Below are 139,927 nucleotides of genomic sequence, written 5' to 3'. Positions count from 1 at the left end.
TCCCAGAAAATAGCATAATAGCATAATACTTTTCATAAATCTCAAATCATCAATTTTTCTCAAAAACCAGAAAGTATGCCATGTTATAATTTCAAAAACAGAATGAATGATGCATCAATGTAACAGGTGAAATAATGAATTAACCGGAGACCCTGCAGTTGATCATGTACGGGTTAATTCTATAGCTCAACATCCAATCTAACCAGAGTCACCTCGGTGACCTGTACGGCACTACACTGCATATAAGTCGGAACTACCTGAAGTAGTCTGTACGACATGAATGGTGTGATAATACGCTCAAGTGCTTCTCTCATCAATAATCTGTGCACATATCTAAGGTCACCTATCAATCAGAACCCTCTCATGGTCTGTACGACATGTCGGAACCCTCTCATGGTCTGTACGACATGCACCTACTTGGATCCAAGGTGAGCGTGCTGTGCGAGGTGAATAATATAAGCACTAACACCATGATTGCAGGTTATGAGCTATCAACATAATATACATCATCAATGATTCACATGAATAACATAAAACTCACCTGATACTTACCTGTGCGTCCACAGCACCAATTCACATATATAAATGCATCAATTATCAATTCACATATCTCATAATATGCATGCATGGCATTTGAAAACGTATTTTCATTCAAACTCAATTTCTGGGAAAAATATCAATAGTATATAGGTATAAACAGAAATACTGCCCACTCACCTGGAGTTCGCCCAACAACTCCCTAGCACAACACATCAAGGCGTCATAACGATCGGCGCCTAGAACAATAATCAAATCCAACCTCAGAATTCATATCGATAGAATATGTAACTTATATAAAACACGTCACTACGTAGTTCGATCCGGAAGATCTGCAACTCAGATTTTAAATCCATAACTTCCAGAGGTCCACAATATACCTCTAGGACAACATCCTAAAATTTCATTACCATCCAACGGTTGGATCTCCGTCAATTTCCAAAACCAAGTGACGGTTAACATTCTACATTATGAACTTACAACTCCAATTCCGAAAGACCCGTATATCGGATTCCCGATCCGTAAGTTCCTATAATCCTCAAATATTACGTATTACAACGTATCAAAGTTTGGTGACGATCCGACGGTTGGATCGTAAATTCACATTTTCACCTAACCACGAATCGAAACGAACTTAGGTTCAATTACTCAATTTACGTCCATCAATTATCAAAACTGATCATAGAACCTTAAACACATGCTAAGAATGACATTGGCAGGCCATTGGCCATGCGCCGCCGCACGGGCCGCCGCGGGTGGCGGTTGGCTGTCCCGGCTCACCGGAAAATCCAACTATTTCCAAAAATTCTCAAAAAATACAGAATTGAAGATCTCAATGATTACAGTAAACTTTATACCTGAGGCCAAGGCCAATTTGGACTGGAAGAGCTCCAATTTCACCAAACTCCGTGCGGAACCCTAGAATTGGGTGAGTTCCAATTCGACCTTCAAATCAACTCCACCGTCCAAATCAAAGCTTGGGCTTTGTTCTAGGCCTCAAGAGGAAGCTATGGGTAGTGGCAATTGGAAGAAATTGCTTCGGGATTGGGTGATTCGAAGCCAAAGCCGCCGCACCCCTTCTTGCGGGTTTCTCCATTTTCAAAGCCAAATCTCTCCAAATTTGAGATGGAATGGATAGAGAAAGGCTCCTAGAGTGTTTCCCATGAAGTTTCTTGAAGCAATTCGCCGGAAAAACGGGTGAAAATCATCGAAAATCGGCATGGGTGCCGACCGGGTCAAAAATGGGCCAAGGGGATCTGGCCGATCCCCCGCGTCTCTCTCTCCCTCCTTTCCTCCTTTCCTCTTTCCTGGTTGGCCAGATTCTCCTTCTCTCTTCTCCTGATTCGTCCCCTTCTTCTTCTTTTAGATTGGGCAGTTTTGCCCAATCCCATTTCTTCTTCTTCTTCTTACGCACACACACACACAAACCTTCTTTCTCTCATCCTAACCATCCATTTCAAATTCCTTTAATCTGGGCCATCCAAATTTTAATAATAAAATTTATAAAATGCCCAAACTTAAAACTTTAAAATCTTTTTCGTTATAACTCCAAATAACGAACCGTCAGCGCCCATACGTCCGTAGCGACGAGTACTACGATGATATGTCAAGAAAACAAATCTTAGATGGCATGACACAACGATTAATCTCAAATAATGCGCGTACCTCAAAGGGCATTTTTGTAAAATCCTTTATTAAAACTTTAAAACTCTTAAAATCAGGGACGGGCTGTCACAATCTACCCACCTTAAAAAAATTTCATCCTCGAAATTTACACAATCTTTACAATCCATCGATATCCATAAAACAACCTGGAACAGATCCCTCTCATTCGATTTTTTATCTTCCAAGTAGTTTCTTCTGCTGAATGATTCCTCTATAAAACTTTTACCAAGTACACCGTTTTATTTCTCAGGACTTCCTCTTTCTATTCCAAAATAATCATGGGTTCCTCATTATAAGTCAAATCCGGATTAATCTCTAAGGGCTGAACTGGAATCATACACGACGAATCTGCTACTTTGTAACGGAGCATCAAAACATGAACTACACTATACACCTTATCCAATCCCGACGGTACTCAAACTTGAAAGTATTTCACCGATTCCTTTAATAGTCAAAGACGGCCTGATGTACTTAGGATTTAACTTGTCTTCCATTTCAACCCGAACCACACCTTTCCAAGGTGATAATTTCAAAAACATCCAATCTCCTGCATTACACGTCCGGTCAGTGGCATGTTTGTCTGCTAAGCTCTTCAGCCGATCCTGGCTCACTTCCAGGTTAGACTTAATTACTTGAATATTCCAAGTAGTCTCCTCCACTAACACAGGGCCTTGAATACCATCCGTCCACAATTCTAACAATTCGAAACACAAGACATAACTTTCCACGGCCTTATGGCGTTGCTCTAGGGAACAAACTGAAATGACCAACATACCCAAGAAGTTCAACAGATCCGTAAGCCCAAATCTCTTTTCCATAAGACAGATAAATAACTGTTGCACTTCTGGAAAGGTTACTGCTCTTTCATTGAAGAATACTGCGCTGATTTAGTAAGCCAATCAATTATCACCTCAATTTCATCATAACCATGTCGTGAACGAGGAAACTTGCACACATAATCTATATTAATATTTCTCATTTCCGCTGAGAAACGGGAAGTAACTACATCAATCCAAAAGACTTCTTTCTTTCCGTTTTAACCTGCTGACAGATCTCACTTCTATTTATATATACAAACATTTCTCTTTTCATACCTGACCAATAGTAAAATGATCGAATGGTATAATACATTTTAGTACCTCCAGGATGCATTGTATAAGTTGAACAGTACGCAAATTCCAAAATTGCTTCCTTTAATTCCATAACATTAGGTATAAACACCTTGTTCTCTTGCATAAGCTTACCATCTGATTCTCTAACTCTGAGGTCTTTCTTTTTCCCGTTATTCCTTGCTTTAAATAAATTCTTGAACTTCTTCGTCAAACGCTTGAGTCTCGAGTACGACCTACCAAATAGGCCAAACTTGAAAATTAGCAAGTACGTTTTTTTTTTTCGATCTTCCATTCCCAACTTTACTCCAGTAGATATCAAATCCACAAGAAGATGAACATGGCAATCGTACCAAGCATTAATTCTCGCTGGGGTCTTCCTACTAAAAACATTGGCCACAACATTTGCACGATCACCCTAGTCGTGCAATCATAATCACTAAGCAACACAATCTACCTTCGTTGCATAAGATTAAGATACCTCTGAATAAAAAGATATTGGATACTCTTTTGATTTGTAAAAATCTTGCACTTTTCTTCCCATAAAGACAATGTCTCCAAATCTTCAAAGCAAAGATGATAGTTGCTAATTCTAAATCATGAGTAGGGTAATTCATCTCATGAGGTTTCAATTGTCGAGAAGTGTAGCAATCACTCTATCATGTTGCATCAACACACATCCTAACCCATTCAAAGATGCATCACTGTAGACCTCATAATTACCTTTATCATCTGGGAGTGCTAAAACAGGTGTATGAGTGAGATAATGCTTCAGCTGCTGAAACCTTGCTCACAATTTTCATCCACTCAAACCTGACCTCTTTTTTAGTCGATCCCGTCAATGGCAAAGCAATGACTGAAAAATCCTTTACAAACGTTTATAGTAACCTACTAGACCAAGAAAACTCAGTACCTCAATGACGGTTCGAGGTTGTTCCAAATTCTCCCCAGTTGTCACTCATTGAGGATCTATTTGAATACCTTGTGCAAATATCACAAGTCCCAAAAATGCCTCTTGATTCATCCAAAATTGACATTTGCTAAACTTAGCATCCAACCGATGTTCCCTCAAACATTTTAACACCAACTCAATATGACTAGTATGCTTTACTTTCACTTAAGAGTATACCAGACCTCAACTATTTCCTTGAAAACACATAGGCACCTCTAAGTTGATCAAACAATCATCAGTGCGCGACAATGGATAACGGTTCTTACTCGTTACCCGATTCAATTACCTAATATCCATACATATTCTTAAGGTCCCGTCTTTCTTCCTTATAAACAAAGCTGGGGTTTTCCAAAGTAACGTACTAGGTTGACTAAAACCTTTATCAACCAATTCTTGTGACTGAATTTTCAATTTCTTTAACTCTGTAGGAACCAATCTATAGCATAAAGTCTGTACTTGAAGACAATTCAATAGTGAAAACCACATCTCTGTCTGGTGGCAATCCATGTAAATCATTCTGGAAACACATTAGGAAAATGTCTACCACTCGTACGTCATTCACAATACTAGGATTACGATCCTGCAACACCACATGAGCTAGGTATCCTTGGCAACCTTTTGAAAATAATCTCTTGCTCTCACAACAGAAATAACGGCATGCCTCACTCCACTTTGCTCAATCACAAAAGTAACCTTTGATAATCCAAGACAATGGAAAGTAACTGATTTCCCGTAGCAATCCATATTGGCACGATTATAATGCAACCAACCTGTGCCTAAAATTACATCAAAATCTACAATGTCTAACGGGATAAGATTCGCTGGCATAACTACTTCTTCCACCATCACTGGACACCCTGAATAATCATAACTGACATAGAATGACCTACCTGTTTACTTGCTTAACGAATCCAACAAATAAGTTATGGGTATTACGGTCTGCAGCCCGCAATAACGATAACTCATTGTCGTCTCGATAAGTAATCAACAATGCTTAAGGGTGCAATATTATCATTTTACTCCTCACAGGGAAAATACATATATACGCCTCAATCGTGCTCATTCACTACTTCCTTTGGCAACATCGTCAATAATAAGAATTATATCAGCCGGAGTCAGCTAGAATGACATGTACGGCTGAGTCTACAGCTCGACCATCCATGCTAGCACATAAGTCGGAGTCACCTATAGTGACCTGTACGACTTACTCATCAATTTTCCAAGTAATATGTCGAGGAAGACTGCTGGGTAACAACTGATCCCAGGGACAATTCATACCTCTATGTCTCATCTAACCACATGAACACATTCACAACTTCCCACACTTTCCAAAGTGCCTAATATTGTACCTACGCTAAAAAGATACATTTCCTCTACCAGAGTCACCTTGGCTCTGAGATCTGGAATCACTAGTAAATCTATCACTTCGCCTCTGACTAGTGGCACTAAAACCTCAGCTGGGAAAATTAGCTCTAGTTTCACTTCTTTTGAAGCTCTGAGTCTTCCGAGGTCTTTGATATGACGGATCTTTAACTTTATCGTCTTTCTTCTGATTCTCATTCTTTTCTTATTCCTCTTTACTATCGCTGATCATGTTCTCAGAGTCCTCAATGCTCAACAACATCTCGTAAATTCCTGGTAAAAAAATACAATGAATAGTGATCGCCAAAGAACGCCATTTCTTCTTATTATCCAGCCAAAAACGACATAACACCTCGATCAGATTAGCAACAACATCCGAATGGAAACAAGGCAAGTCTGTAAACTCTCTATAATAATATGCCGAAGGAATGAACTTTTCCTTAAACAATTCTTTAAACGACTTCCAAACAGCTGTTCTTCCGATAACATCGGATAACATTCCTATCTCCATCAGAATGCAGATTCAACACTCAGAAACTAGGTAGTCATCTCGACCCACCTGTCGGGAGGAAGATTCCCTTGACTTTGCATAATCCGAAACATCTTTTCCCAAATGATTAAATCATCGATCTGCTCCCTTAGGTTCTTCATTTCCCTAAAGTGATTCAAATTTAACTTATAACCAGTCTCAAAAGGTTCCTTTAGATAATAGACTGAATCACAATGGCAATAGTTTTCCCCAAACTACTATATCAGGGAAATTGGGCTCATCTGAACTACGTGGCTCGCTACAAGGCGGTATAGTTCTGACAGAAGACACTAGAAAATTCGCAAGATGTCCAGAATTGCAACCTAGGCTCTGATACCAACTGACACACCCCTTCCCAAATGAGGGCATGCTGGCCGTCATGTGAGAGTGACGTAACCATTTACACAGTTCGGAAGCTTTAAAAAAATACAATTACAAAGATGAAACACCCGAGGGTGAGTCATACTTTTGTGAATTCTGTCAGAACACCGTTGGATTCCTCGTGGCCACCAAAGCTCTGCTATCTAGAACCTGGAGGGGCGCAAAACAAAATTGAGTGGGTCAGTAAAAAAAGTTTTTCGAAAACTTTTCATTTAAAAAATTTCTAACCTTTCGCTGTAAAACCTGTATACTTTCCCAGAAAATAGCATAATAGCATAATACTTTTCATAAATCTCAAATCATCAATTTTTCTCAAAAACCAGAAAGTATGCCATGTTATAATTTCAAAAACAGAATGAATGATGCATCAATGTAACATGTGAAATAATGAATTAACCGGACACCCTGTAGTTAATCCTGTACGGTTAATTCTATAGCTCAACATCCAATCTAACCAAAGTCACCTCGGTGACCTGTACGGCACTACACTGCATATAAGTCGGAACTACCTGAAGTAGTCTATACGACATGAATGGTGTGATAATACGCTCTAGTGCTTCTCTCATCAATAATCTGTGCACATATCTAAGGTCACCTATCAATCAGAACCCTCTCATGGTCTGTACGACATGTCGGAACCCTCTCATGGTCTGTACGACATGCACCTACTTGGATCCAAGGTGAGCGTGCGGTGCGAGGTGAATAATATAAGCACTAACACCATGATTGCAGGTTATGAGCTATCAACATAATATACATCATCAATGATTCACATGAATAACATAAAACTCACCTGATACTTACCTGTGCGTCCACAACACCAATTCACATATATATATGCATCAATTATCAATTCACATATCTCATAATATGCATGCATGGCATTTGAAAACGTATTTTCATTCAAACTCAATTTCTGGTAAAAATATCAATAGTATATAGGTATAAACAGAAATACTGCCCACTCACCTGGAGTTCGCCCAACAACTCCCTAGCACCACACATCAAGGTGTCATAACGATCGGCGCCTAGAATAATAATCAAATCCAACCTCAGAATTCATATCGATAGAATATGTAACTTATATAAAACACGTCACTACGTAGTTCGATCCGGAAGATCTGCAACTCAGATTTCAAATCCATAACTTCCAAAGGTCCACAATATACCTCTAGGACAACATCCTAAAATTTCATTACCATCCAACGGTCGGATCTCCGTCAATTTTCAAAACCAAGTGACGGTTAACATTCTACATTATGAACTTACAACTCAAATTCCAAAAGATCCGTATATCGGATTCCCGATCCGTAAGTTCCTATAATCCTCAAATATTACGTATTACAATGTATCAAAGTTTGGTGACGATCCGACGGTTGGATCGTAAATTCACATTTTCACCTAACCACGAATCGAAACGAACTTAGGTTCAATTACTCAATTTACGTCCATCAATTATCAAAACTGAACCTAGAACCTTAAACACATGCTAAGAATGACATTGGCGGGCCATTGGCCATGCGCCGCCGCACGGGCCGCCGCGGGTGGCGGTTGGCCGTCCCGGCTCGCCGGAAAATCCAACTATTTCAAAAAATTCTCAAAAAATACAGAATTGAAGATCTCAATTAGTAGAGTAAACTTTATACTTGAGGCCAAGGCCAATTTGGACTGGAAGAGCTCCAATTTCACCAAACTCCGTGCGGAACCCTAGAATTAGGTGAGTTCCAATTCGACCTTCAAATCAACTCCACCGTCCAAATCAAATATTGGGCTTTGTTCTAGGCCTCAAGAGGAAGCTATGGGTAGTGGAAATTGGAAGAAATTGCTTCGGGATTGGGTGATTCGAAGCCAAAGCCGTCGCACCCCTTCTTGCGGGTTTCTCCATTTTCAAAGCCAAATCTCTCCAAATTTGAGATGGAATGGATAGAGGAAGGCTCCTAGAGTGTTTCCCATGAAGTTTCTTGAAGCAATTCGCTGGAAAAGCGGGTGAAAATCACCGAAAATCGGCATGGGTGCCGACCGGGTCCAAAATGGGCCAAGGGGATCCGGCCGATCCCCCGCGTCTCTCTCTCCCTCCTTTCCTCCTTTCCTCTTTCCTGGTTGGCCAGATTCTCCTTCTCTCTTCTCCTGATTCGTCCCCTTCTTCTTCTTTCAGATTGGGTAGTTTTGCCCAATCCCATTTCTTCTTCTTCTTCTTCTTACGCACACACACGCACAAACCTTCTTTCTCTCATCCTAACCATCCATTTCAAATTCCTTTAATCTGGGCCATCCAAATTTTCATAATAAAATTTATAAAATGCCCAAACTTCAAACTTTAAAATCTTTTTCGTTATAACTCCAAATAACGAACCGTCAGCGCCTATACGTCCGTAGCGACGAGTACTACGAGGATATGTCAGGAAAACAAATCTTAGATGGCATGACACAACGATTAATCTCAAATAATGCCCGTACCTCAAAGGGCATTTTTGTAAAATCCTTTATTAAAACTTTAAAACTCTTAAAATCAGGGACGGGCTGTCACAATAAGTTTTTGTGGTATCCACTAGTGTAAATACTTTAAATTAAAGATCAAATTTAATCTTTACATTCTTATAGGGTCGAGGAGTGTATCTGTAAAAAATCATCGAAATCGGAGCTAAAATAACCGTTAAATTGTGATTTTTCGTTTATAATCGTCGAAAACTTTTGTTCTGTTACGTAATCTCTGAATGTTTATTTTTTACGATTTTTTACGTATGCGATCTTGGAATGTGTACAAATAAGATTGACAGTTGGATCGTTGAAATTTTTTTTGTAGAATGCATATTGCGTCAAAACGATAGATTAAACAAACACTTCGAGTTAATATTATACTTTTATTAAGTATAAAATAAGTTTTTGTGGTATCCACTAGTGTAAATACTTTAAATTAAAGATCAAATTTATTCATTACATTCTTATAGGGTCGAGGAGTGTATCTGTAAAAAATCATCACAATCGGAGATAAAATAACCGTTAAATTGTTATTTTTCGTTTATAACCGTCGAAAACTTTTGTTCCATTACGTAATCTCTGAATGTTTGTTTTTTACAATGTTTTACGTATGCGATCTCGGAATGTGTACAAATAAGTTTGACGGTTGGATCGTTGAAAAAAGTTTTGTATAATGCATCTTGTGTCAAAACAGTAGATTAAACAAATACTTAGAGTTAATATTATTCTTCAATTAAGTATAAAATAAGTTTTTGTGGTATCCACTAGTGAAAATACTTTAAATTAAAGATCAAATTTATTCATTACATTCTTATAGGGTCGAGGAGTGTATTTGTAAAAAATCATCAAAATCGGAGCTCAAAGAACCGTTAAATTGTGATTTTTCGTTTATAACCGTCGAAAACTTTTTTTCTGTTACATAATCTCTTAATGTTTATATTTTTATTATTTTTTACGTATGCGATCTCGGAATGTGTACAAATAAGTTTGACGGTTGGATCGTTGAAAAAAGGTTTGTAGAATGCATATTGCGTCAAAACAGTAGATTAAACAAACACTTAGTTAATATTATACTTCTATTAAGTATAAAATAAGTTTTTGTGATATCCACTAGTATAAATACTTTAAATTAAAGATCAAATTTATTCATTACATTCTTATAGGTCGAGGAGTCTATCTGTAAAAAATCATCAAAATCGGTGATAAAATAACCGTTAAATTGTGATTTTTCGTTTATAACCGTCGAAAACTTTTGTTCCATTACGTAATCTTTGAATGCTTGTTTTTTACGATTTTTTTACGTATGTGATCTTGGAATGTGTACAAATAAGTTTGACGGTTGGATCGTTGAAAAAAGTTTCGTAGAATGCATATTGCGTCAAAACGGTAAATTAAACAAACACTTAGAGTTAATATTATACTTCTATTAAGTATAAAATAAGTTTTTGTGGTATCCACTAGTGTAAATACTTTAAATTAAAGATCAAATTTATTCATTACATTCTTATAGGGTCGAGGAGTGTATCTGTAAAAAATCATCAAAATCGGAGCTAAAATAACCGTTAAATTGTGATTTTTCGTTTATAACCGTCGGAAACTTTTGTTCCGTTACGTAATCTCTGAATGTTTTTTTGTACGATTTTTTACGTATGCAATCTTGGAATGTGTACAAATAAGTTTGACGGTTGGATCGTTGAAAAAAGTTTTTGGACTGCCAGCAATAGATAATTTTGTAGTAGGGAAACCATAAATTTATTTAACCGTCGATTGTCATTTCCGCTTTATTCTTCTTACTGAATTTCATTTTTAAAATTTTATTTTTTGAAAACATGATCATCTGGCGAATGTAAGAAGATTATATAACGTTTCGATATTTACGGTTAACTGAAATATGAGTCAATGTCATATATTTGTAGAAACTTTATAAACATCAAGCAATATTTTCACTAACCGTAAAACTCTAAATATAATATCAACGATCCAAACCGTTCATCTACCTGCACCCTCTAATAGATCATGTTTTCAAAAAAGAAAATCTAAAAAAACGAAATTTGATGAGAACAATGAAGCATAAATGTAAACAACAATCAACGGTTAAATTTTGATCTATGATTTATATGATTATAGTGGCGAATTTCGAAGTTAAGCTCTTCATAAAAGTTATAAAGCTTGTCATTACGAGTGTTTATATATTTTTTTCTATATTTTTTTACACCTCTACATTAATTAAAAAACTATTAAAGACTTTAGGTAAGCAAAAATATACTTAAAACAAAATTGCGTTTTTATGTTTTGGATGTGATAATATGGAATGTATATACTTATTTAGTATTATGTTTTTCATTTGATTATTTATTGGTTTAAAATATATTTTCCTTAACGGGTAACGGGTCGGGTCATATTACTTGTTAATATTATCGGGTTGATTTCGGGTTGGGTCATTTTACCCGTTTATTTTAACGGGTGTTACACGACACGACCCGTTAAGATATCGGGTATGACACGAAAACGACACGAACACGGAAAACACGACACGAATGCCAGGTCTAGCTTTATCCACTACCGATATGTTACGTAGTCGATAAGCTTCACCTTTGCCAAGCGTGGAACAACCTACACCAAGTCCTAAAGTGTTGTGATACTTACTACGCAATCTATGGAATTAGAGAAAGCCAAGGCTAACAGTCTAGTGGTTACGCGGACTTGTATGCTTTTGTAAGTAAGGCATCTGGCTGCCAACCCTATGGCTAAGAACTTTGCAAAGTTCTACACCAACACCTACGGCTGCATAGGCTACGCGAGCTTGTTTGCTTATGAAAAGTAGCATGTCTGCCATTGGTCTATAAGTCTAAAGGTTAGGGCATGAACAAAAGAAGTGAAGATGAAGAAAAGCGAATGAAGCATGTTTATAAACAATTAGCAAAAGCCAAAGGAGTTCAAACAAAACAAGAGCTATAAGGAAAAACAAATAAAATCCTAAAGGCTACTTAGAAGACTACAACAGCTTGGACATCTCATGACTACTCGGTTACCACACCTTCAGCAGTTACAACACTCTTAGCAGCGGCATCATTCGGCGCTTCTCCCCCGGCTGCCCCAGCCTGGGCACCAACTTCTATAACTACTTTACCAATGGAAGCCTCAAAAGTAAAAGCAAGCAAATATTCCGGAGAAATAGAGAAGGTCTCGAAATCTCAACCCCATCTTTCTCACCCTTCAGCTGCTCATCCTCCTCGAACAGACCAACACGAACGCGCTGCAGCTCATCCACTTCCTTCTTCAAACTATCGACGATTCTCTTGAAGTGGATTACTTGATTATAAGTAGCAATCAACTCCTTATCCTTTGTATAAGCAGCGAAACGAAGCTCATAAACTGCAAACTCAAGATCTTGAATATGAGGTATGTAACATCCAATCTCCTTCTCTGCACTTTCATACTTAACTTGGATCGCGTCAAGCTTAGTCTTCAAGTTAACAATATCTTGGTGAGCTGTCTCAAGCTGCAGAGAAGTAGGGGCAGAAATATTAGACCCATTCAAAGCAACGAGCTCATAATCAAACCTCTTGATTTCATCGGCCGAGGAATAAGCTTCAACTGCCATAATCTTCACTACCTCATTGGCAACCTTGCTATATCTGCATCATAGCAAGCAGAGCATTCATTCTATATTGGGTCGTATGCTTCACAAAGGAACTTGGGCAAACAAACCTTTATAAACGCCATTAACAAACTTGGCACAAGCGTCCATGTCTTTAAACAGATCTGGTTTCAAGAGCACACAAATCTCAACAGCCTCCCCAGAAGCAGGCTTAGTGGATTTCTCACAGCTGCCCACGCAAACAATCTCTTCTTCCCCAGCAGGCGAATCAGTTTCAGCAACAGAGGGAGTGGGCCTTAACGCCATTTTAGCAGTAGAGTCCACCTTATCGCTCTTTATAATAGCAAGCATTTCTGAAGGAGAATCGAACTTTGCTTCTAACGAACGTCATGGCACAGACTTTAGCACTGGGAGCATGACAAAACCTCTACACTGAGCAATATTATTAACAATCGTACAAGCCATTCTTGACATGGCAGGTACCACATGCCCAGATCTAGTAGCCTCATTTTTCTTCCCATTGGAACAAGCCATTCTCGACATGACATGCGCCACATGCTCAGATCTAACATCCTCATTTTTCTTCCCATTGGAAAAAGTTATGTTAATCACAGGTCTTTCGGCAGTAGGTGGACCTTAATAAGCAGCGAAGAAAGTATTCAGTTTTTCTCAACTGGCATCTCTTGAGCAGGCAGAGAAGATCTCTTCTTTCCATCTTCATTAATAGTAAGCCCCACGACAGCATATGAGCCAAAACATCTGCCTTGATCCTATATACCTATTATCTCGGGAGCAGCCTACCTTTCTCCCAACGAAGAAGATTAAGCAGCCAACGCCATTCATAATACTCAGCATGAGAGCTCAACCAATACCGGCTTTTCCTTCATTTTTCTTTCGGACCAGCAAGCAGGAGGTCTACATGCCCAGCATTTCAATAGCCTATAAAGCCCGCGACCTTCTCATTTATCTCAAAGGAAATGAGTCATGCGATTCGCCTAGCATCATGCCTCAGCGCCTTAATCCGCGACCCTAGCCGCACAGCTGCCCTTGGCTTTAGCCAAACCAAGCAGCTAAAGCAGTGGTTTCTGCCATAACACTTCCTCAGCCTATGTCGAGCCGACTCTTGGCCCTTGCTAGCCGACGTGCTGCACCACCCCGACGGTTGCAACGCGGTAGCGCTATCCAAGAAAAAGAGAAGGAAAATTAAATTTTTCTTACTTCGGTGTGGCACGGAGAAGACGAAGAAAGCAATGAAAGACGGTCCTTTACACGGGCAAGATGTAGAAGATTGCTAGAGGAGGGGGAACAAATATCCTCTAAGCTCTCTCTCTCTTGTATGGTAGAATAAATTGCTCTCCAAAGTTGATTTAATAACCCACTTAAGGTGAACTTAAATAGGCTTTGAGAGAAATTTATTTCCCTTTCCTAGAATAATCTAATTTCCAATTAAAAGAGGAAATCAACATCAAAATAGGAAACAATCTTATGTTTCCTCAAGCAAGAAGTTCTCTAAACCTGCTGCCCTTTCTTGCAAGCAGACCAACAGGTGTGGGGGCATTTGTGGAGCCAAAAATAATCACAAGGCGACACGTGGATTTTTTGACAAAAGAGGACAAAAATGCCCCTAAGATACAACGAGATTCCTACGCACAAGCAACAAGCAATCATCCTTCAACTAAATCAAAAGTGCCCAAAATAGGTAACAATTCAAAACCTATCTCATCAAATCCCTTCTACAAGGTAACTCCCAAAACCTATTTCATTCCATATATCTTTTACCTCATTTTCCCCTTTTTAGCTAATCAATTAGCTATTTATTTTATTCATTCCATAACCTCCAAAACTTTCTTTCTAAAAATGTGTTAATTGGCTAATCAATGGATTAATTGCCTAATTAATCAATTAATTGCCAAATAAATCACACATTGAACCACAAAATACACCCAAAAAACATCCCAAAGGCCGGCCACCTTTTCTCCAAAAGGGCCATACTCTATATATTGAACCCCATTTTCTCTAAAAACCTAGGTCTTCACTCTTGCTAAAATTCTCCAAAACTCTCAAACATTTTTCTCTCTAAATTCTAACTTTGGCATCGGAGGTTCGTCAGCCAAAGCCCCCTCCCCCCCCCCATTCATCGTGAGCGCGTGAGGGTCTTGGCCTTGACCTAAGGTGTTATTTGTTTTGTAGGTGCAATTTTGTCCAGGATCAAGGAGGAAGAAATTTGCATCCACAATAAGTTGTAAGAAGTGTAGAGTTTACAATTGAGATGCATTGTACTGAAGACAAAAGTCCTATGCACGATGGCAAAATCTATAACTTGTGCTTAAAAATAATTTTATAAAAAAATAAACTTTTTTTTTATATAACGACATATTTACACCAAATAGATATTTTATATTAAAATTATCAAAAAGTACAAAAAAATAAGTACTAGAATGAAAGTAATAAGACATAATTATTATATTAGAATTTGGCATCAAAATGAAAAAATGTGACAACCCGTCCCTGATTTTAAGAGTTTTAAAGTTTTAATAAAGGATTTTACAAAAAATGCCCTTTGAGGCACGTGCATTATTCGAGGTTAATCGTTGTGTCGTGCCATGTAAGATTCGTTTTCTTAACATATCCTCGTAGTACTCGTCGCTACAGACGCGTGGGCGTAGACGGTGCGTGATTTGGAGTTATATCGAAGAATTTATTAACGTTTGAAATTTGGGTATTTTAGGAATTATAATTTAGTAAAATCTGGAATTTCTTTTATGAAAGTGGACGGCCCAGATTTAATGAAGAAATAAATGGATGGCTGGGATGAGAAGAAAGAAGGTTTGTGTGTGTGTGTGCGCGTAAGAAGAAGAAGAAGAAGAAGAGATTGGGCAAAACTGGCCAACCAGAAGAAGAGAGAGCAGGAGCTCCGGGAGAGAAAGGAGAGAGTGCTGGCGAATGGGGAGAAGAGAGATAGGAGACTAGCCAATCGGAATAAAGAAAGGAGGAAAGGAGAGAGGGCGAGAAGCGGAGGAGAGAAGGAAGAAAAATGGGTCTTCACCCGCGACACCCACACCTAAATTCGGAAGATTTTCACGGAATTCTCACAAATTGGATTAAGGTACCACTTCCAATCAACACCTAGGCCTTCCCTCTTCATGTTTCACCCAAAGAATCATGAAATTTGATGGTGAATTGGTGAAGAACGCACCCGTGGGTGCCGCAACTTTTTTGTTCAAATTCTTCAAATATTGAAATGTTTTCTTTCAATTACTAACACCTTTAGCATTCCCTTAGGACCTAGAACAAAGCCCAAGCATTGGTTGGGATGACGGAGTTGATTTGAAGACGAATTGGAACTCACCCAATTCTAGGGTTCCGCACTGATTTTGGTGAAATTGAAGTGTTTCCAGTCCAAATTGGCCTTCGCCTCAGGTATAAAGTTTACTCTAATCATTGAGATCTTCAATTCTGTATTTTTTGAGAATTGTTTGAAATAGTTGGATTTTCCGGCGAGCCGGGGCGGCCGACCGCCACCCGCGACGGCCAGTGCGGCGGCGCGTGGCCAATGGCCCGCCAATGTCATTCTTAGCATGTGTTTAAGGTTCTAGGTTCAGTTTTGATAATTGATGGACGTAAATTGAGTAATTGAACCTAAGTTCGTTACGATTCGTGGTTAGGCCAAAAGGTGAATCGACGATCCAACCGTCGGATCGTCACCAAACTTTGATACGTTGTAATACGTAATATTTGAGGATTATAGGAACTTATGGATCGGGAATCCAATTTACGGATCTTTGGGAATTGGAGTTGTAAGTTCATAAAATAGAATGTTAACCGTCACTTGGTTCTGGAAATTAACGGAGATCCGACCGTTGGATGGTAATGAAATTTTAGGATGTTGTCCTAGAGGTATATTTTGGACCTCTGGAAGTTATGGATTTGAAATCTGAGTTGCAGATCTTCCGGATCGAACTATGTAGTGACGTGTTTTATATAAGTTATATATTCTATCGATATGATTTCTGAGGTTGGATTTGATTATTGTTCTTGGCGCCGATCGTCATGACGCCTTGATGTGTTGTGCTAGGGAGTTGTTGGGCGAACTCCAGGTGAGTGGGCAGTTATTTTCTGTATTTACCTATATACTATTGATTTTTCCCAGAAATTGAATTTAAATGAAGTATGTTTTAAAATGCCATGCATGCATATTATAGGATATATGAATTGACAATTGATGCATATATATATGTGAATTGGTGCTGTGGACGCACATGTAAGTTTTATGTTATTCATGTGAATCATTGATGATGTGAATTGTGTTGAGAGCTCATAACCTGCACCCCTGGTGTTAGTGCTTATATTATTCATTGCACCGCACGCTCACCTTGGATCCAAGTAGGTGCATGTCGTACAGACCATGAGAGGGTTCCGACATGCTAGTCGTACAGACCACTAGAGGTGGTTCCGACTGGTAGGTGACCTTAGATTATGTGCACAGATGATTGATGAGAGAAGCACTAGAGCGTATTATTACACCATTCTTGTCGTACAGACTACTTCAGGTAGTTCCGACTTATGTGCAGAGTAACACCGTACAAGTCACCGTGGTGACTCTGGTTGGATTGGATATTTAGCTATAGAATTAACCGTACAGGACCAACTGCAGGGTCTCCGGTTGATTCCTTATTTCACCTGTTATATTGATGCATCCATATTCTGTTTTTGACATTATGACATGGCATACTTTCTGGTTTTGATAAAGATTGATGATTTGAGATATTTGAAGGTATATGCTATTATGTTATTTTCTGGGAAAGTATACAGGTTTTACAGCAAGGGGTTAGAAATGTTTTAAATGAAATGTTTTCGAAAAACTTTGTTTTACTGACCCACTCAACTTTGTTTTGCGCCCCTCTAGGTTCTAGATAGCAGAGCTTTGGTGGCCACGAGGAATCCAACGGTGTTCTGACAGAATTCACAAAAGTAGGACTCACCCTCAGGTGCTTCATCTTAGTAATTGTATTTTTTAAAAGCTTCCGAACTGTGTGAATGGTTACGTCACTCTCACGTGACGGCCAGCATGCCCTCCTTCGGGACGGGGTGTGTAAGTTGGTATCAGAGCCTAGGTTGCAATTCTGGACATCTTGAGAATTTCCTAGTGTCTTCTGTCAAAACTATACCGCCTCGTAGCGAGCCACATAGTTCGGATGAGCCTAATTTCCCTGATATAGTAGTTTGGGTGGAAACTATTGCCATTGTGATTCAGTCTATTATCTAAAGGAACCTTTTTAGACTGGTTATAAGTTAAATTTGAATCACTTTAGGAAAATGAAGAACCTAAGGGAGCAGATCGATGGCTTAATCATTTGGGAAAAGACGTTTCGGATTATGCAAAGTCAAGGGAATCTTCCTTCCGACAGGTGGGTCGAGATGACTACCTAGTTTCTGAGTGTTGAATCTGCATTCTGATGGAGATAAGAATGTTATCCGATGTCATCGAAAGAACAGCTGTTTGGAAGTCGTTTAAAGAATTGTTTAAGGAAAAGTTCATTCCTCCGACATATTATTATAGAGAGTTTACAGACTTGCCTTGTTTCCATTCGGATGTTGTTGCTAATCCGGTCGAGGTGTTATGTCGTTTTTGGCTGGATAATAAGAAGAAGTGGCATTCTTTGGCGACCACTATTCATTGTACTTTTTACCAGGAGTTTACGAGATGTTGTTGAGCATTGAGGACTCTGAGAACATGATCAGCGAGAGTAAAGAGGAATAAGAAAAGAATGAGAATCAGAAGAAAGACGATAAAGTTAAAGATCCGTCATATCAAAGACCTCGGAAGACTCAGAGCTTCAAAAGAAGTGAAACTAGAGCTAATTTTCCCAGCTGAGGTTTTAGTGCCACTGGACAGAGGCGAAGTGATAGATTTACTAGTGATCCCAGATCTCAGAGACAAGGTAACTCTGGTAGAGGAAATGTATCTTTGTACCGTAGGTACAATATTAGGCACTTTGGAGAATGTGAGAAGTTGTGAATGTGTTCATGTGGTTAGATGAGACATAGAGGTATGAATTGTCCCTAGGATCAGTTGTTACCCAGCAGTCTTCCTTGACATATTACTTGGAAAATTGATGAGTAAGTCGTACAGGTCACTATAGGTGATTTCGACTTATGTGCTAACATGAATGGTCGAGCTGTAGACTTAGCCGTATAGGTCATTCTAGCTGACTCCGGCTGATATAATTCTTATTATTGACGATGTTGCCAAAGGAAGTAGTGAATGAGCACGATTGAGGCGTATATATGTATTTTCCCTGTGATGAGTAAAATGATAATATTGCATCCTTAAGAATTGTTGCTTACTTATCGAGACGACAGTAAGTTATCGTTATTGCGGGCTGCAGACCGTAATACCCATAACTTATTTGTTGGATTCGTTAAGCAAGTAAACAGGTAGGTAATTCTATGTCGGTTACGACTATTCAGGGTGTCCAGTGATGGTGGAAGAAGTAGTTATGCCAGCGAATCGTATCCCGTTAGACATTGTGGATTTCGATGTGATTTTAAGCACAGATTGGTTACATTATAATCGTGCCAATATGGATTGCTACGGGGAAATCAGTTACTTTCCATTGTCTTGGATTATCAGAGGTTACTTTTGTGATTGAGCAAAGTGGAGTGAGGCATGCCGTTATTTCTGTTGTGAGAGCAAAGAGATTGTTATCAAAAGGTTGCCAAGGATACCTAGCTCATGTGGTGTTGCAAGATCGTACTCCTAGTATTGTGGATGACGTACGAGTGGTAGACATTTTCCTAATGTGTTTCCGGAATGATTTACATGAATTGCCACTAGATAGAGATGTGGTGTTCACTATTGAATTGTCTCCAAGTACAGACTTTATGCTATAGATTGGTTCCTACAGAGTTAAAGGAATTGAAAATTCAGTCACAGGAATTGGTTGATAAAGGTTTCAGTCAACCTAGTACGTTACTTTGGAAAACCCCAGCTTTGTTTATAAGGAAGAAAGACGGGACCTTAAGAATATGTATGAATATTAGGTAATTGAATCGGGTAACAAGTAAGAACCGTTATCCATTGTTGCGCATTGATGATTGTTTGATCAGCTTAGAGATGCCTATGTGTTTTCAAGGAAAGAGTTGAGGTCTGGTATACTCTTAAGTGAAAGTAAAGCATACTAGTCATTTTGAGTTGGTGTTAAAATGTTTGAGGGAACATCGGTTGTATGCTAAGTTTAGCAAATGTCAATTTTGGACGAATCAAGTGGCATTTTTGGGACATGTGATATTTACATAAGGTATTCAAGTAAATCCTCAATGAGTGACAACTGGGGAGAATTGGGAACAACCTCGAACCGTCATTGAGGTACTGGGTTTCTTGGTTTAGTAGGCTACTATAGACGTTTGTAAAGGATTTTTCAGTCATTGCTTTGCCATTGACGGGATCGACTAGAAAAGAGGTTAGGTTTGAGTGGATGAAAATTGTGAACAAAGTTTCAGCAACTGAATCATTATCTCACTCATACACCTGTTTTAGCACTCCCAGATGATAAGGGTAATTATGAGGTCTACAGTGATGCATCCTTGAATGGGTTAGGATGAATGTTGATGCAACATGTTAGAGTGATTGCTACACTTCACGACAATTGAAACCTCATGAGATGAATTACCCTACTCATGATTTAGAATTAGCAACTATCATCTTTGCTTTGAAGATTTGGAGACATTGTCTTTATGGGAAGAAAAGTGCAAGATTTTTACGAATCAAAAAAGTATCCAATATCTGTTTATTCAAAGGTATCTTAATCTTAGGCAACGAAGGTAGATTGAGTTGCTTAGTGATTATGATTGCACGACCAGGGTGATCGTGCAAATGTTGTGGCCAATGCTTTTAGTAGGAAGACCCCAGCGAGAATTAATGCTTGGTGCAATTGCCATGTTCATCTTCTTGTGGATTTGAGATCTACTGGAGTAAAGTTGGGAATGGAAGATCGAAAAGAAAATGTACTTGCTAATTTTCTAGTTAGGCCTATTTGGTAAGTCGTACTCGAGACTCAAGCGTTTGACGAAGAAATTCAAGAATTTATATAAAGCAAGGAATAACGGGAAAAAGAAAGACCTCAGAGTTAGAGAATCAAATGGTAAGCTTATGCAAGAGAACAAGGTGTTTATACCTAATGTTATGGAATTAAAGGAAGCAATTTTGGAATTTGAGTACTGTTCAACTTATACAATGCATCCTGGAGGTACTAAGATGTATTACACCATTCGATTATTTTACTATTGGTCAGGTATGAAAAGAGAAATGTTTGTATATAAATAGATGTAACATCTGTCAGCAGGTTAAAATGGAAAGAAAGAAGTCTTTTGGATTGATGTAGTTACTTCCCGTTCCACAACGGAAATGAGAAAATATTAATATAGATTATGTGTGCAAGTTTCCTCGTTCACGAGATGGTTATGATGAAATTGAGGTGATAATTGATTGGCTTACTAAATCAGCGCAGTATTTTTCAATGAAAGAGCAGTAACCTTTCCTGAAGTGCAACAGTTATTTATCTGTCTTATGGAAAAAAGATTTGGGCTTACGGATCTGTTGAACTTCTTGGGTATGTTGGTCCTTTCAGTTTGTTCTCTAGAGCAACGCCATAAGGCCGTGGAAAGCTGTGTCTTGTGTTTCGAAATTGTTAGAATTGTGGACGGATGGTATTCAAGGCCCTGAGTTAGTGGAGGAGACTACTCGGAATATTCAAGTAATTAAGTCTAACCTGGAAGTGAGCCAGGATCAGCTGAAGAGCTTAGCAGACAAACATGCCACTGACCGGACGTGTAATGCAGGAGATTGGATGTTTTTGAAATTATCACCTTGGAAAGGTGCGGTTCGGGTCGAAATGGAAGACAAGTTAAATCCTAAGTACATCAGGTCGTCTTTGACTATTGAAGGAATCGGTGAAATACTTTCAAGTTTGAGTACCTTTGGGATTGGATAAGGTGTATAGTGTAGTTCATGTTTTGATGCTTCATTACAAAGTAGCTGATTCGTCGTGTATGATTCCGGTTCAGCCCTTAGAGATTAATCTGGATTTGACTTATAATGAGGAAACCATGATTATTTTGGAATAGAAAGAGGAAGTCGTGAGAAATAAAATAGTGTACTTAGTAAAAGTTTTATGGATGAATCATTCAGCAGAAGAAACTACTTGGGAGACAAAAGATCGAATGAGAGGAATGTGTTCCAGGTTGTTTTATGGATATCAATGGATTGTAAAGATTGTGTAATTTCAAGGACGAAATTTTTTAAGGTGGGTAGATTATGACAGCTCGTCCCTGATTTTAAGAGTTTTAAAGTTTTAATAAAGGATTTTACAAAAAATGCCCTTTGAGGCACGCGCATTATTCGAGGTTAATCGTTGTGTCATGCCATCTAAGATTTGTTTTCTTAACATATCCTCGTAGTACTCGTCGCTACGGACGTGTGGGCGCAAACGGTGCATGATTTGGAGTTATATTGAAGAATTTATTAACGTTTGAAATTTGGGCATTTTAGGAATTATAATTTAGTAAAATCTGGAATTTCTTTTATGAAAGTGGACGACCCAGATTTAATGAAGAAATAAATGGATGGCTGGGATGAGAGGAAAGAAGGTTTGTGTGTGTGTGCGCGTAAGAAGAAGAAGAAGAAGAAGAGATTGGGCAAAACTGCCCAACCAGAGGAAGAGAGAGCAAGAGCTTCGAGAGAGAAAGGAAAGAGTGCTGGCGAATGGGGAGAAGAGAGAGAGGAGACGGGCCAATCGGAACAGAGAAAGGAGGAAAGGAGAGAGGGTGAGAAGCGGAGGAGAGAAGGAAGAAAAATGGGTCTTCACCCGCGACCTGTTTCGACCCGCGACACCCACACCCAAATTCCAACGATTTTCACGGAATTCTCACAAATTGGATCAAGGTACCACTTCCAATCAACACCTAGGCCTTCCCTCTTCATGTTTCACCCAAAAAATCATGAAATTTGATGGTGAATTGGTGAAGAACGCACCCGTGGGTGCCGCGACTTTCTTGTTCAAATTCTTCAAATATTGAAATGTTTTCTTTCAATCACTAACACCTTTAGCATTCCCTTAGGACCTAGAACAAAGCCCAAGCATTGGTTGGGACGACGGAGTTGATTTGAAGACGAATTGGAACTCACCCAATTCTAGGGTTCCGCACGGATTTTGGTGAAATTGAAGTGTTTCCAGGCCAAATTGGCCTTGTCCTCAGGTATAAAGTTTACTATAATCATTGAGATCTTCAATTTTGTATTTTTTGATAATTTTTTGAAATAGTTGGATTTTCCGACGAGCCGGGGCGGCCGACCGCCACCCGCGGCGGCCCGTGGCCAATGGCCCGCCAATGTCATTCTTAGCATGTGTTTAAGGTTCTAGGTTTAGTTTTGATAATTGATGGACGTAAATTGAGTAATTGAACCTAAGTTCATTACGATTCGTGGTTAGGCCAAAAGGTGAATCGACGATCCAACCGTCGGATCGTCACCAAACTTTGCTACGTTGTAATACGTAATATTTGAGGATTATAGGAACTTACGGATCAGGAATCCGATTTACGGATCTTTGGGAATTGGAGTTGTAAGTTCATAAAATAGAATGTTAACCGTCACTTGGTTCTGGAAATTGACGGAGATCCGACCGTTGGATGGTAATGAAATTTTAGGATGTTGTCCTAGAGGTATATTTTGGACCTCTGGAAGTTATGGATTTGAAATCTGAGTTGCAGATCTTCCGGATCGAACTACGTAATGACGTGTTTTATATAAGTTATATATTCTATCGATATGATTTCTGAGGTTGGATTTGATTATTGTTCTAGGCGCCGATCGTCATGACGCCTTGATGTGTTGTGCTAGGGAGTTGTTGGGCGAACTCCAGGTAAGTGGGTAGTTATTTTCTGTATTTACCTATATACTATTGATTTTTCCCAGAAATTGAATTTAAATGAAGTATGTTTTAAAATGCCATGCATGCATATTATGAGATATATGAATTGATAATTGATGCATATATATGTGAATTGGTGCTGTGGACGCACATGTGAGTTTTATGTTATTCATGTGAATCATTGATGATGTAAATTGTGTTGAGAGCTCATAACCTGCACCCCTGGTGTTAGTGCTTATATTATTCACCGCACCGCACGCTCACCTTGGATCCAAGTAGGTGCATGTCGTACAGACCACGAGAGGGTTCCGACATGCTAGTCGTACATACCACTAGAGGTGGTTCCGACTGGAAGGTGACCTTAGATTATGTGCACAGATGATTGATGAGAGAAGCACTAGAGCGTATTATTACACCATTCTTGTCGTACAGACTACTTCAGGTAGTTCCGACTTATGTGCAGAGTAACACCGTACAGGTCACCGTGGTGACTCCGGTTGGATTGGATATTGAGCTATAGAATTAACCGTACAGGACCAACTGTAGGGTCTCCGGTTGATTCCTTATTTCACCTGTTATATTGATGCATCCATATTCTGTTTTTGACATTATGACATGGCATACTTTCTGGTTTTGATAAAGATTGATGATTTGAGATATTTGAAGGTATATGCTATTATGTTATTTTCTGGGAAAGTATACAGGTTTTACAGCGAGGGGTTAGAAATGTTTTAAATGAAATGTTTTCGAAAAACTTTGTTTTACTGACCCACTCAACTTTGTTTTGCGCCTTCTAAGTTCTAGATAGCAGAGCTTTGGTGGCCACGAGGAATCCAACGGTGTTCTAACAGAATTCACAAAAGTAGGACTCACCCTCGGGTGTTTCATCTTAGTAATTGTATTTTTTTAAAACTTCCGAACTGTGTGAATGGTTACGTCACTCTCACGTGACGGCCAGCATAATGGTTTAGGTTTGATTCTCCTTTTCAGTTTTTGCATATAATAAAGAAAAAGGGAGTGCTAGCAACTTTGTTATCTCATTTTACATAAAGAAAAATGTCCATATAACTTAATATATCTTTCATTTATTCAAAGAAATGAGATAACAAAGAGTTTGTAGTTCCTTTTCAGTTTTTGCTGACCCACTCAACTTTGTTTTGCGCCTTCTAAGTTCTAGATAGCAGAGCTTTGGTGGCCACGAGGAATCCAACGGTGTTCTAACAGAATTCACAAAAGTAGGACTCACCCTCAGGTGTTTCATCTTAAGAATTGTATTTTTTTAAAGCTTCCGAACTGTGTAAATGGTTACGTCACTCTCACGTGATGGCCAGCATGCCTTCCTTCGGGACGGGGTGTGTCAAAAAATCTTCTGTTTTTCAATATTTTCAATACTATTATATAATAAAGGACTGGTAGTTTAAGTGATTACAATATTTGTTTTTACATATTAGGTTCTTTGTTCAGTTTCTCTGTTCGGTTTGTGCTTATAATGAAAAAAATGTCCATATAACTTAATATATCTTTCATTTATTCAAAGAAATGAGATAACAAAGAGTTTGTAGTTCCAATTGGTTAAAAATCTTTACTCTATCATAATGGTTTAGGTTTGATTCTCCTTTTCAGTTTTTGCATATAATAAAGAAAAAGGGAGTGCTAGCAACTTTGTTATCTCATTTTACATAAAGAAAAATGTCCATATAACTTAATATATCTTTCATTTATTCAAAGAAATGAGATAACAAAGAGTTTGTAGTTCCTTTTCAGTTTTTGCTGACCCACTCAACTTTGTTTTGCGCCTTCCAGGTTCTAGATAGCAGAGCTTTGGTGGCCACGAGGAATCCAACGGTGTTCTAACAGAATTCACAAAAGTAGGACTCACCCTCGGGTGTTTCATCTTAGTAATTGTATTTTTTTAAAGCTTTCGAACTGTGTAAATGGTTATGTCACTCTCACGTGATGGCCAGCATGCCTTCCTTCGGGACGGGGTGTGTCAAAAAATCTTCTGTTTTTCAATATTTTCAATACTATTATATAATAAAGGACTGGTAGTTTAAGTGATTACAATATTTGTTTTTACATAATAGGTTCTTTGTTCAGTTTCTCTGTTCGGTTTGTGCTTATAATGAAAAAAATGTCCATATAACTTAATATATCTTTCATTTATTCAAAGAAATGAGATAACAAAGAGTTTGTAGTTCCAATTGGATAAAAATCTTTACTCTATCATAATGGTTTAGGTTTGATTCTCCTTTTCAGTTTTTGCATATAATAAAGAAAAAGGGAGTGCTAGCAACTTTGTTATCTCATTTTACATAAAGAAAAATGTCCATATAACTTAATATATCTTTCATTTATTCAAAGAAATGAGATAACAAAGAGTTTGTAGTTCCTTTTCAGTTTTTGCTGACCCACTCAACTTTGTTTTGCGCCTTCCAGGTTCTAGATAGCAGAGCTTTGGTGGCCACGAGGAATCCAACGGTGTTCTAACAGAATTCACAAAAGTAGGACTCACCCTCGGGTGTTTCATCTTAGTAATTGTATTTTTTTAAAGCTTCCGAACTGTGTAAATGGTTACGTCACTCTCACGTGATGGCCAGCATGCCTTCCTTCGGGACGGGGTGTGTCAAAAAATCTTCTGTTTTTCAATATTTTCAATACTATTATATAATAAAGGACTGGTAGTTTAAGTGATTACAATATTTGTTTTTACATAATAGGTTCTTTGTTCAGTTTCTCTGTTCGGTTTGTGCTTATAATGAAAAAAATGTCCATATAACTTAATATATCTTTCATTTATTCAAAGAAATGAGATAACAAAGAGTTTGTAGTTCCAATTGGTTAAAAATCTTTACTCTATCATAATGGTTTAGGTTTGATTCTCCTTTTCCGTTTTTGCATATAATAAAGAAAAAGGGAGTGCTAGCAACTTTTGCATGGATCTTTTCACTTTTTCATATGAGTGTCATATTCTTACATATGATAAAATCTTTAATGCTATCCATATTTTTATCTTTCATATTTTTGTCAATTTTCGAATGAATTAAAGAAAACTAATAAACATAAATTATGAGAAAATATATAAGAGCACCTCCACCGTGCTAAATAGCCTAATGGACAAGCTTCCCCACCAACCCAATGGCCCGAGCTGCATGCTCCATGTGACAACCCGTCCTAAATTTTACATTTTTATTAATTTTAAAATCATGATTTTACGAAAATGCCCGTAGAGGTAAGGGCATTGACTTTCGTTGATCAGCGTATAGTGAGGTGTATGAATTAATCCTTTAGCGTTTTTCCTAAAGTTCTCAACATTACAGCTTTGTAGGCGCAAGCAGAAGAGGATTTAGGGTTACGGTTAAAGTTTTATGGAACTGTAAACTCAAGAAGTACTTTTGTTTTAGTCACTATTTATATATTTTTATAATGTTTATATTTATTTATCATTTAGTTATTTTTAAAGAGGAAGAATAAGAGAAAGAAGAAGGGGGGAAAAAGAGAAGAGAAGAAAGAAGGGCTACTGCCCAATCAGAAAGAAGAGAGAGAGAGGGTGGACGAATGGGGAGAGGAGAAAGGAGAAGGTGACCAACCAGAGAAAGGGGAAAGGAGGGAGAAGAAAGTGAAGGGGAAAACCGAGTTTCCCCTTGACCAGCTCGACCCGACAAGCACCATGGCCATATTTGGTCATTTTTTTGGCAAATCAAAGCAAACCACCACCTAGAAACATCTTCCTAACCTTCCTTCTTCCATTTCCATCCAAAATTAGAAGGAATTTGGTGGTAATTTTAGGAAAAATGCACCGGTGGTGTGTGTAGGTGTACGGCAGCAATCCACAAAACGTGAAGCTAACTCAGCCAATTACCACCACTAGAGCACTATCCTAGAACCCAGGAACAAAGCCCAGGCAGTGGTGGAGGCGTTGAAGCAAGTTTGGAGGTCGAATCGAGCACACCTAAGTATAGGGTTTCTGATGGGTTTTTACGAAATTGAAGCTCTTCCTGGCCTATTTGGCCTTGGTCATAGGTATGCAAGTTACTCTACTCATTGAGATCTTCATTCCTGTAAATTTTGGTAATTTTTGGAAATAGTTGGATTTTCCGACGAGTCGGGACAGCCAACCGCCACCCGCGGCGGCGAGTGGTCAGGAGACGGTTGATGTTATCCTTAGGCTAAATTAGATGTCTTGAGTTTATTTTTGGCAATTGTATATTGTAGGTTGATCGTTTGGACCTAAACTCATTAGGATACGTTACTTGGTAAAGATATGAATTGACGATCCGACCGTTGGATCGTCACCAAACTTTAATATGTTATAGTATGTAATATTTAAGGACCATAGGAACTTATGGATCGGGAATCCGATATACGGATCTTCCCAAATTGGATTTGTAAGTTCATAAAATAAAAGGTTAACCACCACATGGTTTTGGCAATTGGCGAAGATCCGACCGTTAGATCGTAATGGAACTTTATGATGTTGTTCTAGAAGTATAATGTGGATATTTGGAAGAAATGGATCGGAAATCTGTGATACAGATCTTCCGAATTGAATTACGTGGGGATGTGTTTTATGTAAATTATGTATTCTATTGGTAAGAACTCTAAGATGTGATTTGATAATTGTTCTAGGCGACGATGGTTCGTGATGTCTCGATATGTGTGCTAGGGAGTCGTAGTGCAGACCTCAGGTGAGTGGGTCTTTTCTTTTCTATCGTGTATATATATATATGATTGATAATTCCACAAACGGTTATAAATTGATTATTGCATATAATTACTGTGAATGCCTTGAAGTACTAATGCAAACTACAAATGGCTTGATCCCTGTTTAGGGTACGTAGGCAATCTAACCAGACGTTAGATGCAGCCATACCATAAATGAGACTAAATAATTGAGACAATAGCCTTGTTTGGGAAATTGTGCAATGTGAGGGACATTGGTGGAAAATGTGAGGTTTAACCTTATGACTTAGTGATTGGATGTTGGTCATAAATCATTGTGTGAAGGATCGAGAAATTGAAGTAAAGAATCATAATAATTGATAGTTAGTCAAATTAGTGTATAGTTAAGCTTGTCACTGATAATTATTCCTGACAATTAATAGTTCGGGAGTAGGGCGTTATAGATTGTGTATTTTACGCCACATTATTGATATATATATAGGGGTGTGCTATCCACACACCCCATTTTACTTCTCACACACCCTTGAAAATTTCTGTCCGTTGATCTTCTTCAATTCATCCGATCTGACGGCCAAAAATTAAAAAGGTGTGTGAGAAGTAAAATGAGGTATGTGGATATCACATCCCTATATATATATATATATATATATATATATATATATATATATATATATATATATATATATATATGGATATGCCCAACACTCCGATATGGTTAAGTTTTGGATTACATCAGGGTATATATATATATATATATATATATATTTGGAAGCACTCCGATATGGTTAAGTTTTGGATTACATCAGGGCATATCCATAAGTATTTTATTGCGCATAATTATTGTGAATGCTTTAAAGTACGAAGGTGAACGCAGGATGCACAGATAAGTTCAGGTGAGTATATGTTGTGAAATGTGGGATATATGGTTATGATTACATTTTATTTGGAACAATTGAGTGATGGCATGACTATATTTATGTTTTAAGCAACTCCGACATTGTTGTACTGGTTGTCTATGAGTCGTACATGCCATATTAGATGCATTTAGAGCTCATAACCCTGCACCCCGGTGTTACTGCTCTCTCCCGAGGACAGGGCCTAGCCTTCACATGATTGTTCACCTCCCGCGCCACACGCTCACCTTGGATTCAAGGTAGGTGCCAGCTTGTCGTACAGACTACATTAGGTGGTTTCGACTCGTAGGTGACTTGCGATACTTTGCACAGCTTTCACGTGATTGTAGCACTTGAGCGTAATTATTTACACCCAGCCTGTCGTACAGACCACAAAAGGTGGTTCCGACTCGTGTGCAGGGATATGTGATGAGCTATGGATTCAGCTGTACAAGCCATAATAGGTGGATCCGGCTGACATATTACTGGGATATTGATTGATGAGATATGGATAAGTAGTACAGGTCACTATAGGTGACTCCTACTTATGTACTAGCGTTGATTGATGGGATATGGATAAGTTGTACAGGTCACTATAGGTAACTCTGACTTATGTGCTAACGTTGATTGATGAGATATAGGTGCAGTCGTACAGGTCACATTAGGTGACTCCGACTTACGTGCTAATATAGATTATTAAGCACATGATTATTTATATTACTGATGAGTTGCTGTGTCGTGGTATATTTATGAAATTATTGTTGATATATTTTTTATTTCACATTGATACATGATATGATTTTTTGGAAACTATATAGGTGTTGCATCGAAGGGTTATAACGTTTTAGAAGGCTTCTATTAAAAATTTTATTTCTAAGGCCACTCACCTTTGTTTTGTTTTCACCCTTCAAGTTTTATTAGCTAAGCTTTCTTATCGTCAAGGATTCGTGGCAAATCTTAGTATTGGAGATTTCTTTGGAGGGTATGATTCTTAATCCACTCTACTATACTTACTTATGCTCTAACGTCACGTATGAAGTGGGTTCATTCTCGCTCACCAGCGCACTCTGGTTTTTAGGCACTTTTAGGTTTAAATTTATTCACATTTTCCACATCATCATACTTTATGGCTTCGTCACCTTCCAGGTGTCGGCCAGCACAACTCGATTCGGAGTCCTAGTGGACATCGCGGGTCAGGGTGTGTCATTCCAGCCCACAGAAGTGTGTGGATGAAAGGGGACTCAAGCGAGAGGCCCTTGGGGAGTCGCTAGCCCGAAAGCCTGGAGTGGGTATGATGCAAGGCTTACATTAGGGCGACGTCAGCCACGTTTTCCCTCTTTTTTGGGTCAGGTGCGCGCGCTTCAAGCATACATGGGTGTGCCTCGTCCGACACAGTTTTAGACATGGGGCCCGTGGTGCTTTTATGAAATGTTACCGTTGGGGAAGCCACATGGCTTCCCCACGTCCGTTGGATTTCAACGGTAACATTTTATGGACCGTTGGATTTCCAACAGTAAAAAAAAATTTAAAACCTTATTTAATTTCAGCCGTTGGATCTGAAATCAACGGTCCATGTTATTCAGCTTTATAAATTAAAAAAAAAGAAAAAACAGTTTAAAATTCTGAAATCTTACCGTTGTGCCACGTGGCACAATCTGGAGTGTTGGAATTCAAAATTTTTTAATCCAACGGCAGAAATTAATTATGTGAATAAAAAATTTAAAAAATGTAAAAAATTAATAAAAATCCGAAAAAAAATGATTTTACTTTTCTATAAATACCTTCTCATTATCTTCTACCTTACACCACAATTTCATATTTTGTCAACTAGTTTCAACCACATTCTTATCTTTCTCTCGAAGTTTCAATCCAATTTTTTTTCCAACAAAATGACTAATGATGCAGGTACGAATTGGACGCTTATTGAAGATTTTACATTGTGTACTAGCTGTGTTGAAGTTACTCATGATCCGATTACGGGTAATGAGATGTAGTTACGAAAAATATAGTCTTATTCATGCAATTATCTTGAGAAAATTGGTGGGAAAAGAACCAAAGAATTGATGTCAAGTCGTTGGAGAATACTCAGCCAATCGTTTAGTATGTGAAGAGACACCTTGGCACAAGCTAGTGGTATTCTTCGAAGTGGGGAAAATTTAGCGGATCAGGTAACAATATATTATTTATTTGTTTGTACTATACCCAAATTTACATTACCTACTTTGATTATAATTATTTTTTCTCCCGCATTGTGTAGACACTTTAAGCACAAGCTTGGTATATTGCCAAAACCAAAAGCAAAAACAAATCATTCAACTGGTGGGAATGTTGGAATATTGTCAAAGATTGTCCTAAATTCAGAGTTGTGTCTGTCGGTCTAGAAGTTTTCATGACCAGCACCCCTCTACACTCTACGCCCGATCATGTCGTTCATGAAGATGACGCAGAAGAAGTGCTCGAAACGCCCCCACCTGAACAAGCGTTGGGGTCAACCCGTTATCCAATTAGGCCTCAAGGTAAGAAGGCTTCAAAGAGAAAAGGGAGTGCTTCGACGAATGATATGCAAAGTATATGGAAGAACTTGCTCGCCAAGGTGAATTGACTTTGGTGTGGGAAATGGCTAAATTTGAGGCTGATAAGCTAGAGAGGAGCCAAAAACTGCAATTGTTGAGAGAGAATTTCAAGCTAATGAGAGAGAAAGAGAGCTACTTAGGCAAGAAAGGGAAGATATTATAGAAGAAAGAAGGGCTCAACGAGATCGTGACACAATGAACACGCCTTTAGAAGGGAAGTCTCCGAATTCTAAATATATTTGGAATTCGGAGAAAGCGGATGTGATGCGAATGAGGCATGCAAGAGAAGCGAGAGCAAGAGGAAATGGTCCTAGCACCACAAGAGAAGATGATCCTAGCACCACAAATTGGTTAGGTGATGATTTTCCATTCACGAGCCCATAATTTTCCAATCACTTTGTTTGTAATCGGAGCCCATAATTTTTCAATCACTTTGGGTTGTGATTTCTTATTTATTGAATAGAGTACTTTATTTAAACTAAGAGTATATTTATTTAATTTGGTAATTTATTTAAACTAAGACAATCTTTATTCAAATGACATAAACACACCAAATAAAATTACATAAACATACCAAATAATAAAAAACTCACTAAATGAACTTAAAAAACACACCAAATAAAATTACATAAACATACCAAATAATAAAAAAAAAAACTCACTAAATGAACTTAAAAAAACACCAAATAAAATTAAATAAACACACCAAATAAAAACAAACACACTAAATAAATTTAAGTATCTTGAGCTTGTTTCAATTCCCACTAGTGCTCTATCAAGTCAATTTGCTTGGCATTGTGCATATATGGCTCCTAAAGTGCAGTATATCGTTGAATGAGCCTTTCATTGTAACGTTTATCCCTTTCTAATGGCTCATGTTGCATGGGTTCTTCGGTGGCGTCATGAACACAATATATTTGTGTTCTGGAATTGGTCATCGTGTCTGGCTCATATTCATCAACAACATCATAATCGTACTCATCTTCCACAATCATGTGGTGAAGAATGATGCATGTCATCATGATGGATCGAAGCGACTCTAAATCAAATATTTTGGCAGCACCTTTGACAATTGCCCAACAAGCTTGGAGGATACCAAAACAACGATCCACATCCTTTCTGCACTCTGCTTGACAGCTTGCAAAGTGTTTTTCCTTTGCACTTCACGAATGTGGCACTGTTTTGACAAATGATGACCACCTTAGGTAAATGCAGCCTACTAGGTAGTATGGCCTGTAGTACTTATGTCCGTTGACCTAGTACGTGACTCTTGGTGCTTTTCCTTGCAGGACATCATTGAACACTGGGGATTGGGCAAGGACATTGAGGTCATTTTGTGCTCTCGGAACCCCGAAAAAGGCGTGCCAAGTCCATGTATCAAAAGATGCCACCGCCTCCAAAATGATACTTTTTGCTCATTTTATGTCCCCATAAGCGCCTTGTCATGCACTTGGATAGTTTTTCCAGGTCCAGTGCATACAGTTGATGCTTCCAATCATCCCGGGAAAATCTAGCATCTCGACTTTCTTCAGAAGCCTTTGCAAGTCCATCTCAGTAGGTCTCTGGAGGCGGTGTAGATAGATTTGATTGCTCCGCAAAACCTCATCAGGGACTCAAGAATGGTTGATTTCCCTATCCTCGCTATCTCATCCACTTGGTCTGCAGATACTCCATATGCAAGCATCTGCAATGCAGCACTAGTTTTTTGCTCAGGAAGGAGACCCATAACACCAAAAGCATCCTTCTTTTACACAAAGTAAGAATCATGGTTGCAAACAACAATCATGATTTTGTTGAACAAATGTCGTTTCATTTTAAAATGACGTCTAAAGTACGTATCAGGGAATGCACTGTTACAGACAAAATAATCGTCCAAGTGATGCATACCTCATTGTTGCCTGCTTCTATCAAGGTTTGCAGAATGGCTGGGCCTGCAGATATGAGCCACAACTTGGATGACTCGACGGGAATATGAGGCTCTTGTCATTCTTACTTCATCATCCCTCCTTCTACGCTCCTCATCATCTTCCATCTCATTTTGGGCCACCTGGAGATTGAGCATTCCTTTTGATTGGTTAAACAATATTCCTCTTGTTGATCGATTTCCCACATCATTCTTGAAGAAGAAGGCATTGTAAGAAGGAAGCAGAAACTATAAATAATAATACAGATTTTGATTTTGGTGAAGGATGAAGCAGAAACTATGAATAATAATAGAATTCTTGAGAAAATTGGTGTGAGATTTATGAGGATGGATGGTGGATTATATGGAGGATTCAGAAAGGATTAGGTTGTAGATAATGCCACGTGGCATGCCGTCATTCGTTAAAAATCTGATCGAAATGTATTCTCAAAGATTGTAAACAGATTGTGACATGTGGCGCGACATGATTGATTAAAAATGTTATCGGAAATCTATCCTCAACGATTCTGAAAAGGTAACGACATGTGGCACGACAACATTGGACAAAAATCTTATCGAAGTCCATCATCAATAATTGTTTTTTTGGATAATGACTCGTGGCGCAACGAGAACGATTAAAAATCTTATCCGAAATTACAAATAAAATTATTTTGTATTACTTTATAAATATAAAAAATACTAATATTTTATTGCATATTGCCAAGGCTATTTAGTGTATGGATGAAGATGTAAAAGGTAGTTATTGTTTACTAGGTGAATTAAATAGTGAATAGCCGTAGAGGGCATTTGCAACAGTGGAGTTGCTCTGAGAGGTGAAAAAAAAAACGTGTGATAGCATCACCCTAAGCAAAACGAGTGATAGCACCACCCTAAGCAAAATCGATAGCAATGAAAGGAAGGAAAACGCACTAACGCCTGCGCGCGATGCGCCTATCTAGGATATTAAGGGCTGGTTTGATATTGCTGTGCTTTGAAAAAAAGCTGCTGTGAGAATAAGCGGCTGTGAAAAAAATCAGCAGAGTGTTTGGTAAACTTTTTTGTAAAAGTGCTTTTGAAAAATAAAGCAGTCTGATAGTGGGTCTTTTCATTAAAGGAGCACTGTAGCTCTGTGTACTTTGAAAAAAAACCAATTTTCCAAAGCTATAAATAGCAGCTTCAGCTTTTTCCTTTGATTTCAACTTATTCTCACAGCAGCTTCTAAAATAAGCCTTTTTTTTTTCAGTTTACCAAACACCTAAAACCCTCACAGCTTTTTTTCATGAGTATTTTTTTTTTAAGCATCTCCCTCCCAAATCACCTCTAAAACGGCCCTCGAGCGTTGAGAAAAGGCGCTAAAACACCTTCTGTTTGTGTCGTTTATTGTTTATTGTTTGATCTATTTGTGGTCAAAACACCCCACTTTCTCTCTCATCTCTTCTGATCCCTTCGCACAATAAAAGGGAGAAGTCGACGACGACGACGACGACTCAGGAGACCCAACGGAAACGGCAACAAAACTAAAAGAAAAAGAAAATTCGTGATCCAATCATCTGTAAGTCTCCCTCGTCTTTTCCCTTTCATCTCCTTCGGATCTGAGCTCCTGCTTACCTGGGTTTTCTTTGGTTTGCTTTTTTCTGTTGTCCTCTTTTTAAATTGATGGTTGTTTTTCTTTTAATTAGAGTTTTTATGGATGTGGGTTTTGTGAGAATGACGTGATTTGGGGTTGTGGGTTTGATTTAGAGATTCTTGATTGTAAATGTCAAGTGGTTTTGTCGTCTGAGGTGTTGTTGTAATTGCATCGTGAGAACAACGTGAAAGCGAAAAAGGATCCTGATTTAGCTCCTTTGAGATAATAACATTAGGTGGGAGGTCAATTCTTGAGTTGGTGAATTAGATTAATGCCCCTCAGATCACCGGTAATGCTGCTGCCATTTCCATGTTTTTGGGGCATGATGTGCTGTTGGGAATGGGGATCTCACAAAACCCCGCAAATTTGCTAATTTAATTTGGAATTGTTGTCAAGGGATGGGTGATGTGTGTGGTTGGATTGTGCCTGTTGTTTTAAGTGTGTTTCTCGTTCAGTTTGATTGTGACAATTCGCTTGACTGCATGGTGCTGCTATGAATTCGTATTTTATTTGAAGCGGAACTAACCTGGCTTTCTGGTTAAGTTTAACTTATAAACAATGTTGGCTTGCCACTGTTATTATTTTTATTTTCATAAGAAGCACAAGTCTATTAATTAAAGCAAATTACAGAGCAGCCAATGCGTACAAAGATACATTGGATTTACTGGCTCCTCAAACATCCAGTCATTAGGTAAGCATTTTCAGAATCTTGCTTGAAAGTGGGCTTACTCTTGGTAGTTGGGTTTGCATTGTCTTAGCAGATGGCAATATATGGTTGATTTTCAGTAAGTTAAATATACCAATTATCTGCTTTGATATTATACAAAATTAGACCTGCTTGTAATCACAGAACGAGGTTTTTCTTTTCTGAGTTAGGGCCAATCTGCCATCTGAAGAGTTTTAGAATTTCGTCTCCTGTATTTAGCTTTATGGATATGAAAGGAGAATATTTATTTGTGTGCCCCTACGTGGCAGCAGTTATCTTCTTCAGTCAACCCTTGTGAGTTCCGAATTTCTATTGTTGGTAGATGTATGTGTGTTGCATTTTTAATGTTTCTGGTCTCATAATATACTGGATGCACTTTGCGATTTTTGGAGTGTTTATATAGTAAAGTTGGAGAAAGATTTTCATTTTCAAGCCTATGTCATTTTCTACATGCAATTTTCCTTCAAAGATTCCCTTTTGTAGATATGTAAGTCAGTATGGTTTTGCAAATGTTGTGTTCCCTTACACGTTGCAATAGGTTGAAACGCATGCAAAGACATTTCTACAGACGTTAGCTTTCTTTCTAATTCCTTTTCAAGAAGTATGGTTCTCATGCATTTTTCCTGTTCGAGGAAAACCTGTATTTATTATTTGCTAATGCATGAGCTTATTATTTTATTGAGCCAGTAGGCTCTTTTGTTGTCTTCTAATCCACTGTCACCCATATGATCCAGTATTAGTTTTAATGCTTCTTTCTGGAAATCTTTTGTTGACCTCAGTGACGTGGTTAGGCTGCTTTAGCTCAGTAGAAAGTTGATGGCTCTTGATTATTAGGGGTAGCTTTCATAGTACGAGTAATTGGGAGGGATTTGCGACTTATTAATCTTATGGAAAATGAGGACTAACTTTCTAAAACCAGGCTCACGCATATTTCATTGTAAAGTCATCTGTTCATGTCTGCCTCTCATTATATTATTGTCTTTTGAGATATGAAGCGCATTCTAAACTTCAAGGTGGAATTATTTGTTTTCTGTTATTAAATTGAGGTCAGCTGTTGTTAATCATGATGTATCTCTGGTGAATGAAAGCACACATTGTCTTTGTATTGCAAGTTTATTTTAATGCTATCAGAATTGCTTGCTTCATAATGGTTCTTCTTCTGCACTGCCTTTGCTTTGTCAAAGATGAAGTGTCAAGTTCTGGAATATTGTCATAACAACCAGGGTAGTATGAAATATTTTTATCATTAGGTTCTCAATGAACTCTCAGTAGTTGTACCTGTCCATCTTCAATAGAGGTGAAGTATTTACAGTATGGGAGAGTATCACGTACAGCATAATTCTCTCACACCCTCACTTGTTTGAGGGTATTAATTGCATTTGTTGGAAATGCTTCTCGTTGGCATATTTAACTCCGCCTATGTCTTACATGGCCGGTCCCAAGCCCGGATAAAGGAGGAGGGGGAGGGCGTCAGGTAGTCGACAGCCGGCACTCCATGATCACGTCGAATCCTTATGAAAATGAATCCAGAACAAAATCGCGCTAAAGCTAGGGCGTCACCCGTAAGTGGCGCGCTGTGTGGCCTGAGCACAGTGATAAGTGAGCAAGGGTCGCTGTATCTCCATCGGCACCCGGATGCAGTGTTAAATGAGCAAGGGGGCCATAGAAACTTCTTTTCGAACGACTCCACTCAAAGTTGTTTGGGAGCATATGCTCCTATCAACTTTACCCGGGACACACAAAAGAAGTACTTTGATCCTATTAGACGGGGGAGGGTGAAGAAGCTAGGACAGAAGGGTAGAGTTCAAGAGAGCAAAATGCGTTTAGGAACGTGGAATATAGGAACCTTAACGGGAAAATCTATGGAAGTAGTGGAAGTTATGGTGAGGAGAAGGATAAATATTATGTGCCTACAAGAAACTAAGTGGGTTGGTAGTAAGGCAAAGGATCTAGAAAACTCAGGGTTTAAACTTTGGTATTCGGGCACAAATAGAACGAGAAACGGTGTTGGCATCATCGTGGACAAGACCTTGGTACAAGATGTTGTAGATGTCAAGAGGGTAGGAGATAGAATCATGGCAATCAAGATTGTAATAGGACAAGAACTTATCAATGTGATTAGTGCGTACGCACCTCAAGTAGGGTTGGATACGAGTTCGAAGGAGAAATTTTGGGAAGATCTTGGAGACTTGGTGCAAGGAATTGCTCAGACGGAGAAGTTATTTATAGGAGGAGATTTAAATGGACACGTGGGCAGGGAGACAGGCAACTATGGAGGTTTTCATGGTGGCCATGGTTTTGGGGAGAGAAACGAGGATGGGGAAGCTATCTTGGATTTTGCAATGGCATATGATCTCTTCTTAGCCAACACCTTCTTTAAGAAGAGAGAAGAACATGTGATCACCTACAAGAGTGGGTCGTCAAAAACACAAATAGATTTTCTTCTAATGAGGAAAGGGGATCGTATAACTTGTAAGGATTGCAAAGTTATACCAGGAGAGAGCGTGGCTAATCAACATCGCTTGTTGGTGATGGATGTACATATCAAAAGAGTAAGACAAAAGAACAAGACTTGGAAGTGCCCAAAGACTAGATGGTGGAATCTAAAAGAAGAAAAACAAGCCATTTTCAAAGAGAAGGTAATCACCCAATGTGTGTGGGATAGAGAGGGGGAAGCTAGCCAAATGTGGGATTCCATGGCTAGTTGTATCCGAAAAGTAGCAAAAGAGGTATTAGGAGAGTCCAAGGGCTTTGCCCCACACCAAAAGGAATCTTGGTGGTGGAATGAGGAGGTACAAACAAAGGTGAAGGCTAAGAAGGAATGTTGTAAAGCCTTATACAAGGAGAGGACTGATGAAAATGGTGAAAGGTATAGAAAAGCGAAGCAAGAGGCGAAGAAAGCTGTCAGAGAAGCTAAGTTAGCGGCTTACGACGATATGTATAAACGACTAGATACCAAAGAAGGAGAGTTGGATATCTATAAACTATCTAGAGCAAGGGAAAAGAAGACAAGGGACCTAAACCAAGTGAGGTGCATCAAGGATGAGGATGGAAATGTTCTTGCTACAGAGAACGCGGTTAAAGACAGATGGAGAGGTTATTTTCATAATCTTTTCAATGAAGGACATGAAATGAGTGCTTCTTTAGGGGAGTTGAGTAACTCAGAAGAGTGTAGAAACTACTCTTTTTATCGTCGAATCCGGAAGGAAGAAGTGGTTGTAGCTTTGAAGAAGATGAAGCATAAAAAAGCAATAGGCCCAGACGATATACCAATCGAAGTGTGGAAACTTTTGGGAGAGACAGGTATAACATGGCTCACTGACCTTTTCAATAGGATTTTGAAAACGAAGAAGATGCCAAATGAGTGGCGAATGAGCACTTTGGTGCCTATCTACAAGAATAAGGGCGACGTACAAAATTGCATGAACTATAGGGGTATTAAGCTAATGAGTCATACAATGAAGCTCTGGGAGAGAGTCATTGAGCATAGATTGAGGCAAGAGACACGGGTTTCGGACAACCAATTCGGGTTCATGCCAGGGCGCTCAACCATGGAGGCAATCTATCTCTTACGAAGATTGATGGAAAGATATAGAGATGGGAAAAAGGATTTACACATGGTCTTTATAGATTTGGAAAAAGCGTATGATAGGGTCCCAAGAGACATTCTTTGGAGGATTTTAGAGAAGAAAGGAGTACGAGTAGCATATATCCAAGCTATAAAGGATATGTATGAAGGAGCAAAGACTGCCGTAAGAACTCATGAAGGACAAACCGAAAGCTTTCCCATAACTGTAGGATTACATCAAGGCTCATCCTTAAGTCCTTACCTTTTTGCGTTGGTAATGGATGAGTTAACACGACATATTCAAGATGATATTCCTTGGTGTATGCTTTTCGCAGACGATATAGTGTTGATAGATGAAACTCAGGAAGGGGTAAATGCAAAGCTTAACCTTTGGAGAGAAGTGTAGGAATCTAAAGGTCTTCGCCTAAGCCGATCAAAGACAGAATATATGGAGTGCAAGTTCAGTGCAAATGGAGGCCAAAACGAGTTAGGGGTGAGGATCGGAGATCAAGAAATACCAAAGAGCGACCGTTTTCGTTACCTAGGATCTATCTTGCAAAAGAACGGAGAATTAGATGGAGATCTCAACCATAGAATACAAGCTGGATGGATGAAGTGGAAGAGTGCATCCGGCGTGTTGTGTGACCGCCGTATGCCACTGAAGCTCAAGGGAAAATTTTATAGGACGGCAATAAGGCCGGCGATGCTGTATGGCACAGAATGTTGGGCGGTGAAACATCAACACGTACACAAAATGGGTGTAGCGGAGATGAGGATGCTTCGTTGGATGTGTGGGCACACGAGAAAGGATAAGATTAGGAATGAGGATATCCGGGGTAAAGTAGGAGTAGCCGAAATTGAAGGAAAGATGAGAGAAAATCGGTTACGGTGGTTTGGACATGTGCAAAGAAGGCCTACTGACGTTCCGATTAGAAGATGCGACTATGGGACAGAGGTTCAGGGCCGAAGGGGTAGAGGAAGACCTAGGAAAACTTTGGAAGAGACTCTAAGAAAAGACTTAGAGTACTTAGATCTAACGAAGGACATGACACAGGATCGAGCACAATGGCGTTCTAAGATTCATATAGCCGATCCCACTCAGTGACTTGGATTTTCCAAGTCTCCAACCGAGAAGTTTTCCTCACTCGGGAAATTAAGGGAACACTACCCCAACCTACATGCTCCACTCAGAAAGCTTCAACATACAAGCTTTAACAAAAGAAAATTCAAAGAACTTAGCGAAGAAGGCTTTGGTGTATTTAACACAATACGTTGAAATGAAGGAAAGCTTATTTATTGATATCCCCGATAAGCTACAAATATGTACATATACATGAGTCAAAATAAGCACATAAGAGGGAGCCTTCACAAAGGTTGCTTAGGAGAAGTCTCAGCAGTCGGTAGAGCCCCAGAAAGAGAAGGCACCGGAGGGGGATCATTTGGAGCCTCAGTACTGGACAGAACCCTAGAAGGAGGAGGCATCAGAGGTTGATCATTTGGAGCTTCATTACGCGGTACAGCCCCAGAAGACGAAGGCAATAAATGCCTTTGGAACAAACCCACAAATCTCTGATGATCAAGTAAAACCTGACCATCAGTTTCCTTCATCTGGTCAAGCTTCCTCTTCATGTTTGTAGCATAGTCATGTGCGAGCCGGTGCAACTGTTTATTCTCATGCTTGAGCCCTCTAATCTCCTGTTTGAGACTCATCACTTCAGCCGCCAATGATTCAACTTGGCGGGTTCGAGCAAATAGGCGTTGGGCCATATTAGACACAGAACCTGCACACTGAACACTGAGAGCCAGCGAATCCTTAACAGCTAACTCATCAGACCGTTTGGAAAGTAGTCTGTTATCTTTGGGAGTGAGAAGGTTCCTGGCCACCACCGCAGCGGTCATATCATTCTTCATCACGGAATCCCCAACGGTAAGAGGACCAGTAGGGGAGACGAAGGATGGGCGCCATATGTTGTCTGGAGAAGGCGGGGCTGCCTCTTCAACAAGGTTCAAGTCAAAACGACGGTCGGAGGGGCCAGACATTTTCAAAGGTGTTGAAGAGAGAAGAGGTCGGACAAATCAAGATCTTAGAAGTGCAAGAATGAAGCTTCTACTGGTGGAGATTCAAGTGTGCTTTGGAACTTAATGTCAGCCCCTATAAAAATCTGCACTCGACGAAGCTTCAGAAATCGAAGAGGCGCCTGCTCAGAAATCGAAGAGGCGTTTGCTTTCTCAAAAGCTGGGCTGCTTAGAGATCACGAGGGTTGATCTCAGAAATCGAAGAGGCGTTTGCTTTCTCAAAAGTTGGGCTGCTCAAAGACCACGAAGGCCGATCTCAAAAATCGAAGAGGCGCTCGCTTTCTCAAAAGCTGGGCTCCCCAGAGACCACGAGGGCCGATCTCAGAAATCGAAGAGGCACCTACTTTTCCAGCCTTTTCCAGCCTTGTCAGCACCTGTCACACGCACACTCAGTTTTGCGGAAATTATGGGCATTCTGTCAAAGACTTCTGGGGAAGTAGAAAACACATGAATCTTACTGTTCAATCACCCACTTCTCACACGCAACAATAGCTCATGGGTACCACAAATAACTTTGCCAAAGTTCTCTGCCAAAGTTGAGCACGTGAAGCTTGCAGCTCCCACTACATCGCTCTGACCAAGAAGGGTAAAAGAATAGCAAAGAAACAGCACTAACAAAGTTTAGACCCATAAATTTTGAAGGTCTAGCTACCATATTATTACCCACAAGGGTAAAGGAACAGTACCACTGCTGGATAATTGGAAAGTCCCTGTGTGTCAACCTCTGTGCTTCGTGGCAAGGTAGACTAGCAAACATGCCCAACCTTTACTCACATTCGAGAAAACACTCCCAATAAGATTGCTTGCTCCAAAATCGAAGAGGCACCGTCCTCCGAATCTCGAGAGCCAGACTCCCAACATGACTACTTTCTTAAAAATCGAAGAGAGGGTAAAGGAACAGTACCATTGCTGGATAATTGGAAAGTCCCTGTGTGTCAACCTCTGTGCTTCGTGGCAAGGTAGACTAGCAAACATGCCCAACCTTTACTCACATTCGAGAAAACACTCCCAACAAGATTGCTTGCTCCAAAATCGAAGAGGCACCGCCCTCCGAATCTCGAGAGCCAGACTCCCAACATGATTACTTTCTCAAAAATCGAAGAGACACTGCTCCCTGAATCTCGAGAGCCAGACCCCCAGCATGATTGCTTTCTCAAAAATCGATGAGGCATCTTTCTCCGAATCAATCGAAGAGGCGCTCGCTTTCTCAAAAGCTGGGCTGCTCAGAGACCACGAGGGCCGATCTCAGAAATCGAAGAGGCACCTACTTTTCTAGCCTTGTCAGCACCTGTCACACGCACACTCAGCTTTGCAGAAATTATGGGCATTCTGTCGAAGACTTCTGGTGAAGTAGAAAGCACATGAATCTTACTGTTCAATCACCCACTTCCCACACGCAACAATAGCTCATGGGTACCACAAATAACTTTGCCAAAGTTCTCTGCCAAAGTTGAGCACGTGAAGCTTGCAGCTCCCACTACATCGCTCTGACCAAGAAAGGTAAAAGAATAGCAAAGAAACAGCACTAACAAAAGTTTAGACACATAAATTTTGAAGGTCTAGCTACCATATTATTACCCACAACTGTAAAGGAACAGTACCACTGCTGGATAATTGGAAAGTCCCTGTGTGTCAACCTCTGTGCTTCGTGGCAAGGTAGACTAGTAAACATGCCCAACCTTTACTCACATTCGAGAAAACACTCCCAATAAGATTGCTTGCTCCAAAATCGAAGAGGCACCGTCCTCCGAATCTCGAGAGCCAGACTCCCAACATGACTACTTTCTCAAAATCGAAGAGAGGGTAAAGGAACAGTACCATTGCTGGATAATTGGAAAGTCCCTGTGTGTCAACCTTTGTGCTTCGTGGCAAGGTAGACTAGCAAACATGCCCAACCTTTACTCACATTCGAGACAACACTCCCAACAAGATTGCTTGCTCCAAAATCGAAGAGGCACCGCCCTCCGAATCTCGAGAGCCAGACTCCCAACATGATTACTTCCTCAAAAATCGAAGAGACACTGCTCTCCGAATCTCGAGAGTCATACCCCCAGCATGATTGCTTTCTCAAAAATCGAAGAGGCATCGTTCTCCGAATCTCGAGAGCCAGATACCACAGACCACTTTTTCAAAGTGCTCTGACAGAGTTAAAACATGTGAAACTGGCAGCTCCCACTACCGTGCTATGACCAAGCAGGGTAAAGGAATAGCATTACTACTTGTTGTTAGGGAGACTCCTATATATGTCGACCTCCATCCCCAACGGACAGGCAGACCTGCAAAAATGCTCAACCCTTCATCATATCTGAGAGGGCACTCCCAACGAAGCCTTTCGAAATATTCAGCTTTCTTTCCCCCCGATAATACCTCTGCAAACAAGCTATACTAGAGCAAGAATATCTCATATCATCAGGGTTAAAAGCAAGAGTATCCCATATCATGCTTTTTCCCTGTCTTTTCTTTTGGCCTTGTTTTTACCTGCAAGACAAGGAGAAAGAGAGCAATCAGTCAGCACTTGGAATCAAGCTTCCAGCCAGGAACTGACTGCCTGGAACCCCTTACCTGATTACTTACCTGGCATTGCTCTCGAGTACTCATCTTCAACATCTTATGTTTCCAGGGAAGATTCCGCATCTGCTTGAGGAACAGATAGGGCAAGTGCGAAGGATACAAGGAAGCATGTGGAGACAAGCGTAACAGCACACGTGCCGATACATTCATTACTCTGTCAAAAGCAAAAGTATCCCATATCAGCAGGGTGGAACGTACTCTAGATTTGATGGACTTGTTTTGACCCTCAAATTCTTCAGTCGGCCTTATACTCTGGAGGAAACCAGAAAACCCTCCAGCTCAGTTCAAGAATAAGCCTGTGGAAAGTTACTTCTTCAAAAGCAAAAGTATCTCATATCATCTCTTCTCATTTTTCTTCTCTTTATCCTTCATGCTGCTGCAAGATGGGGAGAAGGTGAACAATCAGTCGGAGCTCTGATTGCTTACCTTGTCTGTCACCTCTTTCAGCAAACCCCCTAGCTTGGCGACTTGGGGGACTCCTACTACATGGTTTGTATCGCGCTTGACCAAGCCTGAAACTACAAGTAAGCTTCAAGTGAAATTGATACATTACCTTGTGCATATCCACCAGTTAAAGATACCACCCCTGGATGGAGGAAGAGTACTTCCAGAGAAGATGCCACATCTACCTATGAGACAGATAAGGCAAGTCAAGACGACACCACACTCCGATACTTATAAGTTTCGTGATTACGAGATCATTCTCCCACAATATTTTCTAATGTCATTTGTACTAAATCATTCACCTGTACTCACTAAATGAGAGCTTGAACCTATGTACTTGTGTAAACCCTTCACAATTAATGAGAACTCTTCTATTCCGTGGACGTAGCCAATCTGGGTGAACCACGTACATCTTGTGTTTGCTTTCCTATCTCTATCCATTTATATACTTATCCACACTAATGACCGGAGCAATCTAGCGAAGATCACAAAAAGCGATCGTTTTCGCTACCTAGGATCTATCTTGCAAGAGAACGGAGAATTAGATGGAGATCTCAACCATAGAATACGAGCTGGATGGAAAGAGTGCATCCGGCGTGTTGTGTGACCGTCGTAGGCCACTGAAGCTCAAGGGAAAATTTTATAGGACGGCAATAAGGCTAGCGATGTTGTATGGCACATAATGTTGGGTGGTGAAGCATCAACACGTACACAAAATGGGTGTAGCGGAGATGAGGATGTTTCGTGGGATGTGTGGGCACACGCGAAAGGATAAGATTGGGAATGAGGATATCCAAGGTAAAGTAGGAGTAGCCGAAATTGTAGGAAATATGAGAGAAAATCGGCTCCGGTGATTTTGAACATGTGCAAAGAAGGCCGACTGACGCTCCGGTTCGAAGATGTGACTACGGGACAGAGGTTCAGGGTCGAAGGGGTAGAGGAAGACCTAGGACAACTTTGGAAGAGAGTCTAAGAAAAGACTTAGAGTACTTGGATCTAACAGAGGACATGACACAAAACCGAGCGCAATGGCGTTCTAGGATTCATATAGCCGACCCCACTTAGTGGGAAAAGGCTTTGTTGTTGTTGTTGTTGTTGTTGCTTCTCGTTGGCATATTTCTCATCTGAAAAATGGCTGGAGAATTTCACTTGTAAATTGTATGATTATCTTCTTGGTATTTTTTCATAAATGCCTTCGCCCATGAGCGGTAGGTCTCGGGTTCGAGACTTGGGAGCAGCCTCTCCATAAATGGGGGTAAGGCTAGGCGACATTCACCTCTCCCAGACCCTGCGTAAAGCGGGAGCCTTGTGCACTGGGTACGACCTTTTTATCCAGTCAAAATGCAACTGTTGTTGATTATAAACAAAGACAAATTTGTTAAACTCAGTCATACTTTTAGCGTGGTCATGTATCTTCAACTATATCCTCTTGATCTCTTTGTTTAACTGTCCTTGATCTCTGTGTGTGACGTCTTTTGTGGCCATTGTCAATTCAGTGTATTGTTAGCAGTAGCAATTGATTTAGCTGTCGTATTGAACACACATTTGTGCAAATTTCAGGTTGTCTGAAGAAGGTCGGTACATATTATACAATGGTTCTTGACACCATTTTGTCTTCTCCTGTTCGGAAGTCAGCATCATTTAGAAAGCAATTCTCACAAAATGAGTTGGGTAGCTGGTCGACGCTCTTTCAGAGACACCGCTTCCTCTTAACAGCCCTAGCACTCCTGACATTCCTCTGCACCATTTACCTTTACTTTGCTGTCACATTAGGAGGCAGTCCATCATGTTCTGGGTTGAGTGGAACTCAAAAAGCGTTGTGTAGCTTGGAGCATGCAAAGACTTCAGTTGCCCATGGAAAATTGAAAATTCTTTAGCATGTAGATTGATAATCCTTTCGCCAAGTTAATTTTTTTTTTTTACTTGTCCTTTCATTAGAGTATTGAAAATTGAAATCACAGTTAAGTGATTGTGGTTCATTTTATTCTGTTGGTGAACTAATATTGATTGGGTCAAATATACATAATATTTGTAGTATGGAAACACTGCGGTTTTACTATAATGATTATTTGGATTGAAAGAAAATTAGGCATATGGTGTTATCAGATTATGTGCTTTACTTCTTTTTTTTTTTTTTTTTTTTTTTTTAGTATATCGATATTTTTACATTAAGAGGATGGAGAGTACGGCAAAACCACACAATGGGTAACCTAGTTTGGTATCGAATCAGCCATCCATGAGATTCAAACTTAAGAGCTTTCACATTCAAGTGAAGAGGAATATCACTAGATCATAATACTAAGCGGTGATTATGTGCTTTACTTAAATTGTAAGGTTTTTATCGAGGCTTATTGTATGCACCTTATCCTCATTGATTATACATACTCCTTTTGATAACAACTATCATACATTTTCTCAAAAAAAAATAAAAATAAAAAAGGGTTACGAGTCTCTTTCAATGTATTTGATTAGACTTGTCATGATTCTCAATGTGTGCATATATTTAATCCTATTAGAAACTAATCGGCAGTTTGATAACTATTTCATTTTTTTTTTCTTGATTTTATGAATCCATTAAAATCCATCAAAACTCCACTTGAATCCTTTAATTGAGATGTCTAAGGTGGGTGAGGCTAAGGGAAACCCATCTATTCTTGTAAGTCTCAAGTGTTGATAGGTTTGACCAAGTTAAAATAATATCTCCTACATTTCACAGATTGATTGGGTTTCATCAAGTGAGACCCATCCTCCCATATTTCACATGTTGGCTGGGTTTGATCATGTTGCACTCATTTTTTTACGTCTCATGTGTTGGTTGGGTCTCACGACTCTCAGCAAGGTGAGATATTTTTCCAAACACGACCCGACACACTAATGTTCTATATTAAACTATAGGGAGGGGAATTCAAACAGGAGACCTCAGATGCAAGGGTGAAGACTCTTAACCAACTAAACTACAAGTCACTTGCATGCTTGGAATAGTTCACTCAACCAAGGTAATATTGCCTAGGTCTCGATTCTGTGCATGGCAGGATGATCGAATCTGCAAACACAAAGATAAACAAAGGATCGTGAAGTCGAGCATCGGGGAGGGTGGTTCCCGGCATAGGTACTCCGATGATCAAGTGATGTATAGATTTAGGTGGGAAAATGCGTAGTTAGTGTATAAGTTGAGTTTATATTGTCTAACCTTTTGTGAGGAGTCGGGATGCCTATTTATATACAATGAATGAGCCATTTTGGGGACCGGTGGTATCATGGAGGGACTGTGCGAAAGTGGGAGCTTACCTCTCAGCCACTTGACTATGTCAATTCAAGGGTCTCTACTGTCTAACACAGTCGCATGAGGTCAGTGCCATCTGCCTCAATGTGCATCACCTGTGACATCGCCCATGTGATTTGCTTTGCCCGAGCTTTAGTGTGGCAGAGGTCAAAGAGTCTGGATGTGATGAGGTAATTGGCGCCAAAAAGGGGAGTGTGACTGAACCTAGTGCAAAGTGCCTTCGATACCCACTTCGTCCTAAGTGGGCATGTGAGATTGTATTGGGAACCACCAAAGGTGTTGCACCCTTAGTTGGTAGATTGATTAGTTGCTGAGTTCATATTGATTAGTTACTAAGTTCACTCTAGGTCGGAGCCTCGGAGTGGGTTCGAATACTCACTGCTCTAGGAAGGTGCAAACTGGGTTCCCACAATTGCCACCAACTATGCCCACGGAGTGCCTTAATGATGTAGTTACTAAGACCATGTCACCATCTATGGAGTGATAAGAGTCATCGGGGACTTTTATTTCCTCGGAGAGGGAGCCATTTTTTTATTCTGAGTGGCCCGTCAGATTTCTTATCATTAGCGTAGCTTGCATTGCAGAGTGAAAGTTCTCATTTCGCAGAGCCATCTCAGTGTTTGGTCGTATGGATCAACACTTTGCATTTTCGGGAGATGGTTTCTAGGTGATGGTTAGGTGAAACAACTAGAGAAGATAAATTTAATGCATGTCGTTGGGCGCAAAGCTCAATGTTGGAACCAATCCGCTCACATCCGCGGATGAAGGCCAAACTCATCGAGATTGCCCCTAATCTCAGGTAAGGGGAGAATGAGGTTAATTAGGGGTGTGGTTAATTCCCAATAAGACTGCCTACATATTTCTTGGAAGGAGAACCAAACCACGGGTGTAGTTCTAAGGAAGAATGGTGCGAACCATCTTTGCCGAATATCCTATGGCAGGGTGTTAAGAACATAAGTTCTCCATGGACATGTCTACGCCTAGACGGTGGCGTAAAGGGCCTTTGTTAGGCATAGAGAGAATATGTATATAGAAATCTCAAAGAGAGATAGATGTGTCTCCTATAAATGCATATGCTCATGTATTTATAGTGATCTTGAAAGTCTTTGTAGGGAAGGTAATCTTCATTAAATCGGGAGACTATATAGGAGGAAATCTATGATAAGATACCCAGTTCTCTTAGAATCTTGATTATGTTGCCTAATGTCTAAGATATCCTAGTTTGACTTTAATTAGAGTTTTCTTAATTGGGAGACAAGTAATCTTTTTAATAGCCCTAAGCCTAGCTTGTCGAACTATGCTCATTGGGCTTTGAGTATTCCGGTCCTTCTTGCCATTAATCATGGTCCCCAATTGCCCCTAATTGCTTCTGAGAGTACACTCCACTTCGAAGATGGGTAGTTACCAACAAACCATGAGTGGATCATTCTAGAATAACTTCTCTAGAATGGCCTTCAAGTTGTGTGCTTGATTCAGAGCTAGCCAAGTTCGGCTAGTTCTCCTCGCTTGTCTTTCAATGGTTTAATCTTTTGGAGTTTCGAATTATATTGTGAACCCTTGGTTGGAGTTCTAGATGCATAGCTAAAAAGATGGATGTAAGGCAGATTGTGCCTATATATTCTTGGAAGAACATATGTAACAACCCGTCCCAGATTTTTACGGAACGAAAGGGGCAGAGTTGTAATTTCATCTTGGTTGGAGGATAATTGTTTGAAATATTGGTTTATACCTTAATAGGTGTGCCCAAGGGGCCCCCATTTACTTTTGGGTTGTTCCCCTAGCCTATCTTCCTATCTTTCTCCCTTACCTCTCTTGGTTCTTTATTCTCTTTCTTTCTCTCTCTCTCTCGCTCACCTTCCACCTCTGTCGACTCTCTCCGTTCCTCTATGACGCACTCCTACACACACACCCACACTTACATACTTACACACAACCACCACCCTCTGGACCATCATTTTCTCCCTCACCCCTCCCTCGATCACTTTCCCTTTCTTCCTGGTCCGCACTAGAGCACAATTACTGTGCTTGCATGTCACCGACAAATTTTTGACAGTGCAACTAAGGTAAGCTTTCTAGGATCCCTTTAGATCACATTTTAGGGTGGTTTTGAGAACCTTGGTAACATTTGAACGCAGGAACAACTCTGGAAGCATTCTCCATATTTTTTGGCAAACCCCGTAAGTTACAGGCCATTTTCTAACCGATAGGTATAGTTCTAATCATCTCCTTCGTAACTTTATTTTAGTATAAGGGTTGATGGATTTTTGCTGAGTTGTGGGTTAATCGGAGCTTGGAAGCTCTTACTTTCTTTTTCGGCGAGACCAGCCGACCAAAAAATGAGTCGACCCAACCCAACCCACTTAACCCCAAGCCTAAGTCCCTGTGAACTTAGGCGCTTGGGCCGTACCAACTAAGGCCTTCGGCCCATTAACCCCAAAACCCAAACCATTACAACCCTTTGGACCTTAGTCTTTCAGGCTGAGATGACATGAGCTTTTTAGCCCATTAAACCTAGGCCTTGGGTCATTTGAACCTAAGGCCCTCGGGCCACTTAGCCAAACCTAAAACCCATTAAGACCTAGCCCAAACCCAAATGACCCCATGCCTTTGGGCCATAGAAGCCGGCCCATTAGCCTTTGACCCAGGCCCGGCCTGTTGACCAGCCTTTGACCCAGCCTAGTGACCGGACAGAATATTCCTGGAATATTATTCTTGTTGACTTTTGTTGACTTTTTTGAAATTTACCTGAGACCCTTCTTAGGTTAATTCAACATCTTGAATCCGTTTTTGACGTCCGTTTTCCCAAATTCAATCGTTTGAAAAGAGTTTTATTAATTGGACCCTTTATGTGCTTATGGGCAATTATTTGTCTTAGGGGTAATTATTTGTGGCGTTTCCATTAGGGATGGGCAAAGGCCGGGCCGAGGATTATATTTTTTAATATAGGAACCGGACCTTACCTAGCCCGGTTGAAACGGGCTGGTTCGAGGCGGGTCCACGAGTCCTTGGTTTTTTTTTTTCTTATCTTCTTCTTTAACTCTCTTGATCGTTCCGGGATCTGGACCACCACTTTCTTCCTGAACATCCTTGTCTTAGTCATCTTCTTGCCGAGCTTCCTCGTAGTGGTTTTGTGTAGCCGCTTTGTGTAGTGGCGGTGGATGCTGCATCACTAGTCCTTAAGGCTGAGTCCAAACTATGTCCTAAACTAGAAGAACAGCTCCCACCACTACCCATGGTTGCACGAAAAGGTCTGCAACTGCCCATCTCCACTGCCAACTCTCCAGATCAGTAATCATTCACCTTACATTAGCTTCACATCGACCAAATCCAATGAATACCTAAATAAATAAAAAAAATTGAATTTCTAAAGAAATAAAATTGCAGAAGAAAAATGAAAAACCCTAACCCATCGATCAAACCCCTAAATCAGTAACCCTAGACCCTAAAACAACACAACTGACCCCAATCATTTAATAAAAAAAAACCTTAACCCAACCGAATCCCCAAATTCTGAAACCCTAGAATCAAACCAAATTCTGATCCCAAGTTTTGAGATCGTCCTTGGAGATCTTCTCATCGGGCTTGGCAGCGTCAATATGCCATTGTTGGCGCAATCATCCTCGATCATGTGCTTGATGATTTGCGACTCCAGTGCCACCTCCTTATCGACCTAGAACGACTCGCCGTCCGAGATCTTAAGCGTGATCTTCTTCGACGACGACGATGACGACGTGGTTGGTGACGATAAGACTTAAGAAGGGTGACTGGTGAGATTGAGTTTTTGCTCCAGTCTTCGCAGCACCAACAATCGTCGATTGATTGGGTTGTCGACAAGGCACTGGCTTTGGAGAGATACTGTGGGAGACGGAATCGAGTTCGAGGATTCGAGTCGAGTGACAGAGTCGAGGTCGAAGACGAGGAAACCTAAAACTAATGGTTAAGATTGGATGGAGAAATGATCTTTTCAATATTGTCCTTTTATTTCAATTACAAACGGGCCGGTCCAGGTACCCGCGGTTCCTATACTTCGGGAACTGGCCTGAACCAAAAATTACAAAGGCCCACCCCACCCTGCCCTGTTTCTCTTTTTTAAAATTAAGAACCGGCCGGTACTCTCCCCGACCTGCGGTTCCTAGACCCATTTGCCCACCTCTAGTTTCCGTCTTCTCTAGTTTGTGTGGCTCTTCGACGACAAAGTATTTGTGAGTTAACCATATGCCTGGTTAATCCGCATTTGGGAATCACACTATGGAAGCATACCCATAGTCCTACCTGGTTATTTCGCATTAAGGGACCATATGCACTCTAGGGGTGACTCCGCCTAGTTAATCTGCATTAAGGGGTCACTGCTTACTTGATTACATCATAGGTGATCCTACCATGTTAATCTATATGGGGGGATCACATTTTTGGATACTTATTTATGGTCCTACCTGGTTAATCCGCATTGTGGGACCATACACATTCTAGGGGTGACGCCCTGGTTAATCTGTATTGGGGGTCACTGCCTACTTGGTCACATGCTTGGTTAATCTGCATTTGAGGGACCATACACATTCTAAAGATGGATTCCATTGAGTGGTCTGGAATCCCTATCCCTATTTGGTTATGTTGAGTGGTACAGAACCCTAGATTATTGTGCATTGAAGTTGCTCAAGTTTATGTTTATGTTTGTGTTTGTAACTTAGGGTTACAATGTTATTGCTTTGGTTTCAAGTTAGGATATATGACAAACTTTATAGAGGTTGTCTTTAAGAAAATTAGTGAAGTCATAGCTGATCTTGTTGGTTGATCAACATAGTTAAATGTTAATAGTGTGCATCTTTGATTCATGGAATCAATTATTTGTTATGAATGTGGAATTGTGATTGGAAAACATTGTGACATATGAAAGGCAAAATGACAATCCTGGTTATTATATTGTTCATTAAGTAGTCTGGAATCTAGTGAGTCATGCTTGCAAATTCCATTGAGTGATTTTGGAACCCTAGTTTTTCTGCTAGAAATATTATGAAAATTGTCAGATTTAACAAAAGGATGAATTACGAATGGTTTGATCATGTCTTAAGGTACGTAAGCAGTAACACAAAGGTTAGATGTAGTCATGATATAAAAGAAAAAGTTAATGCTCTGTTGACTGCTATTTTGCTTTTGGTCATGTCTTAGAGGCGAGGCATGATAGATGAATAGGTACATGATGACGTCATGTGTCGATCCTAAACGTATCTCGGGATTGGGGCGTGATGAGCACTGCTGCCTGTTGTACCTGATACAACTGAAATGTTCATCCTATGCCAACTTCACAGCCAACTCAAAATACTAATATGATGTGGTCGTATGAAGTTTAGAAGTGTTAGACGCTTTTTACAAATATATGCTCGATGAACCATTAAGCACATTTTGAAAAATCATTTGTGGCATGTCCTTTTTGAAACTAGATATGTTAACTTTGCAGGGAGATGAACTTTTGGTTTGCTGTGGCCAAAGTTGTTTGTTTTAGAATGTATATGTGTGTCACAGTACTAACGAATTTTGTGATACACTAACTGTGACTCATGATGAATGTATATAAATACTTGTGACAACTCATGAAAGTTTATGAAAATAACATTTGAATCACTTAATAAACCTTGAATTAGATACTGATTTTATAGAAAAGCAGACAATATGCGATACCAAACGTAGCCATAATTTTTTTATATTTAATTGTGGTATTTATTTAAGGTTGAAAATAATTAATAATTCAAAATAATTCATTTAAAAGTGCAAAAAATATGACGTCAGTTCGTACGCAATCGAGAATGCAATATATTGGACTTGAACTTCTCGTGCATATATGCGCTAATTAAGTACTGGCATGTATGACACACGTATGTGAATAAAGAATGATATAAATACCAGTTTTGAGGTGTTTATATATAAACTCATCAGTATTTGTAATAAAATGGTGTATGCTCGTTATTCACAAAGCATTAATGCGTAGTTTATCCGAGAAGTGGATGATTGTCCAAATCGAACAATGTACATAAAACATCATTTTGGTTCTTATATCACCATAGGGTTGACATAAGATCCTTCGTGGAAAAATGATTGTTCAAGGTGCAAGTAATTCCATGTTTACTCATGGTTGAAATATTTTCTCAGTAGAGTGATGAAAATATACTTGCGTTTACCTTATATGGAATTGCAAGAACCCACCTACTTGTGAAGAAAACATAGGTGCTCCTTATGGAACAATTTTGGAGCTGTTTTTGCATTAACTAGAGAGATTTTATGTGAGTCTTCCCTAATCTATGCAAAAGAAGTCCCTAAATTGGAATGAACACAAATTTCTTCATGATTACTTGCTTTGTACAAAATGAGGAGTCTCAAGATGCAACCCTAGTGATAGTTGTGATCTGTCACACTATAAGAGCTACAAGAGATTCACAGGGATTAACATTTTCATAGAACGTTACGATGCACATTTATACGAGTGTCACGAAGCTAGAATCGGTTTCACTCACACGAAACGATTCACCCTAGCGCTAACTCATTCGGGAATTTTGGCACGATTACATTGGCCCCAGAACTTTGGCAACCAGTTGCCCTGGTTGGAGTGTTGATGGACTCAAACTGAACTACATGTAGAACCCTAACCATGACCAAATCACAAAGTTCCATTTTGTTTCTCACAGTTGTATTTGAACCACAGACTTGTTTGTGATTTAGCCATTCCTCATCATGCGCCCCATTTGAAATTGCCTTACTTTTTGAGGACTTATAGGTTTCAATTGAAGACAAACATGAATTGTATTTACGTCCACTATGATTCACAGCTCGTGAACAATATGGAATCTGATTTTCCGCCGTTACTCTGTGACCGTCCGTCTTGCTTGATTATGATACCGATGAAAGAGAAATAATTAAATTTATGTTTTTTGTCTTTTGTTTGGGGAACAATTGGAAATTAGGAAATTAAATCTTTCCTTATTGCATCTTGTCGTTTGTTCTCTTTTCAGCTGGGTTTCCTGTTTTCACCTGGAACTAATATTTGAAGTAAATTAACCTTTTCGTCAATGATCAGTTAGCGAGAAATATTATAAAACATATATTTCCTAGTTGTTCTTGGAAAGAAACTTAATTACTCTGTGTGTGTATATATATAAGCCATGCATCGTCTTGGTGATCATAACATTAATTCAACGTCCATCCAAGAACAAAAAGAAGACGATAACAATGGACAAAAAAAGTTCCAAAAATATGAAGAGCGTAGCGATTCGACGGGTTTGGCAGCACAACGCAGCATTCGAGTTTCATCTGATTACGGCCTTGATTCGTCACTACACCTTCGTCTCTCTAGACACCGAATTTCCGGGGACAGTTTTCCAAATTCCTGCACAGACGCCTGCATCCAAATACCACCTCATGAGGGAAAACGTGAACGCCACCAAGATAATCCAATTAGGTCTAACGCTCTCCGACCGCCATGGAAACCTACCGGACTTGGGCACTGATACCTGCTACATTTGGGAGTTCAACTTCAGGGACTTTGATATCGATCGCGACTGTCAAAACAAGGACTCAATCGAGTTACTTAAGAGGCAAGGAATCGATTTCTTGGAGAACAAGCAAAATGGTATTAGCGCTTCCCACTTCTCTTCTCTGTTGAGGAATTCCGGTCTGATCTCCAGGGAATCCAACTTGACATGGGTGACATTCCACAGTGCTTATGATTTCGGGTTCTTGATCAAGATTCTAAACGAGGTGTTGCCGCACGACATTACGAGTTTCATGTGGATGATGGATTTGTACTTTGGACAAAGAGTGTATGACATCAAATACATGATTAGGTTTTGCCAAGGGCTTCATGGAGGTCTCGAGAAAGTGGCGAATGCACTCAATGTCGATCGTGTGGCCGGAAAGAGTCACCAGGCTGGCTCCGATAGTCTGCTGACTTTGCAAACGTTTATGAAGCTCAAGGATGTGTATTTCAAAACTAGCTTATTGGAACAAAACTGCAACTCAAACTTTTATTGCTGTCAAGGAGTTTTGTATGGCTTGGAAGTTGAGGATCGTTGATCTAATTGCAGTGCCCTCATTGAGATTTTTTTTTTTTTGGTTGTATGTTTTTTTTTTTTTAATTTTCAAAAGTGTAATTACAATTTAGTCTGTATAATTTATTTTTATTCTTCTAATTAAGCATGTTTGGTGGTTCGGGTTTTAGATATTCTGGATATGAATTAAAAATCTATATCCAATATGCAATACATTTTAATGACACCAAATAATGCACATCATTCATATCCAGTTTAATTGTACTTATCCTATGATATGGAGGGTGGGGAGAGTAGACTTTTTCTTTCCTTTAGAGTAGATAAGGAGGGTGTGATTTTCGTATATTCTGTCGCTAATAACACCTCTTTAAATTGGGTATTTTGAAAGAGTTAATTAAATAGGAATTTAGGGACAAAAAAATTGTAGTGTGTAAATGGAGAAAAAAAAAAAAAGTTTACGCTTGGTTTTCTTGATCATCATCTGAAAATGGGGATGACTGTAAAGAGTATTATACATAAGTTATGTCATTGTCATCCCCATCCCTGTTAAGTATTTTTTTCGTCATCCTTGCCTTTATATACGAAAATTTCAGACCTGGGATTCTCCAGTTGGGAACGGCTTCCTAGCCCCGGCCATTACAAAAAATTATAATAAAAATATTTTCTTGAATTGAAAATCTGGACTATATAGAAAAATTAAGGAAAAACTAATGAAAATGGTTTGAAAACTTTGAATTTTAACAAAAATGACAAAATAAAGGGTAAAGTGAATAGGTCAATTCAGCAGCTTTTTGCTCAATCTCTCGTGGAGTAAAATTCTCATTAGTACGAGTCAAGGGTATGGCTCCTTGTCATTTTATTTTCAAATAAAGGACACGACGAGCATAAATACCCTCTTTAATTTCTATTCTGATGGACTAAATGTCTTTCATAAGGAATCAGAGGAATATGCGACGATTTTTTCAGAAAATCCCCAACGAAAAATACACACTATGCCCTATTTTATATCAAATCGATCATAACCACTACCCACATTCCATGAAATTGTGCACCACAAATAGGAGCTAATAAAAAGACGTGCGATCCCATAGAAAGACATCACGATACCTTGTGGAAAAAAAAAATTTGCTGAGAAGGAAATAAAGATATAAAATTCCTACTAAAATAACTGGACGTTCCAACCAGAAAAAAAACCCTAATGAACCTAAAAAAAAGAATAAAGGCCCAACATAAATTACTTGTTTTTCGAGACCCCGCTATAAGTTCTACCCATATACGTTATGATTGCCAACTCATACTCTAACTAGACCTAGTTGCATTTTATTGGAATTGGGAGAATAACAATTTTTTTTTTTACTTTTTTTTTGTTTCCAAAGTAACTTTCATCAACAAGCACTATTATGATGTGAACCTAGGGATAATTCATCGAATTTCTTAGATCCAAACTAAAATAATAACATCTCTTTCATATGATTTCCTAATACATATAGATATATTGACTTTACATTTCAGAAATTCTCCTCGATCCTAATCTATTTGAAAATAGTTATAATTCATTTATCATGTTTACACATACATTAGAGCTTATGCCCGAAGGAAGCCGCATATTATACCATAAATATATATATAAATAAATAAGATATGTCCTTGTTGTATCTAAAAAATCTTGTTTTTTTTTAACATAAATATATAAAGAAGCCATTGCAATTGCCGGAAATACTAAGCCCACTAAAGGCACAAAAATGGAGGGGAGACTGTTGAGAGTTATCATAGAATGGGTACCTCAATTTAATATTTGTACCTGTTATTCATTGTTATATTTATTGTTTTATATTTGAACCTTATCCTTATATTATTATAAAGATATCTTATAATTCATAAATAATTGTTATATTATACTAAGTATACCTAAGTGAGTATATATATACTTAATAGGGATAGGGAGTCTACAAGTATATGTTTTAAGAAATATATATTAATTAAAAAAATACAATAAATATAAAAATAAATGGACCTATTCATCTTTCTACATGTTCTAATTCATCCTTCTACATGTTTCTACATGAAACACATACACACACACACACACACACACACACACGATAATCCACCTTTTTATTATTCGTATTAGAAGTTGTTGTCTTTTCTTGTCTTATAAATTTCATAATTTAATAAAATTTTAAAGTATTTCCTAAAAACTCCAAAAAAATTCATTATAATAAGATCCAACAAAAAGGATTCTTAGTGGGGGATTATTTTCTGGAGATTTAGAAAGATGCAAGACCTTGTTAACTAATTCCATGGAAGAAAGCGAAAGAATTCACTCTTTTGTTTAATAGAGATTTCCTAGTTAGTATTAGTAACCAGGAATATCGATAAAAAATCAATCTGGATGGTTCTTTCTACAATTCAATCTTATGTTACCAAAGTGAAAATCCATTCTTCGGATTTTGACTTTGATTCCTATGAATTAAATATCTACTACATGATCACCACACATAAAAAAATTTATTAAGTTTTATTAAATTAATACTCTTATTAAATATTAAATTAAGAGTCTAAGGCTCTAATCTAATTTTCATTCAAAGGAAAGAAAGCATGAAGCTATAGCGTCATCATTCGCTGGAATTGAAATATTTGCGAGATCCAGGTCATAATCTGTATCAATTAAACAAATCCTTGGAATTCCCAAAGTGATACATTCCCGAAGAGCCGTATATTCTTCTTGCTGATCAACAATTATTACAATATCGGGTAACCCCATCATATATTTAATTCCGCTGAGATATGTTTGCAAATGAAATAATTGTCTCTTGACACACCCCGACCCGGAATGTCCACTAGGACTCCAAATCGAGCTGTGCTGGCCGACACCTGGAAGGTGACGAAGACATAAGGTGTAGTGATGTAGAAAATGTGAATAAATTTAAACCTAAAAGTGCCTAAATATAAGAGTGCGCTGGTGAGCGGGAATGAACTCATTTCACATGTGGTGTCAGAGCATAAGTACATTACAATAAAATAGGGTGACAATTATACCATTGAAGGTATTCGTCTGCACCAAGATTTGCCATTATTCCTCGTCAGCACAAAAGCTCTGCTACTAGAACTTGGAGGGGTAAAAAACAGAAGGGTGAGTGAGCACAAAAATAAAGGTTTTAAAAATCCATTTATTTTTGAAACATACTAACCCCTCACTGTAAAACATGCATAGTTTCCAAAAAATCATACTACGTATAAATATGAAATCAAATGCATGCCAACAGTAAAACCAAAAATATGCAACAGCAAAATATCTCAACGACAATATAAATATAGGCATGTGCTTCACAATCTATGCGAGTATGTCAGTCAGAGTCACCTAATGTGACCTGTACGACTGCACCTATTTCTCATCAATTTATGCTAACACAAGAGTCGAAGTCACCTAATGTGACCTATATGACAAAGCTAGGTGTATTAATATACTCTCTAGTACTATGATCACGTGAAGGCTAGCGCTATGCGCGTCACCTAGAAGTCAAAGTTGCCTAATGCGACCTGTACGACAGGGCTAGCACCTACTTGAATCTAAGGCAAGCATGCGGTGCGAGGTGAACATCATGTGAAGGATTGGCCCTGGCCTGGGGCGGGAGCACTAACACCGGGTGTAGCAATGATGAGCCACTATATGAAAATGAGCATGCCATAACATTCCAAACAACACAATAAACTCGCCTGAACTTACATGCGCGTCCTGTAGAATTACTTAGCATTTCATAATAACATAGTATTTATGAGCAGGTAAACTACATATGAATATGCCATGATCAAATATAAATCTCAACCACCACCGCATTATTATAAAAGTAAGTAAAATGTGGCATAACATGCATAAATCAACTTAAAAACATTTGTGGAAACTATACAATATATATACAATATATATATATATATATATATATATATATATATATATATATGAAAACAAAATGCCCACTCACAAAACATGACGTCATGTCGAACCCGCCTCGTGGCATCGAGTGTCCTTGCAATGCGTTTCACCTAGAAACAAAACCATTTAACGTAAATATATAATGTATTAACATATAAATGCATTTTTCGTTCAAAGTACGGCTATTAAAGAAACTATTTTAAAATGATCGAATTTTGGAAAACGGATGGCGGATTCGGGTCTAACACTTCGAGGAACCTAAGAAGGGACCTCGGATTCCTCTCATTGCCGCCACAAGGTGGCTGCACAAGCAGCCATGTGCAGCCCACGCGCCATCACCACGATTTTTGCAAATTTTTCCCTCGACTTTCAGAGCTTATTACGAGCTCGATTCTCAACCAAAATCGATGATTCAAAAGCCAACTAGAAGCTAGAAATGTGGGGAACATGTTTGTACCAATTTGAAGTCGAATATTGGCCAGAGTTAGCCGGGGAAATGGTCTAAAAGTGGCTAAATGGCCATGGGTCCAAGTTTTCCAGATTCTGGGAAATTTTATCCCAACTTTCTGAGCTAATTTCTAGCTCGCTACCTAACCATTTTTAGTGTTCTACCTATGTATTTGAAGCTCATAATGACCAGAACATGATCATACCATCATGAGGTCAAAACATGGTTGGAGCCAGCCGGAAAAGTGATATGAAAGTGGCTCAATGGCCACGGTTCATTCATTCCACAAATTTGGGGAAAGTCCTTCCCCTAGCTGCGATCTGCATTAAATCACCCACAAACCTCCTATTTAAGATTAGAAATATCACTAAGGGATCAAAATAAGAAAGATTCGGGGTTGGGGGGGGTTCCAAAATCACCTTGGTTGTGCATGGTGGGAAGTTGCCATGAAAAATGGCAAGTATGGGTGGTGATGGTGGTCTGCTGCGAAAGCCGTGGTGGCTGTACCATTTTTCCACCATGAAATGGTGATGGTGGTCACGCTGGTTAGGTCACTACCTCTGTGAAATGAGTGCAGCAAGAGAGCTCGAGAGGGAGAGCCTAAGAGTGAAAGTGAGTGTATGAGATAAAGAGTTATGGTGATGGTATGGCGAAGCTCATCGGAAAAGGCAGTGGGTGGTGGTTGATGTTGGTTGAACTTGTAGAGAGGGAGAGCTGACAGATGTGAGGGAGGAAAGATAGGAGAGTGAGGGAAAAAAAGATGAGACATGGAAGGATACACCGGGATAGGAACACATGAAGGAAAACAAAAATGGCACCAGAAATGGGATGCCATGTGTTAGTCATGTAGTGGTCCAAAGTGGAGAAATGTCTCCATTTGTGAACTTACCAAAATACCCTTACCTTTCGAATTCCATAATATCCCTGTTTTTGCTCCAAATTCAAATCCGCTTGTGCTTACGATTTGTATCATCGAGTACTATACAAATACACTAAAAGAAGGAATCCTTCGTCTCTTTAACAGATGGTCAATGAAAGTCAAAATCTTTGCCTCAAAGGGCATTTTCGTAAAATCACTAATTTAAAATTTATAAAACTTCAAATTAGGGATGGATTGTCACAGTCTTCAACGTAGCCGCATCCCTTTTTGGAAGATGGTTGAGTCTCCCCGTCTTTTGTTTTGTTCTGAAGTCCTTGAACTTATGAAGTCTCGTTTCTGTAGTATACCAATTCATTAACATACCACCGAGCCATTTTTTATTAACATAATGACACCGAGCCTTTATTGTAGCCCGTGCTACTGAATCAGCTGCTTTATTTTGGGTACCAACAATTAAGAATTGTTTTCCCCTACTTGCTGCATCAAAAACTAAATCACAAGCTTCTGATAAAAACCAAGTAGTTCTAGTAAGATTTATAATATGAATGCCTTTACGCTTTGCAGAGATATAAGGTGTCATTCTAGGATTCCATTTTTGAGTACCATGACCAAAATGAACTCCTGCTTCCATCATCTCTTCCAAATTGATGTTCCAATATCTTCTTGTCATTTCTCCCCACACTTCTCTTCCTCTCTTCTTTTTTTTCTTAAAAAAAAAGGGATGAAGTACCCTGAAAATAGAAATAAATAATTGTTCCCATGGAACCTTCTCTTCTAATGGAAATTGGCCATCGATACAGATCCAAACCGTTCATTTCTTTCCATTCGTTAGTATCTTTATTACTATTACCAAATCAAATGACTGTAAAAGGATGAATTCTCTCTTTCGAATCATTAAATCCCATAAAGGATAAATTCACTCTTAGGAATCCTAAAAATGATTGTTATGATGTATCATGTAAATTCTTTTAAATGCAAAAATAAAATAATTCTATGTGGTGGAACAAAATATCTCTCATTTCCCCCCTCGAATAAATTCTTCTTTTTGGTTTCCAAAGGAATGTTGTTATGTTGCATTGAACAGTGCACTAATCCTTTGAATCCTGTACCAACAGGTATCATCCCCCCTAGAACAACTTCTCTTTCAAACCTTTCAACCAATCTATACGACCTCGGAGAGCGGCTTTTTCTAAAATTCGAGCAGTTTCTTGAAAACTCGCTTCGGATATGAAAGTTTGAGTATTTAGAGATGTTTTCGTTATTCTTAATAATATGGCTCGATAACAAATTGCTTCTTCCAAAGCGCGCCCCGTTTGTTCAGCTCGCAGCAATCCAATTAGTTCTCTAAGTGAAAAAACATTAGACATTCCATCTTCTGAAACCAACATTTTTTATGCTATTTGACGTACAATAATTTCTATATGTCTATTATAGATCTGCACTCCCTGGGATCTATAAGCCCTTTGGATCTTATTAACCAAAGAGATACGACTTTGCACTATAATTAGTTCAGCACCAATCATAAATCCCTAAGAAACCCCAAGAATTCTTGTTATACACTCATTCCAACCCTTAACTCTCTTTTCTAACTTCAATTATCAAAAAGTGCTTCATTCAAGTCCACAAAACACCATCTCTACCTCGCTTTGAACACAATAATCGAAAACATTCCCAAAACCGTTCCCTTCCCTGCTATTAATAGACCTAGTACCCTGCAGGGGCCAAAATATGTGGTGAAAATGGCCTTTCCCATCTAAAGAACAATTCGAGAAATTGGTTCATAAAAATCAAAGAAGTTGGTTCATCACTTTTTATCATAGTCGAATGAATAAGGGAAATTTTATTCAGACCCATTTATCCTCTTTCTACACTTAATTTATCATTTTTATCTTGAAATTCCAAATGTGTTCAACAATTCTCTTTCTACACCCAAAATAAAAGAGCAATATATATATATATATATATATATATATATATATATATATATATATAAAGTTTAGCACTAGAAAATTCTACCCATCCTATCTCTCCAGACCCCAACCACCCCCAATTTCTATTCTTCCCCGACCCCACCGCCACTTCCCCTACCACCCACAATGAAAACCCCAAAGATCTCAGCCATCACTCACTCTAACTTGTCGTTCAAGAACTGAATAGTTAGACAAAAGGTACTCGAGAATTTCATCACACACTTAACTTGTCGCAAGTGAAGAACGTTGAGGGACTTGAAACTAGGAGTGTGTCCACAACAGTGTAGACTTGGATTGTCATAACTCATCAAGTTCTCCCATGCAAAATGCAAGAACTGCTTCAGTGTAAACCCTTACTTGCGTTGGTATCGATACCTAATACCTTGCGGGCAAATGCGTAATCGTTGGAACCAAACTATCAGCGAAAAACTCCACCTCAAGTGTGTGAACTCTCTTTTTTAATGCAAACTATTTTTAGGTTTTATTGGGATTAGTTGATTAATCATTTTTCTTATCATATCGTGTTCAATGATCGATGACTATAATTTTGCATATTGCGAATTAGTTGTAATGTTTATTCTGTTTTAGGATTACCACACAATGGCGAAGCTATGAATTGTCAGGAGGAGGGGTGAAATTTAAAAGGGTAAAAGGTTCCAATAAAATGGGGACACCCATTTGAGGTCTAAGTCCAAGGTTTGCAAAAAAAATTATGTGGACTATCCAGAATATTCGAAGAATGATTTGGACTAACCAAAATATTCAAAAGAGGACTTGGGTTGCCCCAAAGATTTGAAGGAGGATTTAAACTAACAGTATTATTTAAAGGAGGATTTAAGCACTATTTCTTGTTGTAAAGTTCCATTACATAACTATATAATGAGCAAAGTTCTAAAGGACGCTAAGCGCTAGTTGGGCAGCAGACATGGCCTAACGCTTAGGGAAGGATTTTGGCGGCTAGATGTTTAAATAAATTTATTATAATATTTTATGAATAAGTGTCTATTTATTATATAGTATATAGTATCTAAAAATATTGATTATAAAACATAATGTATAAAAACATAGGAAAACTAATGAAAAGGGCTTGAAAACTTTGAGTTTTAATGATAAGGACAAAATAAAGGGTAAAGTGAATAGTACCAGGTTTGACTTTTTAGTGTAAAAATGTGGTTTTTCGTTAAAGTGAACAGTACCGGGTGCTTTTCGTTAAAGTTCCCTAAAAACATTCGATATATTTTCTTTATTATTTTGTTGAATTTGATGGTAAGAAATAAAAATTGGGATGATTACGAGTTCGTAGTACTTTAAAAAATATTTTTTAAAGCTCGTGTGAATTTATAGTAAATTTTAAGATATATAATAGTGTCAAACACTTGGGTTAAAAACCTTAGAAAAGTGAGCAAATTAACAATTAAAAATCAAAACATGACACACCCCGACCTGGAATGTCCACTAGGACTCTGAATCAGGCTGTGCTGGCTTCGTCACCACATCCCGGGCCGGGATGTGACAAAACAAATCTCATAATAATTCACCACACGTAAGATTGGAAGAGGCACGTGGGGTAGGATGGGAGAGAGAAAGTCTTTCTTCTTCCAGAACCAGAAGCACCAATTCAGAAGCTGTAAAATGTAGCTTCCATTCCTCCTTTCTTTGGCTTGACTATTTTGAAAGAAAAAAAACAAAAAAAGAGCTTGTGCGTAGCCTGTGTTGCACAACAGCATGGACTCCTCATGGAATTGCAAGTTTTCCGACCGACCAGAGGGGCGGCAACATAGCAAATCAATACTTCTGGGCTTGTTTTCCAATGAGAGGAGGGGCGGCCGCCCCTCCTCTGCCCCTTAGTAGCTTCACCAAGTTTTGAACTTAACAATTTTCAACTTCCAATCCTACTTCCACTACAGCGTTAGATTCGAATAGTCAGCTGCTTCAGAGAATTCAGACTGTTAGAAGAATTGCGTGAAAGATTGGAAGAGGGGTAGTGATGGTTGAGATCTTTGGGGTTTTCATTGTGGGTGGTAAGGAAGGTGGCGGCAGGGGAGGGTAGAAATTGAGGGTGGTCAGGATTTGAAGAGATGGGTGGCCGGAGGTTTCTAGTGTTGGAATTTTATTTTTTATTTTTTGTTCTTTTTCAATTTGGGTGTAAGGAGAGAATTGTTGGGCATATTTGGAATTTTAAGAAAAATAATAATAAGTTAGGTGTAAAAAGATGATAAATGGATCTGAATAAAATTCCCATTGAATAATCTCCAAAATGAATGAAACTTTATAGAATTGATCTTTTGGTTTGACTCTAAAGACATACGCTCTAGGACTGTATCAAACCGATGTATTATTATTGGCAAAAAAAAAATGATGTATCTGGCAATTTCATTTCTGAATCATTACCTGAATAAAAATAAAGTCCCTAAATTATTTGCTTTAGAAAGAAAAAAATCTTAAATTCATTAAAAGTATCAATTTCCTTCATAATATAAGATTCAAAGTTGTTCTATCCAAATTATATTTCTATATTTTTTTTTCTTAAAAATAAATCTTTAAATACGTTAAACATGACAATTTCCTTCCCATTTTAAGATTTGAATAACACACATGAGTACTCCTAGAAGAATAAATTTGAGTCCTTCAGAAGGGAAAGACAACGGTATTTTTTAATGAATTTACGTTGCCACTTAGTAATATACACGTAATATAGAACCTAGTGATATTTCTTCTTAATTATAAATTACAAGTGAAATATCTTAAATTCGAAACAGGTGAATGCCGAGTTGATAATCAATTTATTCTTTTTTTTTATTTTATTAAAAAAAAACAGTTGGTAACTTCATCATGGCAATCCACTTTTCCGAAGGCTGTGAACAATCACACACGCATTTTAATCTCCTCCTAGCTACCACAGTATGATTCACTAGCGTCATAAATTGAACTAAAAACATACTTCGTAGAATATGGGACTGAAATTTATCCCTTCGACTGAGGCACTGGTCTGGTTAACTAATTTATTCTATTAAACAGTAGTACATGCACGACTTAATTAACTCAGGATCGTTGCTTCCATTGTTGTCAACGCACGCATACTCAGCCTTGTTACGAACAAAGAGAGTGTGGCTGGAGACAACTCAACTGAGAAATCAGAATCAAATAAACTCTCGTGGCTCATGGGGTGGGGGGTAATCGGACAGACAGACAGTAGCAATGCCGGTGGCGGAAGGTGATGCTCATCCTCCTACACAAGAAGAGTACTTTGACGTCCTCACCAAAACCGGCCAGAAGACCGGCATTTCCAAGCCCAGGCAAGCTCCTAACCCTAACCCTAACCCAAACCCAAACCAAGCATAATCAAGCAAAGATATTGTGGATGCAAATTTTCTCCTCCTCCATCTTGGACAATTTTTCACCTACAAAACAACTAGCACCTTAGGTTAAGGCCAAAAGCCTCACGCGCCCACGATGAATGGGGGGGGGGCTTTGGCCGAAGAACCTTCGATGCCAAAGTTAGAATTTTAGAGAGAAATAGTGTTTAGAGTATTTGGGATTTTTTGTAAGAGAATTTGAATGACTTTTTGGTGAGAATAGGTGCCTATTTATAGGATTAAGCTTACCCATTTTTCCCCTTGGTGTGGCCGGCCTTGATGGTTTTTGTGGTTATGATTTTGACTTAATTAGCCAATTTATTGGTTAATTAAGTATGATAGAAGTAAATGGAAGGTTATAAAATTATTTATTTGTATAAATGGGGTAGTAAAATGGGGAAAAGTAAGAAAGACTAAGAAGAATGTGAGGTGGTCGGCCACTACCTATTTTTAGGGTGAATGGGATATATTTTGTGATTAATTGGGTAATTTAATTGATGTTTAATGGATTAATTGGTAATTAATCCATTAATTAACCAATTAACATTATTTTGTAGCTTACCTTGCAAAAGGGGATTTGATGAGATGGACTTTGAATTGGTTACCTCTTTTGGAGCATTTTTTATTTTGTTGAAAGATGATTCTCCGCTACTCGCTCGTAGGAATCCCAATGTGCCTCAAGGGTATTCTTGTCCTTTTTTATCCAAAGATCCACGTGTCACCTTGTGATTATTTTTGGCTCCACAAATGCCCCCACATCTGTTGGGTTGCTCGTAAGAAAGGGCAGCAGGTGTAGAGATCTTCTTGCTTCAGGAAACGTAGGATTGCTTCCCATTTTGATGTTGATTCTCTCTTTAATTGGAAATTAGGTCCTTCTAGGAAAGGGAAATAAACTTCTCTCAAAGTCTATTTAAGTCCACTTTAAGTGGGTTATTAAATCAACTTTGGAGAGCAATTTATTCTACCTCACAAGAGAGAGAAAGTTAGAGGATATTTGTTCCCCCTCCTCTAGCAATCTTCTACATCTTGCATGTGCAAATGACCGTCTTTCGTTGATTTCTTCGTCTTCTCTGTGCCGCACTGATGTAAGAAAAATTTAATTTTTCTTGCCTTCTTCTTGGATAGTGCTATTACGGGGCAGCCGTCGGGGTAGTGTGGCACGTCGGCTGGCAGGGGCCAGGAGTTGGCTCGGCATGGGCCGATGAGATGTTGTGGCAGGGACCACTGCTTGGGCAGCTTGGCTTGGCTTGAGCCAAAGGTAGCTTGTGCGGCTGGGGTCGAGGATTGTGGCGCTAGGGCGCAGTGCTAGGCGAGTCGCATGGCTCATGTCCTTTAAGCTCTTGGACCTAACTCGGGCCAGGCTGGCGATTGAGAGAAATGATGAGATTATGGGTCTCATGGGCTGCTGGAATGTTGGGTATGCAGGCCTCCTGCTTGCAGGTCCGAGAGGAAAAAATGAGGGATAAGCCAGTATAGGTTGAGCTCACATGCTGAGTATCGTGAATGGCATTGTTGAATGTGGAAAGAAGAGATCTTCAACACCTTAGATTCAAGATCTTAAGCATGTCGTTTCTGAGCTTCGTTCTGCTGCAAAAGATGAAGAGTTGATTACTGCTTATAACCAAGTGATCCACTTCAAGAGAATCGTCGATAAGCTTGAACCCCAAGTGTTGGAACTTCAAGGCATACTGAAGATCAACGAAAGTTTGAAGAAGGAAATGGATGAGCTGCAGAGCATCCACGTTGGTCTGCTCGAGGAGGATGAGCAACTGAAAGGTGAAAAGGCTGGGCTTGGGGCTTCTATATTTCTCCAGAAGACTTGCTTGATTTTACTTTTGAGGCTTCTATTGGTGAAGTAGTTAGAGAAGTTAGTGCCCAGGCTGGGGCAGCTGGGGGTGAAGCACCAGATGATACCGCTGCTAAGAGCGTCGCGGCTGCTGAAGGTGTGGCAACCGAGTAGTCGTGGGATGTCCAAGCTGCTATAGTCTTCTAGGTAGCCTTTAAGATTTTATTTGTTTTTCCTTGTAGCTTTTGTTTTTCTTGAACTCCTTTGACCTTTGCTAGTTGTTTATAAACATGTTTTCCTTCGTTTTTCTTCATCTTCGCTTCTTTTGTTCATGCCCTAACCTTTAGATTTGATAGACCAGTGGCAGGCATGCTACTTTTTTATAAGCATACAAGCCCGCGTAGCGTATGCTGCCATAGGTGTTGGTGTAGAACTTTGCAAAGTTGTTAGCCATAGGGTTAGCAGAGGTGAAGCTTATCGACTACGTAGCATGTCGGCAATGGATAAAACTTCATATATGCGTGCTAGCTTGTTTAACCTTTCACAAGAATGTGTGGTTGTATAAGTCTAGCGCGGTTTTACTGCTCGAAGAGCAAGCCGTAGGCAGTCTTCCAGAATCCGTAGGCTACCTTAGTGCACTCGGTAGCAGTTTTAGGGTTCCAGGGCAGCCGTCTGTAGGGCGTACTACATAATGTTCCCCCTCCGTCTCTAGGGTCTGGTTCCCCACAGATTAGGCCAAGAGACCCAAAATCCTTCAGTTAGCTAAGCCTTGAAAAAGACCATTGTGGCTACTTCTAGGAATCCCGGCGCAAGCCATTGTGCATTTAGTTATACTAGGGTAGCCAGGCTCATCCACGTTTGGATATTTGGAGTGTAAAGTTTATCCTCCCGTTTTGGAGAGCTGACCCATATGGGTGTCGGGGAATTGGTTTACCTTCTCACACTGGAGAGCATGGTTGGTCCATCGGGGGGCGCAATTCCTGCGATGAGTCCCTAAGTTAGGCGCAGTCTTCTTTTGAAGTGCAGGAGTGATCAGTTGTTGTAAGCATGTAGCCGAGCCAAGTTGTGATTACTTCTGAATTCCTCATTAAAAAAATGAGTGAAACGAACAAGAACTTAACTGTAAGGTAGGAACTGCATAACAACTGGATACTCCTCGGCTTGTGAGGCGGTGCCCGTTGAGCTTCTTGAGTCTTCGGGTTTTGTTGTAGCTGGGGAGGAGTTACTGCTAGTAGACTACTATTCAAGTGATGGTCTGCTTACGCTTCTCCTCTGCCAGATCTAAACTTGTGGCCATCTCCTTACCGTTCAGTTGTTCGTCTTTTGGTGGTGCGATATGCCCATAGACATCCGAAGAGTTCCTTTAGCCATTTTCCCTTCTTGTTGGTAAGGGGTTTCTTGAGGCAATCGAGGATCGTATTGTTGGATACTTCGACCTGCCCATTGCCTTGAGGATATCTCGGTGTGGACATGTGCTGCTAGATGCCATATTCTTAAGGCACTTTTGTACTAACTCCTTAGCATCTTAGTGCATGGTAGGCTAATAGTAGCCTGCGTTAAGAGCCTTCTATGCTAAGGTTTGGCCTCCAAAGTGGTTTCCACATACACCTTCGTGGATTTGATCTTAGAACTTTCAAGTCATCGGGAGGCGCTAGGCAGCGGATATGTGATCTGGTGTGGGATCTTTGGATGAGAATGCTATGACACTTAGGCTGTTGGCACTATCTCTATGCTTGGCTTGTCAAAATATTCCACCGGAATAGAGCGTTTTGAGTTGGTGATCGAGTGCGGAGCCTAGGCCAGCTAGTACGTTTGCATGGGCGTTGTCTGCCCGGGGAACTTGAGTGAGAGTTCAAGTCTGAAATGCCTCAAGTTGCTTGCGTACTTTCTCTAGGTATTACATCATCGACATGCAAATGCCAAAAATCTTCATTGAGGGAGCAAGTGCAGCTAAAGTGTGCTCGGCTACCTTCGGGGAGTCGTTGGGCCGCTCTGTTGCGTTGTCAAGGCTAGGTGTGAAGGCACGGTAGGGAGCCGTGGGGCTAAGGCCATGTTACATGTAGCAGGAAATGCTCAATTTCTGGTATTGGGCCACTCTAGAGCTGAATAATGGAGCAAAGGTTGGATAGGGCTGTGTGACGTGTAGCAGGAGGTAGTGCTCAACTGCCGGTACATGTTGCTTTTATGTAGAATCTTCTGGGGTGACGAGGACAAAACTTGCTTTTGAATGTTCCTTCCAGTGTTCATCTACCCTTGGTGTGTCTTTTGGGCCTAGTTGTTGCGTTCGTCAGGATTCGGTGGAATAGTGCATCATGATGATGACTACGTGCATTTGAGGGTAAAACTTGAGCTTTTAGGTTACAACAACTATCGCCAAAGTTAGCTTTTGAATTTCTGATAACATCAATGAGAGCTTTTAAACTGTGGAATACAACTTATAGCATCGTATGATGGTAGAACTTATTTCTGCTTCAGATGTGACTACTTGTCTAGTCAGACTTTGAATCTTCTTCAGAGTAGTGGGGAACTTCATATTCAAGATTGCTTGGATTTTCCTTAAATAGGCATCGACGAACTTCGTCCCAAAGTGCATGCTTCTCTGCTAGAGCGAAAGAGTCTGCCAGAGTTAGATCTTCTTTCATTATCAGTTTTCCGAACAGTGGGTGGTCTGCTGGAAGTCCTTTTTGGAAGGCTGCTCTAGCTATCAAGTTGTTGGATCCGACTATTTTTGCCTTCTCTACTTTAAACCTCCTCACATAGTAGCGAAGCAACTCCTTTGGGTTCTTCTTGACGTCAAACAAATGGTCAGACTTCTTTTTGATCGAGTGATAGGATGAATATTCTTTGGTGAAAACTAAAGAAAGTTCGTAGAAATTCCGGTTGGATTGTGGCGGCAGGGTGTAAAACCAATCTTGCACCTCGCCTTGTAGAGTGGTGGCGAATATCGTGCACATGAGATCATCATTGTTTCGATAAAGGATCATTGCACTTCGATAGCGCTTTAAGTGTCTCTCCGGGTCTTCATCCCATTTGAAAGATGTGAAATGTGGCATGCTGAACTCGCGTGAAGGCTCTGTTTGCTCGATCTCGTCCGTGAAGGGTGAGCTGCTTGTGTTGGTCATGTTTCGTTGTAGTGCCTCATCGGTGAACTCGTTGCGTTGGAAATCGTGCAATCACTTGGTCAATAGTCTCTCTACTTCCTCCTGAATTTGCCCTTGTTGGGGTAGTGGAGCTTTCGGCTGCCCCCAGCCATGACTTGCTGGTCTAGGCTGCTCTTCCATGTGTTTGGCTCGTCTATACCACTGATGTAGTGCATGTGGTGCGTTCCTAGCAGGCGAGGGAGTTCTTTGTAGGCTGCTGGTTAAACTTGAGCTAGATTGAGTGACCGATTCTCTCCGTCCGTTGTGCTGCCTACTCCGATGTGTGGTGGAGGATGCTCCTTGTGGGCTTAGCCGCGAATGAACACTTTGCCCGGAAGGTTGCTCATGTTGACTATCAGAGTGTGACCCCAACCATGAATGTATGCTCATCCGTGGGCCTAGTCTAGAGTGCACGCTCCTCCGCGCTTTAAGATGGGAGTATACGCTATCTCGGGGGCCCAATCGGGAATGTACACTGCCCGAACGCTAGGGTCGTGGTTGTTCGAGTGGCTGCTTACCGAGACGCTCTGAAAAGGTTTGTCTGCCTTTGTCCTACTTTGGGATACCTCGTCCGGGGCACGTTGAATCCCGATGCGTTGCAAAAGTAGATTCACCAAGGTTGTCTATTGTGCAAGGGTGCTCGTCAACTCTATGACTTGTCGAGACAAGTGTTGTTCGCCATTTGGATTGGAAGAGCTTGGAAGGAATACGCCTCCTTGGGTAGTGGAAGGGTGGTAGACTCCTGGCGAGAGATTTGAGTTGGGAAATGTCAAATCCACGAAAAAATGTGGTGAGAATGCCCCCAACTCGATGGTAGGTCCGAATAGTTGAAATAGTCTTGGGCCAACTTGGGCTGCTTGGAAATCCACGGGAGCAGACTGGGCCATGGGAGCAGGCTGGGCTATGAGAGCAGACTGGGCTGCGAGAGTGGGCTGCTCGATGGGAGCAGGCTGGACTACGGGAGTGGGCTGCCCGTCGGGAGCAGGTTGGGCCACGAGAGCAAGTTGGGCCGTGAGAGTCGGCTGCTCGGCGGGAGCAGGCTGCTCGGAGTGTGATGCACATAGGTTGGGCTTGGCTTGGCTTGGCAATGCGTTGAGTTCGCGTTGGGCTTGGAATGACATGGCTTGGGTCGTGGCCTTGGTGCCGTGAGCCTTGGATGGCACGGCTCGGGCCGTGGTGAAGGCACCATGGACCTTGCCACGGGTGGCTACCGAGGTAGCCATCGTGGTGGTTCCCGTGGTGGAAACTCGTGATGGTGGTGCCGCTCCACTTATTGTCGCATTTAGCCTCACAGATCTCCGCAATCCCATTTCTTGAATATAAGAATTTTCACTTGTGGAATTTTCTAAATTTGTAGCCATTATATTTTTCTTATACGTTTTATCAAAGAACCTTTGCAAGTAAAAAATTCTAATAATAAGAATGTATGAAAAATATTCAAATGGACTAGAAAATAAAGAAAAAAACCTTTTTGTTCGAGAGTCTTCTACAAGTATGGATTTCAACTCTCAATGAAAGCACCAATTTGTGGATGCAAATTTTCTCCTCCTCGATTTTGGACAATTTTGCACCTACAAAACAACTAGCACCTTAGGTTAAGGCCAAAAGCCTCACGCGCCCACGATGAATGAGGGGGCTTTGGCTGAAGAACCTCCGATGCCAAAGTTAGAATTTTAGAGGGAAATAGTGTTTAGAGTATTTGGGATTTTTTGTAAGAGAATTCGAATGACTTTTTGGTGAGAATAGGTGCCTATTTATAGGATTAAGCTTACCCATTTTTCCCCTTGGTGTGGCCAGAATTAAGTATGAAAGAAGTAAATGAGAGGTTATAAAATTATTTATTTGTATAAATGGGGTAGTAAAATGGGGAAAAGTAAGAAAGACTAAGAAGAATGTGAGGTGGCCGGCCACTACCTATTTTTAGGGTGAATGGGATATATTTTGTGATTAATTGGGTAATTTAATTGATGTTTAATGCATTAATCGGGTAATTAATCCATTAATTAACCAATTAACATTATTTTGTAGGTTACCTTGCAAAAGGGAATTTGATGAGATGGACTTTGAATTGGTTACCTCTTTTGGAGCATTTTTGATTTTATTGAAAGATGATTCTCCGCTACTCGCGCGTAGGAATCCCAATGTGCCTCAAGGGTATTCTTGTCCTTTTTTATCCAAAGATCCACGTGTCGCCTTGTGATTATTTTTGGCTCCACGGATATTTTATTTTATTTGTAGTGTTCATTATTTTCTTGTAATTTCTGGAGAAACAAACAGAATATATTGTATAAAGAAAAGGAAATGATATGGGTTAAGCAAACTAAGTCAATCAATTACTATTATCAAGTAAATTAAGCAAATCAGTTGATAAGTTTTGATCAATTCAAACACAATATTTTTCCCTTTTTTAAATATGTATGTATGTAAATGTTCTGTTTCTGATTTTTAAGAATTTTGTGCTGATAACCCATTAGTTCTGAATCTTTAGATTCAACTGTATATGTTGTGGTATAATATGCCCATGTAGGGGAGATGGTCATCGAGACGGGGATTACCATCAAGCTGTTCATGTGTGGATTTTTGCTGAGAGTACACAAGAACTGCTTATCCAACGGGGTGCCGACTGCAAAGATTCATGGGCCGGACTGTGGGATATCTCAAGTGCTGGACACATATTCGCTGGTGATTCGTCACTTATAACAGCTCGGTAGCTAGTTTCATCGCCGACAGGTATATAGTTTGTACTTAGATCCATCGCATTTTATGAACTTTTGTTTTATAATATATTTGCATTTTAAAAGGCATGTACAGATGAGATGATAACCAATTTAGTTAAAATGTCATTCGAGCACACACCCCCCCCCCCCCCCCCCCAGGTCTTCCCTTGTTTAATCAAGCGCCTTTAGGCTGTAGGAGGGGTAGAATTTCATTGACAAGTAACTGCGGAATGAAGTGGGAATGTGTGATAATGAGCTTGTTAGACAGTTACATGAGTCTTTGAGCACCCCCATCCGACATGTGGCAAATTAGGCATTGCTTGGTAAAAGTTTCTCATTTTCTCAAGTTAGGATATAAACAGACAATGAATTTATACCGGTTTATTTATTTATTTTCGGGTGAAATGAATTTATACTGGTTGACTAGATTTGGTGAAGGATTATATCATTTGATTCATATCATATGTTTTTTAAAGAATTAACTTATGCTGGGCATACTGTCTGGCAGAACTTAAGAGTTAGTAGAGTTTCTTAAGATTGGAAAGATGAGAACGGTTATCCTTTAGTTTTGTGAAGCTTTGGCCTCTATTTCGATGCCATGGTGGGAAAGGGATCAAGGAATTTTTTAAGATAGGACAGAAGAACTAGATTCCTTGCATCCTAGTGGGTATTTGTCATTTTAGGGATGTTCCTGTTAGTGTGATTCATCTGGATGGTCTGCTGTTTTGTGCCTGGTGTGGCTTATTGTATGTATTGTTTGGCCTTTGTGTGACTTTGCTGGGTTTGTTCCTGTTAGCTTGATATTGTTGAGTTTTTAAAACTTTCTAGGCCGTCTAAAACTTGGTAAGAAACTGTAACAAAGTTTTAAAGCTAATATTGATCTAACAAGTTAGAGCTAATATGAGTTTTGTGTTAGAGATAATGTAGAAAAATAGAGAATAATCCGAATAATGACTTTGAGGTACGATTTGAATCGTTTCCTTAAAGTGTTATTTGCCCCCACTCGAATAAGTTTGCTAAAGGGTTCTTGGCAAATCACTTCCAGGATATAACAAAGTATGAAATATTCGATTAGCAAAACCGAATTATATTCCTTTAGAAATAACTAGAAAGAAATTGTATGAATGTGATGAAGAGAGTAGAGATAAATGAATGTAGAAATAAATCTCTAAAAATTGTGTATGAAACATTATGCCACAATAGGTATTTATAGGCATTAAGGCACCCGTTCATCGAGGCCTTTCATTTTAATTGAAGATATACAACTCTTCTTAAAAGTGTTGATCTAAAAGACATGTCTTCTATTTAGAATTTTCAGAAAATAAATATTGACTAATTATATCTTTTAATTTTACTCATACAATTTGAGTAAACATCATATCTTTTAACCAAAAGTTGTAACCATTCAACAAGATGTACAAAGGTTGAAATTCAACCTTTCCCCCTATAGGCTTGCTACGCACCGCAGCAGCCTTTCCCTATTATACATACAGATATGCTGCATAATGCAGCACCAAGTCTATTATATATTTATATATATATATATATTTATTTATTTATTATTGAAATCTTTAACAATCCTTCCCAATTTCAATAATATGATAAATAATATAATAACATTTCTCTCTTTATAATTAATCACAAGCATACCGATGTAATCATGCATACAATAAAGGTGTCTTTCGAATTAAACCTTTAATTAGTGTAAGTAATTCAAAGTTATAACAAATGCGATGGTGACCTAAGTTTAAACCACCTATTCTTATGTTAAAACCGGAATCACTACGCACATGATTATATCTTATTTCCTTAAAAAAATTTCTGAACTAATTAAGCACTATTATGGCCTTGTGCTTCATCATGGTTTCATAAACATTTGCGAGAGAAAACCCAACTCTTGGTAGAAACGGCACCACTTCTTATGTTCATATAGGTGAGGTTCCTTCCCATGTCTCTGCTACTATAAACATAACTACAAATAACCTCATTAAGAGATAAAACTCATCCTCCTAAACATAGCAGTGTACTGATCATCCTGGAATGAGCTATATAATAATTTTCAGTGCTTTCACAACTACTTAACAATAACTTGTTATTACCCATTAAACTTTTAAAACTAGTGATGTTCTAGACAAAGTCGGGTTACCATTATTAGTGGCTAATTTTCTGTAAAGGGTTTTAGCCCCATTCCACTAGATGTACCAACTACCAAAGCTCTTGAAAGTGTTTTCGTTAACGGATCCGCCAAGTTATTACTTGATTTAACATAAACAACATTAATAACTCCATCAATTATTAATTGTTTGACATATTCATGTCTCAAGCTAATATGTCTAGACTTTCCATTGTATACCTTATTATATGCTCTAGACAAAGTAGTCTCACTATCACAGTATAAAGAAATGGATGGCATTGGTTGTGGCCACAAATCTATTTCCAATAACAAATTTCTAATCCATTCTACTTCTTTACCTGCTGCTGCTAATGCTATAAATTCAGATTCCATAGTTGAATATGCTATACATGTTTGCTTCTTCGAAGCCCAAGAAATTGCTCCTCCAGTAATTGTAAAAATCCACCCTGATGTAGACTTATTATCATTAGCACTTGTTATCCAACTTACATCTGAATATCCTTCGAGTACTGCTGGAAACTCAAAGTAAGTTATACTCAGGTTAATAGTTCTTTTAAGATAACCAAAAATTCTATTTATTGCTTTCCAATGAACAGTACCTGGATGACTAGTGTATTTAGAAAGTTTGCTTACTGCAAATGCAATATCTGGCCTGGTACAATGCATGGCATACATTAAACTTCCGATTACACTAGCATACTCAAGCTGTGCAACAAACTTACCAGAATTATTAAGCAAAGTTTCACTAGGGTCAGAAGTGGTATTTGTTTCTTTTATTTGTAGATGCTTAAACTTAAGAAGCAATTTTTCTATATAATGTGACTGACACAAAGCGTAACCCCCACTATGCTTCTTTACTTTAATTCCCAAGATAGTATCTACTTCATTCAAGTCCTTCATCTTGAATTTTGAATTTAGATACTCTTTAGTTTCAGATACACCTTTCTTGTTTGTACAAAAGATTAGCAAGTCGTCGACATATAAACATATAACAACATCATAATCATTTGTGAATTTAGAGTATATGCATTTATCAGCACTGTTATGTCTAAATCCATATGACAAAATGACAAAATCAAACTTTTCACGCCATTGTTTTGGTGCTTGCTTCAATCCATATAATGACTTTACTAATTTACAAACCTTCTTTTCATTCCCAGAGAGAACAAACCCTTCTGGTTGTTCCATATAGACTTCTTCATCTAAATCACCATTTAAAAAGGCCATTTTCACATCCATTTGATGCACATGCAAATTATATAAAGATGCCAATGCAAACAATATTCTAATTGATGTGAGCCTAGCTACTGGTGCATATGTTTCGAAATAGTCTATTCCTTTTTTTCTGCTTAAAACCTTTGGCAACTAGCCTGGCTTTAAATGTCTGAATAAACCCGTTTGTATTGTATTTTCTTCTAAATACCCACTTACAACCTATTGCTTTTGATCCTTGGGGAAAGTCTACTAAAACCCATGTCTAATTAGATATTAATGATTCAAATTCATCATCTATAGCCTCTTTCCAAAAGGCTGCATCTCTTGAAGTCAATGCTTCGCTTAGACTTTTATGATCATCCTCAACATTCAACAATATGAGTATTTTCTTAAGAACCTTTGTTTTATTTCCTTCGACTAAAAATACAATAGATTGAGATGAAATAAAATCAGAGCCTAGAGTCTTTTCTTTTCTTACCCTTTGACTTTTCCTTGATTCATTAACAGTTTCAAACTGTTTTCTTTTCTCACCTTGAGAATGACTAGTAGACGGATTAGAGAAAGGTGTTTGATCATTCTCTGTTCCAGACACTGAGTAGTCATTATAGAATTTATTTTCTATAAATTCGACATCTCTAGACTCAACTATTGTGTTCGAGTCTAAATTAAGCAACCTATATGCCTTTTAATTTTATGCATATCCTACAAATATGCTTTTAATTCCTCTTGGACCAAACTTGGATCTCTTAGGATCGAGTGCCTTATAAAAAGCTACACAACCCCATACTCTCAAATATGACAAATTTGGTTTTCTTCCTTTCCAAATTTCATATGGTGACACATGTGTCTTCATAGATGTAATTCTATTGTGTATATGGCATGCAGTAAACAATGCTTCACCCCATAAATATTTTGGAGTATTAGCATTAATCATCATAGAATTAATCATTTCAGTGAGTGTCCTATTTTTTCTTTCTGCCAAACCATTTTGTTGTGGTGTATAGGGTGCAGTTCTTTGATGTACAACACCATGCTCTTCACAAAAAATATCAAATTCATGTGAAAAATATTCACCACCTCTATCACTACGAAGACATTTAATTTTCCTTCCCTTTTGGTTTTCAACTTCAGCCTTATAGCGCTTAAAACACTCAAAAGCTTCATCTTTATAAGACAATAAATAAACATAAGTAAACTTAGAACAATCATCTATAAATGTGATAAAATATCTTTTTCCTCCTCTTGTTAAAACATCATTAAATTCACATATGTCAGAATGTATTAAGTCTAATAAATTTGTATTTCTTTCGGTAGTTGGAAAAGGTTTCTTAGTCATTTTTGCTTGAATACATGTTTCACATTTATCATTATAATCATCATTGCAAGCAATAAAACCAAGTGTGCACATGTATTTTAAAGATCTAAAATTTATATGTGCTAAACGTAAATCCCTTAAATGAGATGACGATTCAACAATATAAGCAGAAAAATTCACTTTATTATTAATAATTAGTTTGAACATCCCATCACAAGAATACCCTTTCCCAACAAACATCCCATTTTTCGACATTATTAACTTGTCGGACTCTAGAACAGTCTTTATACCGTTCTTACATAATAAATTTGCAGACACAAGATTCTTTCTAATTTCTGGAACATGCAGAACATTAAGCAACGTCAATTTCTTTCCAGAAGTAAATTGAAGTTCAACGGTTCCTTTTCCTAGAACTTTGGCGGAATTATGATTCCCCATTAAAACTTCTTGATTATCCGTTGATGCTTCATATGTCTTGAATTGTGCCTTGTCATTGCACACATGTATAGTAGCTCCTGAGTCGAGCCACCAATCGGAGGATTTTATTGCCGCTGCGATATTCAGTTCAGTAATCATGCCAATATTCATCATTGATACCATTGCAACAATGTTATCAATTCCAGAGTTTTCCACCATATTTGCGCTATTGGTCTTCTTGGCATATTCCTCACTTGCTTTTCTATGTCTACAATCATGAATGTAATGGCCTTTCTTTCCACAATGGTAGCATAGACCATTTGCATTCTTTTGATTGTTGTTGGAATTGGTCTTCTTAAACTTCCCTTTGTCAATTTTGACTTTGAAGTTCTTTTTATATTTGTTTCCTTCGATAATGTGAACTTTAGAGAAATCTTGATTTGCAAAATTCTTATTACGATTTCGAGTTTCCTCTTCAATTTGAATACCCTTTTGCAAATTCTCTAAACTAATATCTTCCACCATATGTAGAAGTTTCTTTCTATAGTTATTCCATGTTTGGGGTAATTTTGCCCTAATAGCCCCAACTATCATAGGATTCGGAATAACTATTTTAAGTTCACGAAGCTTTGAGACCAAGACCAATAATTCATGAACTTGGTCTAGAATGGGTTTGTTATCAAACATAGTGAATTCATAATATTTGAACATTAAAAATTTATCGGTACCTCTTTTTTCCGTTGTGTACTTGTGTTCGAGTGCTTCCCAAATTTCCTTTGGAGATTGAATGTGTGCATACAGGTCATATAAACGATCAGATAATGTGCCCAAGATGTGTCCTCGACATACCAATTTATCTTCTTCACGCTTCTTTCGATCGGCAACTATATTGTCCGAGTCTTTGTTACTTGGTTCACAAATAGGCTCCAATTTCGGGTCCAACACATATATGACGTTTAGAACAGTAAGCATGAAACGCATCTTGTCCTTCCATCGGGTGAAATTTGATCCATCAAATTTGTCTAACTTGTAGACATCTTGATTGATAATCTTCAAAGCCATGTTATCAGATTTCTTATCCATAACGAAAATAACACTTTAAGATTGTTAGAGATAATGTAGAAAAATAGAGAATAATCCGAATAATGACTTTGAGGTACGATTTGAATCGTTTCCTTAAAGTGTTATTTGCCCCCACTCGAATGAGTTTGCTAAAGGGTTCTTGGCAAATCACTTCCAGGATACAACAAAGTATGGAATATTCGATTAGCCAAACCGAATTATATTCCCTTAGAAATAACTAGAAAGAAATTGTATGAATGTGATGAAGAGAGTAGAGATAAATGAATGTAGAAATAAATCTCTAAAAATTGTGTATGGAACATTATGCCACAATAGTTATTTATTTGTTCCTTTCCTATTATAAGATTTACTGTTTTAGCTCTTTGATCTGGTCCCCTTCATATTAAATCTTTTCTTGTTGCCCCTTTTAACGGTAATCAGGAAGCTAACTTTGGCCATAATTAAATTTAGTTTGGAATTAGTATTTATAAATGATTCTTCACTTTCTTGAATAGTAGATAAAAAATATTGTTGTAGAACATTTGAAAGAGGTTTATACAGATCTGCCAATTTCATAAAGTACCTATTTCTGAATTGAAATATTTTCTTCCTCATTTCATCGAGTTACTGCGCCACCTCCACCTTTGTACGAGACAGTCATGCCTATTTATTGATTTTTTTTTTTGTTGTGACAACTTAGAGCATTCTGAACTGTGGTCACTAAAACATAATAATGTTATGTTTCAGGAGGGAGCTTCAAGAAGAGCTGGGTATAGTACTTCCAAAGGATGCATTTGAAATGCTATTCATTTTTCTTCAAGAGTGGTTAGTAGGTCTATGTTGGATATATATTTCTTTATCTAACATATTTTATTATAAACTAGTTTTTCTTGAAAATATTGCTAGGCATCTTCATTGTTACTGTAATCAAGAGTTAGTTCTGGAAGGTGAGGTGTTATACTTGGGAAGTTGTTGGAGTTGTTGTGGAGGTCTTAAGCAGTTGAAGGTATCTCAAATAGGATTCCAGTTTCATTCTGTTTGTACCATACTTGACTAATCCCGAAACTACTGAGCACCTGTTAACGTTATACCGTCAAGGACCCAGAAGAGTTTACCTCCAACAAGGAGGCCAATCACAGCGCGATACGTGTCGACATCAGAAGCCAATCATAGCGCGACACGTGTCAACATCAGAAGCCAATCACAACACAACACGTGCCAATGTCAGAATGAAACTAAAAACTTTCTTCTATAAATAGAGATCATTCTCTCACAATATTTCCTAATGTCATTTGTACTAAATCATTCACTAGTACTCATTAAAGGAGAGCTTGAACCTATGTACATGTGTCAACCCTTCACAATTAATGAGAACTCCTATACTCCGTAGACGTAGCCAATCTAGGTGAACCACGTACATCTTGTGTTTGCTTCCCTGTCCCTATCCATTTACATACTTATTCACACTAGTGACCGGAGCAATCTAGTGAAGGTCACAAACTTAACATTTTCTGTTGTACCAAAGTCCTCACTGATTTTGTGCATCAACATTTGGCGCCGTCTGTGGAAACGACACTTATTCCCACTCTCTTCAGCTTTGACAAGCTGGTTTCCACCATTCGTACACTCTCTTTTGACCAGGCATCCCTCTCTAACATGGGGAACGAAGGAAGCCACATTGTACAGAATGACACCCCTCTTGCACCTAGTACGAAGCAACGAAAAAAGGAAAGAAAAAAGGTTGCTCTTCAAGCTAAAGTCAATGAGCTAAAAGCTCATAACAACAAGATAGCAATGAAGAACGAGGTCCTCCAGGAGCAGTATAAGAAGCTCTTAGAGACGCTCCACGAAACTAAGCGTACTCAAACACGCGAGCTTGTTGCCCTTGTGAACATCAACCATTATCTGGGTACCCCCCAACACGGAGGGTCACCTCCCTTTGACATGGGTATCCCTGATGAGGAGCGAGCTAATCATCAAAACATTGATCAACATGGGACTTCTCTCAACCCAAATGCTTCAACCTGAAGCAGGAGAAGTGGAGGAAGACACCTCCTTGGATAAGGGTTGAAAGGATCGAAAACCGTTTATCGTGACTGCCGAGACTTCCTAAACCAACATTGAGAGAATCCCCTCCACATATGCTCGAAAATAAATGACCCAAGGGTTTCTGAAAGACTCGGTCCCCTCTCACGACCCAGGCCCGCTGCCAATCTAGGGAAGGAACAACAGGTCCCAGAGGAACGTGAAGGTACATGGGACTCTGAGGTATTCCGACAAACTCACCCTAGAAGTCAGTACAGCGAGTCCAAGAAAAAACCACATGCTCTTACTCAAACTTTCCTACTTCCAAGAGGGGATGAAGATTTATGAAAGAAAATTCCAGTGGTACATGGCTCCACTCAGGACCCCCTTATCCTACAACTCCTTGAAGAAGTAAACTAGTTGAAGGCCGAACATCAAGCCGAGATACCTGACTGGAACCAACCCAGGCCTGGCCCTCTCGCAAGGAGGATCCTCGACACCCCCTTTTAAGCGAAGACAAAACAAAAGCTTGGTTTACAACTATATACTGGAATGGAGGACCCAATTGAACACCTTAACCTCTTTGAGTCCACCATGGCATATCAGATGCACACCGACGAAGAGCGATGTCTTCTCTTCCCCTCCACCCTCTCTGGCGGAGCTCTAAACTAGTATTGTCGTCTTCCACCTGAGACAGTAGACTCATTTGAGGAACTAAGGAAACTGTTTATTTCTTAACACATCTTCCAGACTGATTGCTTGCATTCTACAGATGACTTGTACACTATTCGCCAGAAGCAAGACGAGTCAGTACGAGAGTATGCCGATCGCTTCAGCCATGAGTATTCTCGCAGCGCTGAGGCAGATGACACCAAGGCCTTCATGGCAGGCCTACGTGATTGTTTCTTCAAGTACATGATCAATGCCAACACTTGGAAGACTTACTCTGAGATGATGGCACAGGCTTACAACCACGCCTCCGCTGAAGCAATGACATACTAAGGGAACCCCCATATGGTTAACCCCTATCAACAATTGGGAAGTGGAAGTCAAGTTCAACCAAGTGAGGAGATATTGGCCATTCAGACACCCATTGCATCATCTCTTGCCTCATTTAGCTACTCGCTAAGTCACCAAACGTATATGTCTCTTGGTAAGAGGAAGGATTTTTACTTTCAGCAAGCCCATTACAACAAGAGGGACAAAAGTTCGTATCAAGACAACCAGGGGTGAACATACCGTCGACTATTATGACTATGAGGCCAAGCCTCACTCTTTCAAAGTGGAGGACTAGGTACTGAAGGAAATGCTATTATAAGAAGACATACACATTACAAATGTTTTGACTCTCAACCACTTGAGATCTTTTGTTACACAAGCCATTTGGCAAATATTTAAACAAGAAGGAATTCAAACAACTTCTTCTGAGTCTTTTGCGTTCCTAGCACTGGAACACTTAGTCTACACTGACATACCCTTATACTCCAACTCAGAGCTTCAACATGCGTACTTTGATATAAATTATGTGATACTAAGTGTTACAACCAACATGGTTCACATATCAAAAGCATGGATCCCTTCATGCATAACAAAACAATCATAAGCATCACTCATATCAATCAACATAAACGTCATACATTCCAACCCATTCATACATAAACATTATACATTCCAACACATTCATACATAAACATCATACATTCCAACACATCTATACATAAGCCAACTATGCTTCGAAAGGGTTCAACATACTTTGTGTCTTCGACACTTGCTACAATGTGCCTCGACACTTTGCCCTTATTCTCACCAACCAGGTGATGAAATGTGAAGAAGGAACTCATCTTCCTGCTACCAACCAGGTGATGAAATGTACAACCCGTTCTTTAATATCATTTGGCAACTTGTCACTCATACCACCAACCAGGTGAAGAATGAACTAATCTTCATGCCACCAAACAGGTCATGAAATGTACAACCCATACTCTCCTTCATGCCACCAACCAGGTGATGAAATGTACAACCCGTACTCTAATATCATTTGGCAACTTGCCATTCATGCCACCAACCAGGTGAAGAAGAAACTCATCTTCATGCCATCAACCAGGTAATGAAATGTACAACCCGTACTCTCCTTCATGCCACCAACCAGGTGATGAAATGTACAACTCGTACTTTAATATCATTTGGCAACTTACCATTCATGCCACCAACCAGGTGAAGAAGGAACTCATCCTTGTGCCACCAACTAGGTGATGAAATGTGATGAAAGGTAATGAAGGAACTCACCTTCGTGCCACCAACCAAGTGATGAAAGCAACTCACCACTCATTCCACCTACCAGAAGACGAGTGGTATAACTTGTACATGTGAACTCCTAGCATTCACAAATAATCAAAAACCCTCAAGCTTGACAACTGAACTAAGGGAGCACTTATGCCCAACAAGAGTTATAGTCACTAACAAAGTCTTATTGCAAGCCAACAACAACTTCAGTGCATGGCATACGAAGATCAAGCTATTCAGCCCTCTTGCATCTGTTTCAGACATTTCCCCCTGTAACAATGCAAACACTACAACTCGTAGAAAGCTTCACACACTCTTGATTAATACAGTGTGAAGCAAAACAAGTTTATGGTGCCAACAAGAGCCTTATCAATGGAGGGCAACCACAATTCTCAAAAGCTTCACACACTCTTGATCAAGACAATGTAAAGCAAAACCAATTTATGGTGCCAACAAGAGCTTCATCAAAGGAGTTCAACCACAATTCTCAAAAGCTTCACACACTCTTGATCAAGACAGTATGAAACAAAACCAATTTATGGTGCCAACAAGAGCTTCATCAATGAAGGGCAACCATAATTCTCAAAAGCTTCACACACTCTTGATTAAGATAGTGTGAAGCAAAACCAATTTATGTTGCCAACAAAAGCTTCATCAATTGAGGGCAACTACAATTCTCAAACCTTAGAAGCAAATTCAAGACTGTTCGAAGCAAATTCAATTTATATGGTTCATCCAAACCTTCGACTACTACAAGGTGTGGCTTGCATCACAATCTCTTGCTCAACAGTGTGGAAGCAAAATTTGTATATGTTGTCTCTCCCATATTTTCAAATTTCTAGTTTCCAAAAAAAAAAAAAAGGGAAATTCAACAAAGCTTCATCAATGGAGGACAACTACAAATTCTCAAAAGCTTCACACTATCTTGATCAAGATAGTGTGAAGCAAAATCAATTCATGGTACCCAACAAAAGCTTCAACTCCAAAGCTTCATCAATGGAGGACAACTACAAATTCTGAAAAGCTTCACACTATCTTGATCAAGATAGTGTGAAGCAAAATCAATTTGTGATACCCAACAAAGCTTAACCACAAAACCTTCATCAATGGAGGACAATTACAAATTCTCAAAAGCTTCACACTATATTGATCAAGATAGTGTGAAGCAAAATCAATTCATGGTACCCAACAAAAGCTTCAACTCCAAAACTTCACCAACAAAAGCTTCATCAATGGAGGAGAACTACAAATTCTCAAAAGCTTCACACTATCTTGATCAAGATAGTGTGAAGCAAAATCAATTCGTGGTACCGAACAAAGCTTCACCACAAAAGCTTCACCAACAAAAGCTTCATCAATGGAGGACAACTACAAATTCTCAAAAGCTTCACACTATCTTGATCATGATAGTGTGAAGCAAAATCAATTCATGGTACCCAACAAAAGCTTCAACTCCAAAGCTTCATCTACAAAAGCTTCACCCATAATAGCTTCACCTACAAAAACTTCACCAACAAAAGCTTCACCTACAAAAAGCTTCACCCATAAAAGCTTGACCACAAAAGCTTCCCCCACCATAAAAGCTTCACCCCCAAAAGCTTCCATCATAAAAGCTTCCCCCACCACAAAAGCTTCATCCACAAAAGCTTCACCCACCACACAAGTTTCATCCACAAAATCTTCATCTACAAAGCTTCAACACAAAAGCTTCACCTACAAAAGTTTCACACTATCTTGATCAAGATAGTGTGAAGCAAAATCAATTCATGGTACCCAACAAAGCTTCACCTACAAAGCTTTAAAATATATATTTTTTTTTTTCGGAAATTCCAAAATTCGAAAATTTGAAAAGAAAAAAAAATAGAAAAAAATATTTCGAAAAAAAAAATTACCTAGGCCTCCTCTTCTTTGGGCCTAACAACTTTCATAACAAATATATATGAAGAAGGCGTTTTGGGCTACCACTTAGAAAGGAAATGCCTCATTCGTCAACTCCCTCGACCGGAGACTTGGGGGACTCCTACCATATGCTACTGCACCTTGATACTCGGAAGTCTCATGACCACTCAATGACTTGGATTTTTCAAGTCTCCAAACGAGAAGTTTTCCTCACTCGGGAAATTAAGGGAGCACTACCTCAACCTACATGCTTCACTCACAAAGCTTCAACATATAAGCTTCAACAAAAGGAAAAATTCAAAGAACTTAGTGAAGAATACCTTGGTGTATTTAACACAATACGTTGAAATGAAGCAAAGCTTGTTTATTGATATCTTCGATAAGTTACGAATATGTACATATACATGAATCAAAATAAACAAACAAGAGGGAGCCTTCACAGAGGTTGCTCAGGAGAAGTCTCAGCAGTCGGCAGAGCCCCAGAAAGAGGAGGCACCAGAGGGTGATTATTTGGAGCCTCAGTACTAGGTAGAACCCAGAAGGAGGAGGCACCAAAGGTTGATCATTTGGAGCTTCATTACACGGTACAGCCTCAGAAGATGAAGGCAATAAATGTCTTTGGAACAAACCCACAAACCTCTAATGATCAAGTAAAATCTCACGATCAGATTCTTACAGCTAGTCGAGCTTCCTCTTCATGTTTATAGCATAGTCATATGCGAGCCTGTGCAACTATTTATTCTCATGCTTGAGCCCTCTGATCTCTTATTTGAGACTTATCACTTCAGCCGCCAATGATTCAACTTGGCAGGTTCGAGCAAATAGGCGTTGGGCCATATTAGACACAGAACCTGCACACTGAACACTGAGAGCCAAATAATCCTTAACAGCCAACTCATCAGACCGTTTGGAAAGTAGTCTGTTATCTTTGTGAATGAGAAGGTTCCTGGCCACCACCACAGCAGTCATATCATTCTTCATCACAGAGTCCCCAACGGTAAGAAGACCAGTAGGGGATAAAAAGGATGGGCGTTATATGTTGTCTTGAGATGGCATGGCTGCCTCTTCACCAAAGTTCAAGTCAAAATGACGGTCAGATGAGCCAGACATTCTCAGAAATGATGAAAGAGAAATGAGATGCAATAAATCTCTGAAGTAAAGGGAAATTCCTACAAGCAATAACTCTCTGAATGTACTTCTTGCACACAATTGGTGCCCTTATAAAAGAAAAGGCAACAGGGTCGTTGGTTCAAAAATCGAAAATGCACCACTCTCCGGATTCAGAAGAGGCACAACTTTCCACATGCAACATCAGCTCCTCGAGTACCACAGATAACTTTGCCAAAGATCTCTGACAAAGTTTAGACATATAAATTTTGAAGGTCCTGCTACCCTACTATTACCCACAAGGGTAAAGGAACAGCACCACTACTTGATAACTAGAAAGTCCTAATGTGTGTCAACCTCCGTGCTCCGTGGCAAGGTAGACTGGCAAAAATGCCCAACCTTTACTCACATTCGAGAAAAATCGAAGAGCACCACTACTTGATAACTAGAAAGTCCTAATGTGTGTCAACCTCCGTGCTCCGTGGCAAGGTAGACTGGCAAAAATGCCCAACCTTTACTCACATTCGAGAAAAATCGAAGACGCACCGCCCTTTGAATCTCGAGAGCCAGACTCCCTACAAGATTACTTTCTCAAAAATCGAAAAGACACTGCTCTCTGAATCTTGAGAGCCAAACTCCCAACATGATTATTTGCTCAAAAATCGAAGAGGGACCACCCTCCGAATCTCGAGAGCCAGACTCCCAATAGGATTACTTTCTCAAAAAAAGCAACTAGTCAGCACTTGGAATCAAGCTTCCAGTCAGGAACTGACTGCCTGGAACATCTTGCCTGATTACTTATTTGGCATTGCTCTCGAGTACTCATCTTCAACATCTTATGCTTCCAGAGAAGATACCACTTCTGCTTGAGGAACAGATAGGGCAAGTGAGAAGGATAAAAGGAAGCATGTGGAGACAAGCGTAACAGAACACGTGCCGATACATCCACTACTTTGTCAACAGCAAAAGTATCTCATATTATCAAGATCGAACGTACTCTAGATTTGATGGACTTGTTTTGACCCTCAAATTCTTAAGTCGGCCTTATACTTTGGAGGAAACCAGAAAACCCTCCAGCCCAGTTCAACAATAAGCCTGTGGAAAGTTACTTCTTCAAAAGCAAAAGTATCTCATATCATCTATTCTCCATTTGCTTCTCCTTATCCTTGTTGCTGTTTACGACACAAGGAGAAGGAGAACAATCAACCGGAAGCCGAAGTCGAACCTCTGATCCAGGTTACTTGCTTGGAAGTCTGATTGCTTACCTTGTTTGTTACCTCCTTCGGCAAATCTCCTAGCTCGACGACTTGGGGGACTTCTACTATAGGGTTTGTATCGCACTTGACCAAGCCCGAAACTGCAAGTAAGCTTAAAGTGAAATTGATACATTACCTTGTGCATCTTCATCGGTTAAAGATACCACGCCTGGATGGAGGAAAAGTACTTCCAGAGAAGATGCCACATCTACATATGAGATAGATAAAGCAAGTGAAAATGATACCACACTTCGGTACTTAGAAGTTTCGTGATTACTCAATGGCTTAGATCTTGCAAGTCCCCAACCGAGGACTTTCCCTCACTCGAGAATAGGGGAGCACTGTTTGTACCATACTTGACCAATCCTGAAACTACTGAGCACCGGTCAACGTTATACCGTCAAGGACCCAGAAGAGTTTCCCTCCAACTAGGAGGCCAATCACAGCGTGACATGTGTCGACATCAGAAGCCAATCATAGCGTGACACGTGTCAACATCAGAAGCCAATCACAACACGACACGTGTCAATGTCAAAATGAAACTAGAAACTCTCTTCTATAAATAGAGATCATTCTCTCACAATATTTCCTAATGTCATTTGTACTAAATCATTCACTAGTACTCACTAAAGGAAAGCTTGAACCTTTGTACTTGTGTAAACCCTTCACAATTAATGAGAACTCCTATACTCCGTGGACGTAGCAAATCTGGGTGAACCACGTACATCTTGTGTTTGCTTCCCTGTCCCTATCCATTTACATATTTATTTACACTAGTGACCGGAGCAATCTAATGAAGGTCACAAACTTAACATTTTCTGTTGTACCAAAGTCCTCACTGATTTTGTGCATCAACACATTCCATCCAGCATCAGTGAATATCTCTGTCCATAGGCCAACTGTTTTCTACGGGAAAAAACAAGTGCATTGCATCCATGCAGGATAAAAATGGGTATTTAAAGGTGGATGATTGGTGTGACTAGCAAGCAGATTTGAAAATCAGTCTGTTTACAACAAAATGTAGACCAAGTGGCTAGATCCATGAAGCAGTCGTAGGTGGTATGGCATAAACAACATAGACCACTAGATGCATATATAAGTTTATAACTAAAGAAAGACATGTTAAAGTAAAAGGTATAAATAAAAGAAGGCAAACAAAATTGACAGGTGGTAGAAGTGTCACAAAAGTATATGGAAATCAGATTAATAGAAGACATTGTATATTAATATGATCACTTACATTGTATTACATTTTGAATGCAGTGTGACAAATGATGGAAAATTCATTAACAATGAATCCAATGATGTATATTTGGTGACTACTGTGGATCCAATCCCTCTCGAAGCATTTACTCTTCAGGTGAGAGGGGTGATGCATATCAAGTTGCAATTCCAATTATTTGGGATTCTGCTTTTGCTTTCGTATTAAGTTACATTCATGTATTATCAATACATTGACTTCTCTAGGAAGATCTGTCAGTTATATTCTCTCTAAGGCAGGAAGTATGGCCGTAAGAATTATTTACCATTCCTAGAAATAGTTCAAAGACTAGGGTTGAAAAGTAGTAAACTATGAAGATGATTTTGGTATTGGTTGCAATGTACCTATGTATTCATAGAAATTTTCTTGTGTATCGGAAGAACATATTGCTTTTCTGTTTAATGACAGGAAACTGAAGTCTCTGCAAAGAAGACCCTGAGTATGTCCCTTGTGATGTAAATGGGCAATATGGTCAGCTCTTTGACATAATTGCATGGAGTTAAACTGGCCAAGGAGCATATTTACTTGTGATTAGTAAGTCCTTGATGTAGGCTGGATTAGTTGCATCTCCAATAAATTTTCTTTCTTAAAACTTTTATTGTGTTTTTATACTTTCAAAATTTGAAAGTCAAGATCTAACTTTTTCTTTGACAAAAAGGAGATTTTTTTTTTCTTTTTATTGTTCCTCACCAGCTTCGTAAATGAATGTTCTTGTGCCACCATGGCAACACAATTTTATTTTATGCTTTGGTTGGCAGGAAAAACCTTAATAGTAGATCAATATGTTTATAATTGTGAAGATAGAAAGACATACACCATATATTCTTATCAGGTCAAACTTCTTGGATATTCACTACTTTCTTATGCCTGTTATTTCATATTAAATTTGATAAAGGTACAAGGAGAACACCATAGATCGAAATTTATCACTACAAAAGCAACTCCAACGTTATGCTCTTGTTTCCCTCAATGCCGAGGTTAGCACCCTTTAATCAGTTCTTACATCTGTTGTTATTTTAGAAAATTATTTCTTTAGTTTATTCCTTTTTCTTCTCAACTTCATTTGATTTAGACTATTCACTCATGGTACAACGATTATAAGTTTTTGCCTGAAGTTGGAAAGGCAGAATGTTCATAAGTTTTTGCTTCATCCTAAGTTGCCTTCTTCAGTTTTAGTGATCGGGATTAATTTGCTTCAGCCAAAATCTGCATTGGGTGTTTTTGTTGCATCGTGTATGGGTAATGTGACATGTGAATTCTATAGGTAGTATTTGGTGTGCATATGGTAGAAAAGGCATGCAAGGGCTTTCAAAGGCATTGAGCTTTTTATGAACCTTGTGGTTGTTGTGTTTGTTAGCCAATCCAATATTCTGGGGATACAATTTAATGCTTCCTTGGCGAGCATTTCATAGGCTGAGTACCATTCTTTCCATTTTCTGAAACTTGTACAACCAGTACATGCAAACTGTGCAAACCAATTTAAAAGTTGATTAAAAGTGCAATAAGCTTTCTTGTCTGAAAGGTGAACACTGAACAATAGTATTACATATTTTTAAGCAGATGGTGCAATTTGTTTTGTCGTATTTCTATTTGAACTTCGTGTCCAGAATATAGGATATTATACACTTTTGATGTTGAAGTTCCTCCTCCCTTTAGTGGCGAAGCCAGGATTTCTCGGGGAGAGGGGCGAACTTAAAAGAATGCAAGGTTAAAAAAAAATGGCAACAACTAAATCTTTTTATATAGTAATGTCTTCCATAATTAATCAATACAAACAAATTACAATTGTTGCCGGCGAGGTTTCATGTCATGAAAACGTCGCATAATAGGCTCATTATCAATAAAAGCAAATACATCTTTCTCAATGTAAACAAGCATGCTATCACTCAACCATTGATCTCCCATTTTGTTACGCAATGGTGTTTTCACAATCTTCATAGCAGAAAAAGCTCTCTCCACCAAAGCGGTTGCAACTGGTAACACCAATGCCAATGTAAGAAGTTTATACACTAACATATAACTTTCACACCTCCCGGTCTTCACTAACTCTTGTGCAAGATCACTAAGTCCTCTCAATGATGAAAACTCACTATGCATCTTCATATCATGAATGTAATTGTCAAGTTGAATTGGAAGATTCATGAGGTCCATACGATCAAAATCTTGAGAATAAAGTTGGGCTAAACGAACAATTTTTGCTTTGTCAAAAGATGCAAAATTATTCACCGGACTCAAACAAGCCATACAAAGAAGTAACTCGGTGTTTACCTCATTGAAGCGATCATTCAACTCCTTTAGTTGCATATCAAGGACTTGAAAATAGAGGTCCACACAATAGTAATGGAAGTTTGTGATTTTTTGAGCTTTACGCCTTGATTTTCCAGGTACGAAATGCAAATCCTCCATGTTAGGAACGATAATATCATGCTCCTCACAAAACTTTTCTACATCATGAAGCAAGTCCCCAAAGTCATCATCTCTCAAGGATTGTAGTCTTTGCTTGCATACTTCCACTAACACCATTGCATTCACAATATCTTGATCTTTCTTTTGCAATGCTTGTGATAACTTATTTGTAATTCCTAATATAAGTCTCATCAAGAAAAGGTGAAATGCAAAATCAAAAGTTTGTATGTCTTTGAATAACCTATTTGCTTCACCGAGATTATCTTGGTTGCGATCACTTTTAATCCATTCAACCACCTCCACCACGGCTTCAAACATAACAATAATACTAACTATAGTACCATAATGCGAGTTCCACCGTGTATCACATGGACGCATGAGACTCATTTCTTGATTTAACCCTTTACCCGTTTCAAGATTACCAAGATCAAGAGCTTTCTGAATTTGTTCTTATTGTTTCTCTCTAAATGCATCACGACGCTTACACGATGATCCAATAAGATTCACCAAACTACTAGCATTGATGAAGAAATTGGCAACATCCTCATTTTCCTTTGCCACGAATACAAGAGCTAGTTGAAGTTGGTGTGCAAAACAATGAATATAAAATGCTTGAGGGTATTTTTTCAAAATCTTTGTTTTAAGACCATTCAACTCACCTTTCATATTGCTAGCTCCATCATAGCCTTGTCCTCGTAACTTAGACATACTCAAATTTGTTGTAGCAAACAATCTCTCAATGGCATCTTCAAGCGAGCTACTAGTTGTAGAGGAGACATGTTGAACACCCAAAAACTTTTCAATTGCTTCTCCTTTTTTATTCACATAATGAATACCACCGCCATTTGCTTTTTAGTTGAAGAATCACGTGCTCCATCAACCAAAAGAGAAAAAAATGCACCTTCCATATCTTTAGTGATTGCACTTACAGTTTCAATGGCACAAGCACGGACAAGATCTTTTTGAATATCGGAAGAAGTATACTTAAGATTCTTGGGAGCATTCTCAAACACAACCTTCCTAACTTGTTCATTATGCTTGGAAAGAAATTGCATAAGCTCCAAATAATTGCCCCTATTGCTTGATTTCAACGATTCATCATGGCCACGAAAAGGTAAACCTTGTCCCAACATACATCTTGTGCACTCAAATGAGGCACTCAATAAAGTACGATAATTAATGCGAGCTTCATCGGTTTGCTTAATCACAAATGTTTAAATTTGTTGTTTTTGTGTCATCAAATCTCTATCTTGTTGTACAGCTTTATTATGAAGACTTCCAACACCTCCCTCATGGACTCGAAGATTTTTGGGTCCTTTCTTCCAATTTGTAAACCCTATCTCAGTGAAGACATCACTTCCAGTGCTACCCATTTGATCAAAATCACATTTGAAAAGATAACAATAACGGCAAAATGCAGCATTTTTTGATATACTATACTCCAACCACTTAAACTTATCAAACCAACCAATGATTAAACATCGATTGTCGCTAACCTTTCTTGGCATGATGTGGTCTCTAGGTTGACAAGGATCATTTTGGAGATAGTGTCTACGAATTGCTTCACGATAATTAGGTGGATAATCAAGCATTCGACGTCTATGTGCAGGGTATGCAGGAAAATTAGCCAATATTTCATCCAACTCAGTGGCCTCACTTTGTTGTGACCTACTTGGAATATTTAAAGGAGGAGGAGGACTACTCGGAACATTTGAAGGAGGAGGAGGACTACTCGGAATATTTGAAGGAGGAGGACTACCCAAAATGTTTGAAGGAGGATTTAAGCACTATTTCTTATAGTATCATTCTATTACGTAACTGTAAAATGAAAAGAAATAAAAATTCTTAGACTCTATGAATACAACTAAGCAATTCAACTAATCATATTCATAATACAACTAAGTAATTTAACTAATCATATTCATATGAATACAACTAAGCAATTCAACTAATCATCCATCAAGATTCAAAGAATTCAAATTTTAATTTTCATCCTAAAAAATAATTTCATAATTTCATTCAAAATGTGGCTTATTACCAATAAGTTTAGTTAAAGATGACTTTTGACATGCCAATTTATCTATATGTACAATTATACATACACATGATTCTTCTAACTCCCAATTCGTATCAATAATTTCACCCTAAAAAATAATTTCGTAATTTGTATTAAATAACCATGACATGAATAATCAATAACCATATCATTTGATTCACATAATTAAGGTAGGGATTATGCATTTAAGAATTAAAAAATTTACCTTTAAATAATGATTGGAGCCGGCTTAAGCTCAGAGGAGAGGAGAGTGGCTCACTGACTTGTGGAACAGAAATTAAAGAGGACTTTGTGGCTTTGGCTTGGCTGCTGGAGTTTGGGGAGCAGCTTGGCTGAGATGGATGGCCCGCTCTCTGTGTGTGTGTTGATTATTGGTGAAGAAGACAGAAGAAAAGGATAGAAAAGAGTAAAGGGTGTGCGGTGCGGATGGGGTCGTGTGTGGGGGGGACAGACAGAAAGCTAGGGTTTCATTGGGGCGACACGCGGAAGCGGTCCACCACCCCATTATAATTTTTTTTTTAAATTCAACTATCAAAACGGCGCCGTTTTGATTTAGCTTTTTAAAATTTTTTTTACCAGGTCCAAAACGGCGTCGTTTTGGCCTGGTTTTTTTTAAAAAAAAAATTAGAATGCAATCTGCACTGCAGATTGCCCAGAAAACCTAGAAAAACAGAGGGCGCCGTGAACCATTATTTTCCGGCGAGGCGCGCGAGGGGAGTGGCGAAGACCTGGGGTCCAGTGGTGTTTCCCGGCGAGGGGAGTGGCGGCCGCCACTCCTCGCTCCCACGTGGTTTCGCCACTGCCTCCCTTTCCCATATTTTGTGGTTAGCTGGTGTCCTTCCTTTTTTTCTTTTAGTTGGTTGAATCCTTGAAGTTAAGTTCAGCATATTTTGCTTCATTGTTGCAGTTAACAGGTCTTACAGAGGCAGACAGGGAGGCTCTGGTGTTACAATTAAGACTGCAGCAATTGTAGATCAAATATTTTACCTTCAGGTTGTATAGGCTCGTACAGAAATACATGCATTGTTAGATAATTATGCAACCATTCCGACCTGTATATTTGTGCTGTTAGGCTATTCAGAATGTTTGATGCATAATGATCGTTGATGTGCATGAAAACCATGATCTGGTGATGCCGCTGCATGGTACATTTGACTATCAACAGTAGTGTGCATCTGCGTACTCATTTTGGAATGTATTTTGCACAATAATTAGCTATTTTCATATGAAAGTAAAAATGCACTAAATGAGCCAGGTGGGAAGCTATGCAAAAATATCTTCTAATTTCCATGTGTTGCAGCTAGTTTGTCATGCACTTTTTTTCTTTTCCTTCTTTTTTTTTCAATCCTTAATCAATCTTGCAGTGACCATCTCTGATTTTTTCCATTCCATTTCTCTAATTTTACGTTTAGGTTTGGTACAGTAACCCAGTTCTAAGGGAATGGTTGAAGGAGCATGCGGATGCATCACAGTTGGACAAGTTGAAATGGATGTACTATGTAATTGATAAGAGTCCATGGTATGTATTTTTTTAACTCGGTGCTCTTTCAGCTGTATGCACTTGACATTTTTACGTGCATATATACCATGATGTGTGTGTCTTTGCGTGGGTATGCTCGTGTAATTTTGGAAGATTCTACTTGAGTAAACATCCACAAATGGGCCTTTAGCTGTGGTAAAATTGATTCAGTGGCAATATTCTGCATGGCAATTAAATTTTCTGGTTATGTGAAAAATTGGGTTGCTTTACTTTCGTTTTGTACTGAATGTGGCTTTCTTGTTAAAACTAAATTTGACATTTCCATTTTAGTGTGACGTGGTTCATCTTGTCTGGACCCAAGTTGTGCACTGAGTGTTGCTTGCTTGCTAGTTTTGTTTGTTTTGTACAGATAGTCATCTTGTTCATCCTCTTTTTAATTTGCTTTTCCCTTTCTGTAAAATCTCTGTTTCCCTTAAATCAATGAAAATAAAAATATTTTCATTTTCTATCAACAGGTCATCCCTTGATGAAAATGAGGCATTTTTGACAATTGCAGATTCGGCTAAAAAGTTGCTTCCTGAAGCAACAAGACCGGTTACTGGGTGGAAGGGACTTGAATACAAAGTTGCGTTTCCTGTGCTGAAACCTCGCAAACTTCTATCCGCCCGACATGGACAAAGTGGTATATAACAGGAGCTCATTATATTTTAGGAAAGATTTTTTTGCATTTGTGAACACAAAAGAGTTTCTTTTGGTGTAGGAATTTGAATTGTGGAAGAAAAGTCTAACAGAAGACCAAAAACAAGCTGCAACAAGCTTTTTCACAGTTATTAAAAGACAGAGCGAATTAAGCCTGGATTCTTCCTTGTATGGAAGTAAAGATGGAAGCACAAATCATTCAGTGACATCCACTCACGATTTATATAGTGTTCCCTTCTCCCAAGAGTATAATGATTTCCCCACACAAGCAGCTGACTTATTGCATAAAGTTGGTGACTTAGCCAGTTCCCCTAGGTATGAGATTGAAGACTTTCTTTTCTTAAGCTGTTTCATTACTAATTCTGAGGGTAAGGATTGTTTATGCAATTTCCAAGCTAGCGTGGGTTTAAATACCGAGATTTCAAGCTTTACAATGTAACAAATATAAATAAGTCATGCAAGAGTCCAACAAAACTTCATTGGTGTTTTATATCAATATGGCTTTTTTACGTCACTTGATGTCAGCTATCCCTTAATATTTCTGTATGTGCGTCTTCTTTTATAACTAGTATCCAGCGGTATATCACAATGAAATACCAAGGGACAAATACCTTAAAGGGATATATCATTTGTATATGTCGTCGTACCTTGTAAAGCACGGTTCTTTCTTCTTCTTCTTTTTTTATCACTGAAACCTCATTATTTAAACTCATTAACTCATCATCCAAAAGTTCCTAACGTTAAATTAGAGTGAGAGTGTGGTAATTACTGATGTTAGAAAAAATTACAACTACAGAAGTTGACAGTGGTTGTGCTAAATATTATCTTTGTACAAATGTTAACTTAATCTTTTGTTCTCTATGAAGTTTGAAGAGATTTTTTCACAGCAAGGCCGATGCTTTCCTTTCAAATGACTACTATGACTCAGATATAGCTTGGATGGAGTTGGTTAGTAGAGTATTTAATATACCATTTACAATCATGAATCTGCTCAGTATTTCAGTTATATGATGTTGGTTCTTAGTTATTCGTTCCTATAAACAATTATTTTCATCAGCTAGTTTATTAATGTCGAAGTTGCTATCAATCAGCTTAATTCTTTAACATAATATGGTCTTATTATTGGTTTTAGCTTAAATAGGACCGTCACGTATTGATTTCAATGTAATTTAACAACAATATCTAGTTTTCTGAAGTTGTATTGCCTGGATGTAAGTGGTGTTACTTCATATGAAATGGAATTCCCTATTTTATTGCCTGTTGACTATTATTTTTTTCAGCAATGACCACAATTTTCTTTTTTAATATAATGTAAACAGCAATACATTAAATGCGAAACCAGCTGTCCACTGGAGGTACTAACGGCAAATCTTGGCTATATCCACTAGAAATATGTTTCCACCCCACACTTGCATTCAAATGTTCAACCATTCTTTCCCACTTAAATGACCCAAAAAATTGCCAACAGACTACAACTTTACAGAACTGTAGCTTTTTACCACCACCAAAAGCACAATGTTTCTCACTAAATAGTGAAACACAAGACTGAAGTTACCAAACTCAACCATGATTCTCGCAACAAACTGTACCATAGTCTCATGCAGATGAGACAGTGAAAGAATGGAAGCTTTCTTGTTTTCCTCTTGTTATTTGCTTATTGTCAGTAAATTCTTCAGAGCATAAACTGCTGAACCAGCCTTTGTTTCTATCTACTCTTCTGTTGTAGGACTCTAAGCTGGATGTTACTATTGGGCCATATGAAACATATGAAGATGCTCTTTTTGGATACAAGGTATTTTTTATATGGACCACCCTTGTGTTTTGAGCGTCTACATTTATGACTTTGAATTTTGAAATGTGATCAAACGGATATACTGCAAATACAATTATATTGATTTAAATTTCTTCTGTTTCTTAAAGTTTTTATAATGTTCATTTTCTTGCATATGGAGTCATGGACATTTTTTTTCTGAAAGGAACCTATTTGGGAATTTAAGTGATGTAGCATGGTAGTAAATTTTAGATGTTATTGAACTACCTTTTATTTTGGGCTACTTTTGAAGCATTTGTTGGAGTTCGAGATGACAAAGCAACTGCTCAAGTAAAACTTTTTGGTGACAATTTGCAGGTACTATTGTACAAACGTTTTCTACCAGAGATGCAATATCTTACCAAATAAAAAACTGATCCTGACAACTTTGTTATTCCTTCTAATTATCCGTTACCTTATTTTTATAAGGTTTTGGAACAAAATCTGCCACTGGATAATGTCTGCAAGTTCAGAGATGTGATATATGCTCCTATTCAAGTCATCGATCTTATTTATAAGGGAACTTTAACGAAAGCTCCTGGTACTGTTCACTTTAACGAAAAACCATATTTTTACACTAAAAAGTCAATCCTGGTACTATTCACTTTATCCTTTATTTTGTCCTTATCATTAAAACTCAAAGTTTTCAAGCCCTTTTCATTAGTTTTCCTTATTTATAATGCAGGTGTAAGTTTTGGAACTCTGGAGAATCTTTCAAGATGTTCTATTTTATGGCTACATGCAATTTTTTCATCACAGGCACAATGATCGGGATTATAGTTTTCCTTGCTTCTAACCCTCTACTGTTGAAGAAAATAGTCAATGAAAAATAGTGTTTGGAGGGTAGAAAATGAAAATGTATACTTCTCATATTTAGGTTTGAGTTTGACATACCAATCACAAGTTAGTAGTGGGTTGGGTTTACTAAAATAGTTTTCTTCTTAGTTATAAAGTCAGTCCATGGAGGTCAGAGTCTTCTTGACCTATGTTTAACAATATATATGCAAATTGATCTGGTTGATGAAGTGACATTGACAATTTTCAAGTTTTACCTTAGGATGTCAAGGGTCCTCAAACTGCTGCATTTAATCTACCAAATGACGAGCGTATAGTAAAAGATCGAGGAACATCAATGGTCATGCTTAAGAATATCTCAGAGGCTAAGTAAAACTCTCCTTCCCTCAGATTAATATCCATTATTGCTTTTCCAAATTTTGATCTGTTCATAATGTGAACTACCTATGCTAAATCAGGTTCAAGCACATTCTTCAGCCTATAGCTGATGTTTGTATTACAAAGGAACAACAGGAACTTGTAGATTTTGAATCTTTCTTCACTCACACAATTTGCCATGAGTGCTGCCATGGGATTAGACCTCATAGCATAACACTTCCAGATGGTAGAAAGTCAACAGTGAGATTGGTCAGTGATATCAGTATAAGTTATCTAATTTTCTTGTTCACTATATATTAGTTTGACAACCTTTGTGAATTGCTTCGCTGCTAATAGTAAACTAAACAATTCTTCAAAATAAGGTTCAAGATATCTAGCAGAACAGAAAGTTTAATAAACTTTGATCGTCAATTTGATAGTAATTGTTGCTGGTCAATGAACATTGAAATTTGAAGTTGATTTCATAACTCTATCTTACTACAGACAGAACCTAAACATATTTGAGATTACTGCAACACTTTGTTAAAGTCCAGTTGATAACCAGAACAGGTATCTGGCTTTCAGCATCTTTGAAACTTGTTTCCTTGCAAAATCCTATTTGGTTGCCTAAATTTAGTTTGCTTAAAACATCTATATTTTACAGTCAGTCTTATTGAAGATTATATTCGAAGTTCTTGCGCTTCTTGGTTTACCTCTAATGTCATTTTAAACAGTTTAAGAAAAAGCAATAAAAAAGAAGGAAATTTTTGAAGGTTAAGTACATCAAGTGTGCACTGTTTTCTTAATGTCAAATCTGATTTTCCATGTGTTTTCATCTCTTGACAAAGGAACTGCAAGAACTCCACTCAACTCTGGAAGAAGCAAAAGCTGATATAGTTGGCCTTTGGGCTTGAAGTTCCTAATCGACAAGGTGAGTGGCTATTTATTTGGTTGAGATTGCTTTCCTTCACTTTATCTCATTAGTGGGATAGTTTGGTTTACACTTTTTTTATTTTTGTTTACAAATTTGCATCTTTCATTTGTTTTAATTATGTTATCATTGAGATGATGCTGGACTTCTTGTTGATCGATCGAGTCTTTTTACCTTTCTTTTAATAATTATTAATGAAATTTTGTTTCTTGTAAGTTGTGTTATTGACACTGGTATTCCTATAGTAATGGCATACAAGCAGTGTTCTAGTGCTTATACTAAATGAAGTTCCATGTCTCTTTTCTTGCTGGTTCCAGGACTTACTTTCAAAGTGTTTATTGAAGTCTATGTATGTTTCTTTTCTTGCTGGATGCTTCCGCTCAGTACGGTTTGGTCTTGAAGAAGCTCATGGGTGAGCTAGTAATTCATCCTTCTCAAGTCCACTTTTTCACTGGTCAGCGGGCATTGCTATAGTAACCATCCAGCATGTTTGGCCTCCAAAGTATCTTATAGTTTATAATTGCAGAAAAGGACAAGCTTTGCAATTTAATTGGTTATGGCACAGAATGTTGGGCGGTGAAACATCAACACGTACACAAAATGGGTGTAGCGGAGATGCGGATGCTTCGTTGGATGTGTGGGCACATGAGAAAGGATAAGATTAGGAATGAGGATATCCGGGGTAAAGTAGGAGTAGCCGAAATTGAAGGAAAGATGAGAGAAAATCGGTTACGGTGGTTTGGACATGTGCAAAGAAGGCATACTGACGCTCCGATTAGAAGATGCGACTATGGGACAGAGGTTCAGGGCCGAAGGGGTAGAGGAAGACCTAGGAAAACTTTGGAAGAGACTCTAAGAAAAGACTTAGAGTACTTGGATCTAACGAAGGACATGACACAGGATCGAGCACAATGGCGTTCTAAGATTCATATAGCCGATCCCACTCAGTGACTTGGATTTTCCAAGTCTCCAACCGAGAAGTTTTCCTCACTCGGAAAATTAAGGGAACACTACCCCAACCTACATGCTCCACTCAGAAAGCTTCAACATACAAGCTTTAACAAAAGAAAATTCAAAGAACTTAGCGAAGAAGGCTTTGGTGTATCTAACACAATACGTTGAAATGAAGGAAAGCTTATTTATTGATATCCCCGATAAGCTACAAATATGTACATATACATGAGTCAAAATAAACACACAAGAGGGAGCCTTCACAAAGGTTGCTTAGGAGAAGTCTCAGCAGTCGGTAGAGCCCCAGAAAGAGAAGGCACCGGAGGGGGATCATTTGGAGCCTCAGTACTGGACAGAACCCTAGAAGGAGGAGGCATCAGAGGTTGATCATTTGGAGCTTCATTACGCGGTACAGCCCCAGAAGACGAAGGCAATAAATGCCTTTGGAACAAACCCACAAATCTCTGATGATCAAGTAAAACCTGACCATCAGTTTCCTTCATCTGGTCAAGCTTCCTCTTCATGTTTGTAGCATAGTCATGTGCGAGCCGGTGCAACTGTTTATTCTCATGCTTGAGCCCCCTAATCTCCTGTTTGAGACTCATCACTTCAGCCGCCAATGATTCAACTTGGCGGGTTCGAGCAAATAGGCGTTGGGCCATATTAGACACAGAACCTGCACACTGAACACTGAGAGCCAGCGAATCCTTAACAGTTAACTCATCAGACCGTTTGGAAAGTAGTCTGTTATCTTTGGGAGTGAGAAGGTTCCTGGCCACCACCGCAGCGGTCATATCATTCTTCATCACGGAATCCCCAACAGTAAGAGGACCAGTAGGGGAGACGAAGGATGGGCGCCATATGTTGTCTGGAGAAGGCGGGGCTGCCTCTTCAACAAGGTTCAAGTCAAAACGACGGTCGGAGGGGCCAGACATTTTCAAAGGTGTTGAAGAGAGAAGAGGTCGGACAAATCAAGATCTTAGAAGTGCAAGAATGAAGCTTCTACTGGTGGAGATTCAAGTGTGCTTTGGAACTTAATGCCAGCCCCTATAAAAATCTGCACTCGACGGAGCTTCAGAAATCGAAGAGGCGCCTGCTCAGAAATCGAAGAGGCGTTTGCTTTCTCAAAAGCTGGGCTGCTTAGAGATCACGAGGGTTGATCTCAGAAATCGAAGAGGCGTTTGCTTTCTCAAAAGTTGGGCTGCTCAAAGACCTCGAAGGCTGATCTCAGAAATCGAAGAGGCGCCCGCTTTCTCAAAAGCTGGGCTCCCCAGAGACCACGAGGGCCGATCTCAGAAATCGAAGAGGCACCTACTTTTCCAGCCTTGTCAGCACCTGTCACACGCACACTCAGCTTTGCGGAAATTATGGGCATTCTGTCGAAGACTTCTGGGGAAGTAGAAAACACATGAATCTTACTGTTCAATCACCCACTTCCCACACGCAACAATAGCTCATGGGTACCACAGAAAACTTTGCCAAAGTTCTCTGCCAAAGTTGAGCACGTGAAGCTTGCAGCTCCCACTACATCGCTCTGACCAAGAAGGGTAAAAGAATAGCAAAGAAACAGCACTAACAAAGTTTAGACCCATAAATTTTGAAGGTCTAGCTACCATATTATTACCCACAAGGGTAAAGGAACAGTACCACTGCTGGATAATTGGAAAGTCCCTGTGTGTCAACCTCTGTGCTTCGTGGCAAGGTAGACTAGCAAACATGCCCAACCTTTACTCACATTCGAGAAAACACTCCCAATAAGATTGCTTGCCCCAAAATCGAAGAGGCACCGTCCTCCGAATCTCGAGAGCCAGACTCCCAACATGACTACTTTCTTAAAAATCGAAGAGAGGGTAAAGGAACAGTACCATTGCTGGATAATTGGAAAGTCCCTGTTTGTCAACCTCTGTGCTTCGTGGCAAGGTAGACTAGCAAACATGCCCAACCTTTACTCACATTCGAGAAAACACTCCCAACAAGATTGCTTGCTCCAAAATCGAAGAGGCACCGCCCTCCGAATCTCGAGAGCCAGACTCTCAACATGATTACTTTCTCAAAAATCGAAGAGACACTGCTCCCCGAATCTTCGAGAGCTAGACCCCCAACATGATTGCTTTCTCAAAAATCGATGAGGCATCGTTCTCCGAATCAATCGAAGAGGCGCTCGCTTTCTCAAAAGCTGGGCTGCTCAGAGACCACGAGGGCCGATCTCAGAAATCGAAGAGGCACCTACTTTTCTAGCCTTGTCAGCACCTGTCACACGCACACTCAGCTTTGCAGAAATTATGGGCATTCTGTCGAAGACTTCTGGTGAAGTAGAAAGCACATGAATCTTACTGTTCAATCACCCACTTCCCACACACAACAATAGTTCATGGGTACCACAGATAACTTTGCCAAAGTTCTCTGCCAAAGTTGAGCACGTGAAGTTTGCAGCTCCCACTACATCGCTCTGACCAAGAAAGGTAAAAGAATAGCAAAGAAACAGCACTAACAAAGTTTAGACACATAAATTTTGAAGGTCTAGCTACCATATTATTACCCGCAAGGGTAAAGGAACCGTACCACTGTTGGATAATTGGAAAGTCCCTGTTTGTCAACCTCTGTGCTTCGTGGCAAGGTAGACTAGCAAACATGCCCAACCTTTACTCACATTCGAGAAAACACTCCCAACAAGATTGCTTGCTCCAAAATCGAAGAGGCACCGTCCTCCGAATCTCGAGAGCCAGACTCCCAACATGACTACTTTCTCAAAATCGAAGAGAGGGTAAAGGAACAGTACCATTGCTGGATAATTGGAAAGTCCCTGTGTGTCAACCTTTGTGCTTCGTGGCAAGGTAGACTAGCAAACATGCCCAACCTTTACTCACATTCGAGACAACACTCCCAACAAGATTGCTTGCTCCAAAATCGAAGAGGCACCGCCCTCCGAATCTCGAGAGCCAGACTCCCAACATGATTACTTTCTCAAAAATCGAAGAGACACTGCTCTCCGAATCTCGAGAGCCAGACCCCCAGCATGATTGCTTTCTCAAAAATCGAAGAGGCATCGTTCTCCGAATCTCGAGAGCCAGATACCACAGACCACTTTTTCAAAGTGCTCTGACAGAGTTAAAACATGTGAAACTGGCAGCTCCCACTACCGTGCTATGACCAAGCAGGGTAAAGGAATAGCAGTACTACTTGTTAGGGAGACTCCTATATATGTCGACCTCCATCCCCAACGGACAGGCAGACCTGCAAAAATGCTCAACCCTTCATCATATCTGAGAGGGCACTCCCAACGAAGCCTTTCGAAATATTCAGCTTTCTTTCCCCCCGATAATACCTCTGCAAACAAGCTATACTAGAGCAAGAATATCTCATATCATCAGGGTTAAAAGCAAGAGTATCTCATATCATGCTTTTTCCCTGTCTTTTCCTTTGGCCTTGTTTTTACCTGCAAGACAAGGAGAAAGAGAGCAATCAGTCAGCACTTGGAATCAAGCTTCCAGCCAGGAACTGACTGCCTGGAACCCCTTACCTGATTACTTACCTGGCATTGCTCTCGAGTACTCATCTTCAACATCTTATGTTTCCAGGGAAGATTCCGCATCTGCTTGAGGAACAGATAGGGCAAGTGCGAAGGATACAAGGAAGCATGTGGAGACAAGCGTAACAGCACACGTGCCGATACATCCATTACTCTGTCAAAAGCAAAAGTATCCCATATCAGCAGGGTGGAACGTACTCTAGATTTGATGGACTTGTTTTGACCCTCAAATTCTTCAGTCGGCCTTATACTCTGGAGGAAACCAGAAAACCCTCCAACTCAGTTCAAGAATAAGCCTGTGGAAAGTTACTTCTTCAAAAGCAAAAGTATCTCATATCATCTCTTCTCATTTTTCTTCTTTTTATCCTTCATGCTGCTGCAAGATGGGGAGAAGGTGAACAATCAGTCGGAGCTCTGATTGCTTACCTTGTCTGTCACCTCTTTCAGCAGACCCCCTAGCTCGGCGACTTGGGGGACTCCTACTACATGGTTTGTATCGCGCTTGACCAAGCCTGAAACTACAAGTAAGCTTCAAGTGAAATTGATACATTACCTTGTGCATCTCCACCAGTTAAAGATATCACCCCTGGATGGAGGAAGAGTACTTCCAGAGAAGATGCCACATCTACCTATGAGACAGATAAGGCAAGTCAAGACGACACCACACTCCGATACTTAGAAGTTTCGTGATTACGAGATCATTCTCCCACAATATTTCCTAATGTCATTTGTACTAAATCATTCACTTGTACTCACTAAAGGAGAGCTTGAACCTATGTACTTGTGTAAACCCTTCACAATTAATGAGAACTCTTCTATTCCGTGGACGTAGCCAATCTGGGTGAACCACGTACATCTTGTGTTTGCTTTCCTATCTCTATCCATTTATATACTTATCCACACTAATGACTGGAGCAATCTAGCGAAGATCACAAAAAGCGACCGTTTTCGCTACCTAGGATCTATCTTGCAAGAGAACGGAGAATTAGATGGAGATCTCAACCATAGAATACGAGCTGGATGGATGAAGTGTAAGAATGCATCCGGCGTGTTGTGTGACCGTCGTAGGCGACTGAAGCTCAAGGGAAAATTTTATAGGACGGCAATAAGGCCAGCGATGTTGTATGGCACAGAATGTTGGGCGGTGAAGCATCAACACGTACACAAAATGGGTGTAGCGGAGATGAGGATGCTTCGTGGGATGTGTGGGCACACGAGAAAGGATAAGATTGGGAATGAGGATATCCGAGGTAAAGTAGGAGTAGCCGAAATTGTAGGAAAGATGAGAGAAAATCGGTTCCGGTGATTTGGACATGTGCAAAGAAGGCCGAATGACGCTCCGGTTCGAAGATGTGACTACGGGACAGAGGTTCAGGGCCGAAGGGGTAGAGGAAGACCTAGGAAAACTTTGGAAGAGACTCTAAGAAAAGACTTAGAGTACTTGGATCTAACGGAGGACATGACACAAAACCGAGCGCAATGGCGTTCTAGGATTCATATAGCCGACCCCACTTAGTGGGAAAAGGCTTTGTTGTTGTTGTTGTTGTATGTGTAAGGAGCCTTTATTTTGAATCCTGATGAAACATTTTCTATTGACTTTACCAAGGTATTACTTATCAATTTCCAAATTTCCTCCTTTTGCCCCCAAGGTGACGCATCAAGGCTATCTATAACTACTCCTTTGTTTTGGTAAAAGGTTGAAGGTGCAGTTGAGACCCTGAGTCGGGCGATACTCACCATACAAGCAAAAGGTGACAAAGAGGCTGTAAATGTACTGCTTCAGAAACACGGCATACTGACAGACCCATTAAAAGTTGTTTTGCAAAAATTAGAGAAAATTCAGGTACAAAAATCTATTTCGATAAAATTGATCAAATATGAAGAGTTCAGGCACTTGTATGCATATTATTAAGCTGATATTTGCAATTTGCGTGCATTGGACAGAAATGTCTGTAAGACATATTCCCAGTTTTCATTGATCAAGTTGACATTTCGCATTTATTAAGCTACATTTTCGCTTTGATAAAAATTCAGGGATTTGCATTATGTAGTTTGTTTTTGGCTCCCTACTTTTCTTTTTACTATTAGGAAAATCCCGTATAATGGAAAATCTAAATTGAAATCTGTAATCCAAAAAGATGCCCTAAGATTCTGTGCATCATATGGCAACGCTTCGTGTAGTCACTAACATGTTCGTATTTGCATAGGTCCCCGTGGATATAGTTCCCACATTTCCGGTAGTTGATAAAATATTGGAGCAAAGACAATAAATTGGTGAGTCTCATTACCATCTTTCAAGGATGCTAGTAAATGATAACATAATTCCTGAGCTAATGACAGATTGCAATTTTTCATGTCTTGATACCATCTTATATAATCCTCTACCTATTGAATATTTCGAGTATTAATCGCCTAATTTTTGTACTGTGAGCTTGCAGATCATGAGACAGACATGGCTTCGATGACTTTTTATGCCACTTGCAGTAATCTGGTTTAGCGGTGTCTATGCCTTTTGTTTTTCCGTCGTAAATTGCAAATGAATACCTTGTAGTTGTAGATATAGAACTACGATATACATACGTACATATATATATATATATATATATATGTATCTATATATGCGGGAGATTTTACGAACACCTGAAGATTATCTCAGGCGCCCCATCTTAATCTATTCGTGTAGATGAATAGTTAAAAATGCAGGCTAAATTTCAAGTTTTTAGCCCTTTGCATTTGGAGATTGTCCAAGCTAGTTTGTAGCCAATAAAAGCAGTTTCAAGCTTCTTGTAGTCAATACAAGCAGGCACTACCTCGTTGTAGCAAATAAAGGCAGTCTCAGGCTCGAAGTAGTAGTCAACGTAGACAATTACAAGCTCGTATGCCATTTGCAAAATTAGTTATTTTGTGTTTGAGAGACAGTGGGTAGTGGTGCGTATGAATTGGAGAGGTTGGAGGTTTACTTGTAGTCACGTGAGAAGTAAATTGTGATCATGAATCTCACTAAGATAGAGCTTGAGAAAGCTGACTCACAACCCAAGTCTGGATTTGAGATGATGAATCTTGGGAAAACTCGTCCATATCTCGGCATGTGGTACGAGGATTTGTTAACCTGATGTGGTTGTAACAAGGCACCCACATCATACTGGTCATACTCTTGACATGTGCATTTACTGCCACTTGTTCAACTTGCATTAACTCACATTTTTTCCTTAAACTACAAGTTTGTCCCACTAGGTTTACTGTTGAGATATGCCCTGAACTCCATATTGAGAAGAAACCTTTTAGGATAATTCCAGAATGATTAGTTATGACTAATACAACAAACATGCAACACTACTAATTAAGACTATCCTATTTAATCTATGTAGGTCCAAATAGTGGATCCCATGGACAATAGATTAATGAAAAAAGCAATCTAAAGAGACAATTGGGACCTTTTTTTCTTTAACCCTATGTTCTAAAAGGTTTCTAGACATAGGATTGTCATAGACATTGATAGTCCGGAGAGACCGGTACATATTAAGTCTACTTTATAGGAAGAATGTCTAGTCTCAAACCATTTGTATATGGATACTGAGGCAAGTGTGTAGGTGCTCATTAATAAAATAAGATCACTGAACATAATCAAACGAGAGTACTTGCATAGAATTCTACATACATGTCGAGCAACTTTACAAGTTGGAATGATGCAAGTATTCCTTTGACCTGAGACATCATACTTGTCTTGGGGGTACGTTACTGATCAATTAACAATGAAACATCACCACATCGCAACTTGGATGTGTTCTATGCATTGTTAGGATTACTTACTTATTCTCAAAGACATTTGAATATTCAACATGGAATAGGTAATCCTCAGTATGAGAGGAAGAATACTCTTAAGATATGATTCAGGAACTTTCGGCCAAAGTATCGAGCGTTATAAAGGAAGAGATTTCTATATGTCTCAATGGAATCATATAAATTAGGATGATCACATTAGGGGGTTTGACATAAATGTAACCATACCCTAATTATGTGATTGAGAGTATTCACGTAGAGAATGATGATGGAATGGCACATGGGTTGACATAAAAGTAACCATACATAATAGGTTCTCCAACCAATTCTACATTATCTTGGGTAGCCATGACACATCACTAGATATCACTCATGGCTTGCGGGTTTCTTTGATAATTAATTATGTAGTTGTCAATGTACAGAAGAATTAAGAGTAAGTTTTAATTCACTAAGTGATTGTATAAATACTAATCAATTGTACTAACAACAATCACCTCACTGCCTCCATTGTCTTGCTAATTAAAACCTAAAACGGTTGTACATTGATACACTTGTGTAATGAGATGACTAAAGGATGATAAAATTAATTAATTAGACTAATTAAGTGATATAATTAATCAAAGGGTCTAAATTAACCATAGAAGCGATATCTTCGTTGTTGAACTTAAAAGTAGTTCAAGTTCTTTTAGCCTATTGATTCATTACCACAACAAAAGAGAAAAAAAACCTACTTTCTCTTTACACACAAACAGCCGGGCAACTAAGGGAGAGGACTACTCTCTTGGGTTATTTCCATCATCCATCTCACTAGACTTTCTCAAGGTGGAGCCTAAGAAGATATCCATTTCTTTCAAGGTGGAGGAAGCTAGGAAGAGATACTCCAAGGAGCAAAGAAGTTGGTGGAACTCTTGGATGGGATTAAAGTCTAGATCCAAAGGTATGAGATCCAAATCCTTCTCTTTGCTTTAATACAACTATTTGTCACACCAAACTAAATCTATGCTTCTTTAAGGGGATTTGCATGACTATAACTCATCAAACATGAGAAATTTTAAGATCCAACACCTTGACCATGTGTTCCGTAGGGTCAAGGCCAAAAACATCACACCAATCCTACCCTCCCTAATTTTGAGGGCCACACTTACCCCACTCTGGTCCCACGCTCTCTTATTATACCTGGTCCCTCCGCAATTTCAAATCACCCTCCCTACAACTTAAACGAATTAGTATAAATCATCCAAGTGTTAGTATTGAAAAAGATTATAATTTTTTTGTTAAAATGACATTGTTGTTATGCGATGACATGGAAATCTATTCGTGCTTAAATTTTTCATGATGAGCATCGAAGTTGGCACATTGCCAAGCCATGTTTCTTTGTGTAGTAAAGGCCCGTTTTAAGCATGACTGAGCGAAAAATAGAATGCGCCCGCCCCTTACTTGAACCCTAATTCGAATCTTCCTTGACCTAGTTTACAATATTACCTTGTCAAAATGAAGTAAAACAGACAAAAAAACAATTCAATTTTATTTCTGCACGTAGTTCAATAATGGAAGACAAGCAATCTCTCTGGTCCCTTGTTGTATTAGTAATAACTGATATGGTAGAGTATGTTTTCCTAGACAACTTTCAAATCTTTGAGCCATGCCGTATGGAGCGGACAGGGATCCGGCCTTCCTTCGGCAATTGCCTTTTCGGTTAGAGAATAAAACCAACCATTTCTCCATTTGAACTGCAAGCAAAACGCAATCACCACAGTGAAAAACAAATTAAACACATTCGAGTCACATGCGTATATGTTATACATATATATATATGCTTGCAAAACTCATCTATATGGCTTGCATGCATCTCTCACCTCTTTAACTGCAGTAGGAAAGTGTGCAACCGCGCGTGAGTATGCACATAATCTGTCCTCCATGGCTTCTTCAAATACCAACCCCTTCTCTGCAGCAGCTGCAGAGGCAAGCTCTGCAATGAGACTAGACACCTGAAAGCATAAATATCGGTCAAGTTTTTATCCGTTCCTTTTCTTAACACATAACCAATGTGATGAGCCAACCCCTTCCTCCCTAACTCTGAAAATTTAGTATGGACTCTATACTGCGCTAACCTAAAAGTGGTTTCGTGTCACGATACTTCTTTGTCAATGAAATGAGAGATGTCCATTCTTATGCAAGAATTTGACACTTACAGTTCAACCTAATAATCTGGTTACAGCCTTGGCCATGATAATTATTATGCGTTTGGCTTGATGTAAGCCAAGCAAATCCAGACAGCACCACACCCCCAATAGAATTTACTTTTAGTAAACCTTTCAGTATTCTGTAACAAACCCATGTTAATGGAACAAAACCTCGGTGTTATTTTTACTAGAAAGTCATGCTTCCCAGAAATAAAGAAATAAATAAAAACTAGGAAGTCATGCATAATGATGAAGGAAAAATACATACAAAAGAAAGTAACCTTAGAATTGCTATTGTTGCAAATCAACGATATGAAACCAGTTTATAACGAAGTAAAACACAAGGAATTGTTGCTCCATCATTAAGTTCAGACAACTTATGAGATTCCAATCATATGATAATATTTAGTCCCTCTTTTCATCGTCCATTGATTGTAGTTCAGTTCGCTAGCTATTATGCCATACATAGTAGAATTACAATAGCCAAAAGGTAACAAATACTAGGTAAAGTAAATTTGTACATGGCATTTCCAAATCTGCAACCTAATCATGAAGTAGCAATTGTTTTGGACAAAGATCCTATTTCACCATCAATATGCCAAAGGCAGAATTACATTTATTTTCTAGTCTTTTCAACTTTAAAAGAAAAGATAAAAGTAAAAAAGATTACCTCAGAGCGGTATACTTTCTCTACACCACCTACAGTTGTTCCTGGATGACGAGCTCCGACAAGCATGAATGCTGAAATCCAGATCAACTTCTCTAACATCTGCTTCTGAAATGCTTCCTTGTTGAGAACCTGCTTTATATTTTCATTCATCAGTAAAAGACTAACGCAACAGAAAAGCCAATTCCAAATTAGTGTAAAATGCTACGGAGATATTATTCTTTTACCTTGCAAGTGAGGCCTCCAGCATGTAATCTATCAGCTACTGCCAATGCCCACTTCCCATATGACGCAGTCAGTCCTTCAGGATTGGTATCAGTCTTTCCATCAACAGGAGGTTCTCCAAGCTTGGAGACAGCAAAATATGCTAGGACTTGGTCAGCATCACCAAGAACTTTACTTTCAAACCATGGTTCCAGCATTCCATTCTGGAAAAAAACCAAATCTGCTGGATTGTCAAGTCCATTGGGTCAAGCAAACCAAGAAGCAAAAATCCAAAATAAATTGGGTCAAGCAAACCAAGAAGCAAAAATCCAAAATAAATTTTGCAAATTAGGTGAAGTAAAAAATCCAGTTAAAGCCATTCACAGAAGAATGCAATCTGACATCTCCCCCTTTCTCCACCAATTTTGGCAAGCAACAAAACTTGAAAACAAGGAGAGGGGGAGCATGTTATATAGGTTTGATTGACATGTAATTTAACTGAAAGTGAATGTTTAGAAAATTGCATTACAAATAATGAAGTTTCATATCAGCCTGAATTATAAACTGCCAAGCTAACAGTGGTACTATAGCTGCACAAGGGAGTGCTGCAAACAAATGGTAGCAATATTTGGTCACAAACTCCTAACTTTTTCACATATCTTATAATCAGTAGTGAGTAAATTCAACAAATCTTCAAAAACACATGAACAATTTCATGAAATAGAAGTCACAGGCCGAATTAGTGGTTTATGGCATTGGACAAGCTTTGGTCAATGAAAACTCCAACTTCATATTTACAAGAGACATAGCAGTCGAACCAAGAATTCAGTCATCTAATTTTCTAATTTGGATCCAATAATTAACAGTATGAAGGTCCACTTTTGAGATTCATCACTCAGCATTTTGAGTTTGTACTAAGAAACTCCATTAAGCACTCTTACATGAACATGAACCGATAGTTCAAGAGTATTGGGTTTGAATGTAATCACAAGTGAAAAGCCCCATCCAATCAAATTCCCAACTTACTTCCACTTCCAGTAACCAAACAATTCATATACATATAATACAGCAACAGCAACAAAGCTTTATCCCACTAAGTGAGGTCGGCTATATGAATCCTAGAACGTCATTGCGCTCAATTTTGTGCCACGTCTTCCGTAATTCATATATGTATAATATTAACAAAAAAATTGATTGATAACACCTGAATTTCATATAAAAAACCATCAACAAATCAATTGAAACTGCTCAGACAATAACTGGAAAAAGAGTGAAGAGAAAGTAGTACCGTTCCATCTAGGCCTTGGAGTGGCTTCAAGAACAGCTTCAAGATCATCATTCCTAGTGCAAACCAAAATTGGACCTTGGAAATCAAGAGGCACGGGCTCTCCTCTTTTCACCAGCAAGTCACAGCCATTCCCCATCCCCTCCAAGGCCCTTCCGACCCTTCCACCGCCCACTATCACTGCAGGTACCACCTTGGTTTTGGCGGCGGAGGCCGCAGCCATGGCTGTGGAGGCCTTGGCTCTGATTCTTAAGCTGAGTGTTGAAGTCAGTGAAGTGGGTTTTCTAGTGAGGTGGCAAAGAGTGGAGCTAGAGAGTGCGACGGCGCTGCTGGCCATGGTTACACAGAAGAGTAGTAGTCAGGGAGGACATGATGGTGGTTTGGATTTTTGAAGTGGGTTTGGTGTGGGAGTAAGGAAGTGAAAGAGATGAGCCACTCGTTTTCGGCGATTGCCAATCCTTCTATCCAAACGAAAATTACTAGAGCTCGTTTTACAACAGCCGTTGAATTGTATCTTCTTAGCCCAATCTCATCTGTTAGTTTAGTTTATTTATTTAACAGAGTTTATATATCTAATTAAGTCATTCTCCCCAATCAAATAAGATAAGATTTCATCTTTCAGTAAGTGTTAGATCAAGCCACTTCGTATTACGGTCTAGTGGTATTCATGTTTACTCGTAAGTAAAATGTCTTAGATTCTTGGGAACTTTAACGAAAAGCACCCGGTACTGTTCACTTTAACGAAAAACCACATTTTTACACTAAAAAGTCAATCATGGTACTATTCACTTTACCCTTTATTTTGTCCTTATCATTAAAACTCAAAGTTTTCAAGCCCTTTTCATTAGTTTTCCTTAGATTCAATTCATTATTGTTAGCTCATCACGAGGCTAAGCACCCTCCCCTTTAGTAGGTTAGTTAATATTGTTTGTTAAAAAAAATATCGTTAGATCAAATTTTCTCATCTCAATCTAATATGTTGGATCATTATCTCTTTATATTATGTTAGCTCATTCTCATCCATTGATTTATTTATCTAACTGAGTTTATTTATCTAATTAAGTCATTCTTCCCAATCAAATAAGATAAGATTTCATCTTCTAATAACTGTTAGATCAAGTCTTCTCATCTCAATCGAATACATCGGATCATTATCTATTTGTCACTCATTCTCAGTAAATTATAATTCATCAACCATTTAACAATCACACTTATTTCATAATAATAAGCTTCTAATCACTATATTCTAAAAAAAACTCCCAACCACCAAATAATAACTCCTCATGCGAAGATGATAAAGTTGTTTTTGCAATGGCATGGGTTATGTGTCACCACTTCTAAAGACGTTGCCACCTCATCACGTCGAAGAAGAGTAAATCGAGATCAGGAAGAGAGCCGTGTTCATTCACCACGCTTCTTTTATGCCAGCTTCTACATGAGACATGAGCTGTTTGACAAGATCACGGAAGGAGTCATCACTTCTTATGATTATTTCACTCAAAAACCTAATGCAATCGGGAAACTTGGATTCTCACAATATGCAGAGATAACAGCAGTCAGCAACTTTCGAGTATGCTTGCATACGAAACCCTCACTGCTTCCATTGACTAGTATATAAAGGTTTCAGAGAGAACATCTTGAGAGTCTTGTCTTGCAGGAGATTCTGTCATCCAATAAATGCCGTCTTCGGACCAAAATATCTTTGTAAACCCACTAAGAATGAATTACAGTGACTTTTGAGATAATCTAAGGAACGAGGGTTTCTTGGCATATGCTTTGGAGTCTTGATTGCAGGCAATGGGATTGGAACAAATGTCCAAGGGCATACCATGGTGCTTAAACCGGCTACAAAGGGTGTCCCATCATTTTTCCTGAAGTTGTTGTATCATATGATACATGGAAGAGAATGATCTCTATTTATAAAAGAGAGTTTCTAGTTTCATTTTTACATTGACACGTGTCGTGTTGTGATTGGCTTCTGATGTTGACACGTGTTGTGCTATGATTGGCTTCTGATGTCGACACGTGTCGCGCTGTGATTGGCCTCCTGGTTGGAGGGAAACTCTTCTGGGTCCTTGACAGTATAACGTTGACTGGTGCTCAGTAGTTTCGGGATTGGTCAAGTATGGTACAAACAATGCTCCCCTAAGTTCCCTAGTGAGGGAAGCTCTTCAGTTGGGGACTTGTAAGATACAAGCCATTGAATAATCACGAAACTTCTAAGTACCGAAGTGTGGTATCATTTTCACTTGCCTTATCTGTCTCATATGTAGATGTGGCATCTTCTCTGGAAGTACTTTTCCTCCATCGAGGGGTGGTATCTTTAACCGATGAAGATGCACAAGGTCATATATCAATTTCACTTAAAGCTTACTTGTAGTTTCGGGCTTAGTCAAGTGCGATACAAACCCTATAGTAGGAGTTCCCCAAGTCGCCGAGCTAGGAGATTTGCCGAATGAAGTAACAGACAAAGTAAGCAATCAGACTTCCAAGCAAGCAACCTGGATCGGAGGTTCGACTTCGGCTTCCGGTTGATTGTTCTCCTTCTCCTTGTGTCGTAAACAGCAACAAGGATAAGGAGAAGCAAATGGAGAAGAGATGATATGAGATACTTTTGCTTTTGAAAAAAGTAACTTTCCACAGGCTTATTCTTGAACTGGGCTGGAAGGTTTTCTGGTTTCCTCCAGAGTATAAGGCTGACTCAAGAATTTAAAGGTCAAAACAAGTCCATCAAATCTAGAGTACGTTCGACCCTGATGATATGGGATACTTTTGCTGTTGACAAAGTAATAGATGTATCAGCACGTGTTCTGTTACGCTTGTCTCCACATGCTTCCTTGTATCCTTCTCACTTGCCCTATATGTTCCTCAGGCAGATGTGGTATCTTCTCTGGAAGCATAAGATGTTGAAGATAAGTACTTAAGAGCAATGCCAGGTAAGTAATCAGGCAAGGGGTTCCAGGCAGTCAGTTCCTAACTGGAAGCTTGATTCCAAGTGCTGACTGATTGCTCTCTTTCTCTTTGTCTTGTAGGTAAGAACAAGGCCAAAGGAAAAGACAGTGAAAAAGCATGATATGGGATACTCTTGCTTTTAACCCTGATGATATGAGATACTCTTGCTCTGGTGTGGCTTGTTTACAGAGGTATTATCGGGAGGAAAAGAAGCTGAGTATTCTGAGAGACTCTGCTGAGAGTGCCCTCTCGGATGTGAAGAAAAGTTGAGCATTTTTTTTTATTTGCAGGTCTGCCTGGCTATGGAGGATGGAGATCGACATATATAGAAGTCTCCCTAACAACAAGTAGTAGTGCTATTCCTTTACCCTTCCTAGTCATAGCAATGTAGTGGGAGCTGCAAGCTTCACGTGTTTTAACTTTGTCAGAGCACTTTGAAAAAGTGGTCTATGGTATCTAGAAAACTGATGTTACATGTGAAGATTGCAGACAAGCTTTATCCAAGGAAATCTAGCTCTCAAAGTTCAGAAAGTGATGCCTCTTCGATTTTTGAATAAGCAATCCTGTCGAGAATCCAGCTCTCGAGCTTCAGAGAACGGTGTCTCTTTGATTTTTGAGAAAGCAATCCTGTTAGGAGTCTGACTCTTGAGATTCAGAGAGCAGTGTTTATTCGATTTTTGAGAAAGTAATCCTATTGGGAGTCTGGCTCTCGAGATTCAGAGGGCAATGTCTCTTCGATTTTTGAGCACATAATTATGTTGGGAGTCTGACTCTCGAGATTTAGAGAGCGGTGCCTCTTCGATTTTTTGAGAAAGCAACCCTGTTGGGAGTCTGATTCTTGAGATTCGGAAAGCAGTGTCTCTTCAATTTTTTAGAACGTAATCCTGTTAGGAGTCTGGCTCTCGAGATTCGGAGAGTGGTGCCTCTTCGATTTTTGAGCAAGCAATCTTGTTGGGAGTGTTTTCTCGAATGTGAGTAAAGGTTGGGCATTTTTGCTAGTCTACCTTGCCACAGAGCACGGAGGTTGACACACATTGGGACTTTCTAATTATCAAGCAGTGGTGCTGTTCCTTTACCCTTGTAGGTAATAGTAGGGTAGCTGGATCTTCAAAATTTATGTGTCTAAACTTTGTCAGAGATCTTTGGCAAAGTTATCTGTGGTACCCGAGGAGCTGATGTTGTGTGTGGAAAGTGGTGCCTTTTCGGAATCTGAAGAGTGGTGCCTCTTCGATTTTTGAACCAACGGCTCTGTTGCCTTTTCTTTTATAAGGGCACCAATTGTGTGCAAGAAGTACATTCAGAGAGTTATTGCTTGTAGGAATTTTCCCTTTACTTCAGAGATTTATTGCACCTCATTTCTCCTTCATCATTTCTGAGAATGTCTGGCCCATCTGACCGTCATTTTGACTTGAACTTTGGTAAAGAGGTAGCCATGCCTTCTCAAGACAACATATGGCGTTCATCCTTCTTATCCCCTACAGGTCCTCTTACCGTTAGGGACTCTGTGATGAAGAATGATATGACCGCTGCGGTGGTGGCCAGGAACCTTCTTACTCCCAAAGATAACAGACTACTTTCCAAACGGTCTGATGAGTTGGTTGTTAAGGATTTTCTGGCTCTCAGTATTCAGTGTGCAGGTTCTGTGTCTAATATAGCCTAACACCTATTTGCTCGAACCCACCAAGTTGAATCATTGGCGACTGAAGTGATAAGTCTCAAACAGGAGATCAAAGGGCTCAAACATGAGAATAAACAGTTGCACAGGCTCGCACATGACTATGCTACAAACATGAAAAGGAAGCTTGACCAGCTGCAGGAATCTGATGATCAAATTTTACTTGATCATCAGAGGTTTGTGGGTTTGTTCCAAAGACATTTATTGCCTTCGTCTTCTGGGGCTGTACCGCGTAATGAAGCTCCAAATGATCAACCTTTGGTGCCTCCTCTTTCTGGGGTTCTGCCTAGTACTGAGACTCCGAATAATCACCCTCTGGTGCCTCCTCTTTCTAGGGCTCTGCCGACTGCTGAGACTTCTCCTGAGCAACCTTTGTGAAGGCTCCCTCTTGTTTGTTTATTTTGATTCATGTATATGTACATATTTGTAACTTATCAGAGATATCAATAAACAAGCTTTGCTTTATTTCAACGTATTGTGTTAAATACACCAAGGCCTTCTTCATTAAGTTCTTTGAATTTTTCCTTTTGTTGAAGCTTGTATGTTGAAGCTTTATGAGTGAAGCATGTAGGTTGAGGTAGTGCTCCCTTAATTTCCGAGTGAGGAAAACTTCTCATTTGGAGACTTGAAAAATCCAAGTCACTAAGTGGTCGTGAGACTTCCGAGTATCAAGGTGCAGTAGCATATGGTAGGAGTCCCCCAAGTCTCCGGTCGAGGGAGTTGACAAATGAGGCATTTCCTTTCTAAGTGGTATCCCAAAACTCCTTCTTCATATATATTTGTTATGAAAGTTGTTAGACCCAAAGAAGAGAAGGGCTAGGCAATTTTTTTTTTCGAATTTTTTTTCTTCGAATTTCCGAATTTTTTAATTTTTGAATTTTAATTTTCAAATATATATATATTATTTAAAGCTTTGTAGGTGAAGCTTTGAGGTTGAAGCTTTGTTGGGTACCATGAATTGATTTTCCTTCACACTATCTTGATCAAGATAGTGTGAAGCTTTTGTAGGTGAAGCTTTTGTGTTGAAGCCTTGTAGGTGAAGATTTTGTGGTTGAAGCTTGTGTGGTGGGTGAAGCTTTTATGGGTGAAGTTTTTGTGGTGGGGGAAGCTTTTATAGGTGAAGCTTTTGTGGTGAGGGAAGCTTTTGTGGGGGAAGCTTTTGTGGGTGAAGCTTTTATGGGTGAACCTTTTGTGGTGGGGAAAGCTTTTGTGGGTGAAGCTTTTGTTGGTGAAGCTTTTGTAGGTGAAGCTTTTGTGGTGGGGGAAGCTTTTATAGGTGAAGCTTTGAAGTTAAAGCTTTGTAGGTGAAGCTTTAGAGTTGAAGCTTTTGTTGGGTACTATGAATTGATTTTGCTTCACACTATCTTGATCAAAATAGTGTGAAGCTTTTGAGAATTTGTAGTTGTCCTCCATTGATGAAGCTTTTGTGGTGAAGCTTTGTTAGGTACCACGAATTGATTTTGCTTCACACTATCTTGATCAAGATAATGTGAAGCTTTTGAAAATTTGTAGTTGTCCTCCATTGATGAAGCTTTTGCTGATGAAGCTTTTGTGGTGAAGCTTTGTTGGGTACCACGAATTGATTTTGCTTCACACTATCTTGATCCAGATAGTGTGAAGCTTTTGAGAATTTGTAGTTATCCTCCATTGATGAAGCTTTTGTTGGTGAAGCTTTGGAGTTGAAGCTTTTGTTGGGTACCATGAATTGATTTTGCTTCACATTATCTTGATCAAGATAGTGTAAAGCTTTTGAGAATTTGTAGTTGTCCTCCATTGATGAAGCTTTTGTTGGTGAAGCTTTTGTGGTGAAGCTTTTGTGGTGAAGCTTTGTTGGGTACCACGAATTGATTTTGCTTTACACTATCTTGATCAAGATAGTGTGAAGCTTTTGAGAATTTGTAGTTGTCCTTCATTGATAAAGCTCTGTTGAATTTTTTTTTTTTTTTTTTGGGAAACTAGAAATTTGAAAATGTGGGAGAGACAACATATACAAATTTTGCTTCCACATTGTTGAGCAATAGATTGTGATGCAAGCCACACCTTGTAGTAGTCGAAGGTTTGGATGAACCATATAAATTGAATTTGCTTCGAACAATCTTGAATTTGCTTCAAAGGTTTGAGAATTGTAGTTGCCCTCCATTGATGAAGCTTTTGTTGGCACCATAAATTGGTTTTGCTTCACACTGTTTTGATCAAGAGTGTGAAGCTTTTGAGAATTGTTGTTGAACTCCTTTGATGAAGCTTTTGTTGGCACCATAAATTGGTTTTGCTTCACAATGTCTTGATCAAGAGTGTGTGAAGCATTTGAGAATTATGGTTGCCCTCCATTCATGAAGCTTTTGTTGGCACCATAAATTGGTTTTGCTTCACACTATCTTGATCAAGAGTGTGTGAAGCTTTTGAGAATTGTGGTTGCCCTCAATTGATGAAGCTTTTGTTGGCACCATAAATTGCTTTTGCTTCACACTGTATTAATCAAGAGTGTGTGAAGCTTTTGAGAATTATGGTTGAACTCCTTTGATAAAGCTCTTGTTGGCACCATAAATTGGCTTTGTTTCACACTGTCTTGATCAAGAGTGTGTGAAGCTTTTGAGAATTGTGGTTGCCCTCCATTGATGAAGCTCTTGTTGGCACCATAAATTGGTTTTGTTTCACACTGTCTTGATCAAGAGTGTGTGAAGCTTTCTACGAGTTGTAATGTTTGCATTGTTACAGAGGGAAATGTCTGAAGCAGATGCAAGAGGGCTGAATAGCTTGATCTTCGTATGCCATTCACTGAAGTTGTTGTTGGCTTGCAATAAGACTTTGTTGGTGACGATAACTCTTGTTGGGCATAAATGCTCCCCTAGTTGAGTTGTCAAGCTTGAGGGTTTTTGATTATTTGTGAATGCTAGGAATTCACATGTACAAATTGTACCACTCATCTTTTGGTAGGTGGAATGAATAGTGAGTTACTTTCATCACTTGGTTGGTGGTACGAAGGTGAGCTCCTTCATCACCTTTCATCACATTTTATCACCTGGTTGGTGGCACGAGGATGAGTTCCTTCTTCACCTGGTTGGTGGCATGAATGGCAAGTTGCCAAATGATATTAGAGTACGGGTTGTACATTTCATCACCTGGTTGGTGGCATGAAGGAGAGTACGGGTTGTATATTTCATCACCTGGTTGGTGGCATGAAGATGAGTTCTTTCTTCACCTGGTTGGTGGCATGAAGGAGAGTACAGGTTGTACATTTCATCACCTAGTTTGTGGCATGAAGACGAGTTCCTTTTTCACTTGGTTGATGGCATGAGTGGCAAGTTGCCAAATGATATTAGAGTACAGGTTGTACATTTCATCGCCTGGTTGGTGGCATGAAGGAGAGTACGGGTTGTACATTTCATCACCTGGTTGGTGGCACGAAGTTGAGTTCCTTCTTCACCTGGTTGGTGGAATGAGTGGCAAGTTGCCAAATGATATTAGAGTACGGGTTGTACATTTTATCACCTAGTTGGTGGCATGAAGGAGAGTACGGGTTGTACATTTCATCACCTGGTTGGTGGCATGAGTGGCAAGTTGCCAAATGATATTAGAGTACGGGTTGTACATTTCATCACCTGGTTGGTGGCATGAAGGAGAGTACGGGTTGTACATTTCATCAACTAGTTGGTGAGAATAAGGGCAAGATGTCGAGGCATATTGTAGCAAGTGTCGAAGACACAAAGTATGTTAAACCCTTTCAAAGCACAGTTGGCTTACGTATGGATGTGTTGGAATGTATGATGTTTATGTATAAATGTGTTGGAATGTATGATGTTTATGTATGAATGTGTTGGAATGTATAATGTTCATGTTGATTGATATGAGTGATGCTTATGAATGTTTTGCTATGCATGAAGGGATCCATGCTTTTGATATGTGAACCATGTTGGTTGTATTAGTATCACATACTTTGTGTCAAAGTACGCATGTTGAAACTCTGAGTTGGAGTATAAGGGTAGGTCAGCGTAGACCAAGTGTTCCAGTGCTAGGAACGCAAAAGACTCAGAATAAGTTGTCTGAATTCCCTCTTCTTTAAATATTTACCGAATGGCTTGTGGCAAAAAAAGATCTCAAGTGGTTGAAAGTCAAAACATTTGTAATGTGTATACCTTCTTATAATAGCATTTCCTTCAGTACCTAGCCCTCCACTTTGAAAGAGTGAGGCTTGGCCCCATAGTCATAATAGTCGACGGTACGTTCACCCCCGGTTGTCTTGAGACGAACTTTTATCCCTTTTGTTGTAATAAGCTTGCTGAAAGTAAAAATCATTCCTCTTACCAAAAGACAGATACGTTTGGTGACTTAGCGAGTAGCTAAATGAGGCAGAAGATGATGCAATGGGTGTCTGAATGGCCAATATCTCATCACTTGGTAGAACTTAACTTCAACTTCCCATTTGTTGATAGGGGTTAACCATATAGGGGTTCCCTTGGTATGTCCTTGCTTCGGCAGAGGCGTGGTTGTAAACATGTGCCATCACCTCAGAGTAAGTCTTCCAAGTGTTGGCATTGATCATGTTCTTGAAGAAATAATCACGTAGGCCTGCCGTGAAGGCCTTGGTGTCATCTGCCTCAGCGCTGCGAGAATACTCATGGCTGAAGCGACCGGCATACTCTCATAGTGACTCGTCCGGCTTCTGGCGAATAGTGTACAAGTCAGTTGCAGAATGCAAGTGATCGGTCTAGAAGATGTGTTGAGAGAGTAATAGTTTCCTCAATTCCTCAAATGAGTCTACTGTCTCAGGTGGAAGACGGCAATACTAGTTTAGAGCTTCGCCAAAGAGGGTGGAGGGGAAGAGAAGACATCGATCTTCGTCGGTGTGCATCCGATATGCCATGGTGGACTCAAAGAGGTTAAGGTGTTCAATTAGGTCCTCCCTTCCAGTATAGAGTTATAAACCAAGCTTTTGTATTGTTTTCGCTTAAAGGGGGTGTCGATGATCCTTCTTGTGAAAGGGCCAAGCCTGGGTTGGTTCCAGTCAAGTATCTCGGCCTAACGTTTGGCCTTCAACTTGTTTACTTCCTCAAGGAGCTGTAGGACAAGGGGGTCCTGAGTTAAGTCATGTACCACTGGAATTTTCTTTCATATGTCTCCATCGCCTTTTAAAAGTAGGAAAGTTTGAGCAAGGGCATGTGGTTTTTTCTTGGACTCGCCGTACTGACTTCTAGGGTGAGTCTGTCGGAATACCTCAGAGTCCCCCGTACCTTCATGTTCCTCTGGGACCTGTCTTTCCTTCCCTAGATTGGCAGCTGGCCTGGGTCGTGGGAAGGGACCGAGTCTGTCGGAAACCCTTGGGTCATTGATCTTGGAGCATATGTGGAGGGGATTCTCTCAACGTTGCTTTAGGAAGTCTCAGCAGTCACGATAAACGACTTTCGATCCTTCCAACCCTTCTGCAATGAGGTGTCTTCTTCCACTTCTTTTACTTCGGGTTGAAGCATCTAGGTTGACAGAAGTCTCATGTTGATCAATGTTTTGATGATTAGCTCGCTCTTCATCAGGGGTACCCATGTCGAAGGGAGGTGACCCTCCGTGTTGGAGGGCACCCAGATGATGGTTGATGTCCACAGGGGCAACGAGCTCGCATGTTTGAGTACGCCTAGTTTCATGGAGCGTCTCAAAGAGCTTCTCATACTGCTCCTAAAGGACCTCATTCTTCATTGCTATCTTGTTGTTCTAAGCTTCTAGCTCATCGACTTTAGCTTGAAGAGCAACCCTCTTTCCTTTCTTCTTTCATTGCTTCGCACTAGGTGCAAGAGGGGTGTCATTCTGTGTGTTGTGGCTTCATTCGCTCCCTATGTTGGAAAGGGATGCCTGGTCAAAAGAGAGTGTACGAATGGTGGAAACCAGCTTGGCAAAGCTGAAAAGAGTGGGAATAAATGTCGTTCCCACAGACAGTGCCAAATGTTGATGCACAAAATCAGTGAAGACTTTGGTACAACAAAAAATGTTAAGTTTGTGACCTTCGCTAGATTGCTCCGGTCACTAGTATGGATAAGTATGTCAATAGATAGAGACAGGGAAGCAAACACAAGATGTACGTGGTTCACCCAGATTGACTACGTCCACAGAGTAGAGGAGTTCTCATTAATTGTGAAGGGTTTACACAAGTACATAGGTTCAAGCTCTCCTTTAGTGAGTACTAATGAATGATGTAATACAAATGACATTAGGAAATATTGTGAGAGAATGATCTCTATTTATAGAAAAGAGTTTCTAGTTTCATTCTGACATTGGCACGTGTCGTGTTGTGATTGGCTTCTGATGTTGACACATGTTGCGCTATGATTGGCTTCTGATGTCGACACGTGTCGCACTGTGATTGGCCTCCTGGTTGGAGGGAAACTCTTCTGGGTCCTTGACGGTATAACGTTGACTGGTGCTCAGTAGTTTCGGGATTGGTCAAGTATGGTACAAACAAATAGAATGTACAAAACCTCATTTTTAGGTACGTTTGGTTAATCGGTACATTTGATTATGTCGGCGTTGGTTACTTATAAGATGATTACATTTAGTTTATGGTATATTTGAACTTTTGGTACATTTAGCTTCTTGGTACATTTGAATTGTTGATACATTTTGACACACCCCGACCGAGGTCAAGGCATGCCGGCCGTCACGTGAGAGTGACGTAGCCATATGCACAGTGCGGAAGCGGTAAAGATAGCAATTAAACGAATAATTAAAAACCAGATTACTAGTGTGCACTACTAAACAGAAAGTGATAGGAGTTACACAGTAAACACTCCTAATCAGAGCATAAAGTTTAGGTGTAGTCCAGTAGGACAAGTACTAGTTACACAGTACCATGAATGTCCTACTATTATTCAAATAGGTCAGAACTGCCGAAGATCCCGAGCCACCAACAACAATCATACTTAAAACCTGGAGGGGCGCCAAACAAAAAACGTGAGTGGGCAAAAACAAATGTTTTACAAAATCATTTCACTTATCAACATATTAACCCCTCGCTGTAAAACATATAAGATTTTCCCAGAATCAAGATATAATCATATACAAAAATATATCTGAAATCATATCAAGTCAATTCATGCTTCACATAATCATATTCATATGTATGCCATGCCAAAATATAACAAAGTAAATAGTTCAGGTAAGAATGATTTCATGGAAATACGATATGTTAGCCGGAACTCCTGTGGTAGTCTGTACGGCTGAATTCATAACCCAAACTCAATCTAGCTGGAGTCACTTCTATGACATATACGGCAATATACTAGACATAAGTCGAAACCACTGAAATGATCTGTACGACAAGATTGGGTGAAATATAACCATGCTCAACTCTATTCTCTCATAATAGCCGGGCGATAAATCACTAGTCACCTACGAGTCGGAACCATGAATAAGGTCTGTATGACAAGACTATGCACTTAAGTTTGATCCAATATGAGCATATAGTGCGGGAGGTGACGTAAATAAATAGGCATGTACTTTATATCTCTAGCTAAATCACAATCACCCTATGTGCAGTTTTATGAGCTCAACATCATTCAATCACATATCACATCATTGATGATCCACATAACCAAATATAACTTACCTGAACTTACCTATACCTCCACAACACCACATTTATATATATACAACCATGAAATGCATATTCAGAATATTAAAGCATTTGGCATATTAATTCAAAGCATACTTTCCTAAAAATGCATTTCTGGGAAATATATCAAGTATATAAGTATATATTGAAAACAAAAGCCCACTCACTGATATGTCGACGGGTCGTAACCCCCAAGTTGCCCGTGGATACGCTCGTCCTCGGGATAAGTCTCACCTATATGCGAATTAATTATAAAAACGTTATTTTAAAGCATATAGGCAAAACTAACTAATAATTTCTCATACATAGCTCAAAACGGGTATATGAATATACCAATGCGACCTACACAACCTCACAAACATTGTGATATTTTTAGAAAAAAATTCCTATAACTCACGCACCCTCACGTGCTGGGGAGGGCACGATATCATGCGCTCTCACGTGCATCACCTTCAACCTCCAGACGCCAGAATAGTGCCACCAGCGTCGGATTCTGGGCAGACCTGCAACTGCCCATTTCTCTTTCGTTTTTGCACCATTATCTACGAAATCTTCACCCAAATGTCACAAATTTCAAGAGGAAGAAGGTTATACCTCTTTGGAGCCTCAAATCCTTCGAAAACACGTCGGAAAAATCTCACCAAAACCGGCCACCTTCGAACCTTGTGATCTCGACGTCTAAAACCTTCAAACGAAGCACTCCGAGCTTCCTTGGGACCTCACTAAGCTCGCTATGAGCTTGGATTGTCCTAAAATACAACCATTCGAAAGTTCATGAATAGTGTTCAACTCGGAGCTTGAGTTTTTAACGTGAAATCAAACGAGTTCTTACCTAAAATGAGTACCTTTGTACTCGTATGGTCCTCACAAACACAATGGTACAAATTTCTTCTTCGATTCGTGATGATTTGGCTTGGTTCGACCTTGTCCGTACAGAGGAGAGGGAAGAGAGAGAGAGTGAGTCTGAGAGAGAGTACGGGAGAGGAGAGAGAAAGGGTATGGATGTGAGTGTGTGGTTCCAAAGTGTACACCAATCACAACCAAAAATTTTCTTACTTCCAATTGGGTCCAAACTAGTAGGGACTTAATACATTGGTCCTCAACCATAACCACACCTAGTCCCACGATGCCACAAACGCTCGAGGGCATTTTAGTATTTTCACATCAACGATAACAAAATAATGTACATTTCCGGGACGGGTTGTGACACATTTGGTTTCTTGGTACATTTGAATTGTTGGTACATTTGGTTCTTGCTAAATTTGAATTTTTTGTACATTTAGTTTTTGGTACATTTGAATTTTTGGTATATTTGATTTAGTACATTTTTTTACTTTCAGTACGTTTGTTTTCAACCCATAGGTTTTATTACTTTTTTTTTTACTAATAATGAGGAATTAGTTTAATTAATATTTTTTTAGAAAGAGTCATTAAAAATGTAGGAGTTTAAAAAAAATTACTTATTTTAACTCTAATTAATTATTATTTTTATATAGAAAGAGTCATTAACATGCAGGAGTTTAAAGGACTAGGAAAATTACATTTCCTAGATTGTCGGCAATTAGTTACAAGGTGAAGTGAAGATGCCTTTAAACTAATTACATATAATTTAAAAAATAGAAAAATATTGATGTGGCAATTGGTCAAAGCCTCTAAATCAAATCTTATAAAAGAACTAATGTTTAATCTAAAAAGTATTAAAAAAAAAATTGGGGATTCCAATTTCGCTATATAGAAATTGGGGCCTTTTGGGCCTAATGCCACTTAATACGTCTTATGTCATAAATTATGCCCCATGAGTTTTGACCCAACGGGCTTGAAAAGCCCAAACTATTTTAAAGCCCTATTAATGTCTTATCATTCATTTATTAATATGAGACTCTCTAATTAATCAAATCTCTGTACTATAATCTAATTAATTTCATTCATCTCGTACTATTAGACTTGGCATTCGTGTCGTGTTTTCCGTGTTCGTGTCGTTTTCGTGTCATACCTGATATCTTAACGGGTCGTGTCGTGTAACACCCGTTAAAATAAACGGGTAAAATGACCCGACCCGAAATCGACCCGATAATATTAACAGGTAATATGACCCGACCCGTTACTGACACACCCCGTCCCGAAGGAGGGCATGCTGGCCGTCACGTGAGAGTGACGTGACCATTTGCACAGTACGGAAGCTTTAAGATACAATTTATAAGTTGATACACCCAAAGGTGAGTCCTAATTTTGTCCAATCTGTCAGAACACCGTCGAATTCCTCATAGTCACCACACCTTTGTGATTCCTGAACCTGGAGGGGCGCAAAACCAAAATTGAGTGGGTCAGTAAAACAATTCTTTTCCAAATCCAAACATTTCTCAAAACGTTGTAACCCCTCTCCGTAAAACCTGTATACTTTCCCAGAAATGTAAAATATAAATATACATATATATTCTCAAACTTCATTTTTACTATCTCAACACTTTTCTTTATCAATCATGCCATGCCATGTCTAATTCAACAGTTAAGTATGGATGCATCAACAATAATCATATCAGGTGCAAGAAAGTAATCAACCGGAGGCCCTCTAATAGCCATGTACGGTTGAACCTAGAGCTCAAAATCTATCACTCTCACTCTGCCGGAGTCACCTCTGTGACCTGTCTGGCCTTCTGCACACAAGTTACGCTCTAGTGCTTTCTCATCAATCATCTGTGCACATAATCTAAGGTCACCCACCAGTCGAAATCTCACCAACACTCTTCGACTGGCCCGTCGCACCCACTCCGCGTGGACTGTGCGACCAGCATCTACTTGGATCCAAGGCGAGCGTGCGATGCGGTGAATACTATAAGCACTAAACCATGGTGCAGGATTTGAGCTCAATATACATTAACATCATCATATCAGTATTTAAATACTCACCTGATACTCACCTGTGCGTCCGCCGCACCATTCATTCATATGCATCATATCTCAATTTCATACTTTTCATATCATTTCATGCATGGCAATTCGATTCACATTTCTATATACTTTTCATATACTTTTATGCATGGCATCTCAATTCACATTTCAATATACTTTTCATATAATTTTATACATTGCATTTAAAGCATACTTTCATTCAATTTCAATTTCTGGGAAAACGTCAAGTATATATATATACGGAAAACAAAACTGCCCACTCACCTGGAGTTCGCCCTACAACTCCCTAGCACAATACGCCAAGGCGTCATGACGATCGGCGCCTAAAACAATAATCAATTCCAACCTCAGAATTCATATCGATAGAATATATAACTTATATAAAATACGTCACTACGTAGTTCAATCCGGAAGATCCACCACTCAGATTTTAAATCCATAACTTCCAGAGGTCCACAATATATCTCTAGGATAACATCCTAAAATTTCATTACCATCCAACGGTCGGATCTCCGTCAATTTCCAAAACTAAGTGACGGTTAACATTTTATTTTATGAACTTACAACTCCAATTCCGGAAGATCCGTAACTCGGATTCCCAATCCGTAAGTTCCAATAATCCTCAAACATTACGTATTGCAACGTATTAAAGTTTGGTAACGATCCAACGGTCGGATCATCAATTCACATTTTCACCTAATGCGAAAACTATAAAACGTTATTCGAACACCTAACCAACAATCCTTAATAACTTTCTCATACGGTGCTCAATTTGGGTATATGAATATACCACAGTGATCTACTCGACGTCACGGACGTCGACATATTTTTAAAATAATTTTTTACTGTAGCACGCGCTCCCACGCGCCAAGGAAGGCACGGGTCCACGCGCGCCCACGCGCACCTTCTTCCTCGCGGGTTCGCCGGACTGGTTTTTCCGGTGGCCGGAAAACTGGGGAATTTTCAAATGCTTCGTTCTCCTTCGTTTCTCAACCATTTTCTTCGTATAATATATCAATTTAAAGCCCTCAACATGTAGAATCACAATATACTACTTTTAAGCTTCAAAAACAACTAAATCTCACCGGAAAAATCCAAGCAAAACCGGCCAAACTTAACCCTCGTGATCCCGACGTCCAAATCCTTCCAACGAAGCACTCCGAGCTTCCTTGGGACCTCACTAAGCTCACTATGAGCTTGGATTGTCCTAAAAATCAACCAATTCAAAGCTCATGAACAGTACACATTCACGGCAACTTTAGATACTAGGGTTTTCGAAGTGAAACTTACCTTAAACTGGTACCTACGTGATCGTGGAGTCCTCAGGAGTGCAATGGTGGTTTTAAATCCGGCGTTGGTAATAGTTTTAGGTGGTTTTGATGGTTGCCCGTGTGTTCGAGAGGGTGAGAGAGAGAGAGTGAGGTCTGAGGAAGAGAGAGAGAGTATGAAGGACAGTATACGGGAAATGGGGAGGGAAATAAGGAATGGGGATCCCACGTGGTCCTTTTCCAATCCCCAACTCCAAACCACAAAATTTTAACCTAAAAATCTAAGTTCCATCCTTATTAAATTCCATTTTATTTTCAAAACTTAGGAACCTAGATAATTATCAACTTGAGCTTCACATACTTAGTATTTCTTAAGGGCAATTTCGTCCATTCACAGCCACGAATGTAATATTTTGGAACGGGCTGTGACATTTACACTAGTGGATACCACAAAAACTTATTTTATACTTAATAGAAGTATAATATTAACTCTAAGTGTTTGTTTAATCTACTGTTTTGACGCAATATGCATTCTACAAAACTTTTTTCAACGATCCAACCATCAAACTTATTTGTACACATTCTGAGATCGCATACGTAAAAAATCATAAAAAACAAACATTCAGAGATTACGTAATGGAACAAAACTTTTCGACGGTTATAAACGAAAAATCACAATTTAACGGTTATTTTATCTCTGAGTTTGATGATTTTTTACAGATACACTCCTCGACCCTATAAGAATGTAATGAATAAATTTGATCTTTAATTAAAGTATTTACACTAGTGGATACTACAAAAACTTATTTTATACTTAATAGAAGTATAATATTAACTCTAAGTGTTTGTTTAATCTACCGTTTTGACGCAATATGCATTCTACGAAACTTTTTTTAACGATCCAACCGTCAAACTTATTTGTACACATTCCGAGATCGCATACGTACAAAATTGTAAAAAAAAACATTCAGAGATTACGTAATGGAACAAAAGTTTTCGACGGTTATAAACGAAAAATCACAATTTAACGGTTATTTTATCTCCGATTTTGATGATTTTTTACAAATAGACTCCTCGACCTATAAGAATGTAATGAATAAATTTGATCTTTAATTTAAAGTATTTACACTAGTGGATACCACAAAAACTTAATTTATACTTAATAGAAGTATAATATTAACTCTAAATGTTTGTTTAATCTACTGTTTTGACGCAATATGCATTCTACAAAACTTTTTTCAATGATCCAACCATCAAACTTATTTGCACACATTCCAAGATCGCATACGTAAAAAATCATAAAAAACAAACATTCAGAGATTACGTAATGGAACAAAAGTTTTCGACGATTATAAACGAAAAATCACAATTTAACGGTTATTTTATCTCCGATTTTGATGATTTTTTACAGATACACTCCTCGACCATATAAGAATGTAATGAATAAATTTGATCTTTAATTTAAAGTATTTACACTAGTGGATACCACAAAAACTTATTTTATACTTAATAAAAGTATAATATTAACTTCAAGTGTTTGTTTAATCTATCGTTTTGACGCAATATGGATTCTACAAAAACAATTTCAACGATCCAACCGTCAAACTTATTTGTACACATTCCAAGATCGCATATGTAAAAAATCGTAAAAAACAAACATTCAGAGATTACGTAATGGAACAAAAGTTTTCGACGATTATAAACGAAAAATCACAATTTAACGGTTATTTTAGCTCTGATTTTGATGATTTTTTACAGATACACTCCTCGACCCTATAAGAATGTAATGAATAAATTTGATCTTTAATTTAAAGTATTTACACTAGTGGATACCACAAAAACTTATTTTATACTTAATAGAAGTATAATATTAACTCTAAGTGTTTGTTTAATATACCGTTTTGACGCAATATGCATTCTACGAAACTTTTTTCAACGATCCAACCGTCAAACTTATTTGTCCACATTCCGAGATTGCAAACTTAAAAAATCGTAAAAAACAAACATTCAGAGATTACGTAACGGAACAAAAGTTTTCGACGGTTATAAACGAAAAATTACAATTTAACGGTTATTTTAGCTTCGATTTTGATGATTTTGTACATATACACTCTTCGACCCTATAAGAATGTAATGAATAAATTTGATCTTTAATTTAAGGCATTTACATTTTTTTATATATGAGTGATTGTATATATATATTTTTACATTTTTTACACTTCTACAATAATTATTATTAATTTTATTAATTTTGCCCTCAAATAAAAAACATTATTCATGAGGGTTTGAAGGATTTTAAAAATCTAAACGATAATATAAGTGTAACAATTATCTATTCGTAGAGGAATAATGATAAATCACAAGTGTTTATATATTCTTTCACATTTTTCATACTTGTATGTGTGTCTTCTTAGTTCTTGCATATACAAATACTATACTAGTATATTTTAATTTTGGACAAGAATATGTTATGTAAAATTTATCCTAGTAATGATAATAAGGAACTCTCATAATAAAAATAAATAATGACTAAAACTTTTTTTTTAATTTTTTTATAATTTATATAGAACGATAATACAAAACTGTATATTTAATATAGAATATATTGTATATATTAATATGACTATTGTATTTTATAATAAATCTTTTAGTAATTAAACTTTAAAATTATTAAAATAATTTTTTTCTTAACGGGTCGAATCAGGTTACCCACGTGTATACCTGTTAAGAACCCGTTATTAACGGGTTCTTAACGGGTCACCCGATAGTGACCCGATAAGTTATCGTGTTGACCCGAAACCCATTATTTTCGTGTCGTTTTCGTGTCGTGTCACCGTGTCGTGTCAAAAACTGCCAAGTCTACGTACTATCATCCCAATTCACTAGTATATCGATGTACGATTTATATTAGGTTATAATTAGTCAGGTAGTGAAGTGATTAGTCTTAATATAATCACTTAGTAAATTAAAACTTACTTTTAATTCTCCCATCATTGAAAATTAAACTATTTAATCATCGAGATGTTCCCACAAGCCAATGTTGACATCTAGCCATGTGTTAAGGCTACTCAAGCCAATGTAGAATGCATAGAAGAACATTTTTGGTATAATTACAATGTAATTCGATTTTTCTCTCTTTCAATACTATCCATCACATTATTAGGGTATAGATACTTTATGTCATACCTCTAATTTGATTATCTTGTTGTATACGACTCTATTGAGATGTGTAAGAATGCCTTCCTTTATCACGTTCGATACTTTGACCAAATATTCCCGAATTATATCTTAAAGTATCTCCCTCTCATATTGAGGGTTGAATCTTCGTTTTAAGGGGTGGTTTGGGAGTGAGGTGCTTAAAAAAAAAGCACCCATGAAAAAAAGCTGTGAGGGTTTTAGGTGTTTTGGTAAACTAAAAAAAAAGGCTTATTTTGGAAGCTACTGTGAGAATAAGCTGAAATCAAAGGAAAAAGCTGAAGCAGCTATTTGCAGCTTTGGAAAACTGGCTTTTTTTTTCAAAGCACACGGAGCTACATTGCTCCTTTAATGAAAAGACCCACTATCAGACTGCTTTTTTTCTTTCCAAAAGTACTTTTACAAAAAAGTTTACCAAACACTCTGCTGATTTATTTCACAACTGCTTATTCTCACAGCACAGCCGTTTATTCTCACAGCAGTTTTTTTTCAAAGCACAGCAATACCAAACCAGCCCTAACACCCAAATCCGTTTTGCTTGTGCTAACGCACTCGTATCGATGAGCACTATAAAAAATGTTAAAAGAATAATTCTTACGTGTCACAAGCACGAAAGACAATGAAATTTTAGCATTTACCCTTCCAGGGGCATTTGGTCATTGCACGATTATGAGGAAAAAATTACAGGGTAAATTTGTTGGAAAAATAGGGGTATAATATATATACACACACACACACTAATAATTTATGCAATTATATACCAAATAATTTGCAAACTATTAAAAAAATACAATGCTAAATGCATATGAATGTGGATTTGAAGAACCTGTAAATTTGTCGAGCAAAATGTTAGATATTTTGTCCTTAAAATAAGTTTACGCTTCACTATAATGCTCATGGTTGATCGGAACTTGACTTTTCGGATGCCAAAACCACGTCTTTGTAATAGTATCACTCCAAATCACAAAACTCTAATAAACCATGATTGTGTTGAATACTCTCTCATATGAATTTAATGAGACTCTCTAACAATTAATGCACGCCTATGAATGATTATATGAATGTGAAAGTGAATAAATAAATTGCAGTAGAGATTAACCTATTTATAGGCGTTAAAACATATTTTCATTTAAAGTTGCAACCATTCAAAACAATCCAACCAAAACAGCTATTTACTTTGTACCAATGCCTACAAGCATTTTGTTACCAATAGATACATTATTTGGTATTGGTTGGAATTAGACCTTTTCATTCATGCGTTTTTGTAACATAGCCGATATTTTAATGAGTTGTGTCGTGTAACATCCTTTAAAGTAAACGGGAAATATAACCTGACCCGAAATCGACTTATTGATATTATAAGGTAATATGACCCAACCTGTTACCGGTTAAAGAAAATATATTTTAAACCAATAACTAATGAAAATGAAAAACATAATTTGACTCAAAAAATGGAAAACATAATACTAAATTAGTATATGCATACCACATTGTCATATAAATATTACTTCAAAACATAAAAAAAAAAAAATTTCCTTTCAAGTATTCCATACCCAAAATAAGACCCTAATGAAAAAATATTAGTACAACACTATAAAATACCAAATGTTTAAGGATATACAAAATGAAGGTTGAGGAACATTGCATGTTTTTTTTTGCAATAAAACCCTTCAAAATCTATCAATCACATAGTGTCGAAGTTCTATTATTCTCACCAGCAACAACAACATCAGAACTTTGAAGTCAAGCAAGTCCTTACCCAGGACAACCTGGCCGATCTATTCACAAAGTCATTGCTCAATTATACTTTTAGGGTGCGTTTGTTGCGCCGGACTGTCTCGGACTGGACTAGCTGCCGGGACTAAGCTGGACTGGCTTAGACTGGACTAAGCTGGACTAACTTAGTGAAGCGTTTGGTGCAGTCTCGGACTAAGAAGCAGGATAAGAAAAACAGTACTGTTCACCAGATTTGTGTTTGCTTAGACTAGAACTACAAATTGTTGCCATTGTGTAATAGAGTAATGCTACAAATCTCATGATATGGGTTAATTGGAGCATATTTTTGCCATGTATATTATGAATCTTAAAAAAAATTGACAATTGTTTTGTTTCTATTACCTGCTAATAGAATTGGGTTTAATTTGCAAATGTAGCTTGATTTAAACTCTATCACCCAACAGAAGAAAAATAATAGTGGCCAATACATGCAACTTCAACAAATACAAGTACATAAGATCTCCATAATTTAGAAAATCCTAGTTAACATTAGTTAACATTAGCCAAAATAGATCTCCATAATTTACAAAATGGCTAGTTAACATAAGCCAAAATACTAGTGCAAAGCTAAGTTATAAGTCATAACATAAGATTGTATGATTAATAAAATACATCCATGTTAACGTTAATAAAATACATCCATGTTAACATTAGCCAAAATCCTCATCCGCTTGCGTTGTCGCTTAAAAGCCTTTGGACGAACACTTTCTTGAGTTCCGGTTTGATTGCCCTGAACACTCCCACATTTTTTGGTTTATCCAAAATAAGAGACAATGCATCAATTTGATCCATAGGAGAGAGACCCATTGCTTCAAGTTCATTAGCTATGTCAGTATGATCTGCAGTACCTTGAACTAAAGCTTCTGTTACCATTTGCATCCTCTTCCCACTTTCAACATAAAAATCTTTCAGTCCACTGATAAGTGCCTCGGTTCCATCACTTGAACTTCCCACAGCTCTTTTCCTCTTTCTTTGGCTATTTTCAGATGGGGTGCTTTGTTGGCTTTGTTGGTTCATTGAAGAAACAAAATTTTCACCTCCAATATCACTTTCACCAACATGATCATGACTTTGTTCCTCCACCATTTGAGCAGGGGTTTCGGCTACATTACCCGTAGCCCGATCTTTTCCAAATATATATGCAAATCTATCAAACAGTGGAAAAGGTTTGCTTCTCCATCCATCGGCTTCTTTATTTCTCTAAGATTATATCAACATAGCAAAACTAAAATTTAGCATGCGTAACAAATATAGCAGCAAGAATATAACTAATGCATAAATAAAATAAGATATGAACCTGCACATAAGTTTGCCATGCGTCATCACTGTCAACTTCAACGCACTTTTTGACATCATTCCATGCAAATCCACTTGTGTTTATCATGTCAACGACCATACTATATGTTTTTTTCCATTTCTTCAACTTGGACTCAATATGTGGATTTGCCTTTATATTTGAATGAGGACATAAAACATTGACAGCTTTTGCTATTTCAACCAAAGTACCTTGTTTGAAAGCACCGGTGTCACACCGTTGCTTCCGAGCAACAAAATCCTCAAGAACTCCTAGTAATACTTCTTCCTCAAATGCTTCCCATTTACGCCTTCTTCCTTTTGGCTCTTGAGTAGCATTCAAAATATTATCGTTATCCATACCTAAACAAAAAATATTTTAATGAAGGAAAATATCATACAAATAATCAATTTGCATAATATCCAATCAACTTGCATAATATCCAATCAACTTGCATAATATCCAATTAATTTGCATACCATCCAATCATTGTGCTAATATCTAACAAATGCATGATAAAAAGGAATACTAAAATAAAATGTTATCATTAAAACATATAGCTAGTTCGGTTGCTGGTTCCTAATTGCTCTCCACTCATTATACATTTCTTGAGCCATATCATTCCTCATTGCAGTCCACTGGTCCGATGTTTGAACACTACCAACATATTCACCTTCTTCTGTATTTTGTCCATCTTCTATTATTGGCAAATTCTCCATTGGATCTACTGACATCTCTTGCCTAATAAGATTGTGTAGTAGGCAACAAGCGGTAATTATTCGACCTTGTGTCCTTATCGGATAGAAAGATGGACTCCTTAATATCGACCACCTTCCTTTTAGCAAGCCAAAACAGCGTTCAATTACATTCCTTGCCTTAGAATGCTTCATGTTAAAATATTCTTCCTTATTAGAAGGTGTTCGTCCCTCCCATTCAGATAAATGATAAGGTATTCCTCTATAGGGTGCAAGGAATCCTTCACCATTTGTATAACCACCATCTACAAGGTAATAACAACCTAATGAAAAAAAAAAAAGACCTTATTAGTGTTTTGTAGTTGACAAACAGAACTAAACCTAACTTACAAAGTTGAGACTAAGTAATAGTCTTACCCGCTGGTACCTTAAAACCATTAGGCCTACTAATCGCATCATGTAGCACTCTAGAGTCTGATGCGGAACCCTCCCACCCCGGAAACACATATATGAACTGCATATCTCCTGAACACACACCTAACACATTAGTTGCGACTCGACCCTTTCTTGTTCGGTATCTTGGTTTGTCAATTTCAGGTACATGCACATCAATGTGTGTTCCATCCAATGCTCCCAAGCAATTCTTAAAAACCAAAAATAATAAACTTTTTGTTAATTTATACAAAGGGAATGAAGAGTTAAAGCTTAGGGAAAATGAAAAAAATTTCTCATCATACCTTAAAACATCGCCAACTAGCATCTGTAGAATCAATAGGCACAGGCTGGGGGACTTTTAGTAGGGTACCTTGTAATCGCAAAATTTCTTGCAATACGCTATTGAAATACCTACTTATAGTCTCTCCCGACCTATAAAATCTACCGCCAACACTACGATTCTTAGTATGATGTGCTAATATTTGTAAAGTCATACACACCTGTTCCTCTACAGACACCAAACCATCAGTTTTTACCCTCCCATCTTGACGAAGTAAGTCGCATAATATGCCAAAAGTCCTTCTATCCATTCTCAATTCGTTAACACATTCAGTATCAGTATTCCCTATTATACCATTCAGATAACACAAACTAATCTCTCGTCTAATAAGTGAACGGTTAGTCAATGTGGGTCGTTCAACATGTCTCTGTTTGCCACGTAGCATCATCACCACAAGAATCGTACAAATACAAATTGTCTCCAAATAAGACATCTCTAACAATAAGATCAATAAAAGCTTCCTTCGATCCATATCTATCCAAACAAAAAAAAAAACAATAAACAAATTAACTAAATCATTAACCCGAGGCAACAAATATACATATGGCGTTGAAAAAAAAAAGTTATCATTAACCCGAGGCAACAAATATACAGGTGGCGTTGAAAAAAAAAAAATTTCATTAAGCCGAGGCAACAAATATACAGGTGGCGTTGAAAAAAAAAAAGTTTTCATTAACCCGAGGCAACAAATATACAGGTGGCGTTGAAAAAAAAAACTTTTCATTAACCCGAGGCAACAAATATACAGGTGGCGTTGAAAAAAAAAAATTTTTCATTAACCCGAGGCAACAAATATACAGGTGGCGTTGAAAAAAAAAACTTTTCATTAACCCGAGGCAACAAATATACAGGTGGCGTTGAAAAAAAAAAACTTTTCATTAACCCGAGGCAACAAATATACAGGTAGCGTTGAAAAAAAAAAAGTTTTCATTAACCCGAGGCAACAAATATACAGGTGGCGTTGAAAAAAAAACACTTTTCATTAACCCGAGGCAACAAATATACAGGTGGCGTTGAAAAAAAAAAAGTTTTCATTAACCCGAGGCATCATATTCAAAATGTTCTACTCTTATACATCTATAAACATGTGTCTAAGAACACTAGTATGAGGATTGCTATCATTGCTAGGCATTGCATGTGAAAAGGGAAATTAAAGGACACCTGTAATGCAGTAGCCTTAGCCTTAGCCTTCCGTTTATGCTCCTCTTCTCTGCAACCAACAACCACAACAAATTGCAATTCAGCATCAACCCCACACAATACAAAACATTCACATTGTATACACACTGCATACATACACACTGCAAACACAGTACATACATACACACACTACATACACTGCATACACTACACACACACTACATACACTACACACACACACTGCATACATACACACTGCAAACACAGTACATACATACACACACTCACATACACTACACACACACACTACATACACTACACACACACCCTACAAGTACACACACAATGCATACATACATACACACACTGCATACACCCTGCATACACCCTGCATACATACACACTGCATACATAGTACACAAACACACACACTGTATACACCTTGCACACACAGTACACAAACACACACACACTACATACACTACACACACACACTGCATACACTACACACACACCCTGCAAGTACACACACAGTGCATACATACATACACACCCTGCATACACCCTGCATACATACACACTGCATACACAGTACACAAACACACACACTGCATACACCTTGCACACACAGTACACACACACTGCACACACACACACTGCATACACACTCATTCACACACACACTGCACACACACACACTGCTTACACACTGCACACACACACTGCACACACACTCACACTCACACTCACACTCACTCACACTCACTACATACACTACACACACACACTGCATACATACACACTGCAAACACAGTACACTACACACACTACATACACTTCATACACTACACCCTGCATACATACACTACACACACACTGCATACATACACACTGCAAACACAGTACACTACACACACACACTACATACACTACACACACACACTGCATACACTACACACACACCCTGCAAGTACACACACATTGCATACACCCTGCATACATACACACTGCAAACACAGTACATACATACACACACTACATACACTGCATACACTACACACACACTACATACACTACACACACACATTGCATACATACACACTGCAAACACAGTACATACATACACACACTACATACACTACACACACACACACACACTACATACACTACACACACACACTGCATACACTACACACACACCCTGCAATACACACACAGTGCATACATACATACACACACTGCATACACCCTGCATACACCCTGCATACATACACACTGCATACACAGTACACAAACACACACTGTATACACCTTGCACACACAGTACACAAATGACACCGTAATCTTATATTATTACATACGAATCGAATAAATTCAAGATACAAGATCTTTGGACCAATTTTATGAATC

General features: G+C 38.8%; 4 protein-coding genes, 2 long non-coding RNA genes and 1 pseudogene across 8 annotated transcripts; 3 read left to right on the top strand and 4 right to left on the bottom strand.

Annotated features, from left to right (window-relative positions):
- Nucleotides 1–34,980: 34,980 nt before the first annotated feature.
- On the top strand, nt 34,981–46,671 carry LOC126583077 (uncharacterized). 2 transcript variants are annotated; one of them, XM_050247379.1, is made up of 3 exons: nt 34,987–35,146; nt 35,852–35,912; nt 46,147–46,671. In XM_050247379.1, exon 3 carries the CDS (start codon nt 46,179–46,181, stop codon nt 46,461–46,463), a length of 285 nt encoding a protein of 94 aa, XP_050103336.1. In that variant the 5' UTR covers nt 34,987–35,146; nt 35,852–35,912; nt 46,147–46,178; the 3' UTR covers nt 46,464–46,671. The 2 variants fall into 2 exon arrangements, with proteins under 2 accessions (XP_050103334.1, XP_050103336.1); XM_050247377.1 differs by lacking the exon at nt 35,852–35,912 and having other exon boundaries at nt 34,981–35,146.
- An 8,416-nt stretch (nt 46,672–55,087) lies between these two features.
- Nucleotides 55,088–55,930, top strand: LOC126633920 (probable CCR4-associated factor 1 homolog 11). Its single transcript, XM_050304448.1, has one exon. The coding sequence runs from the start codon at nt 55,088–55,090 to the stop codon at nt 55,928–55,930; it is 843 nt and encodes a 280-aa protein (XP_050160405.1).
- A 10,405-nt stretch (nt 55,931–66,335) lies between these two features.
- Nucleotides 66,336–107,877, top strand: LOC126633919 (nudix hydrolase 3-like; annotated as a pseudogene).
- Nucleotides 107,878–110,408: 2,531 nt separating this feature from the next.
- LOC126583075 (uncharacterized) lies at nt 110,409–113,717 on the bottom strand. 2 transcript variants are annotated; one of them, XM_050247375.1, is made up of 5 exons: nt 113,247–113,717; nt 111,982–112,199; nt 111,758–111,886; nt 110,761–110,892; nt 110,409–110,634 (listed from the first exon to the last, which is right to left on the bottom strand). In XM_050247375.1, exons 1-5 carry the CDS (start codon nt 113,578–113,580, stop codon nt 110,521–110,523), a joined length of 927 nt encoding a protein of 308 aa, XP_050103332.1. In that variant the 5' UTR covers nt 113,581–113,717; the 3' UTR covers nt 110,409–110,520. The 2 variants fall into 2 exon arrangements, with proteins under 2 accessions (XP_050103332.1, XP_050103333.1); XM_050247376.1 differs by having other exon boundaries at nt 111,982–112,182; nt 113,247–113,442.
- Nucleotides 113,718–125,681: 11,964 nt separating this feature from the next.
- On the bottom strand, nt 125,682–126,367 carry LOC126583081 (uncharacterized). Its single transcript, XR_007609663.1, has 3 exons — nt 126,297–126,367; nt 125,866–126,213; nt 125,682–125,698 (listed from the first exon to the last, which is right to left on the bottom strand). It is a non-coding gene; the product is annotated as an uncharacterized LOC126583081 (long non-coding RNA).
- A 7,826-nt stretch (nt 126,368–134,193) lies between these two features.
- LOC126633918 (protein ALP1-like) lies at nt 134,194–137,348 on the bottom strand. The gene is made up of 4 exons (XM_050304447.1): nt 137,340–137,348; nt 137,020–137,245; nt 136,511–136,925; nt 134,194–134,215 (listed from the first exon to the last, which is right to left on the bottom strand). Exons 2-4 carry the CDS (start codon nt 137,120–137,122, stop codon nt 134,194–134,196), a joined length of 540 nt encoding a protein of 179 aa, XP_050160404.1. The 5' UTR covers nt 137,123–137,245; nt 137,340–137,348.
- A 254-nt stretch (nt 137,349–137,602) lies between these two features.
- LOC126583083 (uncharacterized) lies at nt 137,603–138,773 on the bottom strand. The gene is made up of 2 exons (XR_007609665.1): nt 138,539–138,773; nt 137,603–137,851 (listed from the first exon to the last, which is right to left on the bottom strand). It is a non-coding gene; the product is annotated as an uncharacterized LOC126583083 (long non-coding RNA).
- Between the last annotated feature and the right edge of the window lie 1,154 nt (nt 138,774–139,927).

This window comes from Malus sylvestris, chromosome 9 (assembly GCF_916048215.2).
Source record: "Malus sylvestris chromosome 9, drMalSylv7.2, whole genome shotgun sequence".
NCBI lineage: Eukaryota > Viridiplantae > Streptophyta > Magnoliopsida > Rosales > Rosaceae > Malus > Malus sylvestris.
Note: the sequence above shows the minus strand (reverse complement) of the source record. Positions and strands in the feature narration are given on the sequence as shown.

Coding starts and splice junctions, on each gene's coding strand:
- LOC126583077 (XM_050247377.1), top strand. CDS start 46,179: ATGGTTCTTGACACCATTTTGTCTTCTCCTGTTCGGAAGTCAGCATCA.
- LOC126633920 (XM_050304448.1), top strand. CDS start 55,088: ATGGACAAAAAAAGTTCCAAAAATATGAAGAGCGTAGCGATTCGACGG.
- LOC126583075 (XM_050247375.1), bottom strand. CDS start 113,580: ATGGCCAGCAGCGCCGTCGCACTCTCTAGCTCCACTCTTTGCCACCTC. Junction 111,887..111,981: donor CTGGAGGCCTCACTTGCAAG/GTAAAAGAATAA, acceptor AATATAAAGCAG/GTTCTCAACAAGGAAGCATT. Junction 110,635..110,760: donor TTCCTACTGCAGTTAAAGAG/GTGAGAGATGCA, acceptor TTTTGCTTGCAG/TTCAAATGGAGAAATGGTTG.
- LOC126633918 (XM_050304447.1), bottom strand. CDS start 137,122: ATGCAGTTCATATATGTGTTTCCGGGGTGGGAGGGTTCCGCATCAGAC. Junction 136,926..137,019: donor TGGTTTTAAGGTACCAGCGG/GTAAGACTATTA, acceptor TTTTTTCATTAG/GTTGTTATTACCTTGTAGAT. Junction 134,216..136,510: donor AATGATATGGCTCAAGAAAT/GTATAATGAGTG, acceptor AACCGGTAACAG/GTTGGGTCATATTACCTTAT.